This window comes from Mus caroli, unplaced genomic scaffold (assembly GCF_978045245.1).
Source record: "Mus caroli unplaced genomic scaffold, Mus_caroli_1 scaffold_15, whole genome shotgun sequence".
Classification (NCBI taxonomy): domain Eukaryota; kingdom Metazoa; phylum Chordata; class Mammalia; order Rodentia; family Muridae; genus Mus; species Mus caroli.
Window position 1 is genome coordinate 21,887,433 of NW_028227270.1, and position 144,179 is coordinate 22,031,611.

General features: G+C 45.0%; 2 protein-coding genes across 2 annotated transcripts; one reads left to right on the forward strand and one right to left on the reverse strand.

Annotated features, from left to right (window-relative positions):
• Positions 1 to 311: 311 nt before the first annotated feature.
• On the reverse strand, positions 312 to 72,704 carry Mrps27 (mitochondrial ribosomal protein S27). Its single transcript, XM_021180173.2, has 11 exons — positions 72,604 to 72,704; positions 69,046 to 69,123; positions 54,736 to 54,806; positions 52,367 to 52,425; positions 17,040 to 17,154; positions 13,607 to 13,685; positions 12,088 to 12,203; positions 7,304 to 7,406; positions 5,812 to 5,954; positions 3,533 to 3,703; positions 312 to 1,145 (listed from the first exon to the last, which is right to left on the reverse strand). The coding sequence occupies exons 1-11, from the start codon at positions 72,674 to 72,676 to the stop codon at positions 906 to 908; spliced, it is 1,248 nt and encodes a 415-aa protein (XP_021035832.1). The 5' UTR covers positions 72,677 to 72,704; the 3' UTR covers positions 312 to 905.
• Positions 72,705 to 72,774: 70 nt separating this feature from the next.
• Positions 72,775 to 97,324, forward strand: Ptcd2 (pentatricopeptide repeat domain 2). The gene is made up of 10 exons (XM_021180334.3): positions 72,775 to 72,915; positions 74,057 to 74,149; positions 77,395 to 77,524; positions 80,639 to 80,756; positions 84,526 to 84,604; positions 84,962 to 85,053; positions 87,535 to 87,648; positions 90,870 to 90,944; positions 95,288 to 95,401; positions 96,584 to 97,324. Exons 1-10 carry the CDS (start codon positions 72,810 to 72,812, stop codon positions 96,806 to 96,808), a joined length of 1,146 nt encoding a protein of 381 aa, XP_021035993.3. The 5' UTR covers positions 72,775 to 72,809; the 3' UTR covers positions 96,809 to 97,324.
• Positions 97,325 to 144,179: the final 46,855 nt, after the last annotated feature.

The window sequence follows — 144,179 nt, forward strand, 5'->3', positions numbered from 1 at the left end:
GGGTTTCACTCCTGGGCCAAGTGTCTCCCCAAAAGCTTTTACATTATGTGTCACTGTGGATCCCCGTAATCAGAAATCTAGTGAGCCTGTGGTCTGGAGACCTGTGCTGGACTTCTCCCAAAGGGGAAAGAGGAGGGCAGGGCATGATGGGAAAGAGGTAGTGGGGCTGTGTGACCACGCAAGGCCAGATCACCAGGGTATTTGTTTTGCACTAGTGAGGGGGAGACTATGGTCACAGGGTCTCAGGTATAAGGGTTCTTGAGGTGGCTGGGGTGCCAAGGAATACCACAAAAATCACACCACACAACAGCCCACATGTGTAAGATTTATTGGGGAGGCAGGTATACAAAAGGCTGCTTCTGAGCAGTGATGGGAAGGGGGCAGACCATGAAGGTGCCAGCTGTATATGGCGCATATGCACAGGGAGAATATGAGACCAGTGTTAACAGTGGAAATGTGTCACATTGACAGCTGGTCATGTTGTGGCCACTGTGGTTAGTCACTGGAAGTGGGCAAAAGGAGCAAGCACCTGGTTCTGGAACGTGGGTGGTTCTCAGTTTACCAGCACCAGGCCATGAAGCTCGTTGCTCCATACACATGGGCAAGGGCAGGAAATCATTCAAACACCCGCGCAGAATCAGAGTCGATTCTTCAGCTAGAGCTTCCCGTCATGCTCACCCAATATTCCCAGTCTGCACCCAGGACTCCACTGTGTGGGGGCTCCAGCCCAACTGTTTGTCACTTAGTTCAGGGCCCTTGACATCTAGGTGGGCAGACAGTGTCTTGGCATAGAGCACATCCTGGTTTTCAGGCTATGCACAGCTTCCTGTAAGAAAAGAAGAACTGGACAGTAGAGGCAGAGCTCCATGCTGTCCTGGCTGAACACTGAGGTGGCCCGAAGAACTTTAGGCTGCATTCTCTGCTGCACTCAGCGCCTGGTACTCTTGCTTGGCCTTCTCCCTCTGTTCCTGTTCCCTCTGGATCAACTGCATCCGCTCCAGGTGCCACTCACGGAGTTTCTGCTCGTAAGTGGCCAGGTCCTCGGTCTCACAGGCGGGGAGTTTTTCTTTTACAAGCTGGGTAGTCAGAGTCAAAAGACTTTCAGACTCAACTCTGTTCAGCTCCTGCAGTTTAGACCGACAGGCCTGTTGGAAGCAAAGGGAAATCGAAAGGTAAGGGACAGGCAGGAGAAAGGAGGACAGTGAGAAGCAACTGAGTCCTCTGCTTGCAAGAAGGTGCCCTGCGGCTGTCCTCCAGGGGCAGCTGCCTCTCGCTGGGCTTTCCTGCTCAGCTGTTAAACCAAGGTGTGAGCAGTGCAGCCAGGCACATGGCATCACCCCAGTGAGCAGTGCAGTCCTGCACACGATATCACCCCAGCTTGGCACACACAGTGCAGCTGCACCTCCTGTACTTCTGGCTTCACAGTTTCATGGTCATTCAGTTCTTATTTGAGCCACAAGGTCCCCACTCAGACCCGCTCCTAACTGAGCAGTGAGGACGCCACCGACAAGATGGTGGAGGATGGGAACTTCGGAAACCCTGTCTTTTCATTTAAGTGACTTCCCCTGGTTCCTTTCAACAGATGGAAATCATTGCAGGGATTTCTCACTAATGCTAAACAGCTTTCCAGAGTGTGTGAGCATTGTAGGCCTCCACCTGCTGTGCTTCCCCACAGGTCAGCCCTTCCCTCCTGCCTGGTAGGGTCAGTGTAGCAGCCCAGAGACTTACTAAAAAGCATTAATCAATTTAAGTGCTTCAAGACACAGATCACCAGCGAGCGACATTTAGGGCCCCAGCTGCAGCTGAGAGTCACATGTGTTCGCACCCCGAGGTGACTTAGCGTACAGCATAGGATCTGGCAGAATGGCAAAGGGGGCCAGACCGATGGGGTCTAAGGAGCAGACTAATTATAAAAACAGACCCAAACAGATGGCCTCAAACTAATGAAACGCAGGCAACAGGAAGAAAATGTAAACTGAAAACCATTTCTTCCTAACATAATTTTCCAGGTCAAAGAGAAAGCCAGGGAATCTCAACTGTGAGGAGGTTGGCTTTGTCCAAATCCCAGCTCACTGCTGGGTCACATAAACGGAGACTCTCCCGCCCAGGCCTCCTGTGAGGATAAAGGAAATGGGGGGAAGGGGGCTTACAGCTGCTAACATAGCTAAGGTCACAGATGGCAGGCTACAAACATTCGTTTCTGTTCTTTCTTGGATGCTCAGACAGTGTCCTGTGGAAGTACACGGGCTAGAAGCTGGTGAAGACAGGTTGCCATCCTCTGAGATGCAATGGACAAAAAACTGCCAAAAGTCAAAAACCAATCAAAACTGAGCATAAAATTTACAAAACCCAGGCAAACCTGACGCCTGACGGTGGCTCAGCAACCTCAGGCAGCATGAGTGTGGTCATTCTCTTTTGTTGGTTTTGGATTTTTTAATGTTTTTTGGGTTTTTTCTTTCTTTCTTTTTTTTTTTTTTGGTTTTTTGAGACAGGGTTTCTCTGTATAGTCCTGGCTGTCCTGGAACTCACTCTGTAGACCAGGCTGGCCTCGAACTCAGAAATCCTCCTGCCTCTGCCTCCCAAGTGCTGGGATTAAAGGCGTGCACCACCACCACCCAGTGAGTGTGGTGATTCTTGTTTTCTTTAAGTTTTATACACTGACAAGCAAAGTTAAGAAAGAACTGTGTATAAATTCTCTACTCTGCTTTGTCCGTGGGGTATGACAGGAACATCAATCTTTTTATTCTTAGTTTCAAATTACAGGAGAGAAGCTAAGAATGACTGGGAGAAAAAAAAACCTTAAAATACCATGGGATCCTGTGCTACGGGACGGCCTGCCATTGCTGGGTCAGAAGAGACAGACTTACGCAGGAGCCCAGCTCTCCTTCCTGCTGTGAAAAGGCACAGTGCAGCAGCAGGCGTGGGAGGAGTATTCTCCCGCTCCTATGATGACGTCATAACCTGAAAGTACTTCCTTCTTTTTGTATTAAAGAGACAAGAAACAAAGCAGAGAGCAGGCTCAGGGATTTTCTTCCCTGACACAAACAGCAGAGCATTTGGGACAGAGAGCTCACTGACAGTTTGAGTGCTCAGTGCTATTCTGGAAACCTGTCCACAGGCAGTGTCTCTAATGCCCCTGCTGAACACCACAAAGCTGCCAGCTAAGTGCCACAAAGGATGCGTGAGTCTTATCTCTGCTGAAGCTGTGACTAATGTCTACCTGGGTCTCTGACCCACCACATTTGGTGTAGTGTAGAGAAATGGCCAGTCACTTGTCGCACTGAGTGGGAATCAGGCTGCTGTTGAGAAGGCTTTATCTGCCCATCAGGCACCAAGGAGAGCCACTGGGGTGCTGTGCTGCCCCAGGGAACAGAACCGTCACATCAGCTCAAACATGAAGTCATAACAATTCCACTGCTTTCCCAAAAGGCCACGGTCTGTGGGAAAGAATACAACTGCAATTCTTGATGTGAGTTTTCATGCCTGTGTGTGTGACCGATGCAGGAAAAGGCTCGGTTTCTACTACGATCACCTGAAAGCGCTCGAGGTATCGGGGAAGCTTGGACTGTTCTGGTTCCTCAGTGTCTAGCTGCTCCACCAGGTTTGCTGAGCCCAAGCCATCTTCACCTTCCTGGGGCTGTGCCTCTGAAGCCTGGCCGTCTGGAGAGGTCACCACCTTCAGGACTCCATCCAGCACATCGAGCTGTAGGGCACAGGAGAGTCAGGAGGACATCTGTTATAGACTTGACTGTGTGCAGGCCAGAGACAAAGAAACAAGGGGGACCCCAAGACTGAGGAAGACATTGCGGTAATAGCTAGGGGTTCCTGGAATGGCAGTTCATGCATGCAACTCCTAGGTTGAAGTCCTCATGCTGCACACAAGGAAAAAGATGGAAACCGAACGATTACATTTTTATACGTTAGCAATGCCCGTGGACAGCCTGAGTACTGAACTGAAGCTACAGACCTGAGCTGAGGATCACCTGTGAGAGTGAGCAGCACAGTGGTACCTTAGGTTTGTTTCTAATTAACCAGGTGGGGACCCGAGAATTCAGTCTGATGGGCATCAAGGGACCTCCCCACTTTCATGTCTTTCTTTGGAGTCAGTCTGGAATTGGGACAAAGGGAAAGAAAGATCCTCATAGAGAACAGACAACAAAAGGCTACTCTGAAAACACATTAAAGCTGCTGCATATAGGCCAGGCCTCCCCCAGAGAAAGATCCCAGCTCCCAGGGATTGGCCTAATCCACAGAAGCTGCAGGCCAAGGCCAGAGAGGCACACAGGAAACTCGTTTTAGTGAGGTGCTTTGTGTGACTTAAATAGTAAGCAACTGCAATCATGGGGTTCTTTCTGTTTGGCTCTCTTACTGGTCCTCCTCTCCTGTGTGGTACCCATGCAGGGCTGGTCACCAGAGATGGGAAGGGAACAGCAACAAGGCCTGCATAAGCACCTGCTTGAGTATGAGCAACTCCCCCACCCCCACCCCCCAGTGTCACAGCAAAACGAAGCACCTACACTGCTCCAAGGCTTAAGTGTGTCTGACCTTTACACAGACTGGGTATATATATATATATATATATATATATATATATATATATCACATTCTTATTGACATTCCAATCATGTTCCTATAAACTAGAATAAAGACGATGTAAACTTGGCTAAAATGAGAAGGAATGTATCCCTAGCAAAGGACTTGTGTATCACTATGTTTTTTTTTTCAGTCACCAGCACTGAATAGGCCAACTTCGAAGTGTGTGTTCCTTGGTTATAATGACCGAGAAAGAGCATTAATGATATCAGCATAATGTGCCATGGGAGACACTGGGTTGAGGAGCTCAAGACAGAAATGAAAGCTGAGCGGTGAGCCTTAGCGTTTCAGAGTCAAGGCCACACAGAAGAGCAGCTCCAAGGCAACCTTTCATCTTGCTATGACCATGTCTGGGCCTGTCTCTGGACAGAACAGTCTGTATGGGAGGTAACACTTCAACTCCGTGTTGGGTGGAAGGTCCACGGTGTATCCTAGTCTAAGCTCAGCCCAGTGAACTGTGTCAAGGGGCTTTGGCCCAGGCAGGAGGACAACGTTGGAGACAGGCAAACATGGTATTTGAGTGTTGACAGCCATGTGACACAGATTCAGCATTACTCATGTACTACAGGGCAGTCCAACGGGAAGAAAGTGAGATGGCACCTTCTCTGGTGCCCAGATCCTGTGTGGCAAGATGAAGAGTGAGAGGTGTGTATGTGCGTGTGGACTTCATCTGTGGAGTCTAGGCCAGCTAGCCAGCTCCCAGTGCTTCACGGCTCTCTGCTTCCCACCCTGCCATTACCGGACGATAACTGCACTCCTGGGCCTGGTTTTTTAAGTGGTTCTGGGGATCTGAACTCAGGCACTGAAGCTTGTGAGACAGATACTTTACCAACAGCCAAGGATAATAGAGGAAATTGCTATGTAGTCTCTCCATGCTACATGACGGGTAAATCCACCCAAATTAATGAAGTTTCTATTACACCGCCGTCAATCCCTTTTGGATGGGGGAGGTGGTGAAGAGGGCGTATTTATTGATCTGAGCTTGAATTTAAGGGAACAGACAGCTTTCCTTTTACTTAATGATGTATGAATCAACAATAATCTTAGTTTCCATGGCCTTTTTGACAGCCACACTGAAAATGTTTGTGGTTTCTTTTCATCCTTTTAAACTGAATAAATACAATTCTGCACACATACAGAAAGCAGCGGAAGGAGAAAGACAATGGGAACAGATGCCTGTGAAGCCTCCATTTGACTGAGTGGGGGTGGAAAACATACCACTTCTCTACCCAGCTTGAGGTCTTCAGGGGAGGAGGCCACCCTCTCCATCACTTGGAGGGCTCTGTCAAGGTAGCCTGGTGTCCACATCAGAGGCATGCCGTGGTATACAGCCCGCACCCCACGCTGCAGTTCCACCTTCCCTGTGGCCAAAAAAGCAACAAAGACTGCTCAGCCATGCCTCCTCACTGGGTCTGCAGCCAAAGGCTTGGAAGGCTCCAGCCAACAGCAGCCTAGGCAAGGACCCTCACCACGCACACCTTAAAAGGAAGCTTAGAGAACTTGTGTTATGTGTTTCCTCTGGCTGGAGATTCACCAGGGCCCATGAATCATTGGGCTGAGGAACTCTGAAGTCTGACAGAGCTGTTCCTGCAGAAGGCCACCCTTAAGACGAAAGAAAAGTATTCTACTTATGTTTCAAGGCCAGAACCACGCCCAGCAAAAGCAGTGTCACAGCTTTCTACTCTGAGGACCCTGTGACTCTGTGATGACTTTCCCTGCCGGCAAACGTCTCACTTGTTTTGAAAAGTGTCAAACATACAATCTATTTTCTTTATGAATAAGAAAAGGAACTGCTTCCCCCCTCACTTTCTTGAGTGTTATCAGTTCTTACATCAGAGTCCCGGCTACCTTTGAGGTCACAGGGCCAGGTTGCTCAAACTGCCATGCAGCTGTGGCCAGGCAGCAGGGCCCTGGGAAGCACAGGGCCATCTGCACTGATCTTAGCACTGATGAGCAAAGTCACCTTGAGTGGCTCGGTCTAAGTTTGCCTCTGCTCATCTTTCCTGGAAGAGAGGATTTGGGAAGCTGGAGGAGGATGCCCGCAGACAAAGCTTATCAGGAGATGGCTAATTTTAGATCTTTAAGGTGCTTGGGCTGGACACGGGTCATGCTGGGCTGCTGGCCTGAGTCGAGTAAGGCTGTGGAGCAGGGGCAGAGGTGGGGTTTCTGATGGCATGGCTGCCTATCGCAAGGGATCAGGGCCTCTTCTCATAAGCAACAGTCAAGTACATTTCCTTAGCCTCACCAACTTTTTGAATGATGTGTGTAATACCGCAGTCCTGAACACTAGTCTCAACACCTCCCACCTGGGACCACCAGGTGACCGTCCCTGAGAGTGTGCTCTCTGACCTTCCTCCCTCACCTGGAATCAAAGTCAAAGACACAGATGAGCGTTGGTTGATACTGGGAAAGTATGGGCTAGCAATTCTGATAGATCACCACAAGTTCACATATGCTGTCCCTTCCTCACACTGGTCAAAAGTAAGTTTTCCTGCAGTTAACAGAGCCAGTTCTGAGCTGGTTGGGGGTGACAGGTCTAATGACATCCCTGACCATCCATAACTGGAGTGTTAATTTATTGACTATACTTGGAAGTTATAACTGGATGTTCACTAGTAAATTTAAATGAAGCTTTAATTCTATTATGAGACAAAAGGCTGTGCCCCATCTTTCCACAAAGAACAGTATGAACAAGGCTCACTTAGCTTACCAAGAAGTGCATAGCCATACAGCTGGGAACTCAGGCCCACTGTGTTCCTTTGTTTCAGGCCAGAAAGCAAGAGGGACGCCCCAAAGTCTCTTTCTTCTTCCCACTGCAACAGAATACAGCAGATCACTGTCTATTGAACATGGATACTTCATGCTAAATGTGATTTCTTAAAAATATGACAGCCAACAGCATGTATTAAGCTTATGAAAATAACAAACTGTGTAGAAGTTATCCCGATTCTATAAATAAAAGGTATTCATATTTAAAAAACATCAGAACAGAAATGCCCTCTATATAACTAAGGACTCCTGGGTGGTGAGATTTCATTAAGTGGTTTTGGTTTTCTCCTTTGTGCTTCTCATGATTTTTTATATTTTGGTAATGAGCCAGAGCCTTTTACAGTCAGAAAAGAGAAGAGAATAGAGTACTGTGGACCCACACCGACTTGAGAGCGTCAAAGAGGCCCCCAGGCTGCCAGCTTCACATTTACCCTGCCCCAGAGGAGAGAGAAGCTAGCAGCACAGCAGAGAGACTTCCTCACAGTGTTAAAGTAAGCACCACCATTAAGTTGCTTTTAGATAGATCTGTGCCTCTTAAAGACAAACCAGGCAATCAGAAACACTTAGTTACTGTGTCTTTCAACCTAGGGTGTAAAATTGTATGTCAATAAAATTGAAGCCTTTTGAGGAGACATGAAAAGAAAAAAAAAGGGCAAAGCCACAGGCCTCGCTGGGCCTGCCACACACCAGTAACAAAGGTGACTGGAGCAGTACTTGAACCCTGAGCTCAGAGCTCAGAGGAGGAGGTCTGAAAAGAACCCAGACATCAGGAGCTGTAATTCTCTAATGCCCCACACAAGGCAAGAGTTATAGCCCTAACCCTCATGGTCTCTGCCCTAAGAAGCCAGGGATGGTCTGCAGCCGCAACTCTGCCAGGGAGCGAGGCTCTGTGCAGCATTAAAAGCACAGATCTGGTCATGCTTTGTGCAGCACAGGCCCCAGTTCTTGGGATTTTCCTACATCTTGGAAAACAGTGGATCCTGGGAAAGGAATCCGAGTGGGCTTCCACAGCACGGAGGAGGAAGAGCTTCTAATTAAGGACCTGGCCACTTTTCCAATGAAAACCATTCTAGCTTTTGTGTATGTGCTAGAAAGCAAACCCGGGGCTTTATGCCTGCTAATGTGCCAATCAGTAAACTACAACTGAAAAAAAGCCGACATTCAAATCTAGGGAAGTTCATGTCTCCCACCAATAGCCTGAAAAGTGGGTCTGGTGCAGAATAAATAAGAAATCTGACTTATTTTTCTTACACTTACTTATTTTTCAATTTAATTTTGTTTTTAAGAAAAGTTTTATTATGTAGTTCTGGTTGGCTATGCAGATCAGGCTGGCTTTAAATATTTATTTATTTGTTTGTTTGTTTAGTGTGTCTGAGTGTGTGTGTGTATGTGAGAGAGAGAGAGAGAGACACACACACACACACACAGACCTCAGGTCATCAGGTCTGAGGGCAAGCACCCTATCCACTGAGCCATCTCACTGTGTGAAACCTTTTTTCCTCTTTAAACAACAGCTACAGTATGAGGATGCACTGGGGACTAAAAGCTGAATGAACAGTAAATATACAAGCAGCTGCTGTCTGTGGTGTGCTGGGAGCAGTCATTGTTCACAGGGTCTGAGATGATACAGGTGAACAGCCCTAATATGAAAACTCAAAATGTCCCAAGCTTTAAAACTATTTGACATGACATTGCTAGCAGAAAATGCCACATTACATGAGGCACTTCATGTACAAATTAAGCACAAGGCGTAAAAATCACCCTTGGGGTATGTCTGAAGTATACATAAAACATGGACCACGTTGTGTTTACATTTGACTCTCTCCAATGTATCTCACTGTGCAAATATTCCACAATTTAAAAAAATCTGAACTCCTAAACACTTTTGGTCCTACGCACTTCAAAGGAGACTCTACTGGTAGTATGGGCTAGGTCAGACGCCATTTTACCAAGGCTTGCCCATGTTATACTATGCATTGCCCATCAACACAAAGGCAGCCTTCATCTTCTGTCCCCTGCCCCACGCCCGCCACTTCTCTTCACACTGACACCGGGAGTCACCTATACTTGCTGACTGACTTTTCTGTATACTTCTACATCCCTCATTAATCATTTTACTCTGGTTTCTGGCTGTTTCTCTATGGATATAAAGTGGACCACTTACTGCTCTGATGTCATTAAATTCTATCACCTTGCCTTATTCCCTGTCTTACCCTTTTTCCTAGGCCATTTTTTCAAGGTTTGTGTGGTCCAATACATTCCAAATTTTCTTTCTTGATTATCAACTGACACAAATCTGTGTGCATGTATTTGCCATGGTACGCTGACACGCGTATATGATACTGACTTCTACTCGGTCTTCTCCCCGGTTCATTTGCACACATTACATACGGATACATCAGCTCCAAAACGGTCCTGCTTGAGAAAACTTTGGACTGCTTCAAAGTATCCAAGTTTACAACATGGTCAGACCCAAGTTAGCCATTCATTTCCTCACCAAACCCTCATTTCTGCAGAGTTCCTTTTGCACATACAATGCTCCTCTTGTCCAGGTGAGCTGGAAACTGAGGGTCTGGTGGTTGAGCCCCATCTCTCTGACTCTCTATCTAGCTCTTCTTTCCCTGAGGCTGGCTTTCCCACATATCCAGTGGGGACTGTAGTTCCACCACTCCAAGGCTGCTAGACTATCATCAGCAACTCTCAGACTCCGTGACAGTCTCTAAGCTGATCTGACCCACAGATAACCTGCCCTGCTCTCATCTCTGTCCCACCTTACAGCTGAGGATGGCTTCAGGATACAAATCTGACTATAAGTCGTGTCCCCCCCACCCCCACCCCAATTTAAAACTTCAGGCAATTCTTCACTATGTTTAGGATGATAGCAAAATGGCCTAGGTGCTTCAGTCTTACCTCACACCCCACGGTCTCAGACATTCCCTATGTTGTAGGGCATCAGCCATCATGATCATGGCATCTCCCACGTCAAGTAGTTCCTGCAGCCTATTCCCCCCCCCCCCCCCTCACCTGGGTCTCACTCTGTTGCCCTGGTGATAAGTCTCCAGTGCTGGGAACTCAGACAACCCTCCTGGCTCAGGCTCCCGATGAGCAGGGATACAGAAATGTGCCCAGTTTCTGTCAACCCCTTCTTGCTGACCATGTTCTCTTCTGCTGGTTAGACATAGGCCTCTCCGTTTTAACTAGCTGGTGGCATTGACCTTTCAAGCATTAACCTTGTAAACGCCTCTTAGGCATTTCCCCTTGGCAGTCATTTTAAGTTTAAAATACAAATAAAGCTCTTTAAGGGCTTTTCATGTGTTATAGCTGCATGCTTGTTTTGCCTACATGTGTGCATGTGGCCCATGTGTATGCCTGGGGTCTGTGGAGGTCAAAGCAGGTATCTGATCCTCTGAGACCAGAATTTTAGACTGTTGTGAGCCACCACATGGGTGCAGGGATCTGAACCTAGGTCCTCTGCAAGGGCAACAGGTGATCTTAAGCATGAAGCCATCTCTCTAGCCCCTTGTTCTGTTTTAAAGTGGTAGACTGTAAGCAGACAATGTGTTTACTGTTAAATAAGTAGAACTTGACATCAGAATGAGTAAGTAGGCTCAATATATATTAATACCTTAACCACGAGGGCTAGAGGGATGGCTAAGTGGTTAAGAGCACTGGCTGCTCTTCCAGACGTCCTGAGTTCAAATCCCAGCAACCACATGGTGGCTCACAACCATCTGTAATGGGATCAGATGACCTCTTCTGGGGTGTCTGAAGAAAGCTACAGTGTACTCATATAAATAAAATAAATAAATCTTTAAAAAAATAGCTTAACCACAATATATCACAGTTAAGTAGCTACATAGACTGGCTGCATCTTAGGCCATGTCACCCAGTAAAGCACAACATCTCAGGTTTTCAGGATGCGGGTTGGACTAGATGACATTTCAGCTCATATCCAAACTGAGTTTTCAACCTGGTACTGAATTAAGGGCAGATCACAGGGCCTCAATGCCTGGCATCATCGACTAGTGCCATGACTATCCTGCAATACCTCGGTGCCTCCGTCTCCCTCTCTCTGGAGAGTGACTGTGAAGAATAAAGGCATTACTATGTTTACAACCCAGGAACACAGTGTAGTGCCGAGCAAGTGCTATGTGAATATCAGTCGCGCTGTTCTCACCACTGTCTTCTCAGGACAGCAGTGAGCCATCAGTCAATGTCCTACTCAAAGCAAGCCACAGCTCGGCATGCTGCACATTGTAACACAACCCTGACACACGCTAGCTCATAGTCAGAACTGGCTGCCCACCTGCTCCTTTAGCCTGCCATGTCTGCATCTCAGTGATTATTAATGTCTCATTTCTGAACTGCCTGAGGTCATCTGACCTAGGTCAAGTTTCACATTGTGCAAAAGGGGCTAGGGTTGTAGCTCAGTGGTAAAATGCTGCCCTAGCATGCAAGAGGACCTGAGTTCAACCCCAATATCAAAACAAAAATGCCCTCCTAACCCGACAAATGCACCTTAGGGCTTTTACTTGGGAAGTGCCCAGTACCACTGTTAGAGACCAGAAAACAAAACACACGGAATGAACGTTCATTTCTGGTGGCACATGGATATTCTCCAGGTTCAGAGAGCAAAGTTCCCCGCCCACCTGGCCCTCGTCGTCTTAACTGGGCAGTCACTGCTTGGCTCAAGCTCTCGGGCCTGTGTTAGGGCAGATCACTTACTGTGAGCTCCGTCTTCTCTGCTAGGCAACGGTATAAAACATAGAGGGAGAGGAACTGGGTGGACGGCACTTCAAAGGCTTCTTGCATCATGATCTCAAAAACCACGGATAAAGCATCTGGCCGAAAGATGAAGGTGAGAGCGAGGGGAAATTAGATGTGGGGACATCATCAAGTCTCCAAATGTAAACACGTTCAAAGTGCAGGGCAGTGGACACCAAGCAGAATCAAGTAGGAAACATGGGCTCTAGTCCTAGCTGTTCTACGAAGCAGGTCCTTGTCAAGCCATTCACACCTGCTTCACACATTGCATGCACACTGAGTCACAGGCTTCTGTATCAGGGTCTTCACACATGGACCAGAGCCACGGCTTTTGGCTCACAGTAAGTAGTATCTTCATGATGATCAAACACTGTTTGCTCTATTTACTTCAACAAGATAATGCCTAAGAAAATGCCCCACAGTGTCCATCAGTTACAAGAGCTGAGCACTGGGGGAAGAGGAACATCACTGTAAGGTCACCTGACAAGCAAGCAGAGGCCGTGCCTGCCTCTCTCTCCATTTGGATGCTATCTCACTGTTTTTTTTTTTTGTTTGTTTTGTTTTTGTTTTTTTTTTTTTGGTTTTTTCGAGACAGGGTTTCTCTATGTAGCCCTGGCTGTCCTGGAACTCACTCTGTAGACCAGGCTGGCCTCGAACTCAGAAATCTGCCTGCCTCTTCCTCCCGAGTGCTGGGATTAAAGGCGTGCGCCACCACTACCCAGCACTTTCTCACTGTTGAGGCAAAATAAGACAAAGGCTAGAGGAACTCCCAATTCCTAGGTATTATTTCAAAGACGGATACAGGGATAACAAAGAACAGTTGAAAAGAATTGAGACAAGGGAAAGGAAAAGGCCCTTCATAAATTATAAACCACTGAGTATAACGCACAGCACATGTTATTTATTTCTACACGAGCCGGTCATAGAGAACCAGGCCCCAGTTACTCTTACTTTCCCTTGGTATTCGACAACACAGACAAAAGCTGAGAATATCAAGTTCAAACAACTTTTTCCCTCACTAATCAATAGTCAAGGAAGAGAATGCTGATGCTAACGACGAAACATGATGCTTGCACAGGCCTCAAGCACAACAAATGTTTTCAACTGACTGCGTGTGCTACTGAGCTCACTGCGTACACTCATAGTTACAGAAGAGTTATATGTGAAAACGAAATCGATTTTGACTTTACTTTTTATATCCTGCATTTCCGTCAGCTTGGGAAGTGGAATCAGACTGGCCCTTAATTAACTTGTCCCCTAGAGTTACTTCTGTATGTGCATTTCCCATGCCAGCAACAGAAAGGTGATGCTGAAAGTGCTGCATAAGTGATAATAATCTCCATGTAAACTTTCCTGACTAAAAGAGTAACATAAGGAGATGTAATTAAGAACTGAAGGAGGAGGAAGCTGTCTGCATTTGTACACTTCCATTTGGGAGCTGAAAGCCCTGTATTAACTGAATCGTGATCTGGCTTCTTACCTTTATAATTTTCTTTCTTTATGAAATAATCCATCAGTAAGTTGAATGTAAAGTTATCTGGAAAAATTCCATACTGAACCTGTAATAAAAGTGAAAACAGAGAATGAAATCATCTCTAATTCTGTCTGTAATATAACCTCATGGATTAGTCAGGGCAGTGGACCCACTGAGGAAAACTACATAACTCTCATTTGCAGCATCGGTGGCAGAGAGACTGAAGCTGTGACTCACGAGGTTTGCAAACTGGAACTGTCGGTCGGGGGAGAAAGTTGAGCAGGTGTTTGACAGAGGACAACTGACAGGTAAAAACTGTAAAGCCCGTCTGTCATCATCTTAGTCCTGTCACAGCTAAACAACAACAGAAAGAGACCCAACCCCCCCTCCCCCCTCCAATGGTCCAATGACTCTTCACAAGGTCTGAATGAAAATCCCAAACAGACCTTAAGGAAAAAGCATGAGTTACACAGCACATGGCCTGACTTCTAAATGCCCAAGAAACATGCCTAAGCTTCGCTGTACACCAAGTGCCTAGGACTCTGTTTGCCTTTATATTTAAGATGTCAGAATCTAAGAATATTTTAGGAATAAACAAGGATGCGTCAGTGTCTGCTTCAGGGCTTCGTAGGAGTATTTTCATGTCTCAGATCTTGAAGTCTCAGGCCCCAGCATCAGAACTGGGATGGAACCTTCAAGTTTTAGTGGGTTTCTCTGATTTTCACTTACACTTGAGCCTGACTCCTTACTGCCTCGATCATGGTTATAGTTTTACCCAAAACTCTTACTTCAATAGGATTAACCTCTCTGTTCCATAGTGTCACCAACTACCAAAAACAACGGGGGAACTTTTTTTTTTTTGCCCCACCTACTTTACTGCCTTGGGAGCTTCCTAACCCTCCATTGTGAATCCCAGGCTGACATAGGGAGCACTGGCTCAGGGGCAGGGAGCACTGGCTCAGAGGCAGGGAGCACTGGCTCAGGGGCAGGGAGCACTGGCTCAGAGGCAGGGAGCACTGGCTCAGGGGCAGGGAGCACTGGCTCAGAGGCAGGGAGCACTGGCTCAGAGGCAGGGAGCACTGGCTCAGAGGCAGGGAGCACTGGCTCAGAGGCAGGGAGCACTGGCTCAGAGGCAGGGAGCACTGGCTCAGGGGCAGGGAGCACTGGCTCAGAGGCAGGGAGCACTGGCTCAGGGTGGGGCCTGTGATTCTCAGAACTCACCCCCATTAGCTTGAATCCAAGGCAGGTTAAAGCCAAAACATTTTAGAACAGTAACTCATTAGAGCCAGGAAGGAACTTGAAATTAACTGGTCTTGGCCAAGTGTGGTTCCTCATGCCTCAGAGGGCTGAGGCCAGACTCAGGCTCTAGGGTAATTTGGGATATACAGGAAGATCTCATCTGGGGTACAGGGTAAAGTTGGCAAAACAAAGAATGAGCCAGTCAGGTTTTCCAACCTTGGTCATGGGTCAAGTCAAGTCTCTAGGAAGGATGAAAAGGCACAGAGACAGTTTCCATTAGACCACATGTCATTTAGCATCCATCTGTACCCACAGGATACAAAACAGCATGAATGAACCCTGATAGAAACTGTGGGTTCTGGGTGCTGATGCTGTGTCTACCACATTCCATTCCAGAAGAAGGATGCTGGTCAGGCAAGGCTGTGTGTGGGGATAGGGGTTTGTGAGAATGTCTATAATGTCCACTCAGTGATGCTTTGAATTTCAAATGCCTAGGCCCAGAAAAGACATCCTGACTTAGAACACTAGGGGTTAAGACAAGTATTCTGTGTGTGTGTGTGTGTGTGTGTGTGTGTGTGTGTGTGTGGTGTACACAAGGATGGGTTGTCCTGCTCAATTTTTTACATGGATGCTGGGGATCTAGACTCAAAACATGCTCATGTGGTAAGCACACCAACTCAGCTATCTCTCTAGCCCTGAGCATCTGTAAATGTAACAAACCTCAGTAACTCTAAGAAGGCAGCTCAGGTTGTAAATCGCTGACACCCACTCAAGTTGGAAATGAGAAAACCAGGACATAGACAGAGAAAAGTATTTGCCTGACATTCCGGGCAACTGACAAAACTAAGTGGTTACAGGCTACACTTCCTGAACCCTCATCTGGTAATATCTCTTTTTAAAGGCCTGGGAGCGACAGAGAAGAGATCCTCTGCTCTGCTTTTCCAGACCCTCCTGAATCTGTTTCCACAGGGATCTTCAACTCTGCACGTAATTTCTGGAATGAAGAGAACAAGATTTCATCTGTCTTCCCCCGGGGCCTCCTTCCTTTCTTTCTTGAGACTGCAGCTCTGAGCCTTGACGGTCCCTCCCTCCCTTCCTCAGTCCCCTTGAAGTCTCCATCCCTGCAGACAAAGGCAGCACACTCGGCCCCATGGACAGCTTTTGGAACTAGCTTACAGGCACTCATCTCCTCTACTTCTTCCCCTCCAGCTAGACTCCATCATTCTAATTCCTCTTGTATGGCCCTTGGAATCCTCTAATGTGAGCTTTACCAGAGAGAAGGGATAGCGCCTTTATTTCTGCAAGGTAAGGATGAGATACTATTCATTTCTGTCCTCACTTCGATAAGCGATCCGTCATCTCACACCAACAATGTGTACAACATATGATGATTTGCTGTGAGACTAAGTTACAGGTGAAAATCATTCTTCACAGAGAAGAATCAAAGATAAATCAGTATTCTGACTGAACTCTGATTTTCAAAGTCTGGTGACACTATGAACATAATATATTTTCATAAAAATATTGTTAAAGTGCTCTAATGGCTTGTAACAGTATTTAGGTTGACTCTGGCAATAGTAACACTCTACAACTTGTGTGCTTAGTTTGAATATACTGGAGTCAATGGAGACTGCAGTGCTGGGTGGAGTTTAACCCAGAAGGACCTTAATCCTAGGAGCTCTGGGGCTTGGGGAGAAAGAGCTGTGGAGCTTAGGAGAAAGGACAAATTATTACCTAGGAATAACATCTTCTAGAAAAAAGTGTAAGATGGACTGAATGACCTAGAGATTATCCTCCATCAGAAATGGCCACTATTCACCCAACCCTTCTGAAAGGGAAACAGACAAGCAAGGCAGGGCTTAAGGCTGAAGACAAGTGACTGCCAGTGCAGCCTCCTACGGCGCTCCATGGTCACATGTCCTCCCACCGCGCTCCATGGTCACATATCCTCTCTTAATCTCTATGCTTGGAAAAGAAGCAGCTACGGACATTTTTACTGTTTTATTTGTTGGGTAGTTTATAACCAGCTCCGGTCTACAAACAGCATGACAAGGAATCTGAGGGGAGACCTTAATAGGAAAGTGGTTTCTGGTGGTACTGTCACAGGCACAAAGAGCAGATCACACACACTCAGGACACACATGGGGAAACACTCCCCTTATGAGCCAATGTATACAAGGGATAGCCAGGTACCCCTCACCTTATTAACAAGAGTATACAAGGCTTTGTCTTGTGCTCCGTATTTCAGACACTGTCTAATCCAGGTGTGGATGGTCCAGTCTCTTAGGTACCAGCAGTTGGGACTGTGTCGAAATCTAAATAAAACACAAGAAGAGATAACACTTAATCTCTTAAACATTAAAACCCAAATACCGCCCATTACCAGGTCCTTCTCTTGCAAAAGTTACTTGATATAGTCAGTGAGACCAAAAAGTCATGAGCACTGACAATTAATAGAAACTTGAAGTTCTTAACTTTAAGTCTGAAATGGAAAGAGAGAAGGCAAAATAATAAAAAAGAAAAAGAAAACCTACTTATTGATTTGTTTTAAGATAGGGGCCTCTCTATGTCATCTTGTCTGACCTAGAACTCACAGATCTGTCTGTCTCTACCTCCCAAGTGCTGTGACTACAGGTGTGTCTACATGTCTGGCTTTATTATTTATTTCATCCCCTTGCCTCAACACCTTGCTTTAATAAGAGATTTATATGGAAATGATTTGGGGAACTATTATTCATGACTTTATGTAAATACATATCTGTCAGAAGGGATATGTGAAGCTGAAGTTGATACTCTGGAAATGAAGTAAGACAGAAGAATAGAAAAGCAGACCAACACAGACCTCGAAGGGGAAACAGCTTTAAGTTACACCAGTATTTCTTGTATATTCAGGAGCAACTGGGATAACTGCATCACAAAAATAAACAAGGGCTCCACTTTCACCCCTCAGTCCATTCCTTGTTCCCACAGCAACCTTCACGATCTGTGACTCAGGCAGCCCGAGGAATGAGCAGTCACTTGGAGGAAGCTCCCGGAGGGGCTGCTCTGGCCCAAGTGCTCACAGGCAGCCAGTGTCTGAGTGGGAAGGCTCTTCTCTCTCTCCACCAACATGCAGGAAACTGGATATCAGCGGCATTTCTGAACACTTATCCATTTTCAGTAGGACAGAGCTTCATAGTCCTACTTAGAATTGGGGACCTACTTATTCCACATGACTCCTTAGTGTGTGACACTTCGTGGCCCATCTAAGTTTCCAGCACATAAAAGCAGAGCTTCCATCAAGACGTTTACTAACTGCTACATGCTTGTGTGCATGACTGTACTGTTAACACGTATGTATGTATATATGGAGAATGATGCCGCTTTGCCTAGGGCATTCACAGCCTCCTTACACACATCTTTTATAACAATGCAAGGAGGGCATGGCCCATGGGAATTGCTAGCTGCAGGGTTTGTGGCTTTGGTGGTTTAGTCTATTTCTCATTTTAAAACAGATTCAAAATGTCAACTATCCCCTTTACCTAAGAGCTCTTTCAACCTAATCTCCACCTTAATCTCCTTCCTGCCTTAGAACGTCTTGGATGGCAGCTTCTTGGCTGGTGCTGACAGACTTTGATGCACTCTGTGGCTACAACTCACAACCACAGCCAAGCAAGCATCTTTTCTCTTCATATATTATAATATATGCTGCTGAAAGTAGAATTCCAGTCTTTGGCATATAGGCAGTTAGTGAACCCCTTTCTAGATCCTACCAGTGTTAAAACTAAGGAGAAAGAAAGAAAAGAGAATTAGTACCTAACTTCTGGAACATGAAGGCATCAACGCAATATGCGGACAAAGGAACCAAGTTTGAATGGTATGAGAGAAATTCCTCAAGCAATTTCACAAGCACTTTGCTGTGGCTCCTCTTTAGAACTCCAGTAAGGAGGGGGCAGGCTGGCTTCTGGGTATAATCTATCTAATTCTGTGAACTGCTGGCCAGCACGGCAGTCAGGAAAGGCAAAGAGAGAACACCAAACAACACACTGACTTCCAACCAGCCTGCAAACACACTGACTTTTGTTCTCTGCTCCACCCAGTAGACTGGCAGGTTATAGCCAGCCACTACACGATGCCCCTCTGCACCTGGTGCCATCAGCTGAGGCCACATCTCAACAGATGTCACTACCACTGAAGCAGCAGGCTGCCAGGACCAGCAAACTGCGTGAATATAGAAAAGATGGACAACGCTGCTCAAATAACCCCAGCCCTGCTGTGCGCAGGGCAGTGGGAGGCAGCCTGCAGCTCAGCTCTGTGGCTGTGCACTTCTTGGAGGAAGGAGGAACACAAGAGGGGATGGAAGGAGCGTGTGCAGTCCAGCTTTCACTCTGACTCTATGGTTAGCACCCATGCAGAAGAGATCCTGTCCCCAGTGCTAACGGGCTGTCAGAGCTTTCTAGAAGCCCAAACCACCGGTGAGGCAACAGCAGGAGCTGAGACGCGTCCTCTCGCCCCAGCAGGTCTAAGCAGCATGGAACTGCTCAGACAGCCACCTGGCTTACTGCTCACCCTAGGCTACAGCACCAAGAGGCCAGAGAGCAGAATCACGGTTTGTCAGTCAGACAGGGATCCAAAAGCCTAGGTCACCTTTGATTTCTTAGAAGGTAAGGGAAGTCACTTAAAAGAGATCATCGAAAGGAAAAGGAAAAAGACCAGAGTGTGACTTTATAGTTATTTGCGACCAACTGAATCGTTTAATCAAAAACAACAAAACAGTGGGCTCTGGCTGTCCTTCCACAGGCGTCAAATGACTCATTATCTTACAATGGCAAAGCGGCCACCCTCACCAGTCTTTAGGATCAACTACAAATGCTGCAGGCCTAAAGCGTGGTGCTGGGCCCACAGCCCTGCAGCAGCTATCACTTAGCTACAACACAGGGTCTGCACACGGATGAGCAGGCTTGCCACATGGTTTCCCTGACTCTATGAGCCACCAGCCAAGCCTAGGCATAAACACACTTTCCCGTTCCCAGTAGGTTCTGTATCCTGTGGCAACAGGCATTCCAGATGGGACCCTCGGCCTCTAAGTGAGGCAGACGTGGAGGAGGGGCAGTAGAGAAGGCTGCCAAGGAGAAGATTCAGCCAGTTCCTTGGACCGTGGTGTGGAGTGTGAATCAATTCATAATGCCAAGCTTGCAATTATCAAAAGGTCAAGAGCTTCCACTAAAAGCTAGTGTGTGACTGACCCACTGATTCAGTTGTCACTGCCCTCTTTCTTATCCTAAAAAGGTAATGGGAAAGATACTTTCTTTTCTATCCTGCAGGAAATTCTGCTTTCAGAATTGTTAATTTCAAAATTCACAATCTTCGATGATTCTTTCAGTTATCACAAATACAAAATGGAAATATCACTACTACAGATTAAAATTCCTTTGCTGCTTGAGATCCCACATTTTATGCTTCAGGAAGTTTCCGTTAATTTAACTTTCAATAAACATATGGTGAAGCTCTATTAAATAAATGTACTCTGTTTTAAAAGCTGTCTCCCTATCCCATTACCAAAGGCTAATACAAAGCCTGGACGTGAACACCTACAATTTACCAGCTACCCCGGTGTAGATGAAATGTCTGTGATTAGATATCTAGGTGGGCTTCTGAGCTGGGTTTACAGAGCTGTGATGCTCGAAGCCTGAAGTTCCAGTCTTTCATTACCACTGTAACCTGACAGATGACAGCTGGACAACCATCACCACAATGAAGACACAAGTGACTCCCATTATCTGAGAAGTCCCCTTTGCAGTATATAAGAGAAAAAAGTCCCCTTTGCAAGTACAAAACACGGTGAGAGGAAGGCTCTGATGGCAAATGGGACCTGGGTCACTATAGTGTTGATTGCAGATCTACATTTCTAAATCCAGGAGACAGATAACACATCCATGAAATGACTATCCATCAGTAGTGGCCCTGTGTGAGGTACAATGACCCAAATTCCACCCCTGCTCGTCTAACAATACCTCTAACTCTAGTCTGGACATAAAACCTCCCCCTGCCCCACCCCCCACCCAATACAGAAAAATAATAACTGTAGTCAGACTGTGTGCTACTTTGGCTCCTTCTTTCATGAGACCTAAGGGAGCCAATCAGAACAAAGTCTGTTGTTCTTTGATACTGAGTTTATCTGCTTCCAAAAGGCAGTGTCTATGGCCAGACCAGGGAATTATGGGGAGAGAAAAAAAATATTTATGCTGTGAATACTGATACTCTTGATGGTAGTCTCCAAAGAAGAAACACTTCTGTCTCTTTGGCCACCAATTGGAATTGCACCCAGGAACCACTATGGAGACTGGTACACAGGCTTGCTCACAGGTTACCTTTAAGTACCCTGGAAGCCTGAGGGGGAAGCTAAAAGGAGAGGGTCTCTGGGTAGGTGAGACAGGAAGCTAAGGAGAACTGGATCCTGGAACTAATCTATAAAAGCAAAGGGCTCCAGACCAACACTACAAAGTCAAGAAAGGTGGAACTAAGGCAGGAAACCCACACACTGATTAGTCATGGCTACACTGGAATAACTCTGAGGAAGGGGAAGGGAGACTGAAGGGAAAGAAAGTCAGCAGGATAGCGGTCTGACTGACTGGAGAGAGGTTAGTGTTTCCAGAGACTCTCAAGCAGGCAGGGTCTGTGTGCCGCAGCGGAGGAGGAGATGAGGCACATGGTTGCAAAGGCAGAGAAGCCCGCACGGGCAGATCTGACGTGGCTGCGGGGGATTACAGATGTCTTCGGCCATTTCTGAGGGGGGAGAAGCTCAGCACTAATCTGGATTTCTTAAGAATCTGATTTCTTTCTCTCAAATACGGAAGAAAAGCATCTCTCAGAGCTCTCAGCATACTGATTCTCCCAGGGTGTAGCAGAGCCAAATCCCTGAGGATTTTCCTCTAGCATGAAAGGAAGACTGGGCTCATTTTCAGCCTCACAATCCAGTCAGAGTCAAACTATTTCTGTAACTACCAACCTCCCCTATTTCCCCCAATGAACTTTTAGTCCCCCCAAAGCTCTTAGCGTCCCCCCCAACTAAACTCTTAGGCTCCCCCTCAACACACACAAAGCTCTTAAGCACCTCTCTCTCTCTCACTCTCTCTCTCTCTCACACACACACACACACACACAGTTTTCAAGGCTCTTCTCCCCATATCCCCCACTAAGCAATTAGGACCCCCATCAAATACACAGTCTGCTCTTAGGCTCTCTCTCCCTCTCCCCCTCCCCCCCCCCCTCTCTCTCTCACACACACACACACACACACACAAACACACACACACTAAACTCTCAGGCAGGAAACATGTCATCTCTCTTACTGCAAAGTCTTAGGTACTTAAGGATGTGGCGACAGTGGCTAGGCACACTAGGGTTCACCAATGCAAATATATATGCTGACACCTGTGAACATTGTTCATATGGAAACAGCCTCCGTGGACAGTTTTGAGTACCATCCTGCCTATAGACAGCTGAAGCCAGGAGGAAACACTGCCTTTTTCCTACAAAGCAGGAGGAGATCCCCCTCGTGGCAGAGGAAGCACAGTAACAGGAAAACCACCCTTCCTTCCTTCCTTCCTTCCTTCCTTCCTTCCTTCCTTCCTTCCTTCCTTCCTTCCTTCCTCCCCTAATGCTTCCTTTGCACAATCCACAGAAGAAGGGTGACAGGATTCTGCCTTAGGGAACAGAGGTGCCTCCAGGGATGAACCAAAAGGAATGCTGGCAGAAGTCAGGGTTCAAGGGTTCAAAGAACCCTCTTAAACTTTTAATCAAAACCACTCAGGCTCTTTGACACTGAACAATGCTTTAAAAGGGCTTTCCCTGGAACAAAAAGAAGAAATCACACCCAAAAGAAGTAGATGGAGAGAAATAATCAAACTCAGGGCTGAAATCAATAAAGTAGAAACAAACAAAACAAAAATCCCAAAGAATTGATGAAATAAAGAGTTGGAGTTTTTTTGAAAACAAAACAAAACAAAACAAAGAAATCAATAAAATTGACAACTCTTATTCAAATTAACTAATAAGAGAGAGAATATCCAAATTTAAAAAAAAAAAAGAAATGAAAAGGGGACATAACAACAGACACAAGAAATCCAGAGAATCTGTTTTTTTGTTTTTTGGTTTTTTTTTTTTGAGACAGGGTTTCTCTGTGTAGCCCTGGCTGTCCTGGAACTCACTCTGTAGACCAGGCTGGCCTCAAACTCAGAAATCCACCTGCCTCTGCCTCCCAAGTGCTGGGATCAAAGGTGTGCGCCACCACCGCCCAACTAGAAATCCAGAGAATCTTAAGGGCGCACATTGAAACTGTTTTTACCGGCCGGCGGTGGAGGCGGCGGCGGTGGCGATCTACTCTATAAACTAACTGAAAGACAAAAACCACAGGATCACCTCATTAGATGCTGAAATGCCTTTCACAAAATCCAACACTCCTTTCATAATACAATTCCCGGAGAAACTAGAGACACAGGGACATACCTCAACATAAAAAGGAAATTTACAGCAAGTCCACAGCCAACATCAACTTAACTAGAGAGAAACTCAAAGCAATTCCACTAAAATCAGGAATAAGACAAAGCTGTTGGTGTTGGAGAGCTTGTGCACACTAGGCAGTTGCTTGGGCCTGAGGGGTATCCTTAACTCTCTGGCAGAGATGACAGGGACATCAGAGCCTGCAAGCTGGCACCTAAAACTTTAAAGTAAAATGATATAATCATGAAAGTTAAACCCAAGTTTCCCCCAAGTAATTTTAATTGAAGCTCAAGTTTTGTAGGAAATAAAATGTTTCAACAATTGACTAGTCTGTTAGCAAAGCTACGAATAAATTTTGTTCTTTCCATAACTGTATACTGTACATTTTGGTAGCTATTCCATCTTCTCCCATTTCTCTCCTACTCACACCAGCTCCTTCCAGAGTCCTATACATTTCTTCCCCCATTCATTAGTCCCTCTGTTTGATCCTGAGTTTAGAACAACCTCTCAGAGCTTGCTGGGCTTCACAGTAGGTATACACCCTACTATCGCGTCTCCCTTCTCAGAATGAGTGCCAATAGCAGTATGCGGTATGGCTCCTGGGGCCCTTCACCCTCTGCAGCTGACTGTCAGGATTCCCCGACTGCTGTGGACTCACTGCCAGAATGCACAGTGCTGAGTCTGTGGTTCCCACATCCACATCCTGATCAGGAAATGGAATTTCACAACCCCGATCCCCATCTTGAGGCTCTTACATTTTCACTGTACCCTCTTCTGCAATGTTCCCTGAGCCATGAAGGGGTCATAGACGTGTCCTGCCTAAGATCTAGCCTTCAACTGTCCTTTATTTTTAGAATTTTGTGAAGCCATGGGCTTTTGCTTTTATCTCCAGTCACTACAAGGAGGGTGTTTTAAGGCTGAGAATAGCCTTTTCTGGTCTGAGTCAGGCCTTAAATCTGTTACTGTTTTTACTCTGTAGTATACTGCTGATAACCAATCAATTGTCCATCTTCACTTATTTTACTATGAAATTCCTGTTATCTGTTATAGCATCAGTGCTTTCGAAAAATGGTCTCAAGATGATGTGGGTATAAAGTCACTAGAACTTCTTGACAGCTAGCTTCTGGAACCACAAAAAGGGTGCAACCATTGTCTTTGGTTTAAAAAAGAAGCAAGTTAGTGTACTGAGATTTGCATGTCAGTTCAATTAGTTTTCAACAAGTTTTAATTTGCCACTTTAAAAAGATTCCTTAGTTGTTCATATATAAAGGCAGGAAAACAAAGATGACTGTTCTAGCTTTTAGTTTTGGTTTTTAGATTTTTATTTTGATGTGCCTGTGTAGTATATACTCCGTGTGTATGTACAGGTGAGCACACAGGGCCCCAAAGCTCAGATTACCCAGAGCTGGAACTACAGGCCACTGTGAACAGTCTGCTATGTATACTAGGAATCCAACTTGGGTCCCGCAGAAAAGAAGCAAATGTCTGTAACCACTGAGTCATCTCTTCAGCCCCACTTTGGATCTTACAGGTCTCCCACAGGCACATCTGTTGGAGGCACTTAGGGGAGGTTGTAGCACCTTTAAGGAGAGATGCCACTGAAGGGGGATGTAAGATCCTGCCCAGTTCCTTGCTTCTTTTTCAAATCCCAGGCATAGTGAGTGGCTTTGCTCTGCTACAAGCCCACTGATACTGTCAGCAGCACCCCTGTCAGGGCCCACACGCACAGGGCTCACACGCACAGGGCCCACATGCACAGGGCCCACATGCACAGGGCCCACACGCACAGGGCCCACACGCACAGGGCTCACATGCACAGGGCTCACACGCACAGGGCCCACACGCACAGGGCCCACACGCACAGGGCTCACACGCACAGGGCCCACACGCACAGGGCTCACACGCACAGGGCCCACACGCACAGGGCTCATACGCACAGGGCTCACACGCACAGGGCCCACACACGCATTGAGACTGGAACTCTGAAGCTGCAAGCCGGAAGTAGTCTTTCTCTGTGGGGGTTTCTCCCTTATGAGAGTGGAAACCTATTTCTTGCACTGCCAAGGGGTCAGGATCTAGATGAGGCCATTTAATAGGTAAGTAAGTCTTCTGTTAACTCTAGCCAGCTTCTATATCAAAATCAAACATTTAAAACACTAAATATCTAAAAAATATAAGCAAACATAAAATGCTTAGAACAGTCTTAAGAATGCATGTAAAGGGGCTGGAGAGATGGCTCAGTGGTTAAGAGCACTGACTGCTCTTGTAGAGGTCCTGAGTTCAAATCGCAGCAGCCACATGATGACTCACAACCATCTGTAATGGGATCTGATGCCCTCTTCTGGAGTATCCAAGGAGAGTGACAGTGTACTCACACACATAGAATAAACTTTACCTCACAGGAGAACAAAGGGCGCACACAACTCCTTCTGGCACTATGACAACCACCAGAAAGACCGATTACAAATTCTGAATATGGACGAGTGGTTTCTTTAGTGATAAACCAAATACAAAAGGCTGAGTTCACTGTTTGGCTAATCTTCCATAAAAACAGCATGCTTCAGCAAAATAAAGGCTCCTAGCTAGCCTAGAGACAGGGAGCGAACAATCTGAAAAACATCTTTTACTGCCTGGGAAAATGAACACAGTGCCTGAAAGTGGCAGGAGAGCGGCTTCCCCGTGACTGTGGGCAGCCTTCCAAGGCCTGTGCTGTGCGGTGTGAGTCATGGGGATGGAGGAGAACAGTTCAGAAGAATCTAGTCTGTCCTCACTGTTCTACCCTCCCCTCCCTCTCTCACTGGATTCTTAAGGCGTTGATGCATAATAGTTAAATAGATTCCAGAAAGGCTTAAGCAGTATAAACAACTTGGGGGACAGAATACCATTGCAGGAAAGTCTGTTGTTTGGCACTGTGAGCTTCAGACACTACATCCTAAAGGTGCAGAGCCTATTGATCAGGGCAGCGCTTCATTTCTTGGGTGAGGGCTGATAGGATTATGCAAACACCTTTGCTTCCTGGGTATCCGAGTAGAGTAGAGTAAGGTCAGCTCGGTCAGCTTGCAGACTAGAAAAGCCACTGAACAGGAAGAGATGGAGCTTGTCCCAGGACTGTGTGAAGTGGCAGCTCAAGGCTGACAGCAGGAACGCTGTCCACGTGTATCTGTCTGCCACAACGAACTAAGCGCTCTGGGAACTTGTACCAAGGGGGTGGGGGGCGCTTTTTTGGTTTCTGGCTGTCCTTTAAAATTTTTTATTTTAATTAAGGAAAACCTGAGTGTAAAACAAACGAGAGAAAATTCAGTTTCTGGACCTACTTGGTACAGCTTACTGGAGCATTTGGTGAGGGCAGCCTTCTCTCTTGTGTAGCACCTTTAAGGAGAGATGCCACTGAAGGGGATGTAAAATCCTGCCCATGATCACTTACCAGCTTACAAGACTTACACTGGGAACTGCCTGATAAAGATGAAGAGACATATTCCCTGCCTGAGTTGAGGTTACCCTCTGGATTATCAAAAACAAGTTATATGTATGCATATAATAGACATGTAAGTTATATGTATATTGTGGACATGTATATTAGTGCCCAGAGCCCTCAGAAGGAATAAACCCCACTGTTCTCTCCTTTTCATGAGAATCTATTTTCTAAGGCATTAGAGATGTGAATGAAGCAGGGTCCTCCTTCCTCATGCAAGTTTTGACTCTTTGCAGCCCCTGGAATGTGTTCTGTGCAGTTCATTGCCTGTTAGATAGAGAAGTAGACCAGACCAGAGCAGGGGAGGGAAGAGAACCAATAAAACTGCCTCAGATACATGGGAGGATCAAGCCTCTTTCACGGGAATAAGCAAATGGCATAGCCCCCAGGAGGTTGCTGACAAGGTGCTACTCTGTGTTTGATGAAAATAGGTCCTCAATAAATAAATCTTTAAAAAAAAAAAAAGAAAAAAAAAAGGGCTGGAGAGATGGCTCATTTGTAAAGAGCACTGACTGCTCTTCCTAGAGGTCCTGAGTTCAATTTCCAACGGCCACATGGTGGCTCACAACCATCCGTAATGGGATCTGATGCCCTCTTCTGGTATGTCTGAAGACAGCTACAGTGTACTCATATAAATTAAACAAACCAATCTTTTGGTGGCGCACGCCTTTAATCCCAGCACTTGGGAGGCAGAGGCAGGTGGATTTCTGAGTTCGAGGCCAGCCTGGTCTACAAAGTGAGTGCCAGGACAGCCAGGGCTACACAGAGAAACCCTGTCTCGAAAAACCAAAAAAAAAAAAAAAGGAAAATAGGCTCCGACTCACCGGCTGGCTTAAGTCATTTCTCCTAAGAATTAGTCTTGTCATTTATAAAGCAGAAGTGATAACACTATAATCATTGAGTTACTATGAAAATCAAAAGAGAATTAGGCATGCATCTGACAGCTGGAACCAGTGTATGGAGTACAGATATGTATACATCCAAGCTTACGTCTACTTGGTCAGGTACTTGATGGCATTATGTCTGATACTACTGATCAAAATCCTTAGTAATGTCAAGTCCACCAGTCAGCTAGCCCCTGTCCCTGCAGTGATGCACCTGGCAGTCAGCTAGCCCTTGTCCCTGCAGTGAAGTACCTGGCAGTCAGCTAGCCCCTGTCCCTGCAGTGATGCACCTGGCAGTCAGCTAGCCTCTGTCCCTGCAGTGAAGTACCTGGCAGTCAGCTAGCCCCTGTCCCTGCAGTGAAGTACCTGGCAGTCAGCTAGCCCCTGTCCCTGCAGTGAAGTACCTGGCAGTCAGCTAGCCCTCGTCCCTGCAGTGATGCACCTGGCACAGTCTGTTAATGAGGGAAGGTCTGGTTTTGCTCATGGCTCTGGAGGATCCAGTTTATACTGTGCTTTGAGTCTCTGATGAGGCAGCACATTATGGTGGGAATACATGTGTGATGGTTAGTGTTTCTTAACAACAGGATCTGGAATCACCCGGGAGATGGGCCTCTGGGCACACCTTCGAGGGACTGTCTCCACTGTGTTAGCTGAGATGGGAAGACTCATCCAGTGTGGGTGCCCTTCCCTGGCTGGGATCCGGGACCACCTAAGTGGGAAAAGGGAACTGAAACAGCAGTAGACATTCATCTTACCCACTCCTCCTCCTCCTCTTTTTTGATTTTAGTTTTATTTTCTGTGTATTATTTTGACTGCATGTGTGAATATGTACTATATGCATGCCTAATGCCTAGGGAGGCCAGAAGGAGGAGCTGAATTCCCTGGAAATGGGATTATGGACAGTTGTAAGCTGCCATTTAGGGTCTGGGAACTAAACTGCGGGTCTCAGCAAATGCTTTTAACTGCTGAGCAATCTCTCCAGCCCCCACTCTCAGCTTCTTGACCATGGAAGGAAGCAATGCGTCTCGCCTGTGACTATGACTGTGAGTTCCTTTCCTCCTAGGTGGCTTTGAAAGAGCACTTTCATCACAACCAAAGGAAATGAGCACCGCCGGCAGGCACACCACTCACATCCAATCAGGAAGGAAGGAAAGGCAGGACTGGCTAGGACGGCTACACTCTCTTCTTTTATAATGGGGCTAAGCATCAAACCCAGGATTCACAACAAGCAATCCAGCAGTCCAGCTCCCAGTCCCTTCTGATGGCACATCCCAATGTCGGAAGGACCTTTTGTTAGACCCCACCTACTAAAGGTACACAGCATCTTCCAAGACTACCCTGAGGACCAAACTTTTACATATGAATCTTGCAAGACATTCATTCAAACCACAGCACTGAGGACTGCGGCACAACTGCTCTTGGTAGTAGAGAAGTTAAGACACAAAGCATGGCATTATATAGAGTTTGTTCCTACCAGTTCAGAAAACTGACCCAGGTTCTTCACCTATGAAATGAGTGTACAAGTCATACCTACTTAATACAGTAGAACACTGGATTGATAATGAAGAGTACAGAGACAATCTATGTAAGTTGGGAATAATGCCTGCTGCAAGCATTTTCAGATATCCCTAGCAGAGCATCATATAGTAGCTATATCCAACAGGTCACTGAATAAAATGTGAGCTCTTAAGAGTATTTCCAGCCACATCCGGACATGCTCAGTAAACATGTGCAACAAGCACCTGGCTGCCACTAGCCAACATGATGGCACAGGGCAGGGACAGGATCAGCACTCGCTCACTCCTCCAAAGGCACTCTTAAAGGAAGAGTCAGCTGGAGGGTGAACCAGAGGACAGAAGCTTTTCAGTCACAAAGGCTCCCACAACCAGAGCAGATGTGTGCCATTTAGGCCGATTACTGGTAGGGGGTTTCTGATTTATTTATGACAGAATAGTCAAAGAGAAGAAAGGATTCAGGCAGGGGTGACCCAATAGGGAGTATTCTTTTTCTCTGGACTTATTTCCAAAATATATCTCTTTTAGAGATATAATTAAGATCTATAGAACACTATGTAATACTGCAACCATTTGTTCATTCATTTGCTTTTATAGAGTGTCGTTATGTAACAGGCTGGCTCGATGCTCTCTATGTAGCCTTGAACTTTAGAGATCATCAGCCCAAGTTCTGAGATTTTAGGTTTAAGTCAAAATGCCTAGCACAATTTCTTAATTTAAAATGGTGAAATTCATAGGACTTATTCGCATACGTCCACATCTATGCACATCTTTATATGAAGTGTTTTCTCTCTATGGAAGGTCTAAGAAAACAGCACGGCAGGGACACCCACTTATGGCGGAGCCCAGAACACCTGTGTGCAACTTCTCAAAGACGGCTGCACAAGCCAGAGACCAGGGACGCCGGGGCTTTACAGTGCAGATATAAAACGTACATGTGCACACGTGTGCGCGACATTTACAGGCGGGAGAGAAGGAAGAAAGGACTAAGAAGGGAAAGAGAGAAAGCAGAAGGGCAGCCAGGGGAAGGGAAGTAAAACTGTCCTTACCTAATATCCTCAAGGTTGAGAGGAAGAAATTCCTTCCTGGGCCTGGAAAGACATGTGCAGACACTGGGCAGAGGACGCGAGAAACAGTGAATTTAGAAGCAACCAGAACCGGGAGCAAGACTCACAGTCCTTATTCCCATGAAGCTATGGCGCACAACGGCACCTGCTTCCTCTAGGAAATCTGTTCAAATTGTTCCTTCCTTTCGAAGCCATATGGAATGTGGCAGTACACACAAGCCATGTCATTAGGTACTTTAAATTTGTAACAGTTCAAGGGATTAAAACACCTCCAAAGGTTGAGTTAAAATTCCTCTTTAGTGAATTCAGGTCATTCTAATTTGAGTAAGGACTGCTGATAGACAATCCCGAGTTTTGCTTTCTGGCTACCGCCGTGCTTTTCTTTAGAGAAGCGCCTGCTGCCAAGAAATACAAATGTCATTTTCCTTCACTGAATTGAAGTGAAATGCAAGATTTGGTTGCCCTATTCAGAGCTTACCTGCCTATTCAGTTACATCTGAAATGTGACATATTTTTGGCATTCATTCAATAAATCACAAATGCCTCTGAGAGAACAGTGGCAATGGACCAAGGGCTGAGAGCATAACCAGGGCAGTGGAGCACGCCTATGGTCCCCAAGCTGAGGAGGCTGACACAGCAGTCACCTGAGCCAGGAATCTGAGGCCAGGCTGGGTAAAATAAAGAGATCACATCATTAAACAACACACACACACACACACAGAGAGAGAGAGAGAGAGAAATAAAGCTGGGCAGTGGTGGCACACGCCTTTAATCCCAGCACTTGGGAGGCAGAGGCAGGTGGATTTCTGAGTTCGAGGCCAGCCTGGTCTACAAAGTGAGTTCCAGGACAGCCAGGGCTACACAGAGAAACACTGTCTCAAAAAACCAAATAAATAAATAAATAATCACAAAGAGATAGTCAGATGAACCAAGAGCTACTTCAGTACAGTGTTAACCGCTGTAATGGAGAATCATCACACCTCGGCACTTCCTCACGCCCTGGTCACACAGACCTGTTAGTAGAATGCTAATAGAAGCTTTTATCATCCTCACCCCACTCCAGTCTCCATGCCCCAGCCAGATCAACAGTTTATCCTAAGGTTATACTCTAATTAAATTCACTCTATAGAAAGGGACACTTGGCTAGAATGTGATTTGTCATTTCCAAGGTTGAAAATAACATCAAGTAGATTGAATGATAAAGAATGAAGGCATTATCTTGGTTTACTCTTGGTCCTATATTATAGTTCTATCAATAGGCTTATGAGCAAGGCACCTCAGCTCTAAACCTTTCATTATGTTGAATCTCCACCCTAGGGAGGCCACAGATGTGCTGACTGGTACATGATGCTGCATTGTGTGCATCACAGAACTGACAGGTGTGTATATACAGTCACACAAAAGAAACTGCTATTACATAGAGTAAGAGCACCATGAAAGTACGAGCAGTGGAGCCAGTCCACAATCTAAATCCTTACAGGTATTTAATAAAAGGATAAATAAAATCCAAGGAAGGGATGATAGGGGAAGAATGTAGGCTGACTCAACTGCAGAACATCCTGTGGTTGAACACGGGCGGCCTGGGAAATACTCTTTGCATTACCCACTGAGTGCTTTCTGCAGAAATACACGGGCCAGACCGAGAAGCAGCAGGATGACGCATCAAACCCAGGAAATTACAGTGTGATCTGATTTTATCATTTTCCCAAGTGAGCTCTGAGACAATGGGCCTGCTAGTCTCTCATTTTATTGGAGCCTCTCTGCTGACTGTGTTATCAGATTTTCACAATAAGATGAACAAAGCACACAGCTCTCACAGCCTGATGCATGTCTCATCTCCTTTGGTCATTACCACTTTGTAAGGCTGGGATTTAAGAAAGTCCTAAACAAAAGGAATGTAAGAGTCAATGCAGTTTAAGTGAGGAGCACACGAGGCCCCGCCCCTAGCTGAGAAGCTTAAGCACCTAATGGCTGCTGGGGAGGGGTGTGGCCACATCCAGTAGAAATCCCCACACTCAGGTACCTGCAAACAACAGCAATTAAAGTCAGTGGGAAATACAGCAAGAAGAACAGGCCTCAAACCAGGAGGGTGCCTCTATATAGGAAGGGCTTGAAACTGGGGCACACTATTGCTCTGACTTATCTGTCATACATTAGATACATGCATGAAATTGTCAAGCACCAATAAATGAGCATGAATAAAGAAAGAAAGAGCTGTTTTTGGTTGTTCTGCACAGTGTGCTTACTGCGGAGGATGCTCGTTTTCTCCTGAAGTAACACAAGAACAAGTGCAGTGGATGCACAGTCATGAGCTAGGAAGGAGAATCAACTCAGGGGCCAGAGATACCGCAAACCTCGGCTTTGATGCCAGCCCACTTTGTTTTCAGTGCTGAGAATCAGATGGAGGGCCAGCATAGTAGTCAAGTGCTCGACTTCGGAGACATACCTCAACTTTCAGTATTATTTTAATGTTTTTTAGTGAACTATTCATAGCTCTGTATACATCAACCTTATTAAAGATAGATTTGTATCTCTGACAAAATCTTTTATTTATTCTCCATTATAGTTTAGCTCTGTGAAACGAGGTTAGATTAGATGCCCTCGAGGAGACTAAGACTCTATACAAAAGCCCTGCCTTGTGAGGTCCACAGATGCTCAGATTACTATTCTCCCCATATCACATGGACCACCCTCAATCCACAGTGATGGTAAAGCCGTCTCCTCGTACTGTGGCTGCTCCCGCTGCCTACAATCCTGTGACAATCATGTAACTCTGGCGTGCAATAGCTCTGCTGCTCCCACAGGGATTCATGGAGATGGGTTTTATGGAAATCCTATTTCAGAACATTTCATATTTCAAGCTGTGGTGGGAATAAAGAATAAGCGAAGTTTGTATAACTTTGCTTCCTTGTTCAGGGTGGACTGGCAAGGCAGAAATGAAAACTGTTTATAAAAAATGACTGTTTTGTTGAGGTGGGATATTTAAAGGTTTCCTCTCTTCTAAGTCTCAAACTGGAACTCAACACTTTTCTTTCCCTTTTCCCCCCCTTGTCTGTCTGTCTGTCTGTCTGTCTGTCTGTCTGTCTGACTGACTGTTTGGGACAGGATTTCTCTGTAGCCCTGGCTGGTCTGGAACTCACTTTGTAGATCCTGCCAGCCTCAGACTCAGAGATCCACCTCCCAGGGCCTGGGAGTGAAAGTGTGCGCAACCATGCAGGGCTTGGAACTCAACTCTTAATGCCCCGGTGTTTCAGGGAGGAAGAGTCTGACGGGAGGCTCAGGTCAGGAGGGCAGGCTCACCAATGAACTCACAGCACCATCAAGACAGTGTGGAGTGGGGCTTCTGCTCTCATGCCCTGCGAGGAGCAAATAAATCTAATAATTTTATGCAAATCTAATCATTATAGAAAAAAATAGAAGTAAAATATAAGTGGGCTCAGAGCTGGTGTTACATTGCTCACTTGACCAGTTATTTAATGATTTATGGTGTTCCTAGTTTTTTGTTATGTAAACAAAACTACAGTTAATTTTCTTGAGTTGTGCATCTATTTCTTTATAGGGCAAATTCCTTCTAAAACTTAACAATTTCAGTGTTTAGCCAGTGGTGTGTTTGGGGTAGAGGAACAGTTACCTCCATGAGAAGAGAACTATTCATTGCTAAGTCTTTACCATTACATTCTTTATTTACACAGTCACAGGCAAGGTTGAACCTACTTCATACACTTATTAGCTACTGGCCTTTCTTTACAATTGCCTCCATCCCCCAATGCAATGTTTATATCCCTATGATCGACAGTTTAGAACTATTTCTTAATACTATTAATGAAAAACCAATACTATAATTAAGTAGTTCCTCATTTTTTCTTATTATTTGACCTAGCTGTAAGTCATTTTGCTACATTTGAATTTACAAATCCTAGGACAAACCTAGTTCTTACTCAGGTTATTTTTGACATTCACATTATGTTAAAAAAGACAAAGCTTCTAGATTCTAGAAACTCTGTCCTTGTTGCATTTCTACATCCCGGATGATTTCACTGTTAAATCTAAGCCTTTGGTCCCATGTAACCCACGGGGGAAGCTCCAAGATTGCCTTCCAAGACCTGCCCACTACCCACCTCCTAAACCACACCCCTGTCCTCAGGCACCCCCCCCCCCCCCCAGTCCGCAGGCACCAGCCTCCAGTTTCCTTGCTGCCTTAGTTACAGACCCAGGACTTCAAGATTATCACATTCTCTTTTTAGCTGCTGTGGTCTGGGTGATTGTAACCAGAGGAGAGGGTCCACCACTGTGCTACAGCTACCAGACATTCTATTTTATCCATTTTTATTTTTGTGCTAAAAAATGCAAATGGGTACTGGTTGAAAAAGAGTAAAAATCATTACATAATAAAAAAATGTACCAGGTAAGAGCATTTGAAGTAAGGGTGAAGTAGTTATTCAGGATGTTCTAAGTAATTAGGTCACTCAAAATATGCATGAAATGCTGGGCTGTTTCCAGGACAATAAAATGCCAAGTTTCCCGCTATTTCCTGCTATAATTAACTAAATCATCTACACTTACGTGGCATCTTGCATATGTTCCTGAAAACCACTTCACGTTGTGACAATAACGATGATCAAAACTTGACTGAAACAACTAAAACAAAACAAAAAAACCTCCCAGAGATTAATGAAAAACAAAACAAAACAAAACCCCACCACCAACTGAGTGCACCAGGAGTTGTCCTGCATTTTTGTACTATAGTATAACAAGAACCATATTTTTAAAAAATGTTTACTGCATGTATTTATTTATATGGGTGTGCAGCCATGTATGCAGACATACCATAACGTGTGGAAGCCAGGGGCAACTTGAAGTCAGTTTTCTCCTTCTACTGTGTGGATCCTGCGGACTGAACTCAAATCCTTAGGTTTAGTGGCAAGCACTTTTACCCACTGAGCCATCATGTTGGTTCAAGAACAGGAGTTTTAAAAAACTGAACTACTGGGCAGTTGAAGGTTGAGAGTCTAGTATTTGAGTTTCATAAGTGGGGATGGAATGCAATATACCATAAGCAATATCCACACCATGAAGGCGAACAAGAACTGGATACCGTCGTCCATCACTTCCTTGCTGTCCTGTCAGTTGCCCACTAATCCACTTTCTGCTACAGCCTGAAGACAAGTAGAGCAAACTGTACCTTAGGCCACTGCAGTTCTGGTGGCTGTACTGAGTACTGAGTACTGGATACAGTACAGAGCAGGGTTCTAAGATGGAAGTACAACTGCTGGCTTAGGAATAACAATCAACCACTTCCTGCTCTTGAAATCCTGAGGACTCTGAGCTATAGTAAGACCTGTGTTTGGATGAACCCTTTCATGTGCTGAAAGGCAGACTCCTCTAGGAAGCATCTACCTGACTGTCTCCTATGGCTTCCTCTTACATTTACAAAGTAAATTTTAACAGAGCATATTACTGAGGTGGGGGAGTATTTCTCAGTACCAGGACACAACATCTAGTAATATGCACAGTACTACCAAAAATTCAAAATGTGTCAGTGACCTAATCACAAGTCTCAAGACATAAATAAGACCTCAGAGGAGGGGCTGGTGAGATGGCTCAGTGGGTAAGGGAACCCGACTGCTCTTCCGAAGGTCCGGAGTTCAAATCCCAGCAACCACATGGTGGCTCACAACCATCCGTAACGAGATCTGACTCCCTCTTCTGGAGTGTCTGAAGACAGCTACAGTGTACTTACATATAATAAATAAATAAATAAATCTAAAAAAATAATAAAAAAAAAAGGCCTCAGAGGAAAAGACAGGTGAAGTCTTCTCAGCATGTGGTTTAGCAATGGAGTCTCAGATATGATAATGAAAGAAAAACAGATTAATTAGAATTTAAGTAAATTTAAAACTTTTGTATATTAAAAGACATTATCATTATAAAATGTGGAAAAACCTACACAGTAAATCATAATTGGAAACATCTGCAAATTATGTATTTGGTAAGGGTCTAGTATGCAGAATATAAAAATTATTTTTATAGATCAACAACAAAGACAAAACAGCATATTAATATATATGACATATGTAATAAAGATAAGAATAGAATAGATAAATTCACAGAAACAGAAGGTAGAGCCAAGGCTGCCAGGGGCTGGGGAGAGGTGGTGAAAAACAACGGCTTCACATGGTGTCCGCCAAATAGCTGAGACGTAACTAGGTCTAGCTGCTTCATGGGCAAAGGAGTGATAAAATGTTTCCTTTGGAGCGATGGAAATATTTTAGGCTCAGGTAGTTATTGCACAAAGTTGGGATGTACTTTAAAGCCGTGAGTTTTCTGTTATATATATATTCCATCAGAATTCCAGGCCGAATACCTCCCCTAAAGAACATATTAATCTCCAGTACCTAAGAACATGACTTTCCTAGGAATGATGGCAATCAAATGAGATGAGCTTACAGAGAGCTGTGTCCTACTTTAATACAACTGGTGTCCTTAAAAGAGTCACAGACACACATAGGAAAGTGTCAGGTGGTCAGAATGGTGCATCTACAAGCCATGCAATGCCAAGGAAGCCAGAAGGATGCTATGGAAGAAAATAAATTTCTTTGGGTTTTGAGCTACTCAGTCTGTGGTACTTTGTAATGGCAGCCTTAGGGAGGTAATGCACAATGAAAAAGCAAGGTTGGCAGTAGGCTTCACAGAGGCAAGTGTGAGAAGCACATACGCGACTAGTCTGAGGAGAGCTCAAACACCCAAGTCAGAGCACTTCCATGAGAAGAAATGGAGACAATGATTCTAGCCTGAAGCTTACAGTGACAGCCAGTCCATACTAAGTCAGTCAGTCAGTCAGTCAGTCAGTCAGTCAGTCAGTCAGTCAGCCAGTCAGTCAGTCACTCAGTCAGTCATTTACTCAGTCAGTCAGTCTCACAGTCAATCAGTCTCTCAGTCGGTCATTCAGTCACACACTCACTCAGTCACCGAACGCTTATTACTTCCTGCCAGCATTTGAAGATAAAAGAACTGTGAATTCTGAGGTTTAATTCAAGAAAGTTTTCTCAAAACACTGCTATCCTCAAAGCTTGATGATGTCACACAGCCAGGCCCATGTGGTCAGTGTACCTGGGAGAAGGGAAAAGGGGCAGGCTGTGCCCTCCAGAAGGTCACCACTGGCTGGAATGGTGTGGAAAGAGACCTCAGCCTGGCGTTCATTTAAGACTTAGCCAACTTTAAAAGGATCAAATCCTGGCTGCCAGAGCACTGCTCAGTTTATGTAGAAAGTACAATACTTGCGGCATGATAATGGAGGAACCAGGAGAGATGATTCCCTACGTGTGAGGATTATATTACAGCGATACCTGGCTGGAAGAGTTGGCTGGAACACTGTTAGACAGTTTATGCGCTTCCAGAAAGACCAGGACAGCCTGGGGACCTGAGGTTGGATAACCATTTTACTGCTCTCCTTACTCTCAGTGAGTGGCAGTGATGACTGATGACTGGACACAGAGCATGAGTCACACTGGTTTGTCACCTCAATAAGCAAAGTTGGCTTCAACAGATGTCTCAAAGTTATAAAATAACTGGGTAGTGATATTCATCTGTCCATCTACAACTGGGAATTGCAAATCCAGGAAATCATTAGTATAACTTGTAATATCTATGTCCTAAGAGAGACAGAATGGTGGTTCTGTTACGAAAAATCAAGATTATTGACTTCAAACAGATCTACTTCCTTGTTTAATGAGACAAGATTAGGATCTTACTATGCAGCACTGTGTGTCAGTGCTCTCTGTAGACCAGGCTGTCCTTGAATGCAAAGATCCACTTGCCTCTGTCGTCTGAATGCTGGGATTAAAACTGTACATTACTTCATCCGGCCCTGATACATTGGTTAATTATCTTATTTTTATTATCTTTGAAGGTACTATAAATAAAACAAATACAGATAGTAGAAACAAAATCAGAAAATTGTTTGGAGCTTGGCCTAAGATAATATCCCACCACGGGCAGAGACAAAAGACAGAGGGAAAAGCAACTGGCTTAAAAGAGCCAGATACAAAGGCAGATATGCCCACTGTCTCTTTGTCCTCCTCCAGACAATCACCAGCTCCTGTCTCAACAGTTCTAAGCCCAGTGAGGAAGAGGGAAAACCATAGACATTCCCTATGTATGCTATTCCCATAACTGCCCTGCACCTAACTGAGAAAAGGAACCTAAGAACAACACGCCTGGGCTTGTACTGACGTAAACGAAGCTCCCCAAATAGTCCTGCCTTTCTCCCATGTGCTAGGATTCTACAGCTGGCATGACTGTGGGAAGAAATGAGAAGGAAAACTGGACTGGGCTAGGGGAGGGAACATAGACATAGGACCAGAATGGCTACCATTGGCTTCATGGGTCTGCTCTCACCTTAGCAAGCATGCTGGCTTCATGGCTGAGGAGTCTCCTTGTCTCCCAAGGGGAGCTCAGAGCCCTAGAGTCAGTCCCACAGAGAACACAGTTCCTCTGTAGCTTAGACCAGGCTTGACTCTTTCCAGAGCATTTCCACAGGCAGGGGAGAGTGGTTTCTAGTTTTCTCTATTTACTTTAAAGATGAAGAAGCTGAGATCAGCAAGGCTTAAGCAACTTGACAAGACTCAGACTGTTTGTGTTGGTGGAACCACACAGACATGTGGGTTCCAGCCCAGTGCTTACTGCTTACCACAGCATGGCCCCACTTCACTATGTAATCTATTTGAAAATGCACCCCCAAGTTATCCTCATTTGCTCATTAGACGAGTTCAAATGATGTATGAACAGAGGAAAACAACATGCACACAATCAGAGCTTTAAATATTAATTGGCTTATAAATTTCATTCAGTCATCGAGGCAAACAAACATTTACTAAAGATCAGCAATGTTCCGGTGCAGAGATCACAAAGTCACTATGATAGAATTATCCTCAACACGCGAACCATAGCTGGCCGTGCTCCAGAGAGAGAATACACTCTGTCCACAGGGGAAGGGTCAGACTTATTGCTGCCAAAGATGAAGATATCAAAACAAATAAAAGAGACTCTGTACTATTTTACCATAATAAGATATCAAAATTCTGAGAAATAAAGTGCTCCAGTGTCGCTTTCCAAATAAGTATCTAGGGAACGCAGAAGTACCACAAAGTACTTGGCTAGAAGGACCTGAGAGTGGAGCCCAAATGATTATCATCTACAAAGAAAGGTAATACTAACAAGTGAAAGCCAAGAGAAGGTGGGTGGAGGGGGGCGGGGCGGACACGGCATTAGAACGTCTTCAGCAATTCTCACCTCAATAAACAAGTACATTAAGGTCAGCCTAAGACGCCAGCCTTGACTTCAAATCTACACTCTGTCCATAGGCGAAAGCTAACTTTACATTGTAGCAGGGAAAAAGCCCATCTCTAAAGTCTTTCATCAACTCCTTCAAATAAAATCTAGAAGTCATAAATATGATAAACTTACAGCACTATTGTCAGCACACAGCCTTAGCTTGAAAATCACCCTCTATTAAAATATCTTCCAAAAGCCCAGCAGTTTATAGATCTCTACTGACATGAGCAAACAAACCCAGGCTATTTCTGCCTCTCTGCTCTCTTTGTTCCATGGGTGTTCCGGGATAGGAAGGAGTGTTTCGACACCACTACAGAAGGTGACATAAACACACCACAAATACCAGAGTGTGCTTTCAGGAGCAGCACTCTGCTGAGGGGATGTGAAGCTAACCTGACCGGACATTTGTGGAGCAGGCAAACAATGTTTTTATGAGACTGGATGATATGGAAACAATGTTCCCTCAGGCTCAGAGGAAGAACCAAAAAAATCCAGGGTAAGGTCTTTGGTCAGTCTCTAGCTGTTTGGCCTTGGAAAGGTTTCTGGGTTTATATCTTTCATCTACAAAAGAGGGGGATCTGGAAGGCCTCCCCTTGGAATCTGCAGGCTCTTCTAGGAGAGGATGAGAATGAGGACATTGGATTATGATTATTATCAGTGAAAAAGCCCTATAGGCTATCTGAGGTTTGTGGCCACATCTCTGAGGAGCTCAGCTACCATCTAAGTCCCCACTGGGAGGAGGATGCAGGAACTACACATTCAAACGAAGCATCTGGAAAATACGTCTGAGAACTAATGAGGCTGCTAAACATGCTTCATGATAGAAGAGCACTGATACAGGCAGAACTGTAGACTACTTCCTATGTCAAAGCACAACATGGATCATGGATTGTTCAATAAATGGCATAAAAATGACTAGGGACATATGTTTTATGCATATAGGTATGTAAGTATATAAGGTATATATATGTATATAAGGTATTAAGTATGTAAGGAATATAAGGTATATATGTATAAATCTATATCTCATAATTAATGTGATTCTATATGAACATATACATGCTAAAAACAAAAGCATACATTAATTGGGGGTTAATTTACTGGGCTAAAAAGTATCAGTCTTGTATAAAAACAAAAAGAAATGAGAAAATGTCACTTAATTCAAAGCTATTCCATAGTCACTAGAGGCCCAATAAACTAGAAAACCAAAAACAACCCCTCCCCTGCCCGCCCCCGTAACCCAGCGCGAGTATTCATGGCCATTTATTCTTTCACTCAATTTTAGGATTATCTTCTTAGGTCTTCAAATAATTCTGCAAAAATTACATTAACTTTATAAGTGAAATCTGAATTAACTTAAACAGATTCACTTAAAACAGATAAATGGAGATATAATAAAAAGATTGCCAGGAAACATTAAAATAGAGACTTTTTTTTTCCTTTATAAAAGTTAAAGGCCTTAATTGTCTTTTTCTATTTTTGAAATGTGGAAAATGTTGTCTGTTTCATCCTAACCTTGAAGGCCACAGTAGATCAACCAACCTTCCATGTAGCAATGGGCTACACAAGCAGGTTACTCAACTTCTCCATCAGGGAAAGAGGAGTGCTGAGAAGAGCCGACAGCTTCAGCCACGCCGAGCTGCTGCTTGCTCTATCATCAGAAGAGACATACACGTTTTCTCTCAGCTGTGTGACTGTCTGCAGCCCAGAACCCCTAGTCGATATCTCTTCTGTGCTGTGGTTACCAACTCAGTAGCATCGGGCTAAGCTTGGATTTGGGGCAGGCTTTTTCTACTTGGGAATCCCTTCCCTGCAGACAGAACGCAGATGACTCTCTGCTGCCCCCTTTTGGTCTGCTATGGCTGCCGTAAAGCTTTGCAACTTGTAGCTATTTATAGGGCAACCTGATGTCTTTTAGGATCAGGATGCTTCCCCCAAATTTGACATCCTTTCCCTCTGGGTACTGAGCACCCTTCATAAGCACCTACCTGTCTTTCCCCATTTCTGAATCCTGCTGAGGCCTGGACTGTTGATATCCTTAGTTAAATCTGGCAAAGATCACTGGGGAATAATGGGTTTAAAAACCAAAATCTGATTTAAAACACAATTTCCCTTAAAGAAAAGTGAAGAGAAAAATAGTCCTTGATCTTTCAGGGTCGAAGCATGGCTAATATTTAAGCTAAATCTCAGTAACCATTCACCTTCTCTGCTCGAGACCCCTGCAGCAGCTTTTAAACAATTCCTCCAAGCCTCCTACCTATGAGACAGGAGTATTATTTAATATCGATTAGTAAAGAGGGAGGGGTGGAGGGCGTAACAGTGTTGCATATGTTATGTATATGTTAACTCTGTTAGCATATGCCACACCTGACTCTCAAGGCTGGAACCTGACCTCAGAGAGCACAACTGAACTTACTTTAAAACTGCTTCTCAGGTAAATACAAGTCATTTTCTGACAAGTCATAAGTAGCTGAGATATGATTTTAAGGAAGGCTCAGAAGTTACACTAAAAGTCAGGGCAAGCATGGATGAGACAAAACAGAGGACAGGAAACAAAGCAGAAAGCACAGGCCACTCTCAGGATGGGAGGCCACTGTGGCTGTGCTCTGGGAACACTGTATTCCTTGTGAGAGACATACATGATACCTTTCACTACCTACCACTAACTCAGCAAGCTGAGAACTGGGGTGATCTGTACCTATGAGACCCTCAGAGTCTCATTTTAACATTCTTCCCATGCCTTTCCTATCAACTGTGCCAAGGCTTTTAGCAATGAAGACCTCCTGGATTATCTATCACCTCTGGGCGGCACCCAACACCCCGCCCCTGCCCCTAAGTATGGACCATGAAGCAGTACAGACCATGAAGCAGTACAGACCATGAAGCAGTATGGACCATGAAGCAGTATGGACCATGAAGCAGTACGGACCATGAAGCAGTATGGACCATGAAGCAGTATGGACCATGAAGCAGTACGGACCATGAAGCAGTACAGACCATGAAGCAGTATGGACCATGAAGCAGTATGGACCATGAAGCAGTATGGACCATGAAGCAGTACAGACCATGAAGCAGTATGGACCATGAAGCAGTACAGACCATGAAGCGGTGAGTATTTCCCTCACTGGCTGCTTAGTCTATGAAAGACTTCTTTAAGTCCCAAGCTCACCTAGAAAATGGGGATGCTGTCTTAAAACCAACGTTGATATTTAAAGAAACAGAACAGGCCTCCAAAACCCCTGTCTGAGCACAAACATAATGGGAAATCTATCATGAAAATCACAGCAGTCACGATCAGTGAAGAGAATTCACAAAGGTTCTAAGTATCCCCTTCCCTAGACATAGAACATCTGGAAATACTTAAGGATTGACTTGCTCTTGGCCTTAAAAGTCATGATGCAACCAACTGCAACTCCTGCTCCCTCCCACGAACTCCCCCTAAGCCTCTGCTCATCTGCTCCGCCCTCTAACACTGTGGCAGCTCCTAGAAGCAAGCTGCAAACTCACGTGCAGATACTGCACATAAGCAGGCTTTAGTTTGTCTCTGCATCCCACCAGCTTGGTTCAAGGTTCCTGACTATGTTAGTCATGAAAACAGCCAATAGAAAGAGCTGTTGACAAAGGACTGTACTGCAGGAAACAACTCAGAGACTATGTGCTTTGTGAGCCTTTCAGAGGCAGGAGACGTAAGGATAAACTGCACAGAAAGTCAGCGGGGATCACTAAGACTATTTATGACTGAAACCCACAACGGATCAGAAGCCCCAGTCTTTCTGTGATCTAGTCTTACATGGACTGCTTTTTTGTTTGTTAATCATGACAGAACTGAGTGAAATGCTGACAATACCATTTAAGCATGCAGTGTTTCTGAGAAGCTAAGCAGACCAGGCCCTCATGCTCACAGGGTCTGAGGCTTTAGGCTTAATGAGAAAGCCAGGTGTTCCCCCGGGGAGCCGGTATCTACAGTCAGCTTAACAGGCTCCAAGTCACACATCAAACTGGAGCTTAAACTGCCTCTCCCATTCTGCTATCAAGGCTTGAAAGCACCCACCCTCCACAATACAACAGGCGGTTATATGGCTGCTGATCTCTATATGTTGGCCTTTATTTAGGGCTGACTGTCTCTCCGTCACAATTTAAGGTCTCATCCCACCTCTGTTCTGGTTACCACTGAGACTGCCTCTGAAGAGACCATGCACAGGCAGATATGCTGGCCTGCTTCCTAAGCCCCAGGTTCAAATCAGGTTTCCACCCATGGTTTCTAGAACCTGACTTGCTCACCCCAGACTTTACAGATGTGGCTTCAATTTCAATTCAGATTCTAAAGTAGAGAAGCCTCAGAGGCCACCTAGACTCCAGGTTCCCAGCTGCTGCCAGAATGCCAGGCAGAGCCAATGGCAATGCTTTGGCAACTGTGCTTCCTCCAAAGCTCTGTAGCCAGCTCTCCTCTAACGACTAAGTATGATCAGTAGGCAGAGGACAGCAACCTAGAAACACGGAGGTGTCCATAACAAAGTGAATGTCCAGCCTCCCCCTGCCCCCCAACTGCTTCCAAGGCAGCGCTTCAGCCATGTTCCGGTCCTTTTCCCATTAGCCAGGGCTTCATCTCCAACCCTCTTTGCTTTCAACTCTTCATTAACTGTTGATTTATTTTCCCCTCCTGTGTATAATCCATTTCTCTCTCCATTTCTACCGCTGATTACCACAGGTCAGATCTTTATCACTGCAAGCAGGGAAAATTAATTTCCTTCCTACTTTTAACCATTTAAGTAAAAAAAAATTATCATTAATCTTCATGGAATGAATACCTTTGTTATAATACACATTTCTCAAGAGTCTACTGATGATAATTACCTTGTGGGTCATTAAAAAAGTTCTTCTTGACTAAGAAATACACACTCACAACATAAAATTCAAAAGGTCCAAGACAGAATTCAATGAAAAATTGCCCAGGAGTACTTCCTGAAAGAAAGCACTGTTAACAGCTTTTGTATGACAGTACTTACGACTCAAAGGCATCCTATGTACATACTCCTGTGCATATATACACACATGTATCACAGAACATGCACACATGCCACACAAACCATAACTTGTCACCTAATAATTCTGTGACTTACCCCACAGCATATATAAATATACATCAAGCACTCATTCTTTTACCATTTCTGCAATCCTTTCTCCCTCTGTCTAGCAACCTTAGCCCTCAGTGGTCTCCACAGGTGCCTCTCTCTGATGGCAGGCCCCACAAAGTCAGTTCTAACCTCAACTTTACCACTCAGGTCCTACCTTTTTTTATGCATATTTGTGGGTGACAGCATTAATGCCTCTTTCCTTTTACCCCAAACATATTTTAAAACATTAACCTTGTTTGTTTGTTTTTTTAAAAAGATTTATTTATTTATTTATTATATAAATACACTGTAGCTGTCTTCAGACACACCAGAAGAGGACACCAGATCCCATTACAGATGGTTTCGAGCTGAGATGTGGTTGCTGGGATGTGACCTCGGGCAGAGCACTCAGTGCTCTTACCCGCTGAGCCATCTCTCCAGCCCCCACCGTAACCCTTGTTATAAACACAGGGAACTTACCTATTACATGTGGGTTTGCCTGGACTCTGAACAGCTTCACATACATATTCATCCTTATGGATCTGCAGTCTTTTTGATTTGTAGTGATTATACCATGTCTTTCCTTTGAATACACCACAGTTTCAGCGAATTAAGAAACTGTTCTTCTATCTCCTATTGGCTTTAGAACCTCCCTTATAAACTGATCGGATTCATCTTATGGACACAGAAGTTGGTGTTTGTCCTCATGTATTCTCATTTCAAACCTTGTCAGAGCAGTTATTTCAACAGAAAAAGAACAGCTAATTGACACAATTAATCTGTATCTCCATGTCCCTATATTTACCCCCTTTTCTTTTATCCAAATAAATACTAGACATTTAATACATTTTGTTGATTTGTTTGCTCCTAGTTCCTCCACATTAAGAGTGCATACCAGGCATGGTGGCACACCTTTTTAATTACAGCACTAGGGAGGCACACGCAGGCAGATCTCTGTAAGTTCGGTGCCAGCCTGGACTACACAGTGCTCCAGGCCAGTCAAGGCTATACATTAAAGACCCTCTCAACAAACAAACCAAAAAAACAAAAAGAAAGAATGCATGTGTGGGCTGGAGAGATGGCTCAGCAGTTAAGAGCACTGGCCACTCTTGCAGAAATGAAGGCTTGGATCACAGCATCCAACATGGCAGCTCATACCCATCAATAACTCCAGACTGTTTTAGAACAGTTCCCTTTAATACTAATAAAAGGGGATCCGATACCCTTTTGTGGCCTCTGTGGGTACCAGGCATGCGCGCGGTGCACATACATACACGTAGGCAAAGCACTCATACACAAACTACATCTTAAACCACATGGAGATGTAAATGTGTGCACACATGAGGCAAACATAGCATGGAAAGACCTAATTAGACTTTTTAAAAGAACTTTGATAAAGCAGAGCCAGGTTAGAATATCCATATTATCTAAGGAAAAGACTATATTAAAAACTATAGCCAGCAAGACAAGATATTTGTATACCAAATAAAGCAAAATGGATATCAATAGAACAAAAAGTCATATGAAAATTATTTCCAAGAGGTTCAGGGCGAAGTGAAAAGAGTGTTGTGCTTACAGTAAATGGCCTGGATAAAATTAGGTGTTTTAATGAAAAAAAGGAAAGGAAAAGAAAGGAAAGGAAAGGAAAGGAAAGGAAAGGAAAGGAAAGGAAAGGAAAGGAAAGGAAAGGAAAGGAAAGGAAAGGAAGAAAGAAAGAGAGAGAGAGAGAGAAAGAGGGAGGGAGGGAGGGAGGGAGGGAGGGAGGGAGGGAGGGAGGGAGGGAGGGAGGAAGGAGAAAAAACCAGACTTTGAGCCTTATCTTCTATCCTGTGTAAAAACAAACAAAACTTTAAAAAAACAAAGCAAGCAAGCAAACAAACAAACAAAAAGTCCTTAACTATTTATAAACATAACTCTAGAACTTAAAATTATAAAATTCTCAAGTAAAATATCAGAGAAAACTATCTATGGTGTTCAGTTGGTAGAGATGTTGTAGAAGACACCAAAACCAACAACAACAAATCCAGAAAGAACTGGATTTCCATCAAAGGTAAAACCTCGCTTTTGAAAAATAAAGTAAGTGAATGAAAATATAATACTCAGAAAAAGAGTTTTCAAATTCAGTAAAAAGAAATCAACCACCAAGACAGCAGAAAATCTGAACATTTTGTCAAAGGACAATCATCAGGCAATTGCAAATTTAAACCAAAATCAAAACACATCAGTTTAGCTTAACCTGTCAGAGGAAGTGCAGAGGACTGGGAGTCCGCTGGGACTATAAAACAGGCTAAGTACTTTGTAACAACTATCAAGTTCTTTAAAAGTTACACATATCAGGGCTGGAGAGATGGCTCAGCCTTTAAGAGCACTGCATTCTTCCAGAAGTCCTGAGTTCAATTCCCAGCAACCACATGGTGGCTCACAACCATCTGTAATGGGATCTGATGTTCTCTTCTGGTGTGCCTGGCGACAGCTACAGTGTACTTCTATACACAAAATACATCTTTTTTAAAATCTTAAACATGTATCTTCTATATGTTCCAGCAACTCTACAACAAATTTAGCCCAGAGAAACAAAGGACACTATACAAAGATGGACACACAGGTATTCTTAGTAGCTGGACTGCTGTGGCTGCTAGAACAGAGCCCTTATGGGTGCTGAGTCATCTCCCCATTGTACTAAAGATGGTGGCAATCACTCAGACCACTCCGGGAATGGTAAGCCACAGCTAGGAAAGTATATGAGCTGTGTTCTTGTCACTAGCTCCAGGCTAAAAGATCAGGGGAAGAAGAGTAGACTCTGGAGTAGTAGAGGCCAATGCTCTCGCTCTTCTCACCAAGCCCTCGTGAGTATCTGGTGAGGCATGAACCAAGCTGGCCCATTTGCTCTTGTCTAGTACAGAGCGCTGACTATAGTTCAGTGTCTTCCCAGGCTTGCGGTGAGGATTGGTAAATAAAGACAGCCACAGCAGCAGCAGAGTTAAAGCTGCCGTCCCTGAAAGCAGTTAAGGGGACTGTTCCTGAAAACTCTAGAACTGTTTGCTGCCCTTTGACCTTTAGTCTTAAAAAAAAAAAAAAGTTGGAGTTTCATAGAGATCATGCAATATGGGTTGGTTTTTTGTTGTTGTTGTTGTTGTTGTTGTTTTTGAGACAGGGTTTGTCTGTATAGCCCTGGCTGTCCTGGAACTCACTCTGTAGACCAGGCTAGCCTCGAACTACCCAGCTCCAAGCAATATGTTAACAGAAAAATTTAAGATAGCTGTTGAACAAAATCTCTAAGACCTCAAAAAGTTATTCCCGCGCAAACCTGCATGCAGCTCACTCCTAAGGAGCCCTGACTTCCCCTCTCCCCGCAGGCACAGACGTCCGTACAACCCCACCTTCCAAGGATCCGCCACAGCATTTATGAACACTGAAAAATGAAGCGATTTTGGTCCTTCGGTGGGCTGCCAACCTAGGACCTGGAGACACACAGGCTGCCATCTGTCCCTTCCCAGCTGCTCCTGACCTGTCATCCTTCTCCACCCAGGGACTCCTGTTATCTGCCAGGTCAGCTAAGCAACGATGAAGGACGCCTGAGGCCGTGATACAGCAGCCTCCCTCTCATTACTGGGTGGCACGTTGCTCTCCATGACCACACAGGGGTCCGATTCTAAGACAAGGATCCTCTCCTGGAGTGCTGCAGCCTTTTCTACAGTGAATTCTCATTGTAGAGAGTCAACATTCTCCATGCTGCTCTCCAGAAACCACAGGCCACTTTAGAACTGTAAACTCTCAGTAGAGAATCTGTTGTATAATTGGAGATTCCTGTCACCCTTCAGGAATGACTGTTATGCTGCAGATTAAATAACCACTTCTGATCACTGATGCTTCGAAGTAACCGGAACAAGTTTCATTTCACCACCACAGTCCCCCAAACAATGCAGAAGCCTAAGTGAGCTTTTGCAAATATCCTCACTAAAGAGGTCACCAAAAAGGAGGGCAGAAGTGTCACGGCTAGAGCTGCATGCTGTTAGTGTAGCCATCAAATGCTAACATGGGAGCAGCGAAAGCTCACTACCACCATACAGATGGTGGCTTTTGTTGATGGCGTGTTTTTCCTATGGCATGTACATCTGTAGTTTTGTTTCCTAAAAATGGAGACACATTTGGCCTCCATGTTCACTTCTCTAAGTGTGGACGGTAAGCATGGAGGGGGTATGTGTCCAGCTCAGAACCTGACTAGCAGGCCCAGGAAAGGTGGTCTCCAAAATGGAAAAGGCATGTTCACTGTATGAAACTTTATGGGCGCGCTCACCAGTGCTCCAAAGGAGATAAAGAACACTACAGTTCTCGGAATAAACAGTGGAGTAGTCCACAGACTCCCAACGCTCCAGGCACTTCCTTTTATCTGTAGTCCCAACCTCCCCATCACTCTGCACTCTGTATCACACGCTTGAATCCTTCTCCCACAGTTCCCTTAGGAACAGTCATACCCCAGCCTGGTCCTTCACGATAGGCTTGCTCTGGGAGACCTGCTCAGGACAGGCAGCACCTTGCCCTCTCGCACCTTGCTCACCACTTAGGAAATCTCAGTCTTAGACTGTCAGTCAAACAGAGCCACAAAGCTCATGCTTACGAACCCTGTAGGTGACAGATAGTAAAAGCGGGAAGCCTTTTCCCTCTCATAAGGCAGCAAAACAGTAAGTCCGCAACACAAATTCTCTGCCCAGAAGAAAAAGAAAAGGTTTGTAGCTTAGTTATTTTGAAAATTAGCAGAAGGTATGAAAGTTCTTAAGACAGAACAATAAATGTCCTCCCTCTATACTGACCGCTGACCTCCTTTGTGTCAGCTGCTGTTGACTGACTGTCCCTGTATCTTCACCTGCTGCTGCGGCTGCAGCTGCTGCCTCACCTCACCACACACTGGGCTCTGATGATGCCAAAATAAAGCAGAAATGTCCCCACCCACCCACCCCACCCCGCCCCAGCCCTATTCTCCAGAGCGTGGCGTGGAGCCTGAAGAATCTTCTCACACCTCAGCTCCAGGAGACTCCCAGTACCTAACTTCTCATTTGGAAGACTGAATACCTATCGGCCACATACTTGTCCTCCTTCACAGGGCAAGCTGGAATAAGGAAAGAACGTGTTTGCATTAAGGAAATCAGAGACAGACTGCTTCAGGGGGCCTGGGAAGGAAGCAGGAAGACCAGGCAAAAGAGCCTACTGCTCACAGGCCTGCCTCATAGGGGCCCTGGAGCTTTTGTCTTCTACATCCTGAGCTCCTAGAGGGGGCCTGTGGACCCCCTCTCCAGACTGTTTTTTCCCAAGTGAAACCAATTACACCAAAAGACAAGTGTCAAGATACTAAGAAGTTCTGGATAAGGCAGCCCGGACTGCATCCTCAGTGCAGCAGACCCAGAGCAGAAGCAGTCTAACCACTGGCCACAGTGAACGCAGTTGTAAGGTACTAAGAAGTTCTGGATAAGGCAGCCCGGACTGCATCCTCAGTGCAGCAGACCCAGAGCAGAAGCAGTCTAACCACTGGCCACAGTGAACGCAGTTGTAAGGGAGCTGCTACAAATGAAAAGAAGCAAAGATTTTAATTGGTGTGAACGACAAATGATGCAAATAAAATAGGCATCTGTCATTTATACTCACAACAGAAGAAAATGCTAGGCATTACTGAGATGCTAAAATGTCATTTTTTATGCTTTCCCGACTTGCAGATCTCTATAAATATTCTCTGCAGACTCCAACATAGAAAGCAGATGGAGGCATGGCCTCTCTGGCAGAGGCAAAGGGCCTGTGGAAGCCCAATTGGACCTCTCCCTCTCTCTGGTCCTCATCTTCCTCCAGTCAGGCCCCAGGCTTCTCAAGAGGGGCTGCAGACCACTCCCAGAGAGAACAAGCCAAACCACAGCTATGCTTCAGGTCTGTCTCAGGCCCCTCTTCCTGGGTCAGTTTCTCTTTTGAGTGCCTTACTTCAGCTGAAGCTTCAGTTACAACCCCACAGCTGGTGCTCTGAGTCAGCCTGCTTTCCAAGTGCTTGCTGACGGACTCTCGGGCTCAGTTTTAACCTTCCCTCTGACTGAGTCACCTTTAACCTTACTTTTTGAATTTTCCCTTCAGATGTAGAGAATCACTGTTTTCATATTTTTGTCAATGGACTGACTGCCTTAAACACCCGCAGTTTACTGTGGTAACTAGATCATTCTTTTCCTTCATGTTTCATTTTGTATCACAAAGAGTGGATCCCAGTGTGGCCGGCTCCGGCTCACAGAGAGTAGCGCGTAGCCCCCACACATATGTCCCTTCAGCTGTCCCCAAAGCAGCCTTCCTGTAGAGATCCCTGGTACCCTGTGATACTGCATGCCCACACTTTCCTGTCTGTGATGGCTAGAGACTTCATGTGTACTCCTGGGAAGAGATGAGAAGGTGCTATGTGCCACAAGTCCTAGGAACTGCTGGAGCTTGGGATTGCTACCCATGCCCAGACCCACAGCACCAAGTCCATCAGCCTTCTCCTGGACAGTTCAAATATGGTGGTGGCTACAGGCTGTGACAGGGAAGGAGGGAAGCCTATGCCATGGTAGCAATAAGAATTACTCTAAGTCAGTGGTCACCTTCCTAATACCGCTCCTCATGCTGTGGTGGCCTCCAACTGTAGAATTATTTTCACTGCTACTTCAATAACTGCAATTCTGCTGTTATGAATCGTAATGTAAATATCTGTGTTTAAAAATGGTCTTAGGTGACCCCCGTGAAAGGGTCATTTGATCCCCAAAAGGCTGGAGATGGAATTGCTCAGGGAGTAAGAAATGCTGCAGGCAGGACAGCCAGGAGTTGTAGGCTCTCTGTGATGCAGCAGTTGCTTGATACTCCTTAATGGTAGGCCTGTGTTTTTAAGGTCACTCTGAGGTCAAAAGTCACTCTGTAAGGATGTGAGCCACAATAACGACAGAAGGCCTAACTAGTGGAAGTTTCTCCAAGGACCAGGTCTCTGATGGCCCAGCTTAACCCCCGACTTCAGTTACTCCAGAGAAACTCCAAGGTGCACGCCTCTAATCTCAGCACTCGGGAGGCAGAGGCAGGCAGATTTCTGAGTTCGAGGCCACCCTGGTTTACAGAGTGAGTTCCAGGACAGGCAGGACTATACAGAGAAACCCTGTCTCGAAAAACCAAAAGAAAAAAAAAAGAGTAAAGCTTCTAACTCTTCATTCTGATAAGCCTTTCCTGAGGCCGGCCTTAGCATGCTTTGTACATTCCTCTTAGGCTGGGAAGCAGGGTCCTTTAGACAACAAGTATATCACTATCACTATCCTTGCATGGCTCACCCAGACTCTTAGCACACAAAAGTATCTACAAAGTCACAGAAATGTTTCAAAAAAGCTAACTCTGATAATGAAAAAGAGGAATCAGAGCAGCTTGGAGTTAGAGTCTCAGGCATGGTCTACATGGAAAAAGAAGACAGCAAAGACATGAATCTTTGTTTCTGTTCTGGACTGCATGCAACTGAGTTCATCTCACACACTCACACATACACACACACACACGCGCACACACACTCACGCATTTGTATGTGTGCATATACACAAACTTCTCAGTACCACAAAAGAAGAAGAAAAATCCAAACCCCGGTGCTGAAAGTGAGAGTGAAAGCAGAGTGACAGAAACGCTTACTTGTAAAGATAGTACTCTGCAGAATCTAGATCTTCTCGGGATGCAATGTTGTCCACAAACTAGAGGAGAAAAACAATTCTTGGTTGAATACAAATTGTGCCACATGTTTGATCTAGATCATGCACTTATCTTTTTTTTTTTTATCTGTATAGCCCTGGCTGTCCTGGAACTCACTTTATAGACCAGGCTGGCCTCGAACTCAGAAATCCGCCTGCCTCTGCCTCCCGAGTGCTGGGATTAAAGGCGTGCGCCACCACGCCCAGCGCACTTATCTTTAAAAGGTATGCACTCTTTTTATTGGAATGAGGCTCCTGTGGTAGTGCTCCTTTCTGAAAACCCTTCACATTGGTAAAAACAAAGGCACACTGTAGCTTCTCTGTACTTCTATATTTGGTCCAAAACAAAACAAGCAGCAAGAAAGCACCATTAAAAGCCAAACCCAAACCTTGCTCATACAGACAAGAGTGTCTCATGGAACTATTTACAGACACTGTCACCTTTATTGTCTTTCCTCTCCATCCTATACTCCAAACACATGGAACACAAAGTGGAAATGGCGGAGATTCATTTTTAAAATAAATATAACTCATTTTTATTTTCTGTTCATTTGTGTTTTGACTGCATGTATGAGGGTGTCAGAAGCCCTGGAACTGGAGTCATGGGCAGGCGTGAGCCACCATGTGGATGCTGGGAATTGAACCCAGGCCCCCCAGCAAGAGCAGCCAGGGCTCTTTACCATCAAGCCACCTCTCCAGCTCCAAAATGGTGGAGATTCTTAACTCTGCAACAACAGTGTTCAGAACACTAAAATCTAAGTGGAGGGTTCCATTTTAGCTGTCTTCACTCTGATCTTAGTGTTGATATGAAGGAACCGTTTTAGGATTGAGGCTTCTTCAAGCTATAAAATCTAGTGAGCATTGATTGGTGCTGTGAACGCAGCTCATTGGTAAAGAGTACTTGACCAGCACTCTGGACGCTCCAGATTCAATCGCCAGCACTTGAAAAACAACCTCTGGAAACTCTCTGAGTCTGTTCTTTACCTACGATCTAAATGAGCAGGAAATACTCCCCAGGGTGGATTCTGCTCGAAGGTGAGAAGTCGGAAGACAGAATAGGAGACTAGGTGTGCTGTGAGTGTAACTAAAGCCTCATGAAGAGAGAGATGGGAAAGAAAAGAGAGACTTTCTAAAAATAAGCAGGCCCCCTGGGTTTGATTTAGAAATCCATTAAAGGGCAGATAACATGAGGTGCAAACACCAGCCCTGAGCCTGAAAAGCAGCTCTCCTGATAGCATGCTCTGGCACAAACAGATGGCACGGGCCCTCTGGGACTCAGCTGCTCCATCTGGATCAACAGCTACAGGCTTCCGTCCTGAGAAGTATGAGGTTCAGGTTGGAACATGCACACCACAGCTCTTTAAAGTTCCAAGTGTTGTTTAAATGAAAATCGAGTATTTCAGCCCCCAGAGGGGGAATCACCCTGAAAACAATGGCCTCTCAATCTTTTCCACTGTGGGGGATATTAGTCCCCAAGTCTAAGGAGTGACAACTGAACTGTTTCTCTATGAGGACACAGGGCACAGAGAAGGGATCAGGGATGGAGGGAAAGATTCTTTCCTTCCCCTCATCTAGATTTAGTAGCTCCTGACTGAAGGACCATGCTCACTTCTACAAAAGGTGTTTCCAAGATCTCATCACCTCTGAGGAAGATACAACCACTCTCAAGCTGGGGACGGGGAAACTGGAGAACACTACTGCCCAGTATGGTAACCTGGTCTTGTCTTGATGGTGATTTCAGGTGGACTTTGATGTTCCAGCCTTTCTGCCTACATGCTGTGTGCATCTGCAAAGTTACCTAATCGTTTGTGCCTTACAAATACCACACACATCTCTCTCACGGCTGCTGTGGAAATGAACACACATGATGGATGTATGGTGAGAAACTACAAGAATGGCTGCCATGGAGGTGCCCTGTGGTGGTTCCTACAATCACGACTCCCAGTTGCTGACCTCACAGTTCTCCTACCCACTCCCCAGCGGCAGTCAAGTTCACTGTTAGTATCCACTCTTCCTCGGATGGTACCCGCTACTGAAAATATGTTCACTGCTATTACACTGAAGGACATATTAACTTTAAAACACAGAATAATATGACCTGAGGAAAATAAATAAACCAGTGATTACTAACTTGAGTCTGGTTTGTTTATTTCCTTACATTTCAGCCACCACAGCACAAAATACCTACTGGTAATTGTAAAACCATACTACACTGTGGAAAGCTGTCCCCGTGTGACTACTGTCTCTACAGCCCAGCCCAGCCTATAGTCTTCATTGCTTCCTTCTTTGAAAGTGGGTTTGAAATGTTCTTACCCGTGATATTGATAAAGAACTAACAGGCAATTTTCTTTCATACGCTTTGTCCATTAAGGATGCAAGATCAGCTGTGAAGACAAAAGAGAAAGAACCCTATTAAATATACAAATTTTTCCAGGAAAAATCTAACAGCTCTGACTCCTGCCAGATGGCCGAGAACGTCACAAAGTCAGCGTCTAAACAGGTGCTCACTCTTGCTCTTTTTAGAAATTGAGGACAACTATTGAGTCCTCATTGAGACACTGACATAGTCAGTTTTAAATAATTTGTTGAACTAGAGAATACAAGCACTCGGGAGTCCGAGGCCAGCCTGGTCTACAGAGTGAGTTCCAGGACAGCCAGGGCTACACAGAGAAACCCTGTCTCGAAAAACCAAAAATAAATAAATAAATAAATAAATAAATAAATTTAACTCTTAAAAATGGATCGATGAGGTGCCTCTTCAAGGAAACACAAAGCATGAGGTTTGTCAGTCTGTAGGTGAGAGACAGGCCAGGGAGCTGTCACGAGCTCTTATTCCCTAGCAGTGTACAACAGTTGCATATGGTAGCCATTCCAACGGCTTTAGAATGGTCATCTAGAATGGTTATATATTTTCATGTATTTGCTCACAAAAAAGCCCCTGCCTCTCCTTCCTGATGAGCCCCCACCACCCAGGTGTTGGCTCCTCTCAACAGACTGGTCATCCTGAGGAAACCAGGAATGGGTGACATCACACTCAGCTCAGACCCTAAAATCACCTTGATCCCAGGCAACATACACTCCAAATGGTTTTTGTGTTTATTTATTTATTTTATGTATATGAGTACACTGTAGCTGTACTTCATGTGGTTGCTGGGTATTGAATTTAGGACCTCTGCTAGCTCCAGTCAACTCTGCTCTCTGGCCCAGAGATTTATTTATTATTATAAATAAGTACACTGTAGTTGTCTCAGACACACCAGAAGGGGGCATCAGATCTCATTGTGGGTGGTTGTGAGCCACATATGGTTGCTGGGATTTGAACTCAGGACCTTTGGAAGAGCAGACAGTGCTCTTACCTGCTGAGCCATCTTGCCAGCCCTCCAAATGGTTTATGTCACATCCTGTCACTGTTTCTCACGTTTACAGTACTTTCTAGCTTCCTGCACTCTCAGCTCATGGTTCTATCCCATTTTGGTGGAAAGATAATCAAGAGAACATTATCCTTGTATCAAATCTACCAGGCCAGTGCTAACTCTGTTCTCATTTGATCTCTATCTAGAGAGATCCTTAAGGAAATATTTATCCGCTCATCCCACCCTACCATTTCTCAGGCTCTGTGAGGATTGTCTTTTCTTTCTCTTGATGTTGGAATGTCCAACTCTCAGTGGTAGAGTATACTATGGCTTCATGCCTAGGTTCAGGTGCTACATGATGGCAGTCTCTCCCACAGCTTTAATCTCACAGTTGGTTCTGTGTGTGGACATCTACCCCAATTCTGGCTTTTATTTCCAGACCAGCCTTTCCAGTTGTATAGGAATATCTCCATTTGTGTGTTCAACAGGCCTTTCAATTGCATGTCCTCTAATTTCTTCAACTGTCCACTCTAAATATGTGTTCCCTATCTCAGTAAAAAGAGATGGCTGGCTGGCTGGAAAAGCAGGAGTTAGCCTTGATCCCACCGGTTTTCATACTAAGTATGAAACAGTGTAGGTCAGCAACACCTACACTTATTTCATCAACTGCATTGCTAGGCTTCTAATCTCTTACTTCCTGACCACACTTTAATGACCATTAAAGGGTCTAAGGGATAACTCAGTTGGTAAAATGTTTGCCAAGCAAGCATGAAGTTTGATCATCAGCACGAATTTAAAAAGCCAGCTATGGTGGCATGAGCTTATGATTCCACTACTGAGCAGGCCACTGGGGCTATCTGACCAGCCAGCCAGCTACTGTGCTGAGCACCAGACCAGTGAGCAACCTTGTCTCAAAAAACAATCCTCCCACCTACACCTACACACACACAGGTGTGCACAAGCCAGCATCATGCACACAAACATACATGTCATCACCTCACACACACACACACACACATGCACAGGTGTGCACATGCAGCCAGCAGCATGCACACAAACATATATGTCATCACCTCACACACACACATGCACAGATGTGCACAAGCCAGCATCATGCACACAAACATACATGTCATCACCTCACACACACACACACACACACACACACACACACACACATGCACAGGTGTGCACATGCAGCCAGCATCACCCATGCAAACACACATTATCACCTCACACACACATGCACAGGTGTGCACATGCAGCCAGCATCATCCATGCAAACACACAGTCATCACCTTGCCCTTACAACTGATGTTCTGTCAAGTAAGCAGGTTGGGGAGGCTTTTAAAGATAGTTCAGGTCCTGTTATTCTCTTTCTGAACCAAGATATTTTCTACTAACTACAAATACCCATATAAGATGGCCCTCATGCCCTTACAGTAAAAGTGTCAGGGAAGAACTGAATTCACCGACCTACACTCAGTTTATAGGACAGCTCTGTGAAAAGCATCCAGGAACTATCTAAAGGCAGGAGTCAAAGGAAGAGAGGATAAGGAATACACGGGCACACTTCTCAGGCTCTCTCGCGGTGACACGAATAGCAAGCTTGAGGCACTGCGACACACTCTGGTCACTGGTCACTTCTTACTGTGCATTTAGCTATTCTCTCTTCCTGCCTCAGGGAAATGGTCCCTAGGACTTATAGCAACTGGGGAAAAACAACTTGGTAAAATTCCTAAAACCTAACCTGATGTAAATAGCCTTTTTAACGACTATTTTAAAAGTATTGAAACAGGTGATTACAGCATCTGTAACACCTACAAACAGATTCTTAAACCCCTTCCTATCAGGGATCAATAAGACTGTCAAGTGCACCTGCTCATAACTAGACACTCGTGCCACCAAGTCTATAATTCTGACTACTTTTATGTTAATGATTAATACGAAGAATTACCTCCCTTTATTCAAATTTATACTGTATTTTTAAAAAGCCAGGAACAGGAGCTACTGGCCTAATTAAAATGGCCTGCAAGGTCCTCTCCCTTGTCCTTTTCACGCATATGCACAGCGTGTCACCCATCACAGGACTGAGGCCACTCGCCGACCACCTTCAAGCATGGTAACCGGATTCCATCTGAGGACTTCACACCAAGGTGCACGTCTTCAGTGAAGTGGAATTGGTCAGGGCTTCCAAAAAGGCAACAGCTGCAGGGCCTCCATCTGAGGGGTAGCATTTACATACTGCACGGGGTTTGCTGCAAGTACTCTACGTGACCAATCACCATGCATCCCAGAGCTGCTGTGATGAATGAGGCAGAAAGCAGGGAAGGGCAGGAGGGCCGGGAAAGCAGGACAGCTGCAGCATATGGAGGGCCAGCACCACAGGCTCCTGGATGGTGGCCTCCACAGCCAAAGTCACACTCCATGCTTTACTGAGGAGCCAACAGATGCCCAAGTTCTGTTCAATGGGCTGTGCCAAGGAGGTTGCTTCGCTGGGTTCTCAGCTCCCCAGGAACACTCACTGAAGCTGATGGCTGCAGAGCAAAGAGTTGGGGAAAATGGATCTGAAATACAAACTCTTCATTTAGCAGAATTTTCAACTACACAACGTGGAAATATGCTTAGAAGATAAAACACAGGATAGTATTAAAACGTTCTTGTTTGACAACAGCAACAGCACTGAGGATCTAAGGACAAAAGAGGATTTACTGAGGATTTTACCAGGAGAGTGAACTCCCAGGGGTTTAAGACTGAATTTCCAGGCCTGCCATCCAGCGTAAGGATAATGTAAAATAGATCTGCAGTAGCCAGGGCGTCCGACTCTGTTAGCACCAGATCCAGCAGCTGATGGTGCAGCCGGTCAGCAACAATATGAGCTGTGTAAGAACTACCATGCAGAGGAGGCAGCATGTGAATGTGGTGTCTAAGCCCAGGGTGATACTAAGAAATTCTATTTCTGGAATAAGATGAACTGCATTGCTTTAACAACTCTTTTCACCAGAAAAATAAAATTGAGCTTTGAAACAGGTAAACCTAACTGCCGGGGCCACAGAAAACTCACTTGGAGGACTTGAGGAATAAACTGTACTGTTGGTCACCCCAGGGGATCAGCGGGATGCTGTGGACCTTTGGTTTTAGTAACTGGTGGCATCAGAGAAAACTCAAGTCTCTGGTTAGGAGGCTCTCTCGTGTACAGTCATGTTGGAGCTGCATGCAGACTGGAACAAGGATCGCTCTTCTCCCAGGATGCGACACAAGTGAGCTCTGGTGCCTGAGAAGCCGACATATGCCTTCTTGTTAATCCCCAAGTGTGCCAGGATTTTATTTAAAGAGGTGTTCTTTCACACAAAACCTAGAACCGGCAAACTAATCTAAACAACGAGAAGTGCAGCAATCATATCCTGGGTGCCTGGGTGTGGAGCAGAAAGGAATAAGCGTATTAAAGGACTAGAGACAACTGCCTTTGGAGGTGACAGGACTATGATGTATACGGTCATGTGTAGCCCCACAGTTGTCAAAACTTATTAAACTGTATGCTTTAGGTATGGCTTATTTTTATGTAAATGCTGCAACAAAGTTCAAAGGAAAGGGAAGACAGGACAAAACAGGAAATAAAGACAGGCATAGAGCTGCAGGTCTACATTCCTAGCACCCGGGAACCTGAAGCAAGGAGAACACAAGTTTGACACTAGCCTATGTTGCAGGTCATGAGCCTGTCTCAAAAAGCAAGCAAGCAATAAGTTAAAAAAGAAGGTTAGATGTGAGAACTAGTGACCTGAATATCAGGCTGAAGTTAAACTACCCAGAATGCAACAAAGAAATGTGAGAAGGACGACACTAAGAGACATGGAGAATAGAATGATTTCTGAAAGAAACTTCATTTGCAAAAAAGTAGACCAAGAGAATGAGGTGAGCTGACAGGTAATGGGAAACCAGCGCACACGCACTTGCATGTGCACACACACACACACACACTCACACAGGGCCTGTGAATGTGTGTGGAGACCACAGTTCAGCCCTGGTTTCGTTCAGTTCCTCAGTCACTGTGCCAACTACAGTGATCTGGCTCTCAGTGACACCCAGGGGTCTGTGTGTTTCCACCTCCCCAGTGTTGGCACTCCAGGTATGCACCATCACCTGGCTTTAAACAAACAAACAAAAAAAAAAAGATGTATTTTATTTTCTGTGTCACGTTTTACCTGCATGGAACCTCCAGGTGAGTGCTAGGAACCAAACCCACCAGCAAGAGCAGCCAGGGCTCCTAAGCAGAGTCACCTCTCCAGCCCCACTGTCTGCCCCCACCCTCCCCAATCCTGCTTCCTCATTGGGTGCTGGGGATCAACCTCTCTTTCCAGCCCTGCCCTGTCCCCGCCCACTCCGCCATCTGGCCTCATTAGGTGCTGGGTATCAACTCAGGTCCTTGAGTTTTCTCTGCAAGTGCTTTACCAAACGAGCAGTCTCCTGAGAGCTTTTCAGAATTAATAATAAAAGACTGTCTTCTAAACATATGTCCAACAAACAAAGTTGGATTCTGTGTCACAGAGAAACTGGAGAATGGGATCATCTTAAAAACAGCTAGGAGGAAAATCAGGGGCTACTTACAAAGGCAAACAAGAACCAGAGCCATCTAAACAACCAGGACCTTAACTGTCCCAGCAGGAGGGCTTTTGTTTGCTTTGAGCAGTAGCACTGGAAGGCAGATACAGACTTAGATGAGCAAATGACGGGGCTGGAGAGATGGCTCATTGGTTAAGAGCACTGGCTGCTCTTTCAACCGTCCTGAGTTCAATTCCCAGCAACCACATGGTGGCTCACAACCATCTGTAAAGGGAACTGATGTCCTCTTCTGGTGTGTCTGAAGATTGCTACAGTGTACTCATATACATAAAATAAATCTTTAAAAAAAAAAAGAAAAGAAAAGAACATTAGCAGGCAGGCCTTTACACTTAGAAAGTGAACACAGCAGAGACATTTGAAACAAGTAACACAAACTGTATTTATTACAGCTGATGTTCAGAACTGACTTGAGATGTAGAACTGAGAGTAGATAAAGGGGCTGAGATAGCAGCTTAAATCCGGTGTTTTGAAGGATGAAACTTTAGTATTGGACAACAGCACAGTATATCACTTATCCTTTGTGTGCCTGTGTGTGTACTATTCTAAAGGATAAAGTGGTGAGCATTGGAATTTGCTCTAATTACCTTAGAGGATGTAGGATGATAATCTTAAAAAATGGAAACCAAGGCTATAACTTTCAGACCAGCGGCATGGGGGAAATGTAGCTGAATGAGGGAAGGGGAGTGGGAGTCTCGCCTGCCTGCGTGTCAATGAGCAGCTTTCTTCTATCACATGCTTCACCACAGTTCCAGAAACACACTTTCCCTGTCAAATAAGATGGATGCTCTGGGCCCTACAGCAGGATGGAGCTGGGACTCAAAAACTCACTCACCGGGCAGAGGATTTAGATAAACTCAAGGCTGTCTCAGCAGGAAGTGTGCACCCACCATAGGCACATGCTGCTCAGGAAAGGCTCTCACCATACCTGAAGGAATGAAGCTCCCAAGGAGCAGCTTAGAGTCCTCCAGCCTGCAGTCCACACCTCCTGTTCCCCAAGTCTGCAGTCCACACCTCCTGCGTCCCCAAGCAGCACTCTTGCCTCCAGCCTGCAATCCATACCTCCTGCTCCCCCAGCCTGCAGTCCACACCTCCTGTTCCTGCTCTGTGGAAAATGACGGCTCAGCTAGGCCAGCATAAAACTCACACTGCAGCACTCCACTTTGAACGAAGGCTGGAAATGCCCATTTGCCTTCTGGATGGACTCTGCAGTGTTCTCCCACCCCAGGGCCTGGAGAGACCAGTTAGATAGAGATGGCTGCATTATAAATTCTCCTCTGTGTTTGCCCACAGGCAGGAGGCTGAGACGGATGAAGGGAGGGAATCCAGGCCTTGAGCTCTCTACCCCAAATCTGCTGTTTTCTGAACTGTGACCTTGAGTTTGCTCCCGCACCCTTCTCCTCCACTCCGCTCCATGCTGTTACGTAGCATCTCTCTAAGCCATAAAGTAACAAGCAGCAAAATCAAGTACCCAGAAACCATTCATTGGCTCTCTCATCAGGGACTAAATCTGCAGTAACTATGGAAAAGGACAGCAGTCGGCCCATGAAAGGAATGACATACTGACCTTCCTAGATCTGTAGGAAAAACTATGAGATCTGGGCTGTATTGTCTCCAGAGTTGGGGTGTGTGGACCTCCTAACAATACTGACTCTTCCAACCCATGGCAAACAAAAATAACCCATGGCAACAACATTAACAACAGCAAAAAACAAGGGATAAGACTAACCACAAACTAAATGACCAAAAATAAGTCCAGCTAGACCATCTACCATGGTAAAAACCATATTAATAACAACAAGCAAAACAAGCCCTGAGCCGGGTGTGGTGGCGCACGCCTTTAATTCCAGTGCTTGGGAGGCAGAGGCAGGCAGATTTATGAGTTTGAGGCCAGCCTGGTCTACAGAGTGAGTTCCAGGACAGCCAGGGCTACACAGAGAAACCCTGTCTCGAAAAACAAAAAAAAAACAAAAACAAAAACGAAACAATCATCAAATTATTTTTTACAGCTAGGACAGATGGAAAACCAGACACATCCAGTACCAGCAGAAAGACGAAACCTGCAAATCAAGAGTGTGAGGTGCTCTACAAAAGGTGTCTGCTCAAGTGTGACATGTGAGTGTGACATGCAAGTCCTCTGTAAGTGAAGAAAACATGTTTAAGACATGACAAAATGTGAACACGCAATGTTTAAGGATGGCATTATAGCTTACTTTAAAAATTGCCATCTTTTGGAGGTCCATATCAAAATTGCTATAAAATGATTGGATGATAGACTGACTTAAAAAGCAGTCTGATGGAGGGGTCTAGGCTATAGATGAAATCGAACTGAAAACTGTTGAATCTGCTTTACCCCCATGTTTCTACCAAAAAAATTTTTTATTAAAGAGTCAAAAGAAAGTACAACTGTATTTGTGTGATTCCGTTGGGTCCTTGTTCGATTAGAGCATTAAAAATATGAGCATTCGATTTAGAGCATTAAAAATATGTGTATAAGAAATACCAGAAACTGGGCAGGCGTGGTGGTGCACACACTCAATCCCAGCCCTTGGGAGGCAGAGGTAGGTGGATCTCTGAGCTCAAGGCCCTCCTGACTAGCAATGGTTACAAGGTGTGACCTGGTCTCAAAAAACAAAAATGGCAGAAGCTGGTTAGTTCATATATTTATGCGACTACTTCATATATAACAATGGCTTTAAAAACATCTTATCTTTTTGAAATATACAACAGAGAGAGAGAGAGAGAGAGAGCGCACACGATTCCCCGGGACTGCTTCAAAACAGTCCAAAGGATTAGGAAGCGGAGCAGACATAAGCTGATAACAGCTGAAAGCAGATGGCGGGAGCTGGGGTTCTTTACAGCAGTCTCTACTTTCCTGCTTTACACTTTCTGGTGTAAAGTGCTAAAGTGCTTTTATAAAGCAGCCTCTGGTGTTACAAATCAGAATTTCGGCTGTCTGAAGAAAGCTAGGCACATCCCGGCCTCCAACGCGTTTAGAATGCTCCAGCTCCTATGCAGGTGTGCTAACTTTCTGGTAACTCACTACATATGATCTGTGCATCTTTTTGAATGCACAAAGCAATGCAACAAGTAGCTTTCAAGAAAATAGAGGGGTAGCATTTTAATGTTCAAGGACCCTAGGCACCCTTGAAACAGCCTTCCCCAGGGACGGCAGGCGGAGCCAAGGACGCCACACCCGCAGCGGCGCCAATGGGGACCACAGGAGCAAATGCCTCATATCGGCCCTCCTCCTTCCTCCAATCAGCGAACCCGACCCAAGCACCTCACGGCCCTCCCAGCGCGATGTCCAATCACGACGCTCCACATGAGCGCACATTTCCCGATAGGCCCGCGCCCCAGCGCAGATGGAAGGGCGTTTCTCGCAAGGGCCACACTGCCATCTACTGCCCGACCCGCGGAAATGCAGCCACAGGAACACCTGGAGCAGTCAGCAGTCTCCACGCTCAGAATCAGAGCTCAACCCTCGCCAACGCAGTCATGCTATACACAAAAATGTGCATCTATGAACCAGAGGCGGTAGCAGTTACTTCCTGTTACACAATGGGAAAGTTCCAGGCAGTCTGAATTCCAAACCACATCAAACATACACAGGGACATGCACAGGGGACCCAGGGACTCATTCACTCTGCATATTTCTAGGATGAATGTTTAGGAACTAGGGCAGACATCACCCATCCCTGATTTATAGCTATAGACACGGACAGCCACAGCGACAGTGGTAGCATTGGGACACACACCCAGATGCAGAATTCACATCGTGCTACTCAGGGAAGGCACGAGACGAGATACAGAGTAGGAAACCAGTTCTCACTGGAGGCAGAGGGGCAGCAATGACTGGACGTGTTCAGTAAGTGGTAATTTACTCAAGCACTGGTCTTAACAGAGAAGAGACCATAGACTCCCCGTGATATTTACCAGTCACAGATTATCATCATATTCTTTGGTGTCTTAGGGTTTCTATCCCTGCACAAACATCATGACCAAGAAGCAAGTTGGGGAGGAAAGGGTTTATTCAGCTTACACTTCCATACTGTTGTTCATCACCAAGGAAGTCAGGACTGGAACTCAAGCAGGTCAGAAAGCAGGAGCTGATGCAGAGGCCATGGAGGGATGTTCTTTACTGGCTTGCTTCCCCTGGCTTGCTCAACCTGCTCTCTTATAGATCCAAGACTACCAGCCCAGAGATGGTCCCACCCACAAAGGGGCCTTTCCCCCTTGATCACTAATTGGAATGCCTTACAGTTGGATCTCATGGAGGCATTTTCTCAACTGAAGCTCCTTTCTCTGTGATAACTGCAGCTGTGTCAAGTTGACACAAAACTAGCCAGTACATTTGACAAACAATGTGTTTATTCCTGTAACCAGGGCAAAGACCTCTAGACTTGTGTCCATGTAAATGATCTAACTATACCTCCACACCTAGGAAAATGTTTAACAATAAACTTTCCCAGAATGCATCCTTCCTTTATGTATATGTTCACAGCACTGTGGGTAATTCACGTATGGCACATGAGAACAATCTTTGCTATATTACTACTGGATTGTCCTAGCACATGGCTTCTAAGGGAAGAATAACAGAATTTGAAGGGCATCTTAATGTATGTGTAGATTATCTGTGACTCTCACCTATGACTGGATAACTGGCATTTTTAGATAGAAGGCAGAGAAGTTGTATCACATGCAATGCTGTGACTCTGACAAAACCCCGCCTCTGTGTCACATGCAATGCTGTGACTCCTGACAGAACCCTACCTCTGTGGAACCAAGCTCTAACCACGGGATGGAGAGCACAGCAAGGCCAGAGAAAGCTCCATGCAGATGAAGGGGGCTCGGAGGTGCTGGGTAAGAGTCAAGAGTATCTAACACCCAGCTCCTGTTTCTACTCCCACTCAGTGACCACTAAAAGGAACAAGAGTTCCCAAGGAAGGGCTGAGTCCAGGCTAGGGAGCTACTAAGCCTAGAACACACTGTTAAGTGAGAAAGCAAGCAAATGGTGAGAAAGAAAACATGGAAAATAACTGGAAGCATTTATATTAGCCAGGCAGCATGGGATGCTGGACTCCAAATAATGACAGCAATGAGCCAGTGGGGAAAAAAATCCCACCAATCAACAAATGTCAACATAATGTATGACCACAGATAAAAGGAAACGAGGTCTGCTGCCTAAGGGGAATGTTGGTGCCAACTAGCAAGTATGAAGGGGTGGTGGAGGTGGAGAATCGCCGCTCTGCAATCTTTACAGCACAGACTGCCTCGGGCCAGAAGCACAGATGGAAAAAAAAATCTAAGGGGAAACTTGAGAAGCAGCAGGAAATCGTGGCTATGTTAAAGGTCTCCCTACCGGTCAAGAAAACCGGCCAGTGCTGCAGCTGAGAACTCAAATGCATGTGACTGGGAGATCAGAGCTGACATGCATAGTGGAACATATACATAAAGGAAAGATGTATTCTGGGAAAGTTTATTGTTAAACATTTTCCTAGGTGTGGAGGTATAGTTAGATCATTTACATGGACACAAGTCTAGAGACACCAGCTGTGTCCACATCAGATACCCAGGCAGGGTCATGTCATCACAGAGCAGTCTGCATGGGGAGGCAAAACTGGAATCAAATCATAAAGTGTGATGGTTTGTATATGCCTAGGCAAAGGGAGTGGCACTATTAGAAAGTGTGTCCCTGTTGGAGTAGGTGTATCACTGTGGGTATGGGCTTTAATACTCTAGTTCTAGCTACCTGGACGGAAGTCTTTCACTAGCAGCCTTCAGATAAAGATGTAGAAGTCTCAGCTCCTCTTGCACCATGCCTGCCTGGATGCAGCCATGCTCCTTCCTGCCTTGATGATAATGGACTGAACCTCTGAACCTGTAAGCCAGCTCCAATTAAATGTCCTTATAAGACTTGCCTTGGACATGGTGTCTGTTCATAGCACTAAAACTCTAACTAAGACATAAACAAAGGTAAGAAAGTCATAAGAAATAAAAAAAGATAAGGCATACTTTCAAAATAAGAAGACTTGATTTAAAGGCAACATGATCCTGGAATCATCCTGTATTAGGGGAGGAAAAAAATTTGATAAGGGACATTTTGAAGTCAAGTAACAAAAAGCATATGAAGAAAAGTATTAACGAATAAACTCAATAAATGTGCTATGGTAGATGACATGCATGCACACTGATGAATTTAAGACAGTTAATAATAGCATGTGTGTTCTCCTCTTGTTCTCTTGTTCTCTCCTCTTGCTCTCTTCCCTTTTCTCCCTCCACATGTTCCTCTGTCTGTCTCTCTGTCTCTCTCTCTCAACTCCCCACGCCCCACATAAACTATTCTATACTAAAAAAACCAAAAAACCAAAAAAAAAAAATCCAGCATATGCACACCTCTCTGATAGGGACATAATAGATTACACACACACACACACACACACACACACACACACACACACACCAGAATGAGAAAATGAAAACAAAAACTGAATATGGGCAAGGGCAGAGAAGTTGAAGATGACTCCCAGGGGCTAGGGTATGGGTCAGCGAGTGAGAACACCTGCTGCTCAGGCGTGAAAGCCTGAGCCTGAGTCCCAGCACCAAGATTAGAAGTCCGGAACGGTTGTGTGTAGGCCTCTCATGCCACTCCTGGGGGGTTGAGGTGGGAAGCTTGCGTGGGTTTGTAGGCGGTCAGCTCATCTCCAAGTTCAGTGAGAGACATTTTTACTACTTTAAAACCGGTTTCTAGTTAATGATACTAATTTCATTTTAACACACAAATACAAAGTACTTCTTGCATACTTAAAAATAAGCTGGATTTTTTTTTTCATTAATGCATTCTTTAATGAAAATTGACTGAAAACAGACCTTTGAGTTACTCAGACCTTTACCAAAATCTTGTTAAGTTTTAAAATAAAAATGTCACTCAGGTATGTCTGATTTCGCCAGTACAGTACATCTGTGCCCATGCCCATTGTCCTGTGGGCCAGTGGCTGTGCATGGAAAATGAAAGGGTGTAGTGACTTCCAAATCTTCAGTGACGCCTAAATACTTCACTACATTTCAGAATACTCCCATACACCACATTCCTTCAGCTTTGTCTCTTTTTTTATAACTATATAAATTTTAAAGTATTATGTTTAGGAAAGTATATTAGCTTTGAATTTAATCTGCAGACACTATAAAGGGTTGGATTTAAAGGCTGTGCTAACCCTTAAAAGCGAGAGTCAGACTAAGTTCCCTGTGGAGGGCTTCATCACACCCTTCAGAACCTGCCAGCTCTGCTTTGGCCGAGCCTGGCCACACACACACTCCAGAGCTGCTACACACACACACTGCAGAGTGCTGTACACACACACACTTCAGAGCTGCTGTACACACACACACATTCCAGAAATGCTATACACACATGCACTCCAGAGCTGCTGTACACACACACACTGCAGAGCTGCTGTACACACACACACTTCAGAGCTGCTGTACACACATGCACTCCAGAGCTGCTGTACACACACACACACTGCAGAGCTGCTATACACACATGCACTCCAGAGCTGCTGTACACACACACACACTGCAGAGCTGCTACACACACACAGTGCAGAGCTGCTGTACACACACACACACGTTCCAGAGCTGCTGTACACACATAGTGCAGAGCTGCTGTACACACACACACACACGTTCCAGAGCTGCTGTACACACACACACTTCAGAGCTGCTGTACACACACACACACGTTCCAGAGCTGCTATACACACATGCACTCCAGAGCTGCTGTACACACACACACTGCAGAGCTGCTGTACACACACACACATTCCAGAGCTGCTATACACACATGCACTCCAGAGCTGCTGAGCAGCTCTACAACTCACATTCTCAAAGGAGACCATGATCACTCTCAAGCATCCTAAAGGTAGCTAGCTGCAACTATCAGCTACGTCCTACTTTTCTAGAAGACTCCATCACAGAGGACGGCTTTGTTCTTATCAAACACAAGCACAGAGAAATTGTCAACAGTGGCACATGGGGGGTGTGGATATATTGGGTCAGCACAGGGATTCCTGTGCACAGCACTAGCGTCTCAACGTCCATCGCCCATCTATTCACTCTGCAGTGTCGGGACAGTGCTTACACATTTGGAAATGTGCTTGTGGGGGTCAGTGACTTACTTCTTTTAGGCCTTGGTAATTTATACAGGGAAGGCTGCTTGCTATCTGTGAACTATGAAACAAGGAACAAGGGAAACAAATGGTTTTCTGAACTTACTGCTGGGAAGACACTCAGTATCTTTCCATGGCTTCCACGAGATTGCAAATTTGCTTCCACACCTGTCACCTGGCAATGATACTGTAAACCAGAGACAAGCTGCATGGAAACTACAGTGCAGTGAACAAAAAGCAAGAAGGAACTGTTCACACAGCCTCAGCAGTGCAACCATCACGGCAGACAACACAGTTTCCAGAACGCAGGGCAGCAAAGATGACCCCCCCCCCGCCCCGCCCCAATGTGTGGGCATTACTCCTTTTAAATGCACTTCTGTGAGCAGCGCCACCATAGAGGTCTCTCATGACATGCATGCGTCATGTGAGCATATGACTCCAGGTATGTGGAGTGACCGCTAACAACGGTGTATGGCAGGACCTACCCAGATGGTATTGCTCCTTCTCTCTTGCTTCCCACTGGTGGCTGTCCACGTACGCTGCAGAAAGCAGGCATCTTCTACCTGAGGGAAAGACAATCAGCTCAGCAGGCATGTTTCACAGATCTTCTTCACTGAACACGACTTCTGCTGTATTTGCAACTACCAGCTTGTGCATTTTTAAAATCCAGCGTGATATTCTAACGACTGCTGCAGAGTTCACAGCAAACACGGAAACGCCTGAAAAGCTCTGCCCCAGTTTTACAGGTGGGCAAGCTGGTTCTTCTCAGCTTCTGATGTGAAAGCTGAAAGCCATTTGTACGATTAAGTTACAGCCCAGCTCTTCAGAGTCCTAAAGTCCTTCTTAGATCCCAAACAGCCTCTCAATCTATGCTAAGCTATTAACTGGATGAGTTACAGTTATCAATCCTGAAAATATTTCCATTTGACTTGGATTAGCATATTTATCAGTATTTTGCATAAAGCAAAGAGGTATTTGTTTGTTTGTTTGTTTGTAGACGGGGTTTCTCTATATAGCTTTGGCTGTCCTGGAACTCACTCTGTAGATCAGGCTGGCCTCGAACTCAGAAATCCGCCTGCCTCTGCCTTCCAAGTGCTGTGATTAAAGGCGTGTGCCACCACTGCCCGGCAAGCAAAGAGTTTATACCAAGAATTGATATATCACTGTAATGAAACACTTAGCAATTTAAAAATAAGAATCCTGGGCTGGAGAGATGGCTCAGTAGTTAAGAGCACTGACTGCTCTCCCGAAGGTTCTGAGTTCAATTCCCAGCAACCACATAGTGGCTCACAACCATCTGTAATGGAATCTGATGCCCTCTTCTGGTGTGTCTGAAAAGAGCTACAGTGTACTCATATACATAAATAAATAAACCTTTAAAAAAAAAAGAATCCTGAATACATTATGTTAAGTGAAAGATACCAGCCTCAAATTATGTCCCACTTAAATGAAGCATTAGACTAGGGGAATCTAAAGAAAGGAAGCAGGCCACATGTCACCTAGAACTGGGGACGGGGGCTGAGGGAGTAAGAGTGACTAGCAACAAGAGATATAGAGTGTGATAAAAACATCCTGAGTTGGTTGGAAAGATGCTTGCACAACGCTGAAAGTCACACAACTGTGTACTTTCAGTGAGTGAGTTGTACGGCATGTGAAGGGAAGGAACTCTAAAATAAAAGGCAGCTACCCAGGGATCATAACAGATCACACAAGGATTACAACCTGAGTTTTATGTCAGTGAAGAGTGACTGGGGATGACACCTAACTTTGATTTCTAGCCTCTACATACATGCATTCATAAAAGCACGATGCAAGCATGCATTCACTCACACACACACACTCATCTTTCTATGATGCTCTGTGCGTGTCATAAAGAGCAAAGGTTTCTCCATCACTGCACACAAACTGAGGTTCTGTCTAATAATGTCACAACCAAAGAATTTCTACAGCCAGGGGCAAAAGATGAAAGGAGATGGACACAAACAAAGTGGAAGATCTAGATCAGACAGACTCTCAAACTTTTTATGCATATGAATCTCATTAAAATGCAGATAGTCTCTCTGTAGGCCCAGAGTGCAGAGAAATTCTGCTTATCTGACAAGTAACCCAGTAACAACATTCAAAGTGCTCAAAACACATCTGAATGAGTAAGGGACAGTCTTCAGACTCAGAGGCTTAGGTCTGGGCCTCCCCAGTCCCTCTCTGCACATGCCACTCAAAATGTCTCCAAGCATTTTGTTTGTTTGTTTTGTTTTTAAATTAAGAAAATAATGTGATTGTGGAAATAGACAAGCTTTAGCAGCACAATTTAACTTTTAGCCCTTGTTGGTGCCAATAATAAATGCTATGAAGATTGGGCAGATCATACACCTCTGTATCTTTTTCATCATACACAAAATGAGGGATACCACCTATCAGCATGGTAGTTAAGGCTCACTAATGCCTGTCAACGAATTATGGTACCCAGTAAGCTTCCTTCCCCTGTCCTTTCCACATACCTGTTGTTGTTCTATCTCAGTTCGTTTTTCTTCTATCTTTTTGATCATTTGGGCTGTATTCTTTCATCCTATTTTAAGTAGACTATTTAGAAGTCTCAAAGTGTTACATATACTGGCTGATCTGTCATGAATTTATACAAGCTGAGTACTTGAATCAGGGTATTTATAAACATACCCAAACCTATCCCATGTACTTATATTGCCTTCCTATAGCCTCCATCTGTGGTCTAATGCAGTGTCCAAAAAACTTCTGTAGAAATAAAAATGTTACATTTTAAATTGTCCAAGACAAAAGCCACCAGTTACATAGATGTACTGACCACATAAAACCCCAACGGCCAAGAAGAAACTTAGTTTTTAATCTTATTTATCTTCAACTTAAACTTAAATAGCTACGAGTACTAGCAACTGCCAAGTTGGGATAGCTTCAGAGTAAACTGACACCAAACTGCCGAAGTAAAGGTTCCCTCAAGTTGCTCTGTGTAGTTTCCATTCCTTTGTTACAACAGTTGCCCCAGCCATTATAAGCGACCAACTTACTCTCCTGTATCTACTAGTGTGGGTCTTATGAGACTTCAAAGAATTTACTACCAATCACAATTAAATATGCCAAGTAGCTCTACAAAGCACTCTTAAGTGCCAAATATTGTTCGTATCAATTTGTCAAATGTGGGATATGAAGCGTTCTTGCCAGGTAGTTCAAACACTTTATCTTTAGAAAACTCTTGAGGCCAACTGTGGAGTTTTTAAATGGCTGTACACTTACAGGAGTGAGAGCAAGTGAGTACTGCTTCTCTTTTTGTGACTGGTGTTAAGGGAGTCTGACTGAAAACAAGCAGCATTGCAAACATCCAAGTGTGGTTAGTTCATTTTACTCCTGTAATCTGGCACATCTTCAAGGATTACGAGGTTGTAAGCACTACAAACTCGGGTTTTGCAAATACTTTAAAACGTATTTTTCACCATTAGGTACCCTAAAAAGGCTTTGAGTGATGTGTGATTCAACTCAAGACATCAAATCGCTCTGCTTGTTTACCTACTGGTGGAAAACAAAATAGAAATGTCAGTTGTGGCCAAGGTCACCAGGTAAAGTGAGGCTAGTGTTGAAAAATTCTTTCAGGAGATGAAGATCAAGGGTTCGGGTCATCAAGTACGAGGCAGTGAGGGAAAACTTTTGCCTGATGACCCTCCAAAGAAATCTCAGGGGAAGAAGAAAACTGTTCTAGCCCACGGAGTGAACATATTTGGGTTTTTCATGATCACCAAGAAGTCTACTAATTTAATACATTAAACTTGCAAGACCTACGCAGAACCTCATGCCACAGCCTTCCCCTACTTTTCAAAAGTTTGGAATGGCGGGTACTCGCCTTAAAGAAGAGGGATTGTTTTTCTTTTCTGGGTTACCAATACCCTAAACGGCTTCTCTAGCAACCGGATCCCAGAAGCACTTATGCTCTTCCTGGAAGCCCATCACCCCCTTCCTTCAATAAACAGCGTGCTGGGAGGCCTAAATGAAGCTGCGGCTCCAAGGCAGCAGCCACCAACCTGCGAGGCAAAGGCGAGACGCGGCTGGTCGCCGAGCCAGGAGCATCCCACACCGCACCATGGGAGCCGCCATCTTGGAGCGCACCAAGTGGAAGGCGGGCGCGGGGGACAGGCACAGAGCCCGCCTCCGCCGGAAGTGGTCCTACCACCTCAGGCGGTCCCCCCTGCCCGGGTCCCGCAGATGGTGCAGCCCGGCCCGGAACAACATGGCTACGGTGTTTCGGCCCCTGGAACGCCTGCGGGTGCCGCGTCCTTCGCTGCATCCCGGGGTGACGGGCTCAGGCTCCGCCTGCTGCCGCTGCACTCTCGGAGGTACGGGCGGCCGCACGCCTGGAAGGAGGGAGGGTGGAAGAGAAGGGAGCGTGAGCCCACCGCGGCCTCTCTTTTTGGAGGAGGCTGGTGCGACCTTTCCCTTTTGCTGCACGCGTGAGCAGCCGGGTTTGCTTCGGGACTGTGAACCCCTCCGCTCGGTGCCTGGAAAGCAAAGGGCAGCTAAGGGCTGCACTTGCAAAGGTCCAAGTTGCTCTTCGAGAACATACCTCAGTCGTCGGGTTTCCTTTTCTGCAAGGTTTTGGTGCGGAGTTCAAGAGATGGGAACCCAAGCTGTGCTGCTTACATTCTGAAAGACTCGAGGCAGGCGTCCTCATCCCCCAAATTATTCCTTACCGTCTTTCTGAAACTATTAAAGGCGTGACTGCTATTGATAATAAAATTATTATAGTGTGCGCGCACACTCACACACACATAGCATCCAGTGACAGAGGTACCCTTCTATATTTACAGAATAGGAAGTAGACAAGGTTGTCACTCGCCCAAGGTCACAGGGAGCTGGCAGATGCTGTATTTGAACTAAAGACCCAGATCTGACAGCGTCACAGGACTGCCTTTTCATAAACAGCTATTTTTGTTACTACCTTACTGTGTCAGATCTCAGTGCACGGTTCAACTGTTTTTAACTCATGCACAGCCAGCGATGCAGAAGGGTACATTCCAGACTTGCTGAGCTGTGGTCAGTGATTTCTGATCTAGGGTTACTGAGTCCAGATCTGAAAGGCTATCTTCAGTGCTGAAGTTTCAAAACTGGAAGTCAGGATGTAGCTTTGCCCAATATTTCATGTTTCTCCCAAAATAAACCAAGCAAAAGTGGGTGTGGGTGTGGGTGTCTGCATTGCTAACCCCTAACTAGATAGCAAATGCCCATTTGTTCTTCATAGCTCATCTTGCCAACCAGTCTTCACACTCCATCAATCCCTACCTCTTTCAAATGTAAGACTTGCCAAGACTTGCATTCAATATTTGACTGGAGATGTTTGCTTCTCACCAGGGATATATAATATTTGTACCTATCTGGATGGATCCTTTAGAGGCAACCATGCTCTTATTTGCTGCGCGGGGCGGGGGGGGGGGGGAGAAGACAATCAAAATGACTTTATTTTCTTTTTCTACTTTTTAGCTAAAAGATACCTACTCACAGATAACATTGTGAAGTTAAAGGAATTTCAACATAAGAAGATAGCTATTGCATATAACCTACCTGGCACCAAAGGTAATATCTGTTTTATTAATTCTTTAATCGTCTGTCATTCATATTTCTTCTTTGTCTCTGTTCACTCTTTCAAGACCTATCTCATAGAGAGAAAAAAAGACAGAGTGGCCATTAGTTTCCCATCAACCCTTCCTCTCAGACTCTGGTACTTCAAGTCCATGGCTCTTCCTTTAGCCCTGCCCCTAGGAACCCCACGAAAATAGTGATATTAGCCCTGTGGCCAGTCATCTAGATCTCTGCCGCTCAGAATATGATTTGAGGACCATCATCAGCATCAACTGGGAGATCGATAGAGATAGACTTGGAAAGGCAGCAGGTTTGAATAGACTACATAGTTCAAGAGTCCAGGCTTTCAAATGTTGATTAAGTATACCATAGACCTGTGATATACTCGTAGGTCAGTAAGACCATGGTGTGGTAGAACATTTGGATTTTTCACACTTTAGAATCTAGGATTTACTTTGAAACGCTCACTGTGTTTGGGGTACACAGAAGAATCAAAAATAGCAAACTTGGCATCTGTTAAGACTGATTGCCAGATGAGGCTCATTATACTGGGTTTTATTTTTTTCCTCCTACTTTTGAGAGCTACTTCAGGAGTTAAAACTGCTTGCTGCTATTCCAGAGAGCCTGAATTCGGTTCCTAGCACTCAACATTGGGTGACTTAGAACTGCCTATAATGGTTCTAGCTTCAACTCCTCTGTTGCCCTCTTCTGGTCTTTGCAGGCAGAAATGTGCACACACCTTTGTGCAGACATGCATGCTTGCATAAAATCAAAATATTTAAAACATGTGAAAAGCACGAAAAACATGAGGACACCAGTTCTTTGGCTTTAGTCCCTGTCATATCTTAGCAATCTTGCTGCGTTCATTCCCTCTGTCCTGCAGGTTGAAGACTTCAAACTCCTTGATAAGCATATCTAAGACTTCCTCTGGCTTTTGTTGATTTGTTTTTAAAAGACCTCATTGGTTACTGTTGGCCTAAGACAGTTTCACATATGAGCATCACACCCTGCCCACTCTTACCATCATCTCCCTACCTCCACTTCCAAACCTTTCTCGCACATTCCTGCCTATGCAGCTTGCCTTGTGACCCTCTGATACACACCCAACACTCCTTCCTCTTGCCACCGCCAGATCCCAGCCAGATCCCACTGAGCGGCTGACTGACATGCCTCCATCCCTCCCATCCTGGTCCTTCTCACTGCTTTTCAGGGTCAAGCCCTAGCAGTCAGGGAGGCAGTCTGTGGGCGTTTTGCTTGCATGTATGTACTATGTGTTTGCAGTGCTGAGGCCAGAAGTGGTTAGCTGCCATGTAGACCCTGACTGTGAGTCCTCTGCAACAGTAACAAGTGCTCTCAACCGCTCAGCCATCTCCAGGCCCCAGGCTTGCCTTTTGATCTTAGGTATTTGGGGGCTATCTGAGGTTTGCATAGGAAGTACTCCCCGCTGTTTCTCGTTATGTTTAATTGCTGTGGTCTTCATGAATCTGTGATAGCTGTGGACATGTTCCGAGATGCAGTCTAAAAGTCAGCCCCGTCTACGGCACTGTCAGACGGGTACTTATACAATCCTGCCACCGTTCTATTATTTTAGGAGCCTACAGTGTCACTCTGTCACGTACCATACTTTGTACAGACTTTTCCATCACCACATTCCCTGATAGTCCTCCACCTCAGGGAACATTATCTGTCCTGCTCACAGTCGCAACAGATGTTAAAATGCGACTCTTCTTACTGCTTTGGTTTTGTTCTCCTGCTATTTCTACAAAGTAACCAGACTTCCTGGGTAGACTTTAAACCCTTAGGGAGGAGAGATAGCTTTGTGCGAGAGACACATCGCTCTTGACTGTGCTTGTGTGGTAAATACTTGAAAGTCAAATTATTGAAGTCCTAATTTACATTTTTAAAAATGTTTTAGATTCACTGGGTTAATGATTAAGAGGTACAGGATGCAAAATCATTGCTTTAAAATCTTCTAGATGAGAAATTGCTTAGAAATCCCCCAAATTGAATCGCTTAGTTCATACAGGGGCAGGATGGAAATGAGGTTGCTCGTACCATTACTTCCTAGCACTGACTGTAGGGCAGGCCCTGTGCCAGATGCTGTCTGTCCATACTCTCATGTAATCCCGTGAGGCATAGGCATCGTAGTCCTGACTTTGTGCATGAGGAACGATGTCTCATGAGGAACAGACAAGCGTCTTCCCAGAGCATGTAAGTACCATGACCCAGGTCTGCCCAGGTCCTTGCAGCTGCAAAACCATCGCCTGGTTCTGAGAAGAAAGATCGAAAGACCCAGTGCCTTGGTCACTAACCATGTAGGAATTTACTCAGACACCGAGAACAGAGCGACATTGCTCTTGTTCTTACGCTGCGAGTGTACATCAACAGCATCCTTTCACAGCTCTGGGCCTTGTAACAAGTCCTAGGCAACTCCTGAACCGAGAGCAGCCCTGCCTTAGGCTCCTGCATTGCGCCTCAAACAGGACTGAGGAAAGTAGTGCCCAGACGCTGTGTGCCCTGAAGCTGTGTGCTCCCATAGAACCACCACTCTAGAGAGGCCCGTCAGTGACCTGAAAATGATTCTGTTGCTAAGAGTGCTAGCGTTTAGAGAACTGCTGCTGTTGTTGTTTGTGGCAGATTTTGTCTTTGTCTTTGTTTTCTTTCTCTTTTTTCAAAGATTTTCTCTGCTCGCCATATAGTGGTATGGTTACTTTCTTGCAGCGACGTAAAGACAGGCCGTGAGGATTGCAGAGGGGAAGCTGACTCAATGCAAGAACACAAAATAGTCCTAGTCACATGGGCTAACGACCACGTGGTGGGCTGAATCCATCGCGAATTTACATTTCCCTCCTTCCCTTCTTCCTATCCTGCTCACTGATAGTCCGAGGGCCTGGCCACACTTACCTTCTCATGAGTCATCTGTAGTTTGATTTGTTAGGGCTGGAATAGTACTTGTTCAGACTTGAGTGTGCCTGAGTATCACCCAAATAGTGCCAGAGGCACTGCTTCCCCCTCAGTTTGTGTTTTCCAGAGAGTGGGGTGGAATGTGGTCCAGAATTTCCCATGACACGGTGGGCCTTACAGACTGTCGTCAGCACACACTCCTCTAGAGGGAAGCCATGACACGAAATGCCCTCGGTACCTCTTTGCAGTGACCTATGGCTAGCTTCCTCTCCCCGAGGTCAGCCTCCTCACGATCCCACCCATCCTGATCGCCACCCCCCTGTGCTTCCTTCCAGAAATCTATTTCAGAAACTTGGAAGAGAAGTTGACCCAGAACAAACTCATCTTGAAGGAAGAGTTGAAAACGGTGCTGTACCTGTGCCAGTCCCTGGAAGATGTGCAGCTGGCGAAAGCCGTCATTTATAGGTGAGACACTTCCTGAGAACCCTGGGGCTTCGTCACCTCTTACCCTGCCCTTCCCAGAGCAGTCACTTCTACACAGGTGACTTCCAGAGATCCCAGCATAACAGCTGCCGTCAACTGTGGACGATGCTCTTTACTCGGGGCCAAACATAGGACAGCACCTCATAGACTACCAACACAGTGGTCAGTCCTTCCAGTTACCCAACCCCTAGCACCTCAGCATACACCAGCGCTTCTCTGCCAGCTACCGGTCTCACAGACAGGTATTTTTGAAGCCTCTTTACTTGGCTAGAATACCGCCTGTTGCTTCCTCTCTCCCTGGGACCAGTGGAGTCCTCGCCCTCCTTCCTCCTGCCTTCTGCCTATGACATCTTTTTTTAGGTATTAGTAGAGATTCCTTTGTCAGAAGGGGAGCACTAGACAGTCCAAGGAGATGTCCCTAAGATTTCTAGTGCTTCTGTGCTTCTCCATGTTGTCTCGCTCTTTCCCCCTCATCATCACTCACTGTTGGCACAGTATAAGCAGCACAAGGCCACAGAAAGACGGAAACCGCTGAGCCCTGGGGCAGCACCACACACAGCTCAGTGTCTCCTAGCTAAGTGATTTGTCTGACCACACCACAGTTGGATGTTGGGAAAGGGAGGCACTGCTGGAGGGGTTGGGGCAGCAGGCACGTGTGAGGAGGACTGGGAATGATGGAAAGTCTCTTCAAAGCTCATCTGAACAGTTAAAGGTTTTCACAGGTCTTTATGCAAATACTTTATGATTTTGGTGATAGTTCAAGTGGTTTTTTATTTGGTTGGTTTTCGAAACAGGGTTTTGCTCTGTAGCCCAGGCTGGCCTTGACAAAGGCACAGTTTCCTGAGTGCTGCGTTACAAGCATGTCACCACACTGAGCTCCTTTCAGTCCTGGTTACTGTTGTAGAAAAGACAGTATTCTCTAAATTAATACAACCTCCATTAGTCTTATTATTTATATGTTAAGGAATCATAATTCTAGTGGTGGCACTAGAGTATTCCACCACATAGCAGCCATTTTAATCATCTGGTCTGTTTATAGTCATCTAAGTTACTTCTAGGGGTTTTTTTTTTCAGCATAACTAATATGGTGAATGACTCTAGAAAACTTAGGCACTCTCGTTTTTGTTTTGGGTCAAAGAGTTTATTAGTTAGTTTTTCATTACTATAACAAAACACCCGAGACAATCTACATATGGAGAAAGGAGATTATCTTTGATTTACAGTTTTAGACAGTCTAGGGCATGACACTGGCATCAGTTTAGCTCTCCTGAAGGTTTTTGACTGTCTCACACTGTGCTGGTAAAAAGAAATCACTTCTCAAGATAGGAGGCCATAAAGCTGAGTGGGACAGACTCCGTCTTTTGTGGTAACTCCTCTGGGACGTGAGGGGGCACATGAAAAATACCTGAGCCTTTTTGAGAGCAATATTCTTAGTTGGTCTGAGGACATCCCATTAGACTCCACATTGGACAACAAACCAAATTCAAATTATAACGCAGACTGCCAATAAGCCTGCAGATCAGGCCAGCAACACTAGTTTTGCTTTGTCATTTGAGAGCCTCTGGTTATTTTCCCCTTATTTTACATGTTATTACCCTAAAGCCTGCAGATACCTGTCAGAATAACACAACGGGATAAACAGGATAAAAGCTCTTGAGTGTCCTTTCTGCTTTTACATTCACTGCCACATTGAACTGTGACTACAGTCCTTCTCTGATCTCATGACACAACGACACAACCTAGTTGCTTTTCTTTGCTACTCTTGTGAGCAGCTGGGCAGGTTGGAAGGTCTAACCAACCTGTTGACTGTCTTCCTGAGGCCTGCCGCTGGCTGCCGGGAAGGGAAGGCCTGAGCTAAAACAGAAGCTCATCTTTAGTGAGCCACACTAAAGGGTGATAACTTTATCTCCTCATAACTTGCATCAGTGCTGTTCAGTTTATGAGGAGATTTTAGATCCTCCCATTTACTGCTGTTGACTTCATTTTGAACGTGGACTTCAAACCCGGGAAACTTTTGCTTTCTGTTTTTAATCTGGCACACGTTCCTCATTTACTGAAATATTTATAGATTTTGAAGACGCCTCACGTTAAATAATAGCTAACAGGAAATAGGTGTCATGTGCTGAGCCAACCTTATCCAGTTCTCACAAAACTATGCAAGTTCCTATCTCTACAGATGAGGGATGAAGCTCCAAATGGTTGACTTTCTTACAGTCACAGAGTCCATAAGCAGAAGGGCTGGGTTTGAACCATCACACGGAAGGAGCCAGAAGGCCTTAGTCACTGTCCTCTCCTGTCTTAGTAACTCAGTTCTCAAGTAGAATAAGGAAGCAGGGCTGGTATCTACCACCACTGTATTTGCCTGTGTGTTTGCTTGCTTACCCCCCCAGCCCTAATGCCACCCCAGCTTTCCTCTGTTGTTTCAGCAGAAGGAGAAATGCATGGTGGGGCCCATTCTAAGGAGCCCCTGCTGCCTGTGCTCCTGGCCCAGCAGGTAGTAGCTTAATCTAGGAGATAATCACAGTGTATATTTTACTTCGTTATTTCGCAGAGTGAGTTAGAGTTGGCCTCTAACCAAACTTTGTTTCAATGCCCAGTATATTAAACTCTGCAATTCCTGATTTTATTCAAATCCTATTTCTCCCAAACTGAGAGTTCCTTATTCTTTATTGTGCTCCCAGCATCTAGTAGAGTGCACACTATGGTCTGTGTGTGTCCTTGTGTGGGTGTATGGTATGTGTGATATATGTCGTGTGTGTGTGTGTGTGTTCGTGTTCATGTATGTATATGTGGGTATGTGAGGGTGCATACACATGGCTAGAGATCACAGTCAACTGTCTTCCTCAGTCACCCTAACCCTTGACTTTTGCGACTAGGTGTCACTGAACCCGGAGCTCAGGGATTGGCTCTGCTGGCTGTCCTGTAAGCACTGAGATTCCTGACTGCATCCGAGATGCAGATGCATGAGCCTGGCTTTTCTGTGGTGCTGAGGACCCCAGACTTGGGTGCTTCTCTTGCTAACTGAGATCTACTCATCCCCGAGTCTGTTTTTGCCACACTGCATCTTTTTGCTCATAGACTAATCTTGATTACCAGGTACCATGCAGAAAACAAGAATTTCACTTTGGGGGAATACAAGTTCGGACCCGTTTTCATGAGGCTGTGCTACGAGCTGGACCTGGAGGACTCTGCAGTGGAGCTCGTCAGAGACAAGGTTATTTACTGTTTCTCGGTCCCTTCCCCTGCTGAGGTGACCTGGTCTTCTCAGTTGTTAGAAAACACATCCTTTCATTACATGTTTTTTTCCTAGGTAAGACTTTCAGGCTGAATAAATAAGCTTTCTGTTTTTCAAGTGCTTCCTTGGAGTTAGCTCACAGGGAGGTTTACAGGTGTCTTTGGAGGCATAGCCCGGTACAGAAGCTGGTGGCCTAGTACATAGCTACCTTGGACGTGTGTCCTGTCTCGGGAGTTACGACTAGCCATTGATTTCTTATCCTGCATCTGTACGTTCTCTTGTTTTCATATTTTTTTTAATTTTTTTTTTACTAAAGTCTGTATTTATAAGTGGTCAAGTCTTAAGATGCTTTTATATATTTTGTTTTTCCTTCTCTAAATCAAAATGTAATTTCGCACACCATAAGGATAAGTCAGTGGATAAGAGTACTTCCCAAGTAAGCCTGAGGACCAGAGTTCAATCTGTGGACCCCACTAAATATGGAGGGGAGAATCTAGTCCTCACAGTTGTCCTCTGACCTCCATGCATGCACCATGGCACCTGCAGTCGCACATATGCACACAATAGAAATAGATACATTTTATTAACATTTGTAGCTTCTAAGAATAATAACAATAACAGTTATTATTATCATTTTTGGAGAACAGCTGCTCATCAGATGTGATTATTATTTCTACCTTAGAGAGGATAAGACTGAATTAGAAACATTATAAATTCATCCGTGGCCGGAGACACTGCTCACTTGGGCTAGTGCCCACCATTAGCATGTTTAGGAACTCCGGAGTGAACTTTGGCGTTCACTCACTCCTCTTTTGAACTTATTCTATTCTGTACTGTTGGAATGGACCCTAGGCTTTTTATATGACCCAAGTAACCCAGGCTGCTCTCTAATTTGTAATCCTCCTGTCTCGGCCTCCTGAATGGGGTGACTCAGATAATTAGCACTAGAGTTGCCCTTCAAGAACACCACCCATTAGGAAGGTGGGCATCACGTATTAGCAAGTAGAGAAAAGGTAGTTTAAGGCAAGTTTCAATGATTGCTCTTGCTGTTCTCTACTTTAAAAAAGAAAGAAAGGGATAGGGCATAATCAGGGGGATGCGCTTGAACAGAACCTGGGCTTGCCCCCCAAGCCCACAGTTTCAGAAAGTACAGCATGGCAGTATGTACTTTATGTACTTACAGTCATAACACCAGGGAAGAGGAGACCTGGATTCTTGGGGTTCGTTGGCCGACCAGCCCAGCCTACCTGTGTGTTCCAAGCCAGTGAGAGACAAAAGCGGCCACGGCACCTAAACAATGATATCCAAGGTGGCCTTCTCATGCACTGGCATACACGGGCACCCATACTCTCATGCACACATTACATGCTGGTATGTGTGAATTAAACAATTAAACAGTGATGTTTAAGGTTGTTCTCTGGCTTTTACATATACTGGCATATGTGTGCACCCATGCCCACACATACACATGTATGTATGTATGTATGTATTAAAATCTGGAAAGTAAACTATGTCTTTAGGGTTAGAATTACTAAAATCTCACTTTTCATTTAATTGGTATTCTTTTAATATTTTAAATAAATATTTTAATGTTACAACTAAAAGAAAATTAAAATTTTCATCATTATAAGTCAAAGGTATGATTATGACAGTAAAATCAAAATGCACATACTTTTTTAAGCCTCAGATACAGAAACCCCTTGTGTAAGAAGGCCTGCTGTAGAGAGGAGTGAACTGAAGAGTGAGGCCTTGCCAAACCCTGCTTCTGTGACAGTGCTTTCTCCATCCCGTGTCTCTTACTCCCGTCCGCTCTGGTCATTGTGCACCACTGCCCCAATGGTGGCTGAGACTCTGGCTTTATTTCTCACAGTCCTCTGGCTCTGCGTTCACTGTCTGCCTGACTTGTACCTAAGCTCTCCTAAACTACAACCCAGCCAGCATTTAGAGCAGACTTTGATTCCTTAGTCTCAGCATCAAGAGTCTATATGGTAGGCTGACCAAGCCCACTCCGTCACACAACAGGTTCTCCAGCAGCGAAGTGAGGATTAAAAAGAAAAAGGGCAGTTAGACAACATTGTAGCGTGACTCCAGTCAGTTCTGAGACTGAAGGCAAATTTAATTTTCCAATCCACTTTTTATACCATTTTAATTACATGCAAGTATTTTGGGCAAGCAGTAGAATAAGGAACTGACCAAGCAGCAATGGAAGTCCTAGATTACTGCCATGACAGTTGTTTAAAAGGGCTTGTCATAATGACTGAAATACTTGAGCCCACTTCCAAGCCCAAAATCTTGCCTGAAGCCTACTTCTTTTGTTGCACCCTGATACTAAAATTCCTGCCTTACCCTACTTCCCTATTACAGCCTGAAGTTAGATTCTTGCCTTACTTACTTCCTTATCGTGCCCTAATGTCAGATTCCTGCCTGAGTTTACGTCCTGTCATGGCCAGTGCCAGATTCCTGCCTGAAGCCCATTTGCTTGTCAGACTCCTGCCAAGCGGTACCGGAGAAGGTTTTCCACAGTAGGCCCTCAAAAAAGAATACAGGAGGGTCTGGTGAGATGGCTCAGTGGGTAAGAGCACCCGACTGCTCTTCCAAAGGTCCAGAGTTCAAATCCCAGCAACCACATGGTGGCTAACAACCATCCGTAACGAGATCTGGCGCCCTCTTCTGGAGTGTCTGAAGACAGCTACAGTGTACTTACATATAATAAATAAATAAATCTTAAAAAAAAAAAAGATAAAAAAAAAGAATACAGGAAACAACATTTGAATATCATGTAAAATGCTGTGATGTAAGAGAATTGAACTATTATAAAACAGCGGTAATGGCAACATAATTTATTCTTTAAAAATCATGATGAGAGGAAATCTTAAGTTTCTTAAGTAGTTCTTAAGTGATAAATGTTACCTAATTTAGCTATTCTGATATGTGTGTATTTTAAAACCAAATACAATAAGTACAGAGGTGGTTTTATTATTAAGATAAATAAAAGTTAAAAACAATGTTATGAACTACCGTTTTAGCAGACTTTTTTTCTTTCTTTTTTTTTGGTTTCCCGAGATAGGGTTTCTCTGTGTAGCCCTGGCTGTCCTGGAGCTCACTCTGTAGACCAGGCTGGCCTTGAACTCAGAAATCCGCCTGCCTCTGCCTCCCGTGTGCTGGGATTAAAGGCGTGCGCCACCACGCCCTGCCCGTGAGACATTCTTGTCTTCAGTCTAAAACCTGCTCTGTTGTGACACTGCTAGTCAGTGCAGGTTCACTGCTACCTTCCTGATTCTTCATTACTTAGGAAACATAGTTCTCATGCTTCTTGTCCAGGGCATCCATTCCCAAAGCTGTAACAGTGCTCAGCAGTTAAGCTTTAAACTCTTTTTTTGTTGTTTTTTTTTTTGTTTGTTTGCTTGTTTTTTGTTTTTTTGTTTTGTTTTGTTTTGTTTTTCAAGACAGGGTTTCTCTAAAAGCTGCTCTATATACCAGACTACGAGAGAATTCAGAAAACCACAGAATAAAACATGTAGAAGTAAGTAAGATACAGGCCCTGCATAGTAAGTGGCTCATGCCTTTACTCCAGCTCGAGGGACACAGAGATAGGTGGCTCTCTGTGAGTTTGAGGCCATCCAGTGATCTGCATGATGAGTTACAGGGCAGCCAGTGCTACCGACTGAGACCTGGTCTCAAACAGACACAGCATGTGACGTCCCTTGAAGTTTTAACTGTTGACCACACTGTATTGTTTCTCTTCTAGCATCTACAAGGCTTCTTCCTAGATTCAACGTCATTCAATATTTTGATGGATATGTTATTTACCAAAGGCAAATATGAACGTAAGTATTACATACAGTCTGAGGTTATGGAAAAACTCCACCGCAGCTTGGGTGGGAAGCGCTGTAGAAGTGACCTTAGATTCCTATTGAGGAGCCCCAGTGTTACCTCACTCCTGAAGTTTGAAAATATCTCTCTGTATGTGGTGGCTGACGAGAACCACCCCAGATTATCTGAAACCTTAGCAAGTTTCTATGCGTTCTTCCTACCTGATCAGGATCCGGGCTATTTGACTTTGAGGAAGGGCTTTCATCATGTTAAAATCTGCTGCTCTTTGGTAGGTGGTGCTGAACTGATTAGAATTTTGGCCACTGCCAGTGGATGCTTTTAACTGCTGGCCACTCTTTCCTTCATTGCAGGCGCACTTCAAGTGTTGATCGAAATGAAAAACCAAGATGTGAGGTTCAGCAAAGACACCTACATCCTTGCTTTTGCAATCTGCTACAAACTGGTAAGACTGTTCCCCTAACCCTCGGGGCCCTGGGCATTGAGGAGGATCTGAGAGTGAATTTACCCTCCCCCTCCCCCCTTTCTTTCTCTGGTTCCTTTAAAATCTACTTTCCATCTGGCACAAATATTTTAATTTTAAATATTCATTTTTAGAAAATTCAAGTTAGCCTTGTCAGGTCTTTTTACCATGGGGAAAGCAGTCATCCTTTGCACTTCTCTGGCGAGCGTGTAGATCTTGAAAACGAGAGACAAGTCCCGCTGGGCTCCAGAATCCCTGCTAGGTTAGACTATTCTAGATCAGTCTAACTGCTCCCCTCTGGAAATCATCCCTTCCTTCCGGGGTGAACTCTACATGTGATTGCTGTCATGTATTCTTTCTATGTATGGGCGTTTCACACGAATGCCTATCTGTGCACTGCATGCATGCCTGGTGCCCGGGGAAGTCAGAAGAGGGTATCTGACCTTCTGAAACTAAACTTGCAGGTGGTTATGAACCATGATGTGAGTGCTGGGAATTAACCCCTATCCTCTACCAGTCAGTGCTCTTAACCACTTAGCCCTCTCCTAAGCCCTGCTACCACGTACTCTCGATTTGTTTTTATAAGCCTTTGTAAATCTTTAAGCCATTCTTGGCTATAGTTCTAAAGGCTATAGTTTACTGACCTCAGGATGAGGTAATCCTTCCCAGTCATACAGCACTAGACCATGGGTCATTGCAAATGGTGATTCCCAGGTAGGATCCTGCCCAGGCATGCTTCCCTGGGTGTATGGAGTACAGAGAATTAATTCAGTTCTGCTGCTTAGGAAGCCAGAGGATGTTCTTCCTGGGTTGTATCCAAGAGGAACTTATTTCATTAAGTGGAGGCAAGTTGGGAAACAGAGCTGCTGAGATTTCCCATCATATACAATTCAGACTTTGTTTGGAGGATTGAGTCTTGAGTCTCACAGACTCACAGAGGTGGGGCTGGAGCTGCCATTGTAAAACCACCACTGTGGTGGCCCGGAGCCTGGGGCTAGGTTTCCCTCACTGACCTGCTGATAGGTGCACCACTGGTTGATGCCTCACTGAGGGGTGGGGCTAGGTTTACATACTGCCCTGCTGATTGGCGCCTTACTGAGAGGGCAGGGCTAGGTTTGCATCACTGACAGACTGAGTGCATCACTTGGAGAGTGGTTGGTACATCACTTTCTCCAATTTAAAAATAAGATGTTCTTTTTTTTAGATGTATCTATTTTATGTGTGTAGGTATTTTACCTGCATGTAAGTATGTGTACCATCCGTGTGCCTGATGCTGGTGGAGGTCAGAAGAGGCCATCAGATTCCCTGGAACTGGAGTTATAGACAGTTGTGAGCCACTATATGTATGCTGGGAACTAAACCTAGATCCTCTGTAAGAGCAACAAGTGCTCCTAACTGCTGAGCCAGCTCTTCAGCCCCCTTGAATATGTATGTGTATATATATATATATATATATATATATATATATATATATATATATTAGCTTCTATTTTTATGGGATTCTTTTATAACCTATGTTAGATTAGTATTAATATTTTCAAATAGTTGGCTTATGTGGAGATTTTCAAGTTGGAAATACCCCAAAGGAAAGTCCCCTATGTTACAGAGCAGTATAGTGCTAGTTAATTAATACTGGGCTAACTGTGTTGTGGGGCTTATGCCTAGAAACTAGCCCACTGCTAAACAAGGAAACTTAGATGTTTATGAGTGGAAACTGCTCTGCAGTAAGCTGAAGACTAAAAATTAAGAGTTGAACGGCTACCATACAGATAGCCTAGTTTATTTGCAAAAAGTCTCTGTATAGCTTTCTTTTCTTTTTGAAATTATAATAGAGAGATGGCTCAGAGGTTCATAGCACTGACTGCTCTTCCAGAGGTTCTGAGTTCAATTCCCAGCAACCACATGGTGACTCACAACCATCTGGGATGGGATCCAAAGCCCTCTTCTGGTGTCTGAAGACAGCTACTGTGTACTCATATACATAAAATAAATGCATCTTTTAAAAAATAATAATATAATTATATCATTTCGTCTTCCTTTTCCTCCCGCTAAGCTCTCTGCTATACCCCTTTCAGATTCATAGCTTTTTTTCACCAATTGTCACATGCATATATGTGTATGTATGTACATGTGTATTCCTCAATACAACCTGCTCAGTCTGTATAGTGTTACTTGTATGCTGACCATTTGGTATCGGAGAGCCAGTTAATGTGCTCTTCCCTGGGGAGGACAATTTCTCCCACTCTGAGTACCTGTCCCTTAGTTGCCTAAGCTCTTTGTGTAGGGTTGAAGCCTGTGGTCTTTCCTTAGGCCACACCGTCATGTCTTCTGAGTGTAATTTTTCAAGTGCCATCAGGTAGGCTCTGGGAAATTATTACTGAAGAGCTGAAATACTGAATGCTCTCAGTCATCAGTGCACCTGAAGGTTCATGGTACTGACTGAGAGTTCTCATCTTCTCACAGAATACCCCGGAATCGCTTAAAATCTGTACTACGTTAAGAGAAGAAGCCCTAATTAAGGGAGACATTATCTCCAGGAGAGCATACTGTTTTGTAGTGGCATTAGCTCTGAATCAGGTAAGACCTTGGGGCAGAAGAGACTGGCAGTGGGCAGGACATTATTGCTTTCTTTTGTTCTTGTTCATTTTTTTTCCCCTCCTAACTGTATTATAAGGAAGTCCTATCTTGAAAGCAGTAGCTTCTTTGCCACAGCAGTTCTCAGCTATACCTGTGTCTGTAAATAACGTTTTCACTTGGAACTGAACCCCAGCATGCATTCTTTTTAGAATGGTGGGCCACCATCTTCTGGAGCATGAAAGAAGGAAGCTACAGTCCAAGGGGAATATCTTTGTTACTGTGAAGACGTCAAATGCCTCCTGTGCAGGGTTCCTAGAGGGCATTTTAAGTTAGTTCTCTCCAAAGTGCAGATGAATAAGGTCTCCCGGGTCAGGCCTTGTTAGTTAGATAGCTCCATCTGCTGTTACTTAGATGAAGCCTTAGCATTCACTTAGCCCATCATCCCCTCACTGACAGACGAAGCAACCAAGGCCCAGAAAGACAATGAAACTCTGATTGGTCTCAGTGGGGGACACAGTGCTGGGACACCTGCTGTCTTAAAGAGCCCACCTCTGAGATTAGCACATTTGCTATGTGGAAAATGGAAGGCTTATGATATAAAAGACTAGGGAGCTCTTACTTAAGACTAATTAGAATAGGAACTTAGGACCTCAAAGGTGATTGTTTCCTTAATGCTGGGGAGGATACACTCCTACTGGGCACCAATTGGGCATGATCACTTCTGGCTTACCAGCATCCATGTCTGTCCAAGGAAGTTGTTTCATGTCTTCCTACTCTGCTGGGGGCTGAGGCACAGGGACCAATGTCCTGTGTGAGGCACATGTCCCCAGTCTTTTCATAGCTCTTTGCCCTTAGGAAGCAGAAGCCATCCCTGTGGGAGCTCACATAGAGCCTCCTGTCATCGTGACTCTGAGTCAAGTGCTGTGCAGGACTCTCCATGGTCGTAGTTGCCGCTTTGCCCTGACCTCAACCTTCTCTGGTAGTGTCAGCGCTTTAGCTTTTGTTTCTGTTCATTTTGGTCGAGTTTGCATTGGTGCTCTGGTACCGTTCAGTCACTCCATTTGAAGTCTTTCTAAATCCTTTTGATTTATGTGTATCTCTTATGTGTTGCAGAACTTCAACTTGGCTTTGTACTGGGACACTAGTCTTTCCTAACATGCTTATATTCATATGACATGCGTGAGCTTAGTGGAATTTTATTTGATGCCTTACATTTTTATAACTTAAAATATTTTCTGGCATGTTGTTTTCATTGGTTTGTACTGCTATGACTACCCTACTAGTCACTCTTAAAATGAAGTCAGAATTTATGAATGAAGCAGACAGACAAGTGCTGGAAGAAGGGCAGTGCCTTGTACTGTTTCTCCGGACGGAGTACAGTGTTTTTCTGTAGGTGGTTTGCTCAGATTGTAGATAACTGGGTGTCAGCCAGGGAGGCAAGTTGGTGGGAGGCTCTCTCTTGTGTCCCCTGTGTGTCCTTACTAGCTACTCTGCCTCACTAACTCAAAGGCCCTGAGAAACCACGTACGCCTTACCTTTTACCTTGAATTTTGGCAAGTTGGGTGGAAATGCTGCTCTGAACGAGCCTTAGCACGGCCTCAGCTTGCCTCAGGTCACCGTTGGAGGACTTCCCTGTCCCACGTCTTCTCTGCTGGTCACTCCAAAGCCATGTTGTTACTTAGTTTTCTCAATCTAATTCCTGTGACAGCAGCTGCTGATGGTGAAGTTGACGTGTTTTCCTTCTTCATCTCCTTCATGGAACTTTAGTGGCTACAGTACCTTTACTGGTGTTTGCTTTTCTTGTAAATATGCCCGGTTTATTGGCTTTAAGGAGGAAATAGAGGTGAAGAGATGGACCTTTGAAATCGTGCTCTTAGGTGCCATTGTGTAGCGACTCCTTCCTTCCCAGGTGAGTAGTTCTCCTCCCACGCTCTTCTGTGGTCCCAGCTGTAGGACCAGCTGTGGTCCTTTCTGGCTCCGTGGTTTAGTGCCATTAGTTACCATGGCATGCTGTTCTCCCAGCTCTCTCTGCTTTGCCTGCAACGTGTCTTCTGTTGAGTTCTTCAAACAAACTACAGAACCTGAGTTCTCAGTGGCTTGTTTTATTGCAGTTTTGCCAGACTTCGCATTTTGAGATGGCCCTTGCTTTCCTTGAGTTTTTTGTTTTATTTTTGAGCCCTGGTCTTCTGTTACGCATCTTGCCCGCTGCTGTGAAGTCTGCCCAATTTCATTTCTACGGCTGACAGACGTGAACTTGTTCTTGTTCCTCATTTTGTCCTCTGTCTCCATGAGCACAGCCTCATCCTGGAGTCCCCTCCACTGATTATTCTCTCGGTTTGTTTGCTGTGTCCTTTTTCCCTCTTCTACTTTCAAAACTCTTTCTTTACACAGTTCTTTCTCTGGTTCTCTTTTGATTACTCATCACTCGAAACTCTGAATGTCTTTTAGAAACCATTGGCAGGGAAGTGACATCCGTGGGACAGAAACACGGGAGTCCTAGTGTAGACAGGCAGCCTTTCCTTTGTGTAACAACTCCGCACTGTAACCTGTGGTCCTGCTGGCGATGCCCACACTTGTTTTCCTGATCTGTGGCTACCTCTCTGCCGCCTCCCGCAAATACAACTTAGCCACGAACCTGCTCTTCCTCCCATCTGTGCCTCCTTAGGGATCCATATTTGCCCCTTACAAGTCGCAAAGTCCCGGTCACTGTGGGTAGGCACTTAGGTCATGGAGTCTAGGTTGTGCTGGTGGAGAACCTCCTAGAAACTAGAAAGTGGAGTCCCCTTCTGTAATGTACAGGTCCTCTGCCTACTTCTTCTCAGCCTTGCTGGGCTCCACCTCCAAGGGTTCAAGACAGTGTGCCGCTTCTTCAGGTATTTGAAGCATCACTGTTCTCATTATACCAATGATGAGGTTAGCTTTGTTTCTCATTGTCCGCCTTTTCTTCAGAGCTGGCTCCAGTAGGAGAAGGGAGAATGCCGGTTTAATGCCTCCATCTTAAAACCTAGGCTCAGAGAGACTGCTAAAATATAGGGCGTCATGTCGCTGGGTAAAACTCTTCATATAGTGTTTGTTTAATTTTGGTTATTACAAAAATCCCATTGTTAGTTTAAACCCATGGGGCCCGTGTGTAGGAGCCCCTGCTTTCTCTAGGTGACCTGCAGGGGACAGAATGACGGTGTGCGCTTTGGGGGATGACTTTTTGTCGTTTTTCTTTCCAGAACCAGTTGAAAAACGCTGTGTCCATTTTTTCTCAAATCATGAATCCAGAAAGCGTAGTGTGTATTAACTTAAATGTAAGTGACTTCCTTATAGTTGGAAATGAGTTGAAATGTGGTCAAATGCCTACTGTTTTTGTCTGTGCAGTGACCTGATTGCCCAGTGTCGTCATTCTGGTCAGAACAATAGTCATTTACCAAGCTCCATTCTGGGAAGAACCACTCCTGTGACAGACGTCATCACCACGGGGCTTCCAGGAGTTTATGAAGGGTGTGTGTGTGCCTGTGTTTGTGTGTGTGTGCATGTGAGTGTGTTGAACGTGTGAGACACGTGTGAGAAGGCTGTAGATTAAGAAGGCATGACTGGACCTACACAGTTCTTTCCCAGGCCCTGGATGAAGCCTGTGTGCTAATTGCATCCCATCTGTGACAGCTAACTCGTGGCATGCCTGTGACTGGTATGCTAGTATGCTTGCTGTGCAGTCAGTAGGCATGGAGGAGACATTATCTATTTAATTCCTGTCACATTATCAGCCTGCTGAGGGACATCTACCCAGTGGCTTATCTGGGCTTCTGTGCCACCTGTGTGGGGCCTTATTAGGGACTGTACTCATCCAGCGAAGACATGAAACATTCGAGCAGAAAATGACAATTTTTTTCCCAGAACTCTGGGAGCAAACTGTCACTACCCCTGGTTTTAGAACAGGGAATCAGCTAAGGCGTTTTGAGGCACTGGAAATGAGGACTGCTTTGCCATTACAGAGAGCGCATCCTCCAGCCAGCCAGCCCATTTGATCCTTGCCTGAGTGCTGAGTACTGAGTACGTGTGTGCTGTGCGGAGTTGTGTAAGGCAAGCTCCCAACTTTTTCTTGTTTTATTTCTTTTCTGTGTGCATGTTTGGCCTGAATGTCTCTGTGTGCATCATGTGTAGTCTCAGTGCCCACAGAGGTCAGCCAGCAGGCATGTTTCAGTCTGAACCCCAGCAGGCCTCCTTCCCTCTCTCTAGCTCCTGGGGCTCATCTTCAGCTCTGCAGCCAGCCTGTCTCCAGGCACCCACTGCATGGTTGTAGCTGGCACAGATGGCACTGGTGCCTCCCTGTTTGTATTCTTCAGCCTAGCCCCTGGGTTGCTTTAGAAGACTGCAGGTGTTGAGAGTTGGAACTTGAAGAGTTTGAGATGGCTCATTGATTAAGCACACTTGTAGCTCTATCATGGGATCCACATTTGACTCCTAGTACTCCCAGGGTAGCTCCAGCTCTAGGGGGATCCGACGTCCTCTTCTGACCTGTGTTGCCAGGTTCCCACAGTTAGGTAGACAGCAGAGTCAGGGTATTAATACAGACAGCGGACTGTAAAGCCCAGGGTCTTCCACTTCTCCAGAAAGGTGAGATTATGAAACTAGGAAGGCTGTGTCCGTCATCCGGGCCTGGGACTCACTCACTACTCCTGGGAGTCATGGAAAGATCACAGGACTGACTAGCATGATCCACTACAGGTGGCCCATTCTGTGGGTTGCAGTTGCTATTCATACCTGTCTCTTGCAGTTGTTAACAAAAACGTAGTAATTAATTTTTTCACAGTCAGACAGTGTTTTGGTAGGAATATACCGTAAGCCTGCTGAGAGGGGGGAGAAATGTCTTAGTTAGGGTTTTACTGCTGTGAACAGGCACCATGACCAAGGCAACTCTTATAAAGGATAACATTTAGCTAGAGCTGGCTTACAGGTTCAGAGGTTCAGTCCATTTTCATCAAGGCAGGAGCATGGCAGCGTCCAGGCAGGCACGGTGCAGCCTCGAGGAGCTGAGAGTTCTACATCTTCATCTAAAGGCTGCTAGGAGAATTACTGGCTTCCAGGCAGCTAGGATGAGGGTCTTAAAGCCCACACCCACAGTGACACACCCACTCCAACAGGGCCACACCTCCTAATAGTGCCACTCCCTGGGCCGAGCATACACAAAGCATCACACAAGTCAAGCCTTGGGTAGGAGTCTGCGCATGCAAAGCAGCATCTGCCGTCTGACGTGGGAGGAAAGCCGCCGCCGGCATGGGAGTAGCATCAGCATGTGTGGTTAAGGACCACACATAAGGAACTTGAATTGATGTAAACTTCCATCTATCCTCTGTGTGAATGCAGTCAAGGAGTTCTCTACTCTCGGGAAGCTTTATTAAAATGGCCTTACTCTTTAAGAAACCCCACTTGGAAACTTCCAGATGTCCAATCTGCGCTCCTCATGTTGCATTATAAACCTGCTTCACCATCCTCTGAGGTGATAAGGAAGAGACAGCTGGCATTCACTGGGGAGGCTTGGCTTGCTCTTTTGAGTGACAAACTGGCCTCAGCTTTCCCAAGGCTGTCACCTCCTTGAAATCTGTAAACGGTTTGTTAGCCTGACAAAAGGCTGTCCAGAGAGAGCGCAGTCAGCATCAGCAAATAGAGATGGGGGCTCTCTTTTGTTTGGTCTGTTTTAAAAATCGGTGTGTTACATTACAATCCGGTGCTGCGGTGAATTAGAGTTTGAACTTACATAACCCACGCACCCCCAGCAGAATTTTATATCTGACTTGCATCTGCTGCCTCTGTGACCCAGAGGGCCTGGTTCCTTATTTTCCCAGCTGGTACTTGCCACATACTGCATTAATTTAGCCTATGATCTCATCAGGACGCACGCATGTCCACTCCCCTGTCAGTCTCAAGAGAACCACGGGCCTTCTGAGCAATGCCACTTGACATCACAGATGAGTTCCCACTGCAGATACATCTGAAAGCCGCGAGGCCAGGGCGGGGCACTCTGTGATTGCATTTGGATACCTATCACCTCTCCAGAAAGCTGGCACGGCTTTAGAGACTCATTTGGAAGACAGTTTACCTTGCAGAGGTGCTGACAAGTGGCTAGCCTGCCCACTGCACTCATGTGTGTGCTAAGACAGGTTAGGCCTTTAATGCCGTGAAGTTCTTGGGGACCAAAATAGCCCTCCCCCGATGAGCTGCTTGGCTTGAGATTTGTTTCCGTCTCTCAGGAGTCTGTTTATTGGAGGCTTGACCCTTACTGTGGTGGGGATGAGGTAGGAGACCTCTAAGAGGCAGCGCCTACACGAGGTTCCCTCCTTATGTGAGGAGCAGTTGGCAGTTAATGGTGTTTGGAGGAGGCAGAGGCTTTTCTCTTGAGGAAGTGTAGCCAGTGACATATTAAATAAGCCACATACTTGTAGAAAGGCGTGTTGGGAAGAGGCAGGGTTCCAGAGGGAGTGGTTGGGGAGAAGGGAACGGAAGGCTCGACATGGCCAAGAGTCATTATATACATGTGTGAGATATTTAGAGGATGGCACCGAGGTCACAGGGGTGTGCTCTCAGGAGGGAGGAAGCCTTGCCAGGCCCTGCCATCTGCCCTGTATGGGCTCGAGCCCCTTCCCGAGCTGAGCTCAGGCTAGCTCCATGACCTGCACCTCTAGACCTTGGAGTTAATGAGCTTCTCCCCTCCCGAAGCATCGGTTCTGTTATGACAGTAAAGATGCAAATATCCCAGCACACAGGCAAGACTGAAGAAGGGGGGAAACAAAATGGCTAGTGTAGGGTGGAAGGGAAACACTGCCTCTCACAAGGACCAGGGCTTCAAAAGCGGTTATTCCTTTTGGTTTAATAATTTCATCAAGTCCAAGAAATTGCCAGGTTTTTATTTTAATGTACACATCAGTCATATAATACAGCATGGTTTATCTCCATGATTAATTGCTATGCATTCATTCAATATGATGGTTTTTCCAATTATTTCTTGTGTTACACATTATTTAGTAGCTGACAAAGGAAAGATCCAATTTTACAGAAAATACATTTTGAAAATAACATCAAATTATAAACAGTGATTAACATTGGTTGATGAATTCTCAGTTATTCTCATTTTAAAACCTTTTCTCTGTGTCTCACATTGTCCTAGTGAGTACTGATAATTACAGGTGAAATGAGCCTTGCTTTTCCATGTGCTGTATGTGCCGGGCTGATAGGAATTCGTTAGCAATGTCATTTTGAAAACTTGGTTGGCGCCTAGTTTTGAAGAGTCTTTAATGGGTACAGTGTAAGTAGGCTTCACTGAGACATCAGCCAGGGTTTAAAGTTGGGGTATTTATTTTGTTTTCGTGTGTGTGTGTGTGTGTGTGTGTGTGTGTTTCTTTTTGTGGAATTCAGGAATCAAACTCAAGACTGGTGTATGAAGCACCTCTGATGTGAGCCTCCTCACTAGCCCTCACCATGGCGATGTCATTATACTATAGGAAAGTACATTTTGGCTGGTGAGTGTACATGCCAAGCACTTAAAAAACATGTATATGCTAATGAATTAGGGAATAGTATTTAAAAGGGGTGCCTGTCAGCTCAGGCATACCTCAACATTGAAACGCCAGCTCAGTCTTGTCTGGTTTTTATTCAGATCTTGATCCACATCCAGTCAAATATGTTGGAAAGCCTGATAAAGATCTTAGAGGACTCTCTTGACACAAATTTATCGAAATTTGTAAGAAGACACACATTCTCAGAGGAAGTGGTAAGTGTGCCAGCGCTGCAGGTGGCACCAAGTGCAAGCTCACGTGCTCACCCGGTGTACCGAGACCACCTGTGCAGCAAGAGGCCAGACACAGCAGTCTCTCTTGCATGCGTTAATACAATGACTCTTTCTTCCTAGGATAGCATGGCTTTTGGAATTCTCAGGTTCCTCCCATGTTGCTCTCTCCCTGTACTATTCTATAGGTCCCTTCCTTCCTCTGAATAATGACTTCACGCTTTTTCAGTTTTCTCTCAAGTATCTGTACCTTTCCCTTGCTCCTTGCTCTCAGTTAACCCTTGCTTCCTTTGGTGGGAGGAAATAGAAGCAAACTGAAAAAAGCGACTGGCACAATATCGGCCATTCTGATTTTGAGTTGACCCATTTTTACAGGGTTAGTGATGGACCTGAGGCTGCTGTTGAGAGCTCTGGTCCATATATTAGACCGGTCAGTGGCCTCCTTGGCATGTCCACCCCGATGTTTCATCTCCAGAATAGAATTACGGATTGTCCATCCAATTTTGGATCTCCCTCTCCTCCCCATGACACTCCCTCTCAGTGTCCATCGTCACGTTTCTAAGACCCAAGTTAGGATGGTGACATTGATCCCCTTTCTTCAGCTCCTTAGAGGGAGTTCTTCACTGTTACCCCACAGTGTGCCCCATGTGCAGTCACCTCTGCATCTGTCCTGTGCTTCTCCCAGTCCCAATCACCATTTGTTCTCTGGGCTGTGATGGGTCCTCTGCTTATTCTCTGTGCAGCTTGTGAAGTCTCTATCAGACAGTCGCCCTTGCCATCCCTATGGCTTTTAGGGTGGATCCCAAGCACCATTCTGTGCACTGCGTGAAGCCCTGTATAACCTACCCCACTCACTGCCCTTGCTCTCTATGTAACCTGTCCCACCTATCGCCCTTACTCCCTGTATAATCTGCCCCACCCACCGCCCTTACTGTATTTTATGGATTCTGTTGACCTCTGACCTCCCCGCTTATGTCTCATTGTAAAACGTGTGCTTTTTTGAGTTGCCTCTCGAAGGTAAATTGATATGGCTCTCTCTCATAGTCAGTCATGCCTATGTGCCCTGGTGTTTATCCTTATATATATGCTGTACATTTCTACATGTCTGTTTCTGCTTCAAAGAGGATAGGAAGACCTCACTGTGATGTAATGATTACTCTTTTCCAGCTGGCCAAAGTGAGGGAAAAACTGAAGGACAGCCCTGCACTCACAGCCAGATTCGATGAGGTCTATGGGAAGCTGCACGTGAACGGTCAAATCACCGTTCATTCTTTGGATGCTCTGCTCTGCCATGTCCCCCGGGACAAGAGATCCAACTTGTTGCTGTTAAAGAAGAGGGCAATCAGCCATCGGACCTTACAGCCTCTCAGCCGGTCCCTGCTGACCGAGTAACTGGTTTCCATTTCCCTGGTCTGCTGCTGCTACAAGTGGATTACTGGCTTCTCCGGGCCGGACATCTTACTTACTTCAGTGCCCCAGTGCTGACGCTTGGTCTCCCTAAGTCCTAAGTCCCCTGAGTGGTGACGTGCTACCAGAGAAATGGGAAGAGCTAGCTCAAGCCAAGGGAGCTCCACAGAAAGGCAGCTGCCCTTGTTTCAGAGGCTCCAGAGTAAGACTCAGAGCTGCTAATGCAGCCCAGTAGAGTGGAGCTCAGGAGGTACCCGCAGACGGGATTTCTCATGGTCTTGACTGACCTTTCACTGCAGAGGTGACTCGCAAGTTGGTGGGGAGACCTGAAACCCTCATCTCCCATCTTTGGAAGTGGCGGAGGCCTTCCTCATCTCCGCCACCGTTATTCCATCTGTGAGGCGATGCTGCCTGGGTGTGCTTGGATGACTTCATATTTCCATTCAAGGTTCAGTAGAGTTCAACTTTCTCCAGAATAAGAAATAAAAGGTTCTGTGCTGACTTGGGTTGTGTTTTTTTTCTTAGCATGTAAACAAAACTAGAATTTAGCCTTCAGAACTGGTAAGTATGCTAAGTTTAAAATGATTATTGCCATTGTCACTGGCAAGCCAAAAATGCCAATTGAAAACCCATGGAAGGCTCAGTTTTCTACTGAATCTCATAGTTGGACCTGTGTGTCACCGTGTCTGCTGTGCACGTCTCCTTTGCGTCCTCTATTGTTGTTACTTTATTAGCAGTTACTGTAAAACTGTCTTGACAGCACTGCCAGTTTCTGTGACCATTTGAGACACAGCATTGGATGGATTGTGCGTATGTGATCATCTACAGAAGGCACCAGGAACCATCTTACATGTTCTTGTTTCCGGGGGCCCAGACAGGTGTTGAACGCAGCAGCAGAGGCCACGTGTGCTGCACACTTGGACTTGAGGCCAAATCCAGAATACAGTCTGTTCACTTCATTGTTTTTCTCAGACCAAAACTGTCCATAGAATCAGAAATTTTAGAATTAGAGAAACCTCCTGTGTCTTACTTAACTCATCCATCTTTCAGGTTAAGGAAGTGACTTAATCAATCTAGCAGAACTAATTTAGGATAGGACATTAGATTCCTGTTCTGGTATCTTTCCTACTGTGAAATATTATTATATATATATACTTATATTTTATAAAATAGTTTAATATATAAATATATTTGTATATAATACATATAAACAGTATATATGATATTTATAAATTATTATTTATTTATATAATATAAAGATAGGTATAGAGATACCTCTTCTGCGGCTAAAACAGTTCCTCCTAAGATATTTCCAGAATCCTAAGGACTCCTGAGGTTTTCCAGGTGGCTGCAGGTTCTCAGTTGGCTCATTGGTAAGTGGGTTGAATAGCCAGTGCACAGGCTAACAGTGAGTGTGAGCTCACAGTGAATGTGAGGCAGGTAGTGTGCCTGGTACTTAGTAAGTGCTGTGCCCCGTGCTGTGAAACCTTAACTTTGTGGCTACCTAGCTGCTGGCACTTAAAGTACTCCCACCTAGCTGAGGAATCGCAGGGATACATGAGGCCTTCTTCCTGCTCTGATCATGCACAGGAGCCCATCTCACAGTTATCAGAAAGAGTTTGCCTGTGTTGTATAAAGCATTAGACAGCCTCATTAAAAAACAAAAAACCAAAGCAACAACAAAAAATTCTTCTTAGAAAATAATGGTTTCTGTGTGTGCCTGGTGTTTTGTAAACACCAGCAAAAGTTAGTTCCTCTACCTGCAAAGCCTTAGAGAATAGACCAAGCTTCCCCAACTTACGTTGTGTAAAATGGCTGTAATGCATTAGATAATTGTGGCACTCTTTGTTAGGCCACAACCACTCATTAACAAAAAGATGGAAAAAGCACAACTTTGTGAATAATAAATAAATACCAACCTTCCTGCCCCCTGCTTCCCCGAGAGGGAGACCAGCCGTCATACCTGCTTTAAACCTTGCTACTGAGGTTACCTTACCTCAGTACCAAGGTTAACTAATGCACACTCTTAGGGGTGAGCACTTAAAATGTATTAGTTACTATTTTTTTTTTTATTTTATGTATATTGGTGTTTTGCCTGCATGTGTGAGGGAGTCAGATCCCCTGGAACAGGAGTTATAGACACTTGTGAGCTGCCATGTGAATGCTAGGAATTGAACCTGGGTCCTCTAGAAAAAAAGCCAGTGTTCGTAACCACTGAGACATCTCTCCAGTTCCATAATTACTTAAAAAAAACAAAAACAAAAAAACAGAATGCACTGGTTCTCCACGTGTAGGTTATGGGTTACAGTGTGACCCCTTTGGGGACAAATGGCTCTTTCACAGGGTTGCATATCAGATATTTACATTATGATTCATAACAAGCAAAATTGTGGTTATGATGCAGCAAGGAAAATAATTTTATAGTTGGGGGGTCACCACAACATGAAGAACTGTATTAAAGGGTTGAGGCGTTAGGAAGGTTGAGAACCACTGATCTGTGAGTACTTGGGTGACAGCAGAAGCAGGGCCACTTATGCCAGAGTTGATCAAAAGAAGGAAATGACCCAGCACATGGCAAGGGTTATTGTTCCTCAGACTCCAACAGAGCAGTTGGCTATATATCTCACTGAACCTTCAGGAAAGCCCTCTGAGATAGCATTACCCCACTTCTCAGGAAAAACTGAAGGTCATAGATTGCATACCAGGGAGTCGAAGACAATGGTATTTAAAACAGGCTGTTGGGAAGCACTTTGGTAAACATGTTTCTAATCACATGTCTGTATTGCCTGTGTGTGTGTGTGTCGGTCTGTCTGCCTGTTTTGTGTGTGTGTCTGTTTTTTTGTGTGTCTGTGTTTTGTATGTGTATGTGTGTACTTTTATTCATGCTGTGTTCTTTTCTACAGCAGCAGAACTTAGCCGAGACAGCAGAGGGCGCCCAGAGTCAGTCTCTCTCTCTCTCTCTCTCTCTCTCTCTCTCTCTCTCTCTCTCTCTCTCTCTCTCTCTCTCTCTCTCTCGTACCAGTTTTCAAAAATGTCTTCCATTCCTGGAACTCAGAGAGAGCAGAAATTCATATTGAGTATTGAGGCCACATGGGTAAAGTACCCACGTACCTGACAGATGCAAAAATCATCTTCATCACACAAAAACACTAGATGACTCACTAGAGAGTTAAGTGTATTTAGATCTGCCCAACTTGAAGAATTGTTCAGAGGTCACATTCAATTCCATGAAAGTTACATACTGAGTCTTCACAGAGTGCCGATTATAATGATGTTGGGATTCAAGTGAAACGCGTCCCTACCAGAGACCAGAACACCAGGGAGGAGCAAAGGGACAAGGACTTGCTCCAGAGGACTTACTGAGAAATCAACAAGCGCTTCTCGAAATCCTCCAGGACACTGGAAGGAAACTCTAAAACTGAATAGGGAGACAAATCTCCGAAGGAGCAGTCTCTCTAGGAGAGCAGTCTTCAGGCTGCAAACATCTTGGGGACAGAGCTAGGGTGGACATTTTCTACACACTCTCAACACTGGCCCTCAGGACAGGAGGGAAGGCTTTGGTGTTCCTCTGATCCCAGCCTTGGAAGGCTTTGGTGTTCCACTGAGCCCAGCCTTGGAAGGCTTTGGTGTTCCACTGAGCCCAGCCTTGGAAGGCTTTGGCATTTTCCCATAGCTCTGAGGCTTTGGTCCTTGACGTGGCTGTGTTCATGTCAAGACTTTCCCCATTCTCCACAATCTCAATGTACTATATTTAAAAATCATGTTTGATGGCTAACCTGCCCCAAATCCAATAGAAATCTGAAGGCCAGATTCATTTCTGTGTATGATGTTAAGTAGGCTTTTTGTAGGCTTTTGTATTTAGGAGTTAAAGTAGAGAAAGAAAGCAAAAAGTCTACTGCACTGTTTATAAAGAGAAGATGACTTCTTGGGCTCATGACCTCTTGTCACAAGCCATCCAGTGACGCTTACTTCTACAAGGTCTACCTTGTCAGGGTGTGGGGTAGGCGGTGGTCTTCCTTTATAACTCAGTCTGAACTGAAGATCCTCCTGCCTTAGCCTGCTTGGATTCTAGATGTGTGCCACAATGCTTGACCAAGCTCTTTCTTGACAAAGGGATAAGTTAAAATCAGTACCTCATAGGGCAGAGAGCAGCCCTAGGCTACCGTGCCTCCTGCCCTGCCCTGTTCTGAGCCATGCTGTAAATGCTCAGCCCTTGGCTTGTAGCTTGACTTTGAAGGCGGTAGAACCTGTAGGAGGTATGGCCTGTCTGGTAGACATAGGTCACTAGGGCTAGGTCCTTGAGGGTCAGTCTGTCTCTGGCTCCCATCTACACTCTCCCTGTTGCACTGCCATGTGACGATTAGAGCTACCCACACAGTACCTTCCCCACAGAGAGGGACTTAAATGCCTCTGAAGCCATGAGCCAGAGTAAACCATTCCTTCCTAAAGCTGCTTCTGCCAGACATTTTACCAAAGGAACAGAAGAGACACAATTCTGACCCCGCATGTCCCACAGTCTGGCCTTTGCCACCTGCCTGGAACCCCACAGTGAACTCAGTGGGCCATAGATGTAGCCCAGAGATGCAAAACTTATATAGAGAGAGTACTCAGGTCTGCATTTATTTGTCTTTTATTTACTCTGAGGCAGGGTCTTGCTGTGTAGACCATACTGGCTAGCAACCCGCTCTGCAGCCCATGCTGGCCTCTCTCATTCATGATCCTCCTGCCTCAGCCTTGTCAAGGTCTCTTTTCTCCAAGTGTTTCAGTGTCTGCATATGGACACGACCTTCAAGTTATCCGTTTTCTAGTTTCACTGAAATCTTCTTGTGCAGAACCTTTGTAGAGCTGTGGAGGATGGGATCCAAAGAAGACGTTGCTATCTTCATAGTGCCAATTCCCTCCATGGTGGAGGGTCTAAATCAGCAGGTGATGCGAGCTCCCTTGTCTTTTGAGTTGGAGGGTTCGCTGTAACAAGGAGTCTAAAGCAATCAGGTGTATCACTTTTCTGTTCTGGGTCAGTTGAATGTGGTCTGTGAATTCTTCTGTCCCTGAATTCTGCTTCCTCTTTCCCCTCTCCCTGTCTTCCCGTCATTCTGATGATGTCTCTTCCTTTGGGGTTGTGCTGTGATGGTTTGTTGCCTTCTCGTGTTCTCATCCTCCTGACTCATTGTGGAGAGGCCAGGTCACCGAGGTAATTAGTAGAAACGCACGGTCTGCTTCAGTCCTGGCTTTCCCCTCGCCTAGCCCTATTAGAAAGAAGAACTGCACAGGTCAAGATGAGAAAAGCGACATCCTGAAAAACTTCTTCCTCTCCAGCTGCCACGGGGCTACATGCTGTGGATGGTCGGTAGCAAGGCCACCTGGAGCTGCTAGGTTATTCTCAACGCTGTCTCATGGGCCCAGCATCTTATGCAGCCTTTCACGTGAGTTGCACCTCTCAGAGGAGGGCACAGGCAAGAATGGCGAACTCCTATTTTTATTGCAACCTGTGGTACATTTTTGTTTTCCCAGTTTGTTCAACAAAGAACATTTAGCAATCATTTCTTTTACCTGGAAGTCATACCAAGAGCAGATGAAAAACAGTAAGATGTGTCTGCTAGTTTGACATTTCCAGGTCCGATGTTCAGGTCCTTTAACTAATCCCAGACTTTGGTTCAGTTCCCCACTCTGGGGTGCACCTGTCATCTTGCAGCTCCCATGATGCTCAGCACACTCAAACTCAGACTATCTGATTGCTTTTGCCCTTATTAACAGTCTACCTAATTAACAGTACTGTATTTGGGGGTGAGGAAGTTTCTTTTTTAAACTGATCCAACTTGTTCTTGAGTTGAGGATATGCAATCAGCCTCTGGCAGGAAATGAAGAAGGGCAAACACCTGCAGTTAGGGCGACTCCGGAGCTAATGAAGAGGATGAATAATGGAAAGAATGAAGCCCCGTGCTAACTATGACTCAGTGGGTCCCACTTTGCTGCCAGGAGTCACTTATTCTTTCCAGGATTGCAATCTCCCACGACACATTGGAAAATGAGGCCCAGCGGTGGTGGTGCACACCTTTGATCCCAGCACTCGGGAGGCAGAGGCAGGCAGATTTCTGAGTTCAAGGCCAGCCTGGTCTACAAAGTGAGCTCCAGGACAGCCAGGGCTACACAGAGAAACCCTGTCTCAAAAAAAAAAAAAAAAAAGGAAAATGAGAAGACATGGGTGTCATGGAATGCTGTCCTCTGATCATGCCCATTGCTGTCTCAAAATTAGAGCCCTTTGATTGCACACAAAATCAGGCATATTAACATTTCCTGGCAGAGGAAGTGGGCTGACATAAATCTCCAAGAGGCCCATGAGAGGCATAGAAGACTGTTCAAGAGGGCCCCTTCTCTCCCTGAGCCATCTGCCGTACATCTTTGATGGTGTTCAACTGTACGCTGGCCATGCTCCTGTAGGTGCCTCCTTATCCTTGCTTGTGTAATTCCACTTTCATTGGTTCAGCAAGCTGGCCTTGTAATCATTCCCTGCATCTGGGGTGAGTAGATATTTGCTCATCATATCTACCCAAGGAAAAGCCCATAACACATGGGGCCACAGTACACTTGTCTAGGGTGGTTTTGGAAGGATTGTCATTAAATATTGTGATTTAATGATAATGGCAAAAAAATCCCTTTCATCCTTTTCTCTTCGTTCTACTACACATCAAAAACAATGAAGGCCAGAATAACCAATGGAGAGACAGCTCCTGACCTGACTCACTCCCGTCAGTTCTGGAGGCTGCGATGGTGGTAGCAACAGCAGCAAGTGGCCACACATGGCTTTCCTGCTCCTGCTCTTGATCTCAGAGCAGGAGAAGCTCACTGTGCCTGCAAATGTGTGGAAGTACTTTCTTGGCAACCCGTAGTTTCACAAAGAATAAAAATGAAAACCGCCATTACCACTTTAAGGTTCCTTTTCATGGGTTTCTATTCGTGGGAGAGACACCTCTGTTTCTAGCAGCCGAAAGTCTCAGGAATCAACCGACCCTTTTCTTGGGGCTGGGGGGCAGGGTACTCATAAGATCACATCCCTTTCCATCTTTCCTCAGATACTAATTTGGAACCCCTGAAGTCTCATGGATAACATACAGCAAAGCCCTAGAGTGTCAGGAATGTTATTCAGTTTAAGTAACCGTGGCAGCCCTGAAGACCACAGACAATGGTGCACAGCTGTGCAGTGAGCCTCCCAACCAAGGGCATTGGACAGAGAGGAGTTGGGGAGACTGAGAGGCGAGGCTACACCTAACAGATAATGCAGCCTTCTTAGTCACCCAAACCCGCTGTGTAGACCACAGGGGTTGTGAACTACCATCCTGTCCTGTCTTGTTTGGTAGAGAATGTCTTAGTTAGGGTTTCTATGCATGTGATCAAATACCATGACCAAAAGCTAATTGAGAAAGAAAGGATTTGTTTTGGCTCCGCCAGGTGGAGTGGAATGAGACCTTGCCCTGAGCAGGCAGCCACAGTGCTCTGGGGAGCAACATCTGAGAGCAACAGGGACATGTGAGTTGTTCAAAAAGGGGCTTGGACAATTCATGAGATTTGAATAATCGGTGTATTCCTCTCTCTGTCTCTCCTTCCCTCATTGTCATTTAAAATTTTAAAGCAAATAGATTATCACTGAAAGGCATCCATTTATTTATTTATTTATTTTCTGTAGAGGGTCTCAGGTTCAACACAAGACACTTTGTGAAGTGTCCTTTGATAGGTTAGCTTATCCCATCACTTGAACCCACACAAATCTTTGTTGTAGGAGACAATGTTGTATGTTGGTCATGTAGAGACTTCCCTGGTCTCTACCCACCGAACTCTAGTAGCATCCCTTAGTCATGGCCAATAGTGTCTCCAAACATTGTCGTATATCAACTGGGGAACAATATCACCCTGTGCAGAGAGCTATTACTATAGAGAGTGCCATCAAAATATAGGCACTGGCCACCTGTGAGTGGAGTTGTTATTATCTGATCCTGACTAGAGGGGAGTGTGGGGAACCTGCAGTACAGAGCCTTCTACCTCCATGCCCACCTTTCGCTCTTGAACAAAACCAGCTTGTTCCCTTCTGTCTCCACATGATCATCCAACACAACTATGACAAACAGCCAATGAATTTGAAGAACAATCTTTAGCTACTTCACTTGGAGACCCCATGCACCATTTCTTCTTAGGATTCATGGGGGTCTATGTTATATTGAGATATGCTATCTTAAATACATATTAGAACAGTAGAACCCTACTCCGCCATGAAAAGCAGCTAGCTATTGTTAAACACAAAATCATGTATGAGTCTCAGAGGCATAAGAGTGGGGAAAGAAAGGCAGTCTTAGAAGATGCACATTCTTTGATTCCATTCCTGAAACTTCCCAGGAAAGACAAGACCAGTCTGAGGTTGGATTATAGGGGAGAGCATGATGGTGTGCTCAAAACTGTCAAGCATCCTGATTGTATTGTTGGCTGCATGAGTCCTTACATGAGTAGAATTCAAAGGGGCATACCAGAAATTAATTTTACTATATTTTAATTGATGAACACCTCCCCACATAGTCTTTGATGAGGATGAGCGTTGAGTAATTGAGTGTGTGCTACTAGACACAGGAAATCATCTAACGCCATGGGCTGTATCTGGAGCACTCACGGGAAGGCAGGAAGAGAGCTGAGCTTCTGGGACTGAATGAAGAGTCTTGGTTTCCTTGCTTCAGTTCCTCTTCTGCTTTCCGCAGAACAAGGTGATCATTCACTTCTCAATCCAGGGTTACTAAGTTTCACCCTAGAATCATCTTGGCCTCCTTGCCCAGAAAGAGAAAATGTTTCCAGAATTTGGAGGTCCTTGGGACAGTTTGGCTAATGTCCCTTGGACTGTGTCCAAAGTCTGCATCTCATCTGATGCTCCTGCGGAGGTGGAAGATGCTTGTGGATGTAATAAGGAAGAGCCTGTTGCAGCAGGTGGTGCTGCCTTTCTACTCCAGGTAGAAAGGAAAAATAGCGTAATGGGAAGGCTGTGGCTTGACTCTGAAAGAGAGCAACATCCTATGTGCATTGTTAGATGGACCCTGGCATCAGATTTGCAACTGTGACGATCCATATATCTCGGGATTTGTTTCTTGCCTACTTATCTAGTTTGTTACCTCGTCTAAGGCCAGTGAGAACAGCAGTGGGGGAGTACATAAGAGGAGCAATCATCTCTTCCTGGAGTTTGCCTACCTACATCATTTTACAGTAACACTACGCCCCTCCCTCCCCTGCATACATACATGAAAGCACCGTTTACAAGAAAACCATCCTTCATTTGTCTGTGCAATAACTGTAACAAATCATAGCCTTAATTCTGAAAAGAATGTGCCTAGCTTCTCAGAGAACAAAGTGAACAACAAAATGAACACCTCCCTATGTGCTCTTTGAAGAGGATGCTGGGCTTTGGGTAATTATCTTCTACAAGACACAGCCGTGACGTGTTGCCCAACCCAACCCCTTGCTGTCCTGAAAGAGCTATATCACAGTTGCAAACAGTCTGCTGCTTTTTCTTTCCTTTTCTTTTTTTCTTTTTTCTTTTTTTTTTTTTTTTTTGAGACAGGGTTTCTCTGTGTAGCCCTGGCTGTCCTGGAACTCACTCTGTAGACCAGGCTGGCCTCGAACTCAGAAATCTGCCTGCCTCTGCCTCTCAAGTGCTGGGATTAAAGGCGTGCGCCACCACGGCCCGGGATTGCTTTTTCTTTCCTTGCGGCATGCAACATTTTAAGTAGCATAATTTTTGAGGGACAGCTGAAGCACCCCTGAACTTCTCAGAGGTTGTCGGGTACATCAACACCTCAGGAGCTGTTGGTACATTCCTTCATTTTCTGAGTGTACACTTCAAGATGAGGTACATACTGAAGCTCCTCTGTGCTCTCCTCTGTGAGTGGGTTGAGGAGCTATTGCGTGCAGCGGTGTAGTGGTCCTGTGGCTAGAGACCATCTCAGAAGGAAAGCTCTGAGCTCACTAGTGCTTACTCGCATGTCCTGCTGTGTGTGGTGCTCATAACCAGCCTTCTTCCTGCATCCCACAACAGCAGGAAAGATTGCTTTATCCTCATTACAAAAGCCGAAGCCATAGTATGTGTAAGGAGTGGAGTGGAGGAAAGCCAGACCCTTGGACCACAAAGTCCACACTTGCATTCCTCTAGTTGTGATACAATACCACTTGGCTTCACCAAACAGACTGAGAGCTAAGAGATGCAGATGGGAGTTTTCTAGGCGCTTGGTGAATCTGGTGGAACTCCCTACTCCTGGCCTGGCCTGTTTGTGATGCAAATAAGGGATGAAGGATTTTTTTTTTTTTGGCTCACAGTTTCTAGGGGATCACTTCACATTTGCTTGACCCCTTGCTTTTGGTGGCAGTAGGGCATGACAACGGATTTTCCTTACTACAGGGAAAGAGACTGGAAGACACCAGGGACAAAGAGCCCCACCCCAGTGGCCTACTTCCTGCAGCTGGGTCCCATTTTTTGAAAATTTCAGAACTTCCCAAAACAGCAGCAGCAGCTAAGGACCAAGCATCCAGCACATGGGCTTATTCTCCACTTAAGCTAAAATGGTAAAACCATAGTAACTGTAGCAGGTACAGTGAGTGATTGACAAAACACTATCTCATACCTCCCAGCAGGTTGTAGCTCTTCGTGGAAGAAGGCTTTCGGGATGGTCAACAATGACTGTTATCTCCTGGCATCCGTTATCCGTGGGCAGCTCCATCTTAACACCAGATAGAGCTGACGTTGTGACCAATATGAGGAATTTCAGAGTGTGCTTCGGAAACAAGAACCTAAAACTTATCTAAGCTTCTGCCTTACTCTCTCTTGGTATCCCATGATATGAGGTAGCCAGATATCAGGATGCTACAGCAGCCCCATAGAGGAGTCCATGTGGCCAGGCTTCCTCCCCACAGCCAGCATATTGAACAGCACACGAGTACTTATGCTGGAGGTCAACCCTCCAGTTCTGGTTTAGTTGGCAATCTTGACTCACAAGCCAGCCACTTCTGATCTACTAAACTGTATAAGACACATGTTTATTGTTGTCTTAACTTGATCATTTTGAAGGAAAGTTGTTCCAAAGCTAGATGAATATGTTATTTTCAGTGGCTAGATGGCCCTCAGGAAAGTTCTGGCTTAGGTCACAAAAGCTATGGGATGAGGGAGCTGGTTGACCAAATTAGGACTTTCCTATTCTCAGATGTGTAGCAGTAACTAAAGTAGATATTTGCAGCCACAGGACCCCTCTGGGTCCTTACCTGACCCAGGGGTGATGAGAAGACCCTCTTAGTGTATGTGCCACAGCAGTCAAACTTTCCAGGACAATCAGAAAGTACTGAATCACATCTCTTGTTGTTATGTAACTGTGGCAGGCATGTAGGTAATTTCTCCACATGGTAGGGCAATTCTGATCTCAACAGCTCATTTTGGAGTGCCCCTGTGTCCCCTGACCACACACAACAGCTGTCAAAGTTCCCAGACTAGTGTGACTGAGTTCACCATCCTAAACCTTTCACATCCCCAAACGAGTGGAGATGGCGGTGTTTTCACAGGAGCCAACATTTGAGCAGCAATTCAGAGGAAGCCTTGCCTGTGGGCCCTCCACAGCCCGGACTTAGATTCAGAACTTGGTAGATGGGCACAAAGGGTTTGGGCTCTGAGTCCCCACGGGGTTGGATTTCCATAACGAAAACCATGTCTCCTCCTTTCCCCCACACACCTTTGCTATCTCTCCTCCCAGCCCTACCCGCCCACCTCTGTCTGCTCCTGCTTCTAGAATGTTCTAGTCCTCCACAATTGCTTTCATTCTTGACTGCTGTCCCCAGTTATTCTTCTGTCCCTGACATGCTTTATTCCTGTCAGAACTAGAAAGCTTGGACCCATTCCAAACAATTTCAGCTTTTGCAGATAACCTTGAATTCTCTGAGCCCCGAGTAACCAGAGATTTTTACAGCCCCATGACAGAGTCACCACATAGGAATTTACAAGTTCCCCGGGAAGAGACATAGCTCAGTGTTGTGCTCAAAGATACCACTTTGTTTTGAAAAAAAAAAAATGAGTGTCTCAGTATGGGTACTATAAACCATGTCCCTTCATTACCCTAGTGAGAGAACTCCGTGTTCCCTGGGGGCTCTTCTTCTGTGAGATTGGCACAAGACTTCCTCTCCTTGTCCAAGAAGCTCAAACTTCCTACTGCTTACTCTTTCCTCCAAGGAGTTTAAACACCAATAACCCTTAGTTCTGCTATGGCTGGTCTACCCTGGATTTTAACGTTCGAAGACATACGAATGCGTACACGAGATCCTACCTGAACCACCCCCCCCCCCCCCGGGTTTGAACTAGTTACCACTAGCACAACATAGAGAGTTAATTTTGACCAAGCCAGTTCTGTTCTCCGTTACTATTTCCTACAACTCAGATGTAAAATTCCAGCAAGTCCAGCTATGTCAGGGCGAAGAGGAAGACATGGTGACCTCAAGCATCAGGTGGCTCCAGTCCTCAGGACTAAGGCGTTAACAACAGGTCCTCACACACACGCAGCACTAGAGTGCTCTGACTTGCTAGTCAAGCATGTATGTCCACACAGTCCTTGGACACACGTCCTTTATATAAAGCCATGGATACTGAGTCTAATGGCCCAGGCTTCAAGCACTGGGGATGCTAGGAGTTGATTTTAAAACTGGGCTGAGCAAGTGCTGAGTAACACGTATCCTCAGAGTCTTTAACCACTCACCTCTGCTCCACTCAGGGTTTGTCATCACTGCCATTGCACTCGTTTGAAAAGGTGGCCCACACCTTTAATCCCAGCACTCGGGAAGCAGAGGCAGGCGGATTTCTGAGTTCGAGGCCAGCCTGGTCTACAAAGTGAGCTCCAGGACAGCCAGGGCTATACAGTGAAACCCTGTCTCGAAAAGAGAGAGAGAGAGAGAGAGAGAGAGAGAGAGAGAGAGAGAGAGAGAGAGAGAGAGAGAGAGAGAGTTCTATAGTGCTTGCTTCTAGTGCAGTGATGTGCACACCAAGGCTAGCGGTGTCCATGCGAAGGTTAGGGGCGTACACACTGAGGCTAGCCAATTCACATGTCTCTCTCGGTGTTACTACTATTTCGTTGGATGGAGGTTAACTTGTGCACAAAAGATACCCCCCCATACCGCCGTGGGTTTGTCAAAGTTATAAGTTGGGTTTATTAAAATATGTCAAGGAAGAAAGGCTCCACATTTTTGCCTTCAACAGAAAGGCACATGAGTCTGTCACCATTTTGATTTACTACTTTGCAGCTGCGTAATTACTGACCTCCTCGGGGTCTCAAGATTAAAAATCCTTCATCTTCTCACCAAGAAACCTGGCGGACTCCCCTCCAAACTTCATACTTAATCTCTAGTGACAGAAATATATGTTCCCAAGCCAGTACTGTTCGTGTTCTTGGTGTACCACAGCCAAACCACTCGAGTAGCCTCAGTAGCTGTGAAATGCACAGAGAAAAATGGAATTTGCTTATTTGGTTCATGCTTGCACAAACGCACAAGTAGTGTCGCTGCTGCCTGCAACTTCTTACAATTCCTTGGTCATTTTACGCTGGAAAGAAAAAGGAGAACTAGAAGGTAAAGTCCTAGGAACTTCTCCTTTATCTTAATCATCTCTCTTCTCACACTCGAGCGACAGGAACAGAGAGCAGAGATGGGAATGGTGTGATTGATACAGATACAACATCGCATTGGCGGTTAAGACTTTCAGGGGAAATTTAGACCACAGCCTCGGCTTCTCAGTACTCGCTACCCTTCAGAGTAGTTCTGTTTTTAAAAATCAAAACTCAATTTCGGGGGGCTGGGGAGATTTAGATAAAGGACTTATGTGCAAGCACTAGGAGGACCCGAGTTTGATCCCCAGATCCTATGTAAGAAAACCGAAAGTTGGGGCCCTTGCGTGTAATCCCAGGACTGGGAGACAGAAACAGGCAGATCCACAGGTCCATTAGCCCTCAACTCAGCCTGCTTGGCAAGTTTATTGCCAGTGAGAGACTATCAGAAAAACAAGGTGGATTGTATTCTAAGGAATATATAGCCCTAGATGACCTCAGGCCTCCATGAACATATGTATACATAGACCAGTACACACATGCACTCACACTCACACACACACACACCACATGTTCTCCCAAAACACAATTTTAGAAGCTTCTGGCAGGATTTATTACAAGAAATTGTGACCATTTCTGGTTGTTGTTGTTGTTTTATCAAGACAGGGTATCTCTGTGTAGCCCTGGCTGTCCTGGAACTCTCTCTGTTAGACCAGGCTGGCCTTGAACTCAGAGATCCACCTGTCTCTACCTCCTGAGTGCTGGAATTAAGGGCAAACACTACCACCCCTTCTAATTACCCTCATTTCTCTTAATCAAAGGTGCTGCCATGCAGCAGAGTTCTGTTTCTAACACAGAGAATTGGCAATTCCAAGCTCATGAGTGTTACAGAGAAAAAGAAACTTGGAAAGACTTGGAACAGTCTTGGGAGTATGAAGCCAATTGTGAAGTGTTCTCTGAGATTCAAAGAGCCTCTAGAAGGTTCCACCCAACAGCTTACTGAAACATGCCAAGACCCAAAGCCAAACATTGGACAGAGCTCGGGAGTCTTGTGGAAGAGTCGGGGGCGGGGTAGGATTGAGGGACCTGGAGGAGATAGGAACTCATCAGGAAGACCACCATAGTCAACTGGCCTGGATCCTTGAGGGCTCCCAGAGTGTCAACCATCAACCTAAGAGCATATACAGGCTGGAAGTATGCCCTCCACACATATGGAGCAGATGTGCAGCTTGGTCTTCAACTGGAGGGGGGGCTGCCCCTAAATCTGTTGCCTGCCTGTGGATCCCATTCCCCTAACTGAGCAGCCTTGTCTGGCATCAGTGGGAGTGGATATACCTAGTCCTGGTGACTTCCTAACTGGGCCACCCCTTGGTGGCTGGCCTCTTTCCTAGAGGTCCTTCAGTACTATACCAGAACTTCATTCTCCCATACAGTGTCTTGATGTGTAAGGGTGGAGTGATACCCAGGGGTGCCTGCCCTTCTCAGAGGACAAAGGGAGGGGAGAATGGGGGAGGAACTGGGTGAGGGGGGACCAAGAGGAGGCAGGGGCTTCAATTGGGCTTTAAAATGAATAAATAAATTAATGAAAAAAAAAAAGAGGTCATCTAGAGTTGCATGTCTAAACCACCTTTAGCTTTTCCTAGCCCAACCCGTGTGACACCTGTCTCTAGACTAATCTTTTAATCCAAACAGCTGCCTCAGAGACGTCACTCATGCCTTGATTTCTATGACTTCGCATGACCTCCAAATATGTCAGTGACACTTTAGCCCGTCCTTTCTATTGGGCAAGAATCTGGCTGCCGTGGATGTGTAATCTCTGTGTGCCCTCACTGAGAATCTGGTCCCTCGGTAGCCACTGTTTGCTTGTCTCTACGCCCTGGCTTGATCCACTCGCCATTTGGGGCGGGGCCAGGATATTTTCTTTCTTTGAAGCTGTCCAGTCAATGCACAGAATGGGGTTGGGAGTTAGGCAGATCTAAGCTCACTTCCGGCTTTTCTCTCCACCCTTTGCAGGTTGCAGCCTAATCATCTCCTTCATCTGTGCAACAGGACTCTCAGGCCAGACTGATGCTGAGGGAGCACCAAACCCCTCTTCTGTTTCTTGATAACTTCCTTGTACCCATTGAAGATGGACAAAGGACCTCTGGGAAAGATGCCACCAAGGGGTGGCCCAGTTAGGAAGTCACCAGACCTTGGAGAAAGCCCAGAGGCCAGGATACATAGATTCGCTCCCTTCCAGAATCATGGTGAAATTTCAGAGTGAGAGGGTGGAATCCAATATAGATTCTTGGAAAAGTGCCAACGGCCTCACAGATGGGAGCAGCATTGCTGGGACTCACAGTTAAATAAAGAGTTTCTGAATAACATATTTGTATAAATCAGGAGAAGTTTCCCCGAAAATGCCAATTAAGAAATTCAGTTCCAGAAGATTAAAACAAACCAAACCAACCAACCAAATGCTTCGGACATAAAATGTCTCCGCTCCCTTTAAAGAAATCACCTCATCAGTAGACCCTTAATTTACTGTGTGATCGGAACCATCTTTGACTGGTATAAGGTGCGCACTTGGACCAACAGGCAGCCAAAGAGTACCTGTGAGATACGAACTACTGGAAACAATGAGTGGTGCCAGTCAGATTCCTGTCTTTCAAAAGCTGGAATAAGGAAACAAAAAGGAATGGGCCCAAGGCAACGGGAGTACAAATGGACTGTGCTGTGATATTATGAAATATGCATTTGTTCTCTGGCCTTGCTTCCTGGTATACGACTCCTAAGATCCTGCAATCTTCAAAGTGATGCCTTCTTCATGTTAGTGAGATGACTGATAAGCCAGCAACTTCTAGCAAGCTTTGAGATGCGGATTAGTCATAGATCGTACCAAGACAGGATTGGTGCCTTGGGATGCTCAACTCCCATTCCCCACCTCCCAAACCTGGTGGGTGAGGGCTGGGAAGGGCTGACAGTTAAGCTGATCACCAATGGCCTTTAAAACCCCAAACCAAAAAGGACTGAATTTTAGAGTTTCTAGATAGCCCTACATGTGGAGATTCCTGAAGACTGATTACCAAGAGAGGGCTAGAGGCCCAGCGCTCCTTCCAGCGACCTTGTCCTATGCATCTCCACATCTGCATCCTCCGTGGTACCTTTTACAGTTCAAACGGTGAATGCCAATGTTTCCCTGGATTCTGGAAGCTTCTATAGCACATTAGTCAACTCTGATGCTGACCTCCAGCCAATCGAAAGCACAGTCCTAACAACGTAAGAGTTTAAGACTGGCATCTAAAACGGAGGACTGTCTCATGGGACTGAGCTTTGGCCTGGCATCTGATGGTGTGTTCCAGTAGACAGTGTCAGGACTGAGCTGGTGCCTGCTTCAGTGCTAATTGCTTGCTTGGTTGCATAGCAACACCCCATGCCCTTACACATTTTAGAGGTCTGTGTTGTGGAAGCATAGTAGGAGAAACGGTTTGGTTTGTCCTGTCTCCTTAGAGGTGTAAAGTTGGGGACATGACAAGCAAAACCAATGCAAAGCCATAATCCGGGAAGTTTAGAAACCTCTAACAGGCAGCCTCAACCAGGTAGTAGAGAGAGGAAATTGAACAGAAGCAGCAGGGGAAACAAGAAACCATGAGAAAGAGACGGGTAGTGAGTCCTGTATTTGACCAGTTCCTTAAGCCCTGGAACTGTCTCAGTTCCTAAGGCAAAAGCCCCTGTCTCCATCAAAATTACATCAGTGGGCTTCCTAACCCCATGGCAATGGTGGAGAAGCACTAAGATACTTTAGTGCTAGGAAAATACAATGTAAACACTTCAAAATTTTTCTAAGCCAGGCGTGGTGGCGCACGCCTTTAATCCCAGCACTCGGGAGGAAGAGGCAGGTGGATTTCTGAGTTCGAGGCCAGCCTGGTCTACAGAGTGAGTTCCAGGACAGCCAGGGCTACACAGAGAAACCCTGTCTCGAAAAACCAAAAAAAAAAAAATTTCTATAAGATCACGGAGCTCACAAGCCCTCTAGCACCAAAGGGCTACCTTTTTAGTAACTCAGGGTGATACTACCTTAAAGGTCAAACTAACACTTTCTTGGGGTTCAGGGAGCCTCTTATTATTTCACCTCTGAGGACAGACACCACAATGCCACTTAGAAATGCCTCTGTGTGCTCAAAGGACTCCATGGGAGAATCAGAGGGACTTCTGCTCAGAGCGTCCATGGACACTTGGAGATGTGTCCAACAGTCCCTGGTGGTGGAACTCCAAGAGAGCCAGAAAGAGCCAGCCTTGGCAATGAGGCAACAGGTCCCCAGAGCCCCATGATTGGTGTGTGTCTTTTATCCCTGTGCCCCTAAGCAAATCATTTAGTTTCCCCAAGAATCAGTTTGTCCTTTAAGATGGTTGTGACTTAAGTGTGTGTTGGAAGCTTGTTTCTCAGTGCAGTGAAGTTAAGGATCTACTTTTAAAATGAGGGTCTAGAGAAGGTCCTCACAGGTAACTGCTGGCATGTCATCAGGGGTGATTACTGTAGTTCTTTCAAGACTCCAAGTTAGTTCTAGAAAAAGCAAGTTGTGCGTATGTCTTCCTAGCTCTCCGTTCACACCACGTGGTTCCTCTCACCATTTCTCCCATTCCTGTGAGACCATCTGCTATGAGGAGATCAGTTGGGGGTGCCCTCCCCAGAGTTAGCTGTGTGGACTTTTAACCTTCCAAATTCTGAGCTAAAGAAACCTCATGTCTTTATAAAGCATTCAGCTTCAGGTGTTTTATTACAGGGAATATGACTTAGTAAAGTGATAGACAATCACAGAAGTCACTTCTGAGAAAAACAAACAAACAAACAAACTTCTAAGAAAAGTGTTCCCAATTAGATTAGAAAAGGAGGCAGCTTAGAATGAGAAAGATTATGGTCACAGAGTCAGGGGTCTTAGGTTTGAGCTCTGCCACTCCAGCAGGTGAGCAAGCACAACAGCTCATTTGCCTACGGGATTAACTCATGAAACAAGGAGTTTGATTTATTCTTGTCACAAGGACATTTCTATTACAAATTTTGTGATTTTTAAACCTCTGTACACCTCCCAGTCTATGAGTTCAATGGCTCTTTACATCTGTCCTTAACATTCTGTACACATAAGGAAATGTCACAATAACACCTTTTTAATTTATAAGAAATGAGTATGCGCTGATAAAAATGCTTTGTCGCCAACCCCGTCTCTCATGGTGTTTCTTTCTCTGTGAGGGAGGAACCATCCGTGTACTGACCTTGTCCCTCATGCCTACCCTTTCCCCCACAACCCTTCCCATGTTCCTCCCTTCAGGAAGATAGAATGGCTTTTCCTCTGATAAATGTGAATACAATTGACATATGTGCAAAGGTTGGATCTTGTCTTTATTGCAGGCAGGTCTGCTTGCAGAAAGTGAGATTTTTCTCCAATCCCCAAAGTCAGGCTTTCTGCATGGTCAGTGTCTTCTTCTCCCTTGCCTGCCATAGGTCAAAGCCCTATACTGTGAGCCATCTTTATCAGAGATAAAGGTGTCTGTTTTGGCTTTCCTGTTGCTCTCGTCTTGTCACACAAACCTCTGGTTGTTTGCCGAAGCTAACTTCCCTTTTCCCAGCACGAGGGATTATCCATTCTCATTGGTCTGGAACTGGGGGCTTTGCTGGAATAAAGATGGTGTGTACTTGAAGACAGACCCACATGGACCAGCATGGATGGTCACTCTCCTGAGCACAGAGGAAAATAACATGTCTGTTTCCCTTGTAGATGGATGAAGATTAAAGTGTCCATATTATTTCTGGGTGATCCTGGAATTCTCACTGTCTCAAATGAAGCAGTAAGGCCAACATGATGTTTCCCCTGTGTGATTCAGGAGAAAGAAATGAGCTTTCTATATCCTGTCCTAAAACTATATCTGCACCTTTCCCCATCACAAAAATTGGCCACATACCCTTCAAGCCGGTGGACAGTTCACTGCACCCCTCTGTTCTTAATGTCCACTGCTTTCTGCATGTTAGTTGAATAGCATACTGTTTATATTGAAAACTGGCTTGGGATAACTTGCCCTGGGGACAGGGTACGCTTTCTAAGCTGGAAGAGCTTGAGTTGGGTACAGCCCTAAGTCGGCCTCCACAGGAAGCTTTGAGAAGCTGGAACAGGCAGGCAGTAAACCACTGTGGGGATGATAAGTATGAAGAAAGAGAAGAGGAAGAGGCTGTGGAGGAGAACAGAGAGAGTCTCTCCTTAGGGTGGTGAGGAGGCGTCTCTAAGAAGAACTTAAGGAAGCAGGAGTGAGTCCAGAGAAGAGCCCTAGAAATTAAGTCTCAGGCAGGGGGTGGAGAGAGAGCATGGCAAAGCACCAAGGCAGGGTGAGGGATGCTATCTCGAAAGTATAGCTGGGATGTAGCAGCTGAAGTACAGACACAGTGCCAAGGCCGGGGTGTGGGTGTTAGGGGGGGAGGGGACATGGTTCAGAGTAGGAAGATAACAGGCTTAGTGGGAAGTCTAGGATTGAGTCTGATTTACATTCCTAAATTTATGTGGAGAACGTGGATATGGTGGGACCAAAAGAAAGCAGCAGTCAGGAAACAATGTAGCAGGCCAGAGAAAGGAAGATGGAGGTGGTTCCACTGAGCTGGCTACAGCAGAGCTCTCAGGAGGAAAGGTGGGCTAACTCTAGAGATACATAAATAAAAACGTCTTGTAGTTAGACGTTAGATGTAGACCATCATTTTCTAGATTGGGAGAAGCGGGCATTTTCAGGTCCATGTTGTTTCCAGGAAACACCCTTACTGTAGGATAAATCATGGTTCCCTCTCCTGGGGGTGTACAGATGGGACATGTGTTTTCCACAGACTTGCCAGCCACATCTGGGCAGAAGAGCATGCCTACCCTAACCCTAAACATAGGAACTCGGAGGCGCTGAGCCATTGTCCTGTCAGGAAAATTAGCAGAGTCTCAGTCACATGGCAATAGGCTTATTTGCGGAATGTTGTCTTCAAGTGGGCTGCACGGTGGCAGGAAGTGGAAGGAAATTAACACTCTCGGGGTTTTCTTACTAACTTCCTCCTTGGGCATTGGAGGCAGGGGAAAGGTTCTCTCATAAGGATGCATCAGGTTGTGCAGGGAGGGTGCAGTGAATGAAGCTCATACGGGTGTGCCATTTACGTTTTAAAGCAACAGCTGCTGACATGGACCATGTAACAACATAGCTTGCTACAAACAAAGCCAAATGATAAAAGTCTCTTAGAGAAAATACTTAGGGAAATGCCTTTATTTGGTGTCATAAATACAAAACCTCACCACAGCAGGCCCTGCGTGGTGTATTGAAAGTTCTTGGCAGCAAATTTAACAGGGTTGAAATGACTTTTAAAATCAATCTATAGTCACTAGAGTCTATGAAGCAGAACTTGAGTCTGTTCTTTAGATGGTGAGTTAATTATATACAGCTCTGGTTTTAATCTAATAAGGGAAAAGAAATCTCCAAAGATTTCTCAGAAGAAATCGTCCCTTCTCAAAACATTTTAACTTTATTTTATTTATTTAGATGTATTTTATTGTTATTGTATGTGAGAGTGTTTTGCACCACATGCATGCCGGGTGTCCAAGGAGGTGTTGAACTTTCATGTGGTTCGTGGGAATCGAACCTGAGTCCTTTGAAAGAACAGCAAGTACTCTTAACCACCCAGACGCCTTTCCAGCCCCTCTTCTCAAATTTCACTTCTATTAAGCCTCAAGTCCCTGGAATCTGTGACTTGCTAGGATATGGGACTAGATGCTAATTATGGTTAGGGGATTAAGAAGTTTGAAGTGGGAAGAAGCAAGAGAGAGAAAGGTTTGTTTTTTGAAGGCAAAATATAAAGCAGAGGTTATTTTGCACTTTTAAAAAAGAGGACAAAGCAGTTTTGTCTGTCTGTCCATCCATCTGTCTGTCTGTCTATCTATCTATCTATCTATCTATCTATCTATCTATCTATCTGATTTAAGGATATATTTTCAAAGAGACTAAAATAATGCCTATTAGGTAAGAAAACTTACTTTAGTAGTTAAAACGTATTAATAAACCACTACCCCAGGATATAGAAGATGCTTTCCAAAAGGTAACAAAAAAATGGGTGTTGTGGTTAAGTTATTAAATACATGCCGATTTAAGACATTCAAACAATTGAGAGGTATACAAACAAAAAGTTAATTTCCTTCCTTATTTGTCTGACCTTGCCTCCCACCCAAGGTTAATGCCACTGTGTGCCACTTAAACTATTCCAGATTCAGCAACAGTCAAGTCACATTTAATTAAAAAAAAAAAACCGTAGATTACTATGGCCATATTGTTCTACAAATGACCTTATTGCATGGCCATTGTTCTTTCTGTACCAGTAATTAAGAAACTACTTCACGCTTTTTAATGAAATCATTCTAGCTTTGGACATACTTACTTGATCAGTCACGATCCTGTTGGTAAACCCAGAGAGCATTACTTTCCAATATACACAGTGTCTGTGTAACAGAATTTGGTTTTGTAGGTTATTGTCTGAGTCCTTTAAAAAGAATGACGAACACTAGGTTTGTAGAAAAAGAGGCCCGAAGCCCAGGAGTCTGTTGGCTTCTCAGCCTGGTGTCTACCCTGGTGATCCAATGGGAGTTGTGGTTCCCTGGGGAAAGAAAGGACATTGAGAGGGGAAGAAGCTTGCTGTGGAGAAAATAATGGAAGGAAAAGAGGCAGGAAAGTGACAACCCACAGAGGAAGAGGCAAGAATGAGGGAGTGGAACATTTAATAGGAGGCACCTCTCTCCCATTGGAGGACACGACAGGGGCCTGGGGCACTCAGAGTTCTCGGAGCCCATTTTTCCCCTCAAGGGTAATTTGTTGACAGAATAAAACTTAAAGGCCAAGCCAAAAAGTTTCTAAGTAGGAAGGACATTGCAAATGGTGACTACATCCTGGTAATGGACTCAGAAGTGACAAGACTCAGATCAGAATAAACAGGCGCCTTGCAAAGGAGCAGGCTGGGCTGGCTTTCCACAGTCAGACTTTGAGGCCCCAAGTGCATTCTACTTCCAAATCTTAGGCAGACGTCTTCAGCTGGGAGAACCTAATTTGCATCTAGAATCCCATATGAAAAGAATCTGAAAATAATTGCTTTCAATTTTTTAGTAGAGACTGGAATTAGTACTTAGGGCAAATTCATCATTCCTGTACGCCGTGCAGAGCCCGGGGGAAACAGGCTGATAATGAGGTGTAGTTTCAATCCAAGTACTGAAACCCAAGCAGGAAAATACTAGCCATTTGCCACTACTTGTGGGCTTTGGTGGTGGTGGTTTGTTTCAGTGTTGTTATTTTTGTTTTTTTATTGTTTTGTGTTTTGTTTTGCGGTTTTGTTTGTTTTGTTGTTGTTCTTTTTTATCCATTCCAGCTCTTTTTCTAGGTGAATAATTCTCATTACCAAAATAGCCCAGTTCTCAGCAGGCCACATGATGTCTGGATGGCACTAGGGCAGCTGACAAACATTCCTGACCTGCTATCAACATGAAACCAGAGTCAGCTAGTGCCCTCGTCACGGGAAGAAGTCCATTCTGCCAGGTTAATCAGAAGACCCGGACTTTGGTGACAAAGGTTGACGCCAATAAAATTAAAATATGTGATCTCTTCCTAGCACTTAGTTTTTAATCTTTTAATTGAATGAACAAAGTGGAGCCATTCTTTTGTGCTTAAGACTTAGTATTTCAAACAGATCTGCCTGTGAAATATGAGAGCCGGAAGATATTGCCTAACGCTGTCAGATTAAAGCTGGGCCCTGATGGAAGTCAACGTATACTTCAAAGTCAGTTGCTCCATTGTTAATCGAGGGTAAAAGATGTCAGGCACAAAGCAGTGACAGAGTCTCAACACCAGCCTCCATGATTGCTCACACATGAATAAATGCATTGAGAACTAAGGTCAGTCCACAGGTTCAAACATCACTTAATAAGGAAAAGACGGATACTCTGTAGAGGTGAGACTTCGAAGTTCTTGAACGTGTTTAATTTAAACAATATAAGATGTTTCCATTGCAAATGTCCAATTATATTTTTAACATTTATTTTTATTTATATGTTTTCAAGTGTGCCAGTGTATATATGCACAAGTGCCTGTATGTATATGCACATGTGCTTGTGTATATATGCACATGTGCCTGTGTGTATATGCACACATGCCTGTATATATATGCACATGTGCCAGTGTATATATGCACAAGTACCTGTGTGTATATGCACAAGTGCCTGTATGTATATGCACATGTGCCTGTGTGTATATGCACACATGCCTGTGTATATATGCACACGTGCCAGTGTATATATGCACAAGTACCTGTGTGTATATGCACAAGTGCCTGTATGTATATGCACATGTGCTTGTGTGTATGTGCACATGTGCCTGTGTGTATATGCACACATGCCTGTGTATATATGCACATGTGCCAGTGTATATATGCACAAGTGCCTGTGTGTATATGCACATGTGCCTGTATGTATATGCACATGTGCCTGTGTGTATATGCACATGTGCCAGTGGGTATATGCACATGTGTGTGTAGTTGTCTGAGGATACCAGACAGGGTGTTAGATTCCTTGAAGGTGGAGTTACAGGCGGTTGTGACTGATCAGATGAGAGTGCTGAGAGCTCAATTCAGGCCCTGTAGAAGAGTAGCAAGCACTATTAACCACCATCTCTCCAGCCCTTCAATTATTTTATTTTATTTTTTAAGACAGGATCTTACTACATAGCCCTGGCTACCTTCGAACTCCCCATATTGACTAGGCCAGCCTTGAACTCACAAAATGAGCCTCTGCCTCCCAAGATCTAGGATTAAAGGTGTGCAACACCAAGTCCAACCACCTCAATTACTTTCAATAAATATCAGGGTTATGCAACAGGCAGTACTGCCTGCTTTTAGAACTTTTCCTTACCTCTGAAAATTACCTCCCCTCTTCGATAGTAAATTTCCACTTGACCCTTAGCTCCAGGCAATCCCTAATCTAGTATATGCGTCCATATATTAAATTGAATAGAATGTGCAGCGGCCTCCTCTGTGACCTGGCTGCTTTCAGTTAGCATCATGAGTGGATATTAGGAATACCACAGTGAGCACTGCATACATGTCCTTGTACAGCAGCTTAACGTTCCTGCTCTGAGGCACTTGCTTTGGAGGGCCTGGGGTGTGTTGGTCTGATTTTAAATGATCAAGCTGTTTCCCAAGGGCCTGACCCTTTCATCCCCACCAACGAGGTCTGAAAGTGGTCATTTTTCCAAGTCTGGTTCAACACTTGTCACCGCCTTTCTTTATGGCTTTAGCCATGTTAGTGGGAATGAAAAACACAAGCAGTGAGGCTGGAGAGATGGCTCGGTGGTTAGGAGCACCTGCTGCTCTCAAAGAGGACCAGGTTCAGTTCCCAGCACCCACATGGTACTTCACAACTATCTGTAACTCCAGTTCCAGGGCATCAGATGTCCTCTTCTGGCCTCCACAGGTACCAGGCTTGCACGTGATGCACAAATCTACAAACAGGCAAGATACTCATGCACTCCAAAAATTAAGTAAATGTTTTTTTAAAGAGAAAGCCATGCCTTTAACTTGCATGTTCCCAATGTATTTGTTCTTATGATTATTTGAAATTCCTGTATCTTATTTAGTGAAATATTTTATTTATTTATTTATTTTATTTTATTTTGGTTTTTTGAGACAGGGTTTCTCTGTATAGCCCTGGCTGTCCTGGAGCTCACTCTGTAGACCAGGCTGGCCTTGAACTCAGAAATCCGCCTGCCTCTGCCTCCCGAGTGCTGGGATTAAAGGCGTGCTGTTGAGCATTTTTTGATTAGATTATTTTTCTTGTTGTTGAGCTAAGAGTTCTTCATATGGTATAGAAACTAGCATCTTAGCAGATATAAACTTTTCTACCAGTGGATAAATAAATGTTCCTTTTTCTTGGGAGGATCTCTTAAAACTCAAAAGCCTTTTAAAATGATTACTATCTTATGGATTGTACTCTAGATGTGGTCAGTTCCCCTCTGGCTCTCCCATGAGTTGTGGCCTGAAAGCGTTCATTCTCCTATCTTCTTTGCTTTGTCACCAAAGCTGCTCCAAAGGATTTTGCCCAAGGAAAATAGTGTCAAGTGGTTCAGATGGTCGCCGTAAAAGAATTCACTTTGGAGAGAGGATCGGGGCAGCTAAAACACAGCACAGAATTTATTATGAGAGGAAAATTACACCACACAGAAACTTGAATGGATCACAACAAGATGAGAGTGTAGGAAAGAAGGGCGTGGCTAACATCCAGCGTCATTGGCTTCTTTCTGGGGATGATGAGAAACACCAGAAGCCTTCTGAAAGGTCTTGAGTGCAAGATGGCTGACGGGAATGCAATCTCCTCACCTTGGCTCCCTCATCCCTGCCCCCTCACCCCCACCGTGGTGTGGTGTGAGAAAGGTACATAACTGTGATACTTCTCGGCATTACATGCAGAAAATAGTGATGAGAGGCAACACTTGGGGTGAACAACGGTAAAGAACGAGGCTTATTGGCCACACATGGTACTGCAAGTAGAGGGTGTGGAGGTGACATTGAGTGGTGGTTTCTCTTTCCAGTACCCCAAGACAGCCCAGCTCCACAGGCTATGTTTTTTCTTCTGCTTATGAAGTCGCCAGGATTCTATCTCCACTGGACGAATGCGCTCAATCCCAGTTTTTTCCCAGAATCCCCATTTCAAAACATCCCAGTCAGGTTTAACCCTTCTCAACAGGGATTGGAGTTTCACACACCGTTGTTGGGTAACACTGAAACCATACCTGTGGTATTCAAACGAGAAATATCTCCCATATGCTCATGTATCCGGACACTTCGTTCTTAGTTGCTGGCACTAGTTGGAATGGCTGTGGAGCCTGTAGAAGATGGAGCCTTGATGGAGTAAGATTATCATTGTTAGCCTGGCCCCACTTCCTGTTCTCTCTCATCCTGTGTGTGGATGGAGGTGTGGTCATCCAGCTTTCTGCCCCTGGGGCCATGTTTTCTCTGACTACTGCTCTGCTTTCTCTGCCGTTACAGGCTCTCTCTCTCCCTCTGGAACTATAAGCCAAGATGAAAACTTAGAAGACGAGAATGCTGACAGAAACGTGGACAGTCTGTGGGTTTCAGAGGGGAAACCGTCTGTGCAGGCTAGTCTTGTGTCAACTTCACACACAAACTAGCGCTATCTGAAAGGAGGGAACCTCATTTGATATAATGCTTCCTCCATAAGATCCTGATGTAAGGCATTTTTCTCAATTAGTGATTGATGGGGGAGGGCACAGCCCATTGTGGGCGGTGCTGTCCCTTGTCTGGCAGTCCTGGGTTCTATAAGAAAGTAGGTTGAACAAGCCAGGGGAAGCAAGTCAGTAAGCAGCACTCCTCCATGGCCTCTGCATCAGCTCCTGCCTCCAGGATCCTTGTCCTGACTTCCTTCAATGATGAACAGTGCTGTGGAAGTGTTAACCTTTCCCTCCTCAACTTTGCTCTTTGGTCATATCATTTCATCACAGCAATAGAAACCCTAACTAAGACACCCTTTCTCAGAAACAGAGCTACAGGACACTTTGTGATAATTTGACAACAACAACAACAACATGGCTGTATTTTATCATCTCTGGAGAATTTGTGTGAGGCTGAATTTAAAAGCATTGGACTAATTTCTTTGTTGGAGAAAAGTTTCAATATGGTATAACACTGAGTCTGTGGGGTGGTACTTACTGATACCTCTTATGCAGTTTATATGAAAAAGGCAACAATCAGGCAGGGAAAATGTGCCTTTTGGAACAGTAAGGAGCAAAGGAAGCTTGGGTTTGCAGGTATCCCAAGAGCCAGACATCATCAATATAGGCCTTGAACTTGTGAACAGAGAGCCCACAGCATTTTCTGATCTTAGAAAACAACAGCCTGGGGATGTTTCTACCAGCTTCAGCTGACAGATGGTACTGCCACTGCTCTGGCTGTGATCTGGGAGACAGGGTTTATCCCAACCTGGCAACCAAATGCCACAGAGCCATTCCTATGGGTCCTAGTTCTGGAGGCATGAAAGATACAGGGTTGAGGAGGCCAAGGGCTCTTCCTCCACTGCGTCAGAGAACCACTGAAACCAGGCAACGTGCAACAGGGTTGGAGCCCCTGCTCGGAGGCCTCAAAAGGCCACAGAATGAAGCTGTGAAGGTGAAGCCTGGATTGCGGCAGAGAGTTCAAGACGTTAGAGATGGCAGAGGCAAGTCAAGGGGAGATGCACAGAGCACAAGCATTGTAGGCAGCCAGGCTACAATGTAGCGGGGTAATCTAAGACCTGGGACTGGACACTGAGCTCCAGATACTGGAGGTGGAGCTACAAATGAGGTACAACCAATCTAAGCTTATTCCCGACTAGTTTACAAATAAGTGGGACTCAGACTACAGTTATTTTAGTTGGCTTTGATAAATTACTGGGGGTTTACCCCTAATCTACCTGCCTAGCTGCTGGCCTGGCTATCTCCCTAATGATGTGCCCCAAATACTTGCTATTTCTCCTGGCTATGCACTCATGGTCCATCTCCCCACATGGTAGCTTCCTCCTCTCCTCTTGTTCCTCTGCCTTCCATCAAGGTCTCTTCTCCCAACCAGGTAACTTAAAGCCCACCTCCTCTAATCCCTAATTGGATGTAGCCAATTTTATTTAACCAGTGGTTTTAAAGTAAGGAACAAGGTTTGCACAACAAAAGCTTGTGAATGTCACTCAGAGGCTTAGGCCCTGTGTACAGAATTTAGCATTATAATGCATAGCAACAGACCAAACCTCAACGTACCTAACAAACATAATTTAGAAATTGCCCTGCTGGGCTTCCAGCTTAAACCAATATCTCTTTACTATGCCCTCATGACTCCTTTTCTTTTTAAAATGTGAATGAACAGTCCTTGCCATTGTATGTTGAAGACCACACACACACACACACACACACACACACACACACACACACAAACGGACTTTTGAACAGTCGAAGCTTATGGGCTCTTTGGGTTCCGACTAAATGTATTTTACATCATAAAATCTCAGTGAGCCAACAGAGGCCAAGGGCAGGATGTGGTTTGAATGAGAAATGTCCCCTCTAGGCTTGTGTGCTTGAAAATGTTATACCAGGTTGGTAGAGCTGTTTGGAAAAGCTGTGGAGACTTTGGGCAGTAGAGCTTGTTGGGGAAAGCCTGTCACTAGGGTCAACTTTGAGACTTTGACAGCTTGGTCCCACTTCCTGCTAGTTCCTTTTCTCTGTTTCCTATGGGTGGATAAAAATGTGATCAACCAACCAGTCCTGTCACCCAACTTTCCCAGTCTGTTGCTATTTCTCTCCCACCATGAGACCCTATTGATCCCTCCAGAACCACAAACCAAAGCGAACCCTTTCTTTCCTATGCGGGTTTTGGTCATAATATGTTATCAGAGCAGAATGTGTAAACTTGGAGTATTTTCTGATTTGATCCCCAGCTAGCTGAATTCTCCCAGGACACCTGAGCTCAGAATCTTGCTCCTTCCCCTTTAGGTGAAGCAGTAGTTCCACTCTACGGTGGGCCAGACTGGGAACAGGAGCAGAGCTATGCTTCAGAATGTACCGCTACACATCAAGAACCCAGCCGAGCAGACTTACCACACAGATTCAGAAAAATTTTGTGCCAGAGTGCCCGCAGGTGGAGTTACCATGTGTTGGCATCTGGTTTCAGAAGCCTGGAGAAGAAATCAATGACCCAGTGAAAAAATTTAATTTGCTACTGCCTACCAGCTTGGAGGACCCTGGGCAGTACGTGATGTAGGGAGTGGCGTCTAGGGGGCTCTCTGGGGCGGGGTGGTGATGATGGAGAGTGTTTTAGTTCCTATCTTAAATTTAGTTAATCGAGAGATGAATGATACTGGGAAGCAAAGTAGAAGCGTTTAGTTTAACCTCGGGGATTATGGCTGGAGAGATGGCTTAGTGACTAAGAGCACTGACTACTCTTCCAAAGGTCCTGAGTTCAAATCCCAGCAACCACATGGTGGCTCACACCCATCCGTAATGAGATCTGATGCCCTCTTATGGAGTGTCTAAAGACAACTACACTGTAGTTACATATAATAAATAAATAAATCTTTAAATTTGGGGATTATAATTAAGAAAGGAAACCAGGAAGATTTTTATTAGTCAAATAAAGGCATTGGCAGGACCACCTGAGACTCTTCCTTGTTTATAATTCCAGCACAAGGGGATGGGGTGGTTCATTGTACAGCTCTGCTGACTGGGAGAGCTTCTGAAAAAGACTGGAGGGTGGCTGATGAGTCTTTTCAAAGTTGCCCAAGTCACACTTAGGAGAGAAAGCATTTTGAGCAACTTAAGATGACAAGGGTAATGAACCCCCATCTGAAGACACTACCAGTACTTAAGAACTCATATTACATTGTTGCTGTTGTTGTTTGGATTTTTTTTTTTTTTTGAGACAAAGTTTCTCTTTGTAATCCTAGTTCTGGAACTTGCTGTGTGAACCCGGCTGCTGTCGACTTTCAGAGATCTACCTGCTTCTGCCTCCCGAGTACTGGGACTAAAGGTATGTGTGCCATCATACCGAGCTCACATTAAAAAAAATATTAAAGATGAGATTAATTATGAAGGGAGATTCTGTTTTCACAGAATCCCAGTTTAAAAAAAAAGAAAGAAACAAACAAAAAGCCCTAGAAACCCAATAAAAGCTGGGAGAGGTGGATAACTTTGGGTGGCAACATTAGATGCAGTGGTGGAGGCTTTGCAATCTGTAAGTAGTTTATGAGAATCAGGAAGTTGACTGAAAGGCAGATCACTTAACCTGGGCTGACATCTGAGCTTGGAGCAGAACCGTGGCCCATACCTGTTAGGATTAGATAAATGCCATTCAAGGAGTATTTCTAGAGACTAGAAGCTTCCTTTTAGACTCTCTAGGCCTGCAAATCTCATTGTTAGCCTCCACCACGGCTTAGAGCCAGCAGGCAGATTTATTTGTGGCATACATAATGGCTGTCAATGAGTTTAAAAGATGCAGGCTTCAATCCTTGCATGTGATCGTGTATTAAAAAGCAGCTATTAAAAATCCCAGGTGTCCATTCCTGTGCTGGGTCTTCTCTTTCCGTCTCTTCTACTCACAGTGCTCATTCTAGAAGATAGGCCTGTGTAGATGACAATAGACGACATCAACACATCCACTGGCCTCTCATTTCCTGTGGACCCTGATACCCCCACACTTTAGTGAGAGGTATGACCAAAGAACCCTAATTAAATTCATCAGCCTTCAGTGAGGACTGGAGTCTTGTTTGGTGTGTTTGCGTATGTATTTGTGTGTGTGTGTGTGTGTGTGTGTGTGATGTGTATGTGTGTGTGTATTTTACATGCATGGCTCTTTACCTGCAGGTTATTTTCTATATGTGAAATAATGTGTTTTATTGTATATCCCAGTAAGAAATATATATATGTATATACATATACACACACATATACACATATATATACACATACATATATGTATGTGTGTGTTTATACATATATACATATGTTTTATATATATATATTACAACTTCATATATATGGGTGTAAATATGTGTATGTGCATGCAAAGAGTCTGCATAACAGCAACTTATAAAGTGTATATATAAGATGGAAACTACTTATGACAACCAGAACTGACATTTTGCAATACATCCTAAACTCTTCTTCTTCTTTGTGTGTGTGTGTGTGTGTGTGTGTGTGTGTGTGTGTGTGTGTGTGTGTGTGTATAAACTACAGTAGCATCATGTACAGCTTTTGAAAATGTTTTACTTGTATGTGGAGGGGATTTTGGAGTAGAATTTTTATTTGGCTTTACTCAGCATAACTGCTCATTTGGTGTTGGTTTATTTGTTTGTTTGTTTGTTTGTTTTAAGATTTATTTATTTTATTTATATGATTACACCACAGCTGTCTTCAGACACACCAGAAGAGGGCATTGGATCGCATTATAAATGGTTGTGTGCCAGCATGTGGTTGCTGGGAATTGAAATCAGGACCTCTGGAAGAGCAACCAATGCTCTTAACTGTTGAGCCAACTCTCCAGCTCCTATTTGTTTGTTTTTGTTTTTTAAGATGGAGTCTCTTGTTACATTGCCAAAGCTAGTCTCAAACTCATGATCTTTCTGCCTCAGCCTCCTGGATTCTGGGTTTATAAGTGTGAAGCACCATGCCCAAGTCAAAGTAACATAGCATGTCTTATTTCATACGAATTTAAATTATTTTTGTACTCATCTTTCAAAGGGTACTGGTCACAGGACGGTGACACACACACACAAGAGAGAGAGAGAGAGAGAGAGAGAGAGAGAGAGAGAGAGAGAGAGAGAGAGAGAATATCTTGCCCAATTAAAATGAGCAGAAAGGAATAGCACCCAAACACAACAGCTTTGCTGTCAGAATGAACGCTCACAAAATGGGAAGCAGAAAGGAAAGGAGGTATGGTCAGAAAAACAAAACAGAGGAAATGCACCCACAGAGAGGAATTCAACTCACTGAGGGGAAACTAAGACGAGATTCAATATTACCAAGTTTTAAGAATTGAAACTTCCAGAGAGAAGTAGAGACAGTGTGGTTCACATCACATGGGACTGTGAGGGCTTCTGCAGGACATGATAGGGTCTCCTGCGGCTGGCAGTGGGATGACGCTGGAACTCATTGCTGGGTACTCAATCTTAACCACAGCTGGGTACCGTCTATCCCTGGCTGGAAAGGAAATAGTGGGATGAGCTGAAAGCAAGTGCTAACAATGAGCTATCAGGCAGACAAGAAAACATCCTGCCGGACAAAGCTGATGGCTTCCCTGATACATCGTTGCCGTTTAATAGTTGCAGATGGTGATTATGTTTACAGGGGGTGGCTAAGAAAGACTGAGGTGCTCATCAAGACCTGCCCACATGGAGTTTTTAGCGTTTGGATTTATGAGTTCAACTTTTCAGGAGTTGTATCTTCTGAGTTGTATCTTTACAATTAGTGCTTCTTTAGATTTCTTCCTCCAGATAACCAAAGCTAAAGGCACTCTTAGAACCCATATAGTATTGGGATTGGAGCCCTCCGGGCATTGGCATGAGAAAAAAAGACACTAGTGGTCTGCTTGGCTTTCACAGGACTAATTATGGGCTGCAGCCCACTTAGGAAAGACAGAGAAATCTTCTTTAAGAGGAAGTGGGAAGAAAATTGAGGAACAAAACTGCATGAAAGAGGTAGAGGAGGGATGTTCATGTTGGCTAACATTGTGCTATTGGTTTCTGAGTGTGGTTTTTGAAAAAAAAGCAATAGACAGTGAGGGACTAGGAAAGAGAGGATCCTCGCTATTTTACTCCCATTGCTGACACATGGGTGTTAGGCTTGGAGATGGCTTGGTCAGTAGAGTACTGCATGCATTCAGATCTGAGTTCAGATCCCCACGACCCCTGTGAAAAGCTGGGCCTGGCAGTGTAAGCGGTAACCCCCAGGAGCTCGGGAACACGGAAGACCAGCAAACCTTGTTGGCCAGCCAGCCTAGCTGAATCAGCAAGCTCCAGGGTTTGTCATGGAACCTGTTTCAAAAAACAATCATGGAGAATAATCAAGGAAAGACATCTGATATTGACCTCCACCCTCTACACCCTGGCATGCAGATATACACATATATCAGCAAGCACACATACTAACACTCATGTATAACAGACACACAGTTCAACATACATGCTCAAACCAAACCAAACCAAACCAGAACAAACTAGAACAAACACCAAACTGAACTAGTGTTGCTAAAAAATTGGAAGATCATCTTTCTTGGATTAGGTGACCTAAATTTAGGGATGCCACTATCCAAGAACCTTCCAAATAACCAAGGGGAGACTGGAAGAATGATGAAGGGGGATTTTAGTGAAACCAGAGTACAGGAAAATGCCAACTAGCTTTGCATGAAGCAGGAGGGCAGGTGAATTAGGCTAGTAAGCAAAGAACCAACTGCCTGTGCCCACCGAGATTATCCTCTGAGCCTTTTACTGTCCTGGGCACAAAACTGCATTCTGTCCATGATCATGAGATTTGTGAAAGCCAAAATTTTGCTCCACTTCCTTTGGCCAACCTAGGAAGAGATGATTAACCATGCTCTATTGTGTTAGTTTTCATTTGCCATTGGCTGACAGCCTTTCGGTGGGGCTCCAAACTTAGGATGGGTGTCGCAGAGAGTCCATCTCATTTGTTCCCATGAGTGTACAGCTCAGCTTGTGGTAGCTTTGTGCCAGGAAGGAATCACTAATTCTATTTACCAGCATCAGCTGACCCTTCAGCTTTGGGCCAGCTTGAAAATCCCCGCTGCTGATCAGCTCTGAGCTCACAGGTTCAGGCCTTAGGCTGCTCTTCTGGTTCATTTCAGCGACGAGCAACCTGAGGATGGCATGTTCAATGCTTAATTATTGAAACTTTGGACTGCCCCTTTGAGAAGCAGCCTCCTTTTCCCCATCCCAGACCTCTTTGCCTTTCCAAAACTAAGTTTCTATTTCCTCCATTTAAGTATATGAAGCTAAAAGGCAGAGTATCTGGGAGGATATATGCTACCTGTATTGTTTTGTCTGAGTTCTTTTATAACGCTTTAATTGCTAAAATATATTTGAACACCAGGCTAGGATTCGCTTTGGAAAAGTCATGAGCTGGCGTTTCCCTCAGTTATCCTATAAATGAATGCTCACCAAGGAGCAGCAAACACCAGGAACTCAGAGCGAGCATTCTTCAAATAAACAGACGGAGGCCAGTGACCAGGGATGCAGATTGTATCATGCAGGGCAAAGATGAGCTGCTTCCACTTGCAGATAGATCCTCAGTGGCTTACGTGTACCCAGGCTCTAAGTGGTAAAGGTCAGATTCTCTACCGGGTCGGGTCCAAAGCGTGCTCTCTCTTACTGGCTTTAGTTTTGTTTATTTATCACTGTTTTCAGTTATTTAGGCAGGGATCCTCCTGGACTCCAGGCATCTTCCTCCACAGCCCCTTGAGTAGCTAGGACTTCTGGTACAGGCCACCAAAGGGCCTTTTAGGTGGATCTTAAATGATTTTTTTTTTTAATAAGACTTACTTGCCTTTCAGCCTGTGGAACACCAAGAGCCCTTGCTAAGGTTAGACCTGTTCTGGCAGTGAGGGGCAACGAGACCATGGAAAACCCCAGCTGTCTGGTTGCCAGGCCAACGGGAGGTGAGAAGCGAGGCAGCTGTGGCTATGGCCATCCTCCTCTGCCATCCTCAGTTCCTTCCTCCGCATCCTCCCCAGCCCATCTTCTCTCTTCACTGCCTTGGAATTCTCTTCCTTCATCTTGGTCTGCTGGCCCCAAGTCCTCTGCATTGTTCTGGATACTTTACCTGTTCTCCCATCTTCCTAACCATGGACTGTAGCTGACTTTAAGCTGCTCTCTCTTCCTCTCCTGGGTCCCAGGTCCTATTCTTAGGTGCAGCCACTTTCATAAGATGCTTGTCCTCCCAGGACCACTAGTGGTAAACATTCCATCATGAGTGTTTCCACTCCGCATTGTAATTGCCTGACAAAGCTCCCCACTCCCCTCCCCCCATACACACACACACACACACACACACACACACACACACACACACACACATGCACACACACACACCTGCACCTCTCAAGGCAGGGACAGTCCTTTGCCTTCCAGTGTTGCACACACAGCACAGAAACCTCTGTGCATGGCATGCCCCAAGGTGACACAGTGTCCCTGTGAGAAGGGATTGGTCAATAGTTACTAAATGAATGGATGAGGGACGGCTTGAATCTGTTATTCACATTTAGCAATTACGTGCCGGTTGTTGGTACTGTTTGTCTTACATTTATCTTCCTTATTTATGACATGTGTCAGATTGGTTTGAGTCTAGACAGAATTGACATTCGCAGTGCTGTAGAGCAAATTACTGCAGGTCTAGCACTAACTAAAAGTCATAGCAACGGAGATGGCCCTGACTCATTTCTTGTTGTGGATTACTGACCGAGAATGCCAGTGGCAGATGCAATCCCAGTTGGCTGGGCAACCGCACGCTTTCAGAGACAGCTTACAAAATTGGCTTTGTACATCCCCAGGAGGCAAGCTTTGGATGTCAAATGATTCGACTAGTCGGCCTTCCTCCCCCAGACACTCACTCCCCACTGGAGAAATTCACAGCACAGGGAGAGCAATGCCTTGTGATTCGTATTTTCATGATCTTAGGGATTTTCCCAGAGGCGCATCTGTGCTCATCCTTTCAACAGCCTCGCAAACTTGGCCTTCACCTCAGCTTTTCAGTTAGACTTCAGAAATTGGTTTTGCTGTCTCTGATTTGACTTAATCACGGTCTGTGAGCACCACAAATCAGCCCGTGTTCACAATATAAAAACCGTCCATTTTATAGTTCATTCTTCCAAGAGGCCGTTTCTATCCAGTTCCAACGAGGCTCACTGTCACTTGGAGAAGAAGGACAGAGTGAGGTTTTGAACCTGGTGTATTTCAGTCTGGTACGGGCAGCCCCATTCACGCTCACTTCTCTAAGCCTCAGATTTTGTTTCTGAGCTGAGCTGTCTTGGTCTCAGTGGGGCTTTTTGTGAATTCTAGGCACGCCAGCCTTCAGGAAAGTTGTGTTCTGTCTCCAGCTGGGGGTAGAAGAGAGAAGCGCCATCCCTTTGATAGTCAGTGGGGTTTCCAGTTCAACGCGCATTTCTAGCTCATGCAATTTTGTTCTCATTGCCTCATAGGTCCAAATGTCCTCAAGTATTAGATCCCCGCTTCTAGTTGCTGAACTCCATGCCAGCTTAAGGCTTAATTTCTCCCTTGGCTGGTTTCAGTGCACTTGACCGAGGGTTATATTTCTCGCTCAATCATCCTCTACTCGAAATAAAATTAAAAAAGAAAACTCCATGAAAACCGGAGGGACACTCTTAGACACATGCTAAGAAAATTTCCAAGAAGCGAGTACTGCTCTGGGGTGGGAGTGGCAGAGACTGCACCAAGTTAGTCTTGATTACCTATGGCACCTAGAGGGCAAACCTAAGAAAGAGAAAATTACACCGGACTCTTTGTTTATGGTGGGAAGCTACGTGGCTGGCCACTAAGTATTTTGTTTTATTAATTTCAACCACTGATTTTCATTTACAGAACCTCGTTTTGGATTTGACAAAAGCTTAAGGCGCGGGGGGGGGGGGGGAGGCTAGCTTGCAATTAAATTATTTCCTTTTATAGTATAAATAGCCCAACTGGTAGCCTGTTGGCCGATGGCCAACTTTCTTACGAAGATCCAGGCCAAGATTTGCACTTTCCTGGGTAAAGAATTTTTCCAGAACCGGGTTTAGGAGCAACTGCATGGTCTCTTCCCTTATAAAGGCTTGAGCTTTACAGGAAAGAAGGGAAGTGGGGAAGCTTGTCTGTCAGCAGGATCACAAAATGTTCCTTTTCAGCAAGCCAACTGGCACTCGGTCGGCCATTCAGAGTGGAAAGGCCTTGAGACACCTGGATCAGGTGCATCCTTCCAGAGCTGACAATCCAGGAATCACATGCTAAGCTGCTACCAACCACCTCCCCAATTCCCCTGCACATTGCCCTCCAGGCATGGTTAGGTGGTGCCAAGAATAGCTTTTGAAGCAAAAATATCCACTCCACTTTTCTGGCTCTCATGCCCAAAATACCACCATTAAGTATCTCTGTATTCATGTGGTAGAGTCAAATTCACAAGCCAGAGGTTTGGAACTCTACTTTGCAATTGGGACAAATCAAGTGTCCCTTTCTCGTGTATAAAATCTGAGGAGAAACATTCAAACTGTAGTAGAGTCCACGGCTCACCAGGAATGGCCCCTACCCTTGCCACTTACTTGCTATGCTAATTGTATGAAGTAGGTGCCCACGCAGTTGAGGAGATTGAAAACGAGGCTGAGGGAGGCTGAGACTCCTGTTCAGTATCATCAGCTGAACAAGCTAACCAAAGGCAAGGTCAGCTGAGAACCCCATTTTACTTCTCCCAAATTGCCAAGCTCTTTCCACTTCCTAGAATTCATTTATTGATAATATATAGAGACTTTCTGGTTTTTAAAAAGATTTATTTATGTGTATGGGTATTTTCCTGGCATGCATGTATGTGCACCACATATATGCCTTGTAGACAACGAGGTAAGCAAAGGAAGTCAGATCCCCTGGAACTGAAGCTATACATGGTTGTGTGCCGCCATGTAGGTGCTGGGAACTGAACCCTGGTCCTCTGCAAAAGCAGCCAGTTCTCTTAGCTGCCAAGCCATCTCACCAGCTCCATTGAACCTTTCTAAAACACTGTTCAGATTTTTTAAAGATTAAGGAATTGGATAAACAAGAGGGTCTCAAGTATGGCTCCCGTGTCCTTGATATCAGGTCAGAGGTTTGTTAAAATGATAATGTTTGAGTCCCACCCAAGCCCTTCTGGATCATAAACTCTGGATGTGTGGCTCAGAGACAGGTGCCTTAATAAGACCCTATCCATGTTTTCAATACATACCCATGCCTGATAACAACCACCACAGACTTGAGACACTGAGCACATGTGTCCATGCTGTGTGTACAGTGTGTGTGTGTGGGGGGGGCGGGGTCCTGGAAAGCAATGTGAAGCAGAAGTCCCTCTGAGCAGAGAGAAGGTGGATGAAGATGGAGGTGAGTGCCTCCAAGTAGGATCTAGGATCAAGCTCTCGTCTATACACTGCATGCTGAGGAATGAAGGAATGTCAAGAGAGACGTTTCCACAATGTCCAGATTCACTGTTCTTTCATTATAGTCACAGGAGATTTAGACAAACCCCACCAAGTTGAACCCAAACTCAGAATGATGTCACAGTGAATGGAAACTGTAACACACACATACACATATGCACACGCACACATGAGCACACAGAGAGTGGAGACAGAGACAAAGATAGAGAGGAGAGAGAGAAGGAAGGAGGAAGGGGAGAGAGAGAGAGAGAGAGAGAGAGAGAGAGAGAGAGAGAGAGAGAGAGAGAGAGATGAGAGAGAGAGAGAGAAAGAGAGAGAGAGAGAGAGGACATGCTCTGTTTTCCTTCTTATTTTTACTATCACCCTTCCTATATTATCAGGTTAGATAGGAACTAACCTGCTTCCTTTCAAATCTAAGAGATTTTCCATCAAAAAGTTAACTGAAGTTTAAAAACTGGGAACATAGAGATCGGTGATCAAAGGCGCAAGCTCGCTTTAAAGAAAATTAAAAGAAGTCCTCAGGAATGGAATAACGAAATGTAAATTTTGAACTAGTCAGCTGAGGAATCAAACTTAATTAATGTGGTCGGAGTCGGCTTCCCATTTAAGTTCTTAAATTTTAAAGACTGTAGATTCGAGAGAGTGGACATATTCACACAGTTCAAACATTTTTATGTTCGGAGAGGGATACATGAAACATCTCTGCAGAAGCTCTCGGGCGCCCACCTCCTCCCTCCACAGGTCACTGCGGCTACCGGGTTATCATCAGGCTTTTTCTGGAGGCAGTCATTCAGACAATCTGACATGATTTCCAGCATACCATGCGGTCTTCTGTGCCTCATTTCTTAAACCTAATGATACATCTCTCAGCTCATTAAAACGAAGTATTCTATAAAAACCCATGAGCCAATTATTCACTCAGTCTTCTAACAGCATTCCCGGATTAAGACGAATGGGAGATGAACTCTTCACTCGGGGCTGCTGTCTAGACAGGGGTAGCTGAGTGGGGGACCTCTGGGGAATATGCTTTGTTGAAGTCCCAGTGTCTGAACAAGAAGAGGCTGCCACCCACTAGCATCATGTCCACGTCCCCCACGCTCTTTTCTACCAAGACTTGGTTCAGCTCAGTGAGACTCCTAGGGGAAATTTATGTCTATAAATTCCATTTTAAATATTTAATTTTGCATATGTATGAATGTTTTGCTTGCACGTATGTCTGTATTCTGACCTCCATGCTTGGTGCCCGTGGAGGCCAGAAGAAGTTGTCAGGTCCCCTGGAATTGGGCAGAGTGACAGGTGGTTAGAACCATCACATTGGCTGCTGGGAATTGAACTGGGGTCCTATAGGAAAGCAGCCAGCACTCTAAATTGACGAGTCATCTCTTCAGCCCCATGCTAATCCATTTTAAACAAAGCTCAAAAGAGTCAGAATTCTGTATAGGAAACCACATTACTATCCAGAGAGTATTTGGGTAAATCAAACCCAAAGGCATTAGTCATTGAACTACCCTACTGGGGGATAAGGAAATTCTGGTACAGCTATTTTTTTTAATTATATAGTTACCATTTATTCTTGTTATACATCAAACACTATACACGTCTCACTGTATCTGCTTTTAATACAGTACTATTAATCAGTCTTAATATCCATGTTACAGATGAAGAAGCTGGAGCTAAGAAGATTTAAAGCACTACTGAGTAGTGATGCATTCCTGTAACCCAGTAGTCGGGAGGTGGAGGCAGGAGGATCAGGAGCTCAAGGTCACCGTTGGTTACATAACAAGTCCAAGGCCAACCTGGGCTGCATGCGCCACTGTCTGATAAAACAAAATGCCAGTGGACAGACCACAAAGGATCTGAACAACTTGCCAAACTCTCGTAAAACACCTAGCGAGTTCTCTCCACTCCTTTGTAATCTTGGAGCACATCTTTCTGCAAGTGCGTTTGCTGATTTCACAGACGAGAATCTCAGAGATCACGGTGTTGCTTGTTACCTTCTGGTCCTGGGACACAGCTGGCTTTCTAGCCAGCACTCATGTGCAAATCCATCACCAACGTGGCTCCTGGGGTACCAGAGATACAAAGAGCTCCATGTGAGTGCCCTGGTCTAATGGTAGAGAAAGATTAATGTACAATGAATGAAGCCTTTATAGAGAACGTGTACAAACATCACCCACAAATGTCACAAATGCTTCTGGTGGCTAGTGTGTCTTATGTGCCTGTTACATGACAGGCACTAATCTAGATTCTTGTTTTAAAAATTTTACTCAGTTTCCTCAAAAAAATCTCCCCAGGGAGGAGGAGACAGCCATGAGACAGCAGGCACTGAGAGGCCATGAGACAGCAGGCACTGAGAGGCCATGAGACAGCAGACACTGAGAGGCCATGAGACAGCAGTCACTGAGAGGTCATGAGACAGCAGGCACTGAGAGGCCATGAGACAGCAGGCACTGAAAGGCTATATAAGTGGCCTTTGAGATGCACTGTATAAACTAAGCATATCTGTCAGGTTTTTCCCAGTTCAATTCAGAGAAAAACATGTCTGAGTTTTGTGATATCTTCTCATGACCTTCATGAGACAAATGTGTCATTGCAGTTCATGTTTTATGACGTGATAGCTAACATAATTTCTATGGAGAGAGAATGAAATACAAAGGTGCCCCCCAAACTGCTTTGATTTCTCATACACCTGCTAACTCATTTGATTTAGGGTGTAGATTCCATTAAGAATAACTTTTCTCTGCCTATGCCAGCCAGATAGTCCCTTCCACCAGGAACAGTCTTCTTTTCCAGGTAAACTGTCCACAGTGTTAATCAGACGATTCCCTGCTCTGCAATGTCAGTCACGAAGGAAATCAGTTGGAATGACTCGCCTGGACCTTACTGGTGTTAGAAAAATAATTCAAACCAGGAGATATTAGCTCTGATTTCCCAAAGTTATTTGTACAAAAACACACACACAAACAAACCAGTATCATCCCACAGACCCTAAAGGAGTTCCCTTGAGACTAGGGATTACACAGAAGTAAACTCGTGAGCCAGATGAACAAGAGTTGGTCATTCACATGGGTGAGATCCATGAGGAAGGGGCCCATGAGGCTTTTTAGCAATGGGTTGGTCTGTAAGGGAGTGCAGGAATGAAGGGCAAACGGAAATGGCTTATTTTAGCCGTCAGTTTAAGACCTGTTCCCAAGTTAGGTAACCAAGGCAAGGATTGGGAGAGTAGAGGCCCCTGTTAAGATTTGGGTAACTGCAATAAACTGTTGCACACAGGCTTGACCCCAGCTGCTGCTGGTGTCTTTGGGTCTATAGAGTTGATAGGGGTAGTCTCTAGGGGCAGACTTGTGGCAGTTACAAAGTTGGTCCCTAATTCTTGGCTGGTGCAGAGCTTCCTGGTCTGCTGTAATGTGAGCAGTGCCATGAAGTGAGCTGCTCCCAGCGCCTTACCCTCCCTCCCTCCCAACCCCTCACCTCCCCCCCCCCCCCCCGTAACAGACCAAAGCTCTTAGAAACCATAAGCCAATGTAAATAATCTCTCCCTTGCTCCTGGCAGGCATTTTAGTCATGTGTGTAAAAGTGGTCAACATAGAAAATGGACACCAGAGACACAGAGTAGTTATGGTGACCAAATTTCACCATGTAGACACAGGCCTTGGGAACTGGTTTGAGAATTTGGAAAAGTCCGGAGAGGTAAACTAGAGAATCCTTGGAATTCTATGGCCAAAAATTAATGGGTGCCTCTGATTGGAGTTCAGAAGGCCAGAGCTAGGTCTTCACAAGGCAGGTGGACAGTAATGATGGCCAGCAGGGGGTTTCAGGTGGAAACAAAGACTCTCCTGGGAACTGGAGGCCATTCAGGTTACTTTTTGTTAAAAAAAAAAAAAAAAAAAAAAAAAAAAACCCAAAAACAAAACCCAAAGCAGTCTGCACTTCACAGGAAAAATAATAACGTTGGAGTGTTATTGGGCCTTGGAGGAATAGTGACAAGGGAATGGGCTTTGAGGCTTTATAAGCCCCCCCCCCCCCCCCCCGTAACTCCCAGTGTGTTCTCTAACTCCTGCTTGTGGTTTGGTATTGGGCAATCAGATGTTCTTGCTACCATGCCTTTCCTCTGCCATTTTGGACTCTAACCCTTGGAAACTATAAGACAGATTAAATACTTTTGGTTACAAGTTGCCTAGGGTTTTGTCACAGAAATAGAAAAGTAACAAAGTTATCTACCTTGATGGACCGAGGCCCCACCCAAACCAATTAAACTCCCTTCATGTAGTTTCTGTGAGGGGTATTTTGGTCACAGTGATACATAACTAAGAAATTCACCTCTTAGAGAACCATCCCCTTCCCATGCAGGGCCCTCACTTGCTGTGATGTCTGACTCATGTGACCCTCTTCTTGCTTAGCCATAATTAACTTACGCAAGAGACCCCTGACCATAAATGCAGCCAGTCGGAGTTATCTCTGAAGACTTTTCAAGTTTGAAGTAAGAGATGCAGACACGAATTGTCCAGTCTATTGAGTGAAGTCCAGGGTTGGATTTTTGCTACTGACTGGAGCTGCCCTGTGTCTAGTCTTCTCACAGGCCGGTCATTCAGATTTTCCCTTCTTACCTACTTGCTTATATTTAAGCAGGCTGACTTTGACTTCTGTAATTTGAAAGTAGCAGAATCTTATCCAAGACAGCAATGCTGCTGGAAATACCTCTCCAGGCTTCCATGGTATGTTCTCAACTTTGAAGAAAATCAACTCCCTCTAAGAAAGATTGACAGGTCAATTAGTTAGACATTAAGAGTCCATTAAGATCTGGAACTGCTTGAGAGTAAAAACCGAGAAAAATGGCTTGCTTCTTCTCCTTAAATTATTTAAACTGTATTTCAGGGAATAAACTTAAGGTCTAGTTTTGACTGACACCAACTAGGGTCTTGAGAATCCTGCTACCCCATCATCTCTAGAATACATTACCTGCTGCTAAGCCAGAGTTAAGGCATCTGCATAGCCACCACAGGGTTGGGGAACCTGCACTGGAAGAAGCTCTCCCATTAACTCCTATGCCATTATTTCGATACATTATATTTATATTTGCTACGGCAAAATTCCAGTTCTTCAGAAATGATTGGCAGCCACTAGCTTACTGTTTTGTTTCCCAGGGTTTCCTAAACAAGTAAACACAAACAAGGTCATAAGCTCCAAAGTTCATCACAGTTGAATTCATCACAGTTGCTCTTCCCAGAGGACTCTGGTCCCCAAGTCTGTGTCTAAACACACTTCAAACAAAGCCATCCATTAACACATGGTGGAGTCAGATTAAATAAAGAGCTCTAGGAGCCAGTGTAAGGGAAATCGTTTTATATCCACATGTGACAGTATGTCAGGGACAGTGTGTCCCATGCCCCAGGTCCCTGGGCTCAGGCTCCATTAGGGCACAGCATCAAAGGTGCAGACTGTTCTGGGGTTCCTGTCACTAGACCCTTATGTATATTTCACTTCCCGCCATTACTAGTGTGATGACAGCCAGGACATATGGCCACTGTAAGGGGTCATTTTGCTGCTCTGTGGAAGCTTTGAAATAATTTCCCCCCAAAGAGGTGAGCATAGTCCGCCTGAGTGCTTGCTGCTGTGGTGGGAGGTAGCTGTGAATTTAGAAGACAGGTGAGGAGAAGAATGCTTTCTGTGTTAAGCCCAAATGAGATAGAGTCTGTGTCCACAGATTCAACAAGCTGTTGGTGGAACAGGCTTCTAAAGAAAAGCTTGCGTCAGTACAGGGAAAGGACAGAGGTTTCCTTGCTATTATACTGTAAACAATGCAATGACAACTGCTTACATAACACTTACATTGAGTTAAGAATCATAAGTCTTGCCAGGCGGTGGTGGCGCACACCTTTTATCCCAGCACTTGGGAGGCAGAGGCAGGTGGATTTCTGAGTTCGAGGCCAGCCTGGTCTACAGAGAGTTCTGAGTTCCAGGACATCCAGAGCTACACAGAGAAACCCTGTCTTAAAGAACCAAAATAAATAAATAAATAAATAAATAAATAAATAAATAAATAAATAAATAAAATAAATTTAAAAAGACATAAGTTTATAGATGAGGCTGAGGAGACAGCTCAGTCAACAAGTGTGAGGACACAAGTTTGAGTTCCAGGACCCATGCAAAAAGTCTCTCTCTCTCTCTCTCTCTCTCTCTCTCTCTCTCTCTCTCTCTCTCTCTCTCTCTCACCAATAATAAAGAAATGAATTTGAGATGAACATTAGGAGACATGGAAAAAGCTGGAGGTTAGAGAGGATTGGGTAAAAATTGCATAAATACAGTACCCATGTGTGAAATTCTCAAAAATGGGTGCCTTTTATTTTTGTTTGTTTGTTTGGTTGATTGGTTTTTAAAGCCAGGCATAATGACTCACATTCAAATTCCCAGCAGTGAGGAGGTGGAGGCAGGAAGATAATGGGGACCTACTAGCCAGTCAGCCTAGCCCATCCAATGAAATCCAGGCCAATGAGAAACCCCATCTCAAGCCCAAGGTGGACAGCTCCCAGGGAACAACACCCAAAGCTGAGTTCTGGCTAACACACACACACACACACACACACACACACACACACACACACACACACAGAGAGAGAGAGAGAGAGAGAGAGAGAGAGAGAGAGAGAGAGAGAGAGAGAGAGAGAGGTTTCACATTTGCAGCTGTGACCTGCCAATGCTGAGGAGAGTCAGACAAGGCCCAAGGATGGATCAGTGACATTCAGGGGGAAGGCTCAAGAGAAAAGACAGGGATGGCTGCCCACACAACAGGCAAAGGTTTGTTATCCACCAGAGCAGAAACAGAGCAAAGCTGGAAACGACATGGGGCTGGCGGAGGGGGGTGGTGTATTCAAGACACAAAGTTATTACTTTTCTCTTAGATAGTGTTTATTTATTCATCATTGTTAACATCACATTAAAAAAATTCAAAGAGGAGAGACAGGAAGAAGAAATTTATTGGAAAAAAAATAACAACTTTAATCCTACCATGACATTTGACCTCTGTAACATTTTGGTGTGTAGCCACCTAGATTTTCCTCCATTTTGTTCAAGCTGCCTTAACATCACATGGTGAACATCCTCTTATGTCAAGGCACACATTGTCACCTTTACTGAAGGCTAATATTCATTTATTTGAATACACCTAGATCTACTCAGTCAACTGAATAGTCTCAGTCAGTTGAGAATTTGTTCTTTCTCTGCATTAACCCATCTCTTTGTTTCTGCATTTAGTTGCAAGTGTTCAGTGATTTCCTTAGAGCAAACCTAAGACACCGAATTGCTAGAAGACAGTAGCAGGGTCCTGGTTTTTACTTTCCAAGAGCGTAAGCATTGTGAGACATGTTCTTCATGACCAATAGACCATGAGTAGTCTCACAGTTTTAAGTTCAGAAATGAAAGTGAACCCAAAGGTCCCAAGGTTTTAAGTCTCAGGAAGCCGTGAGCTCCCCCTTTCTCCCATGACCCTGAAGAGCAAGGATCTCAGGAGAAACACTCAATTCTTTTGTATTCAAGACATACGTTTCTCATGCTGAGTCAATCCTTAGTTCTCTGAAAATAAGGTCTCTTTGACTCTGCAGCTCTCTTTGAATGTGTATGCATGTGTGCATGCGATGGCACTGAAGCCCCTCAAACACTGAGAATGTAAGTATAAGACATCTCACAGACTTGCCTCTATTTGTGTGAGGATAGTAGAACCCCACTTTGGAGAAGTCTAGAGTGAGGGAAAGAAAACACACAAATGACTACACTGCTCCACAGAGTCATCTGCCACGAGTTCTGGAGTCAAAAACCCACTCACACCTGGATTCCAAGGCTGAAGCCGCTGTTAGCCAAGAGGAAATGGTAGACATCGATGAAGAGGGTAGCCAGCATTCCTGTGAACGGGGATATGGAGAGGGCTGTCATAAGTGTGCGGCAGGCCTGGTGCCTGCCCAAATGCTGAGAGCTGGACGAGACTAAACAAGTAGACAGAATCACCAGGATTCTCATATCTTTCCCCACCAGTGACACGACATGCTTTGTCTGTCATCACCTCACCCAGATAGCATCTACTTTTTCAGAAGGCAGCTCATTCAATGTGCTGGAATAATCAAAGCAAATATGGCACCCAACTTCCTGGCTACAAGCACACAGCTTTCAGACCTGGAATTGCTAACCCCCCCACTGCAGGCCATTGAGGGACCCAGGTGAGAGGATCTTCAATTTCAAACTTTGGGATTTTCCACATCAAAGAATGTTATTGGAGGCTCTCTTTTACCTGTACACCCTCTCTCCGATGACTCATGGTGGAAATTATATTTGTTCATAGATACAAGTGTCAGTATTACCATTTGGAGGTGTGTGTGTGTGTGTGTGTGTGTGTGTGTGTGTGTGTGTGTGTTAATCCTAACAGCTACCTTTTTTCTTTTTTGGTTTTTTGAGAGAGGGTTTCTCTGTGTAGCCCTGGCTGTCCTGGAACTCATTCTGTATACCAGGCTGGCCTTGAACTCAGAAATCCACCTGCCTCTTCCTCCCGAGTGCTGGGATCAAAGGTGTGCGCCACCACTGCCCAGCAATAGGTACCTTTTAAACGCCTGTTTTGCAGATGAGAACACTGAGAGCATGAAGCTAGCAGAGCTGAGTTTAAACTTAGATCTTTTGGCTGTGGAGTCCATGAGCTTAGTTCCTGTGGAGGTTTGAATGGGAATGGCCCTCACAGGCTCATATATTTGAGTATTTGGTTCCCAGTCCATGAAACTCTTTGGGAAGGACTAGGAGGTGTGGCCTTGTTGAAGGAGGTGTGTCCCTGGATGTGGGCTTTGAAATTTCAAAAACCTTGTAGCATTCCTAGTCCCTCCCTCTCTCCCTTCTTCCCTCTGTCAGTCTCTTCCCATAGTTGTGTCTCAAAATGTGAGCTCTCACCTATTGCACTAATGCCATGTTTGCCTACCCTGCTGCCACACTTTCCACCATGATGGTAATAGACTCTAACCCTCTAAAACTGTAAGCCTCAAACTCAATTTCCTAT

Excerpts from the sequence above, each read along its gene's own strand:
- Ptcd2 (XM_021180334.3), top strand. The coding sequence starts at position 72,810 with ATGGCTACGGTGTTTCGGCCCCTGGAACGCCTGCGGGTGCCGCGTCCT. Across the intron at positions 87,649-90,869 it reads TGGCATTAGCTCTGAATCAG|AACCAGTTGAAAAACGCTGT; the intron begins GTAAGACCTTGG and ends TTTTCTTTCCAG. Across the intron at positions 95,402-96,583 it reads ACACATTCTCAGAGGAAGTG|CTGGCCAAAGTGAGGGAAAA; the intron begins GTAAGTGTGCCA and ends ACTCTTTTCCAG.
- Mrps27 (XM_021180173.2), bottom strand. The coding sequence starts at position 72,676 with ATGGCGGCTCCCATGGTGCGGTGTGGGATGCTCCTGGCTCGGCGACCA. Across the intron at positions 52,426-54,735 it reads GTTCTTTATCAATATCACGG|TTTGTGGACAACATTGCATC; the intron begins GTAAGAACATTT and ends TTTCTCCTCTAG. Across the intron at positions 13,686-17,039 it reads TGTATACTCTTGTTAATAAG|GTTCAGTATGGAATTTTTCC; the intron begins GTGAGGGGTACC and ends CTTTTATTACAG.